Below are 144,179 nucleotides of genomic sequence, written 5' to 3' on the forward strand. Positions count from 1 at the left end.
CTTTGTTTTCACTTCTTATTTTAATGTATTTTTTTTCTGGGAACTTATCAGTGTTTGTTATAATGGGAACAAAAATGGAAGAGAATTAATGTGTGTGGAATGGGGGGGGGGGGTAACTAATTTCTTCATCTAAATAATTAAATCCACCTCAACCAGACATAGGAGAACTCGCACAGCATTCACACACCCTCCAACCAAAAACGTCAAAAGAAAAAACTGTTCGACAACTTCCTGCATTTCCATTAAAGTGGTCTGGGGGCCCGCTTAAATACCTGGGAGTTTATCTGCATGCGGACCCTCGGGTGGTCTACAGGAAAAACGTGGTGGATATATTGGACGCGGTTAGAGCGTTATGTAGGCGGTGGATGGACTTTCCAATTTCTTTTCTTGGCCGCATTGCTCTTATTAAGATGGTCCTCCTGCTGAAATTGCTCTATCCTCTACAAATGGCGCCCTTGTGGGTTACATCTAGGGATGTACAGGTTTACAAAGGTATTGTTTCTTCTTTCATATGGCGATCTCGGCGGGCGTGAATTGGATAAGTTAGTTAGGGAGCGGTCCCAGGGGGGGGGTGTAAATCTTCCTTACCTCCGTCTTTATAACGTGGCGGCTCTGCTTCCTTGGCTGCATGAGATTTACTCTGGTGCGTCCAAGTTTGCCCCGAAGGGGTTCTGGTCCATGTTGGCGGCTCCGGTGTCGGTGTTTAATGTCTTGCGGACTGGGGTTGGAACTTGTGCCTCTTTGTTACGACCTTTGCACAGCGTGTGGTGTTGGTGGCGTAGGGAGGTGGGGGGTTCAACGGGCCCCTCCCCCTTCCTAGAGTTTGTGGCTAATCCTGACTTCCCTGCAGGTAAGCCTGCTTTCTTTGCACGAGCTTGTCAGTCCGGGTGTCGGTTTGTCGGTCAGGTTTTTGAGATAGGTTCGGGGCTGCTTCCTAGTTTTCAATCTTGTCAGGATCAATGGGCATGGCGTGCAGGGTCCGAATTGTCTTATTTACAACTTCGTAGTTACTGTTCCTCGCTCCGGTTGAAGACTGGGCAGGTGCCCGCTTTCTCTCCGTTGGATCGGGCTTTTCTTTCCCTCTCGCTAGAGTTTAACACGTTGTCGGCTTGGTACAAGCTAGGGAGGGCCTGGAAGCCTGCTGGTTTTTTGTCTTTGATGGCGGAGGGTTGGAGCTCTGAGTTGGGAGAGGAGGTCATGGTTGATGAATTGTCTTTGTGTTTTGTGGAGGGTGCTGGGGCTGCCCCTAACGTAGCCTTACAAGAGATTCATCTTAAGATCTTACACAAGGCTTATATAACCCGATGCGCTGGGAACGTTATGGGCCTGTGGCCTGATGTCTTTTGTCCCCGGTGCCCAGCTCTAAGAGGGATGATGGTGCATCACTTTTTGGAATGCTCTTTTGTGGGATCGTTGTGGGTGCAGGTGCTTCGGGAGCTGGAGGATGTTTTGGGGCGCTCTTTGGAGTGGTCATACAAGACTCTGCTGCTTGGTGTCACAGGTCCCCTAGTTGAGGCTGGTATTATAGAGCCTTCGCGACGCTTTGTGTTATTAGCTCTGGGGCTTACCAAGAAGCTTATTTTGCAACACTGGGTAGGAGGGGTGCATCCTACGTTCCAGCAATGGAGGGCTAGTATGTCCCAGATGGCGACCTGAGAAAGGCAGCATAAGAAGGGTACCACTAGTTGGCAATCGGTGGCTTATTTGGAGTGTTGGAGCTCTTTCTAGACTGGGTCTGATTTCTAAGATGCAGGGGGGGAGGGTGAGGGGGTTGTCTTTTTGTAGTTCTGTATGAAAACACAAACTTTGGACTTTTCATGAGAGCTCTTTGTATGATTGTTTGATTTTTGCCTAGCTGCACTGTTCCTCTGTATTACTGTTTCTTATGTGCTGTTTTTGGCTTGGCTGCTGTCTGTTTCTCTTGTGATTTGTTCATCCAATAAAAATATATTAAAAAAAAAAAAAGATCGCTGGAGCACCAGAATGAGGCTTGGAACATACTGAGAGAAAGAAGTTACCGGGTTGCCAAAATGAGGCTTGAAATGCATGGCAAGAAGCTACTGGAGCACCATAATAAAGCTGGACTTGCACGAGAATGAGGCTTGGAATACATTGAGAGGGGTGGGGCTACTGGAGCACCAGGCTATTGGAGAACCAGAATGAGAATTGCGAGAACCAGAATGAGGCTTGGAGTTCACTGAGCGAGGCTACTGGGAGTCATTAGCTGAGGCTGCTGCTGCTCCCACCTCTTGGAAGTCGAAATGCCTCTGTATGAAGGTTTGGGCTCCGGGGGAGAGAAAACTGCAGTCGTTATTGACTTGGGAGAAGCTTTTACCAAGTAAGTGTATGAGGAGATGTGAACAAAGCAGAACGCAGAGTTGTCAGTGTCTGATTATGGGAGGGAGGGATTTGCACTAATATTCTGTTTCAACATGCCTTATTAAAGTATATTTACAATATATATTTACAGTCATTCTTTTATTATTCTTGACCCATAAGAAAAGCGCTATTCTGAATACCTGAAAAGGAAGAACACTGTATGGTTTAAAATAAAGAATTCTTTCTGAAAAACAAAAGAGCTCTGAATGGATAACATACATGTTAATAAAGGCCAGTGAGAGAAAAGAGGTATAAGAGAGTGCAAAGCATCTTCTTTTCTTTAAGGAGAAAGTTGAAACTACAGTATAAAAATTTAGATTGCCTTTAGTAATTCATATTGTAAGGCTTTTAACATTTATAAGTAGTGATCCCTTGCAGAATAAATGCTGTACCTTTTTATATTTTTATTTAATGAAAAGTCCCAGGCTACAACTCCAAATATGGTAGGTCTGCAGGAAATATACTGATCAATACATAAGCATGATTGACCATGGGAGTAATGGGTGAGATACGTACACTCCCAAATATTTATTGACTGCTGTACCACAGACATGCAAAATATGAGCCAACAGAAAGTTAGTATGACACATCTGTCACATCCTGAGGACTGGGTAGCAATCAACAGCACTCCGACACTGATAGTATTGTTTTCCTTTAGATTATAAAGCAAAGTTTGGATCGGGTATTACTATTATTATTTATTTCTAAAGCGCTACCAGACACACATGCAGTGCTGTACATTAATCAAGCAAGAGACAGTCCTTGCTTGAAAAAGCTTACAATCTAATTATGACAGTCATAGAGGACAACGGTAAATTTATACCTGATACTTAGGTGGGTATTGAGCAGATTTATTGCCAGGAAGGGTGGGAATGGAATGGATCTTAGTGCATAAGGGTGGGTATGGGTTTGAGTCCAGTGGGGATGGGTGAAATTTCTGTCCCCATGTTCTTCTGAACCCTGCAGTAGCACCGCAAAGACTGTCAGTTCAGGTCATTTTGATCCCAGAGCCAACATGGGTAGAAGCGACAGGGAAACACTGCTGCCCTTCCTACCGTAGATCACCTGGGCATCCTTAAGGTTGGCATGGGGGAGGCCTACAAGGAGGTGATGTGGATGCTATTCTGGGGGTCTTCGGAAAGTGTTCTTCCAGGAACTGTTATACAAGAGGGAGAATGCTTTGCAGTGACCTTCAAGAGAGGGATAGATGCCTAATTTCAGGCCATGACAGTCAATATTAATGGCATTAATCATTTTAATTGCTCTTAATATTTGTGGTTTGATCACAAACACTAATGACGATTAATCAACAGCACTACTATATAGGTTGCAGGAATGGGGCAAGGATAGAGAGATCCCACAGGGACAGGGAAAATTCTCTAAGCACAGTGCTTCTCGACCTTCTAGAGTACACCTAGCCAGTCAGGTTTTCAAGGATATCCCAATGAATGCTTGACCCCAATTGGTACAAATTAGCACTTACATGCATAACTGTACTTAGTCACTATTTTATAATATTAGCCAACAGTTTATATCGTACACATGGGAGAGGCGGGGGTGTGCCTAGCACTTATATGCTAATTTTATAAAATACTATCATTTACATTTAGGCATGAACGTTTACAGCCACTATTGATACAGCATAAATGATTGTGCATAAATGTTGGCGTGTAAATTAAAATTTATGCTAGTGTTCTGTAACTGCAGTTATACAATTTGTGTTTAGCATGCTTATTCTTGGCGGCCACAATTTGATGACCTTTACTTAATTACCCTTAAAATGTGTTATTTTTTAAAACCTGTATGGATAAAAGCACGCTTTGAGTTTTGCCTATGTGTTTAAGAAAAATGGTGAAATATGGTCATAAGAGGCTTTTACTGTAGCTGCTACCAAATGACAGTGCACACAGATTCTTCAGTCAGCTCCAGGTCTGGAATCCCTTCTCCAGGTCTTGGCAAGAGAGAGAATGATAGTGATTTCTCTCCCTTGATCTGAATAAGAAGCAATCAGGATGGAGAACCCTAAAGCACAAAGGCTGGATGCTCAAAAATCGCTGTTAAAATCCTGTGGGTCACTGTGGTGCCAGTAAGTCTTTCCAATTTTAAAAATGGCGATCAGTGTTGAAAGAATTTTGCATGCAAATGATTTTCGTAGAGATCTGCCGTAATCCCATCCGATCGGTCATAGGAGAAAGTGACCGACACATGTGCAGAATAGTTCACTGAATACAGGCTTAAATATACATATGCACCAAGGAAAGCTACTCAGGCACACATGAGCGTCGATCATAGGCATGCCTTGTGACGCGTCATAGATGTGCGTCAAAGGCATCACTTGCCATAAGGCAGGGGTGTTAAAGTCACTCCTCGAGGGCCACAATCCAGTCGGATTTTCAGGATTTCCCCAATGAATATGCATGAGATTTATTTGCATGCACGGCTTTCATTGTATGCTAATAGATCTCATGCTTATTCATTGGGGAAATCCTGAAAACCCGACTGGATTGCGGCCCTCGAGGAGGGACTTTGACACCCCTGCCGTAAGGCATTCGTGTGGCAAAAGCAATTTAAAAAGGCCTCTGATCACGAATTTCCTGCTTCTTGAGCAGTTGGAGAAGCAAAAAGTCAGGCGCCGTTGTGATTTTTCTGGTGATTTCTGTAGTGTGTTTTCACCCATTTGGTTATTCTTCTGTATTGGTGAGTCTGATGGGCTAAGAGGGGGAGAGGGTGTGTGGAAGCTTTTAAGGAGAGCGAGTGAGAGCTGGTGAAATGTTGCAAACAATCCTCGTATTATGTTTTTTTCCATTTTTATTAGATTCTGAATAATAAATAACAGGGATTTTATTATTGATTTACCTAGCATTCTCTTTTCACCATTTTTTTAGATGTGGATTTGCAGGGGAAACGGGGCCAAGATGCATTATCCCTAGTGAAATACGGAGACCTGGTGATTCTAAGGTATGAGTTTTGTTTGAGAAAAATTAAGCATAAAACTACACAACAGTTCAGAAGAATGGGGGTGGGGGGGTTCACTTTCACCTTCCTGCTTCTTCAAATCCTTTCATGTGGTTCAAGTACAAAATGTGCTGGCTATACAATGTATATGTAGTTATACCATGGTTTTGAAGTCATCACTTTTGCACAGTTCCATGCAGACCCTGTAATAAATATTTGCTGTATAATAAGCCTGTCACAGCTTACTTTTTCAACAGTGGTTTCATTGCTTTACTGCAGCCTATAAAAGTTGTCCAGTATAACATTAATACCGAAGAACTGTATTCATACCTGAAGGAATTTATTCACATGCTCTATTTCAGGTGAGATGTACTCTTTTTGTTTCTTTGATTTACCAGGGTTTCTCTGACATTTTGGTAGTGTTCTCCCTATTAGTACTCATCTGTTCCCTTTCCTAGCTTTTTCCTTCCTAATCTGTATCTGCCCCACTAGGTATTTTATATACTGCCTATCAAGGTTTATCTAAGCGGTTTTACAATCGGGTGCTCATGTATTTTCCTTCTCTGTCCCAGTGGACTTACAATCTAGCTAACGTACCTGGGGCTGCCCAGCTCCTCAGTGCTTCCCAACATCCTATTTTTCCTACTTCTCTGGCAGTGGCAGAAGAATGACTGTGCTCACTGTCCCTGTAACTATAACAATCTTTCCCCTGCCATAGTGCTTGCATCTTTTCCAAGCAGACAGTTGTGGAAGGGGGTCACCCCAGGCTCATTGCAAAGAACTCCTTGTATTGCTTCCATTCTGTCTACATTTTTCCACACTAGGAGCACTATCTCTGCTCCATTCAGTAGCTGGTAAGATGTGCTGTATCAGCTGCCTCTCCAGATCTCAATCAGCGATCATTCTTTTTCTCATTAATTCAGGAATTATCCCTTCTCTCACAGACTGAGAAATTATAACCTAGCTTTTGATTTGTCATATAAGTGTGTACCATTTGCTATATATAGTAAAACCTTGGTTTGCCAGCATAATTCATTCTGGAAATATGCTTTTAATCCAAAACACTTGTATATCAAAGCAAATTTCCCCATAAGAAACAATGGAAACGGACGATTCATTCCACAACCCAAAACCTTTAATACAAAATACTGTACGGTACTCATATTGCAAGACCTCGCTTGTTTATCAAGTTAAAATTTAATAAAACGTTTTGCTCATCTTGCAAAACACTCGCATACCAAGTTACTTGCAATCCAAGGTTTTACTGTAGTTTGAATCATCCATCTGCAAAATAATGCAGATACATTGGGGTCAATATTCAAAGCAATTTAAAAAGCCAAGAAAGGCTCCTGGCCATTTAAATTGCTTACCAGACTAACTGGATATATTCAGCAACATTTACCAATGGAACCTATATTGTCCAGTGAGTTCCACCGTTTACTCATCTGTCAATGGACAGATATCTAAAAGTTTGGGGATCATCAAGGAGTGTTTTTGTTAATAGGAGATGAATATTGAAATTACTCTTGGATATTAATGGTTTCCATGTTGCTGCTCCCCCATGAGTCCCATTTTTGCCCAGTTTCTTTCTTACTGTGGAGTTAGGAATACTGACTAGCTGAGACTAGCGAAGCCTGCAGTATTTTGCATGTTCTGGGATGTTATATGACTTCCTAGATAAGTTGTCGTTGTACCCTTGGAATAATTTTGGAAGGCTGGACACTCCTGGGAAGTTTCACCACTGTCTCAAGTCTCTAGCTGGCTTTCACTATAGCTCAGTGGAATCCCTGAGTTTTAGAAGTGCCTTTTAACCCTTTCCAAACCAGTATATTTCAACAATCTTTTTTTTTTTTTCATCTCTGCTGGAATTTCCCTTGAGTGTGGCATAGCGTCCTTGTAGAAACTGTGACCACTCTCATGGTAAGGTTCAACTGTATAGTGAGGTTTAGATTCAACAGGGCAATCTTGCCTGGCTGTGTTCAACCAGCTGAATCTAATGTGGTTAGTTGGTTGATTATATGTAACTGTGGGAGTAGTTATTTTTTTCAGATGGGTGATATGGGTATTAGATAACCTTGTCCTTAAATAAATGAAGCTATAATTTTAAAACTGTGTTTACTCAGGTTCTCTATATCTCATATTACTTTTTGTTTAAAGATCAATGTGACATATATGCAACAGGTGAAATAAGGCAGGGGACTTTTCCACGTCACTTTAAAAGTTTAATAGTATTTATGGAGCTTCTTTTCTTTCACTCATTTCAAAATATATCTCTTGTTTTTCAGACCAGTACTCAAAATCGCAGCAAAATACCAAATCAAAATCTACTCATTCGCAGACGATATACAGCTCTACCTTCCCTTAGGCCAACACAGACGCACAAATCATAAAACTCCATAGCTGCCTAACTGAAATAAAGAACTGGATGACTGCAAATAAACTACAACTTAATGCCTCAAAGACTGAACTCCTCTGGATACACAAAGACACTTGCACATACCCTGCCCATCCTTTTCCTGGGGAAATGACACACTTAAGCTAAAGATAATGTCCGCAGCCTAGGAGTGATCCTGGACTCAAATCTATCACTCTCAAATCATATATCAAACTTAGTGTCTTCATCCTTCTAATACCTCCGTCAACTACTACATGCATTTGTATTATCCCACTTAGACTACTGCAATGCACTACTAGTGGGCTTACCCACAAAAAACCTCTCCCGCCTCCAAGGTGTACAAAATGCAGCCATTCGCCTCCTGAAAAACTTAGGCTTCCGAGATCATGTCACTCCAGCATTAACATCGATGCATTGGTTACCTGTCCAAAAACGATGCGCTTTTAAAGCCCTAGCCTTCAAGACCTTCTACAAGCTGACACCGAACTACATGACATCAAAACTACAAATTTATGTCCCAAACAGATCACTGAGATCTCAAACAGAGAGACAGCTCACCCTACCACCTGGTCGTTCACTCAAAACTGAAACAGCCCGCAAATGCTCTTATTCACAGTTTATACCCAGATTCTGGCTCATCATCCCCACATCCATTAGATTGCTAGACAATCTATGGAACTTCAGGAAGGCCGTGAAAACCTTCCTCTTCACAAATCCAGCTCCTTAATGTCCAATGCTACTCATGAGCTCCATAATGACCGATGCTACTAATGGGACCTAAACTGCCAACCACCAATCATGTACTCACTTACAACACTAAAACTTTAGTACAGTTATGTTATGTTCTGTTAGTACAGTGAATGCTGTCCTAAATCTATACTATGCCATGTAATATCTTCTACGCATGCCACAAATTCTTCTAAGCCATATCTGCCAAAAATTTCAATAATTTTGTCCTTCTACATTGTGAATGTACCTTTCTAACCCGTTCTGGGCTCCTTTGGGAGGACGAGCTACAGAAATAAATAAATAAATAAACAAACTATAAGGGGGGATTCACTAAATTATTTGTTTAGCTCTAAGAAAGCTTCACATATAATCACAGACTTTCCCATGCATCATTTCAACTAAGTAAATGCTTCTTATTTTGCAGACACTTGTTGGTAAATCCGAGGGATCGACGTGTTGTGGTGGTAGAATCTGTGTTAAGTCCCTCACACTTCCGAGAAACATTCACCAGGGTTCTCTTCAAGTATTTTGAGGTATGGCACTCCTGGTACTCGTTAACCATAATGTTGTTCAGCAGTTAACTGTGAAATTGAAGTCTTCAGGGCTGGAGTGTAAAAGAGTGATTTAGCTAGGAGTAGCGAGCTAAGTTAACCTTTTTGTGGGAGGTAGAGAGTTGTATTTACATCCTGTGTATTTGGGTTTGCTTTGTTTGAATTGTGACCGAGTGATTTCCTCATACTCCCTTCCAAACCTCAAAAACAAAAATTAATTTAAATTTTTTATTCCCACTTAGGGAAATGGGATCCCACTTAACTTCCCTCACAGAATATTGAGTTCAAAGTATACATTTCGTAATGGGTGTATTATAGTTGAGATTTTCTGACTCTAATCTGATGTATTTTTAGCAATTAGGATGTAGATGATAGAGGATGTGGAACATAGGCCTAGATTCACTAAACCTTTCGATCCTGTACCGACAATCGCAAAACCAGTTTTACTGGTTTTTCAATCGTTCCCTGACCCCAACCCAATTCACTAAATGGCCCATCGTCCGCTTAACGATCCAATCTGATCCAACCCATGCAAATGAGTAAAATCCCATGCAAAATAGCCTAAGGGAGGAGGACCCCGAGGCGCCTGAGCCAGCCATCACATGATGCACCGGGGCGGGGCCTAAGGCCCACATTCACGTTGGGCAGGGTGGAGGAGAAGGAGCAGGAGGACTTTGCAGTTCCTCCTGCTCCCACCACTGAATGGAGGCCTACGGAGCAGGAGAGACTGAGTACTCCTCCTGCTCCCAACTTTTTTACAGGGAGGGGAAAGGGAATGGGCTGGGGGGGCACAGTCGGGAGTCGGCATCCCTCCTGCCATTCGTTTGCAGTTGCGGACATCAGCGTGTGGTGACAGGCATTTTGGGGGGGGAGGTTCGGGGAAGGGAGTTTATTGGCAAGATATTTTGCATGTGTAATACACGCAAAATATCTTTTATCATTAAAAAAACCCAAAAAAAAAAAACCGGCAGAAGCCCTGACAGCAGTGACTGGAGGCTGCTTCTCCTGTCACTACTATCAGGGCTGCCCTGCCTCAATCACTCACTGAACGATTGAATTGGGAAGTTTGCATGAAAATCAGCCAGTAATTGGCCAACAGCGATTGAATCGCTACCTTTAGTGAATCTGGGCCATAGTGCTGTGCTGTATGTATAGCTTTAGAATCAAGTACACTTCCCCCCTCGATATTCATGGTTTCGTTCACCGCGGTTTCATTTATTCGCGGTTTTTCATTCTCTGGCTCCACCTCCAAATGTACGTCACAGGAAATCGCTGCTCCTAGCATTGAACAGAGGAAATCGCTTCTAACATAAGAACCTAAGCAGTGCCTCTGCTGGGTCAGATCAGAGATCCATCATTGCATTACATTACATTAATTACATTAGAGATTTCTATTCCACCGTTACCTTGCGGTTCAAGGCGGATTACAAAAAGGATCTATCTGGCCATTTCCAGAGAAGTTATAGAATAGTTAGGGAGTAGTCAACTTGGTTCATAGAGATGAGAGAGTTCTTGTGGCATTAGGTTGTTTTAGAGAGAAGGGAGGTGTTAGGTTGGTTTCGATTGTTGGGTATCAGGGATTTTTTTAAATAGTATGGTTTTTATTTCTTTTCTAAATGTTCTGTAGTCAGGGGTCGTTATCAGCAAAGTAGAGAGTTGGCGGTCTAATCTTGCTGCTTGTGTGGCCAGGAGGCCATTATACAGTTTTTTCTGTTTGACTTCTCTGATTGGGGGGGTATGTGAATGGAGCGTGGGTTCTCCTTTGTCTGGTTGAGGTGGTTTGGATTAGACGGTTGTTTAGGTATATTGGGCTGTTGCTGTTCATGGATTTAAATAGGAGACAGTAAAACTTGAATTGTATTCTTGCTTAAATTGGTAGCCAGTGTGAGTGGAGGTACACTTCGGTGATGTGGTCATGTTTCTAGTCTAATCTAATCTAATCCTTAGGTTTGTATACCGCATCATCTCCACGTTCATAGAGCTCGACGCGGTTTACAGAAGGAGAAATAGGAAGGAACTACAACAGAGGGTTAGAGGTAGAAGTGTGAAGAAAATTTAGAAGACTTGGGATGCCAAGATATAAGAGTTTCCTTGATTCCTAAGTTGGAGGGAGACTTACATTTTTTGAGAAAAGCCAGGTTTTCAGATGTTTGCGGAAAACTTGGAGAGAGCTCAAGTTCCGAAGAGGGGAGGTAAGGTTGTTCCAGAGCTCAGTGATTTTGAAGTGGAGGGAGGTCCCTAGCTTTCCTGTGTGGGAAATGCCTCAGAGAGTAGATGAGTCTCAGGGCTGTGTTCTGGATTGTCTGCAGTTGTTTAATCATGGTCGCGGGGCAGGGGAGATAGAGAGTGTTACAATAATCTAGGAGACCCAGCATTAGGGCCTGGACTAGGATCCGGAATTGAGTTTTGTCAAAGAATTTTTGCACTTGTCTTAGGTTTGTCATGATAGCGAAGGATTTCTGTATTATTTTGTTGATTTGTGGTTGCATGGTACAGCACCTGTCAATCGTCACTCCCAGTAGTTTTAGAGTGGTTTGCATGGGGAATGTGGTAGAGTTTATTACTAGGTTTGTAATGGATGGTGTCTTATCATTTTCTAGGAGAATGAATTTTGTTTTTTCTGAGTTTAGTTTCAGTTTGTGGTCTTTCATCCAAGATGTTATTGTTTCTAATGTTTTATGTATAGTGTCTGTCTTGGAGGGTTTTAGTTGATCAAAAGGGAGAAGAATGGTGATGTTGTCTGCTTAGCTGTAGGAGATTGGTATGTTTGATTTATCTAGACAGGTGCTGAGGGACGCGAGGTAGAGATTGAAGAGTGTGGGGAATAAAGGAGATCCCTGAGGTACTCCACAGGGGTTGGACCAGGGTTCTGAATTTTTGTTGCTTGATTTTACTCTGTAGGATCTGGTCTTTAAGAATCCTTGGAACCATGTGTGCATTTTATCTGTGATACCAATTGCATCCAGAATTTGTAGAAGAATGTTATGGTCAACCAGGTCAAACGCTGCAGATAGATCTAGTTGTATGAGGAATATTTTTTTTCCTGTACTGAGATGTTGTCTAGCTGTGTCCAGGAGGGATCCTAGTAGTGTTTCAGTGCTATAATTGGTTCTGAAGCCAGATTGTGTATGGTGGAGTATGTTGTGGTCTTCTAGATAGTCAGTGAGGAATTTGGCTACTAGGCCTTCCATTATTTTGACATAAAGTGGTATTGATGCTATGGGTCTGTAGTTGGAAGGTTGATCCATTACTCCTTTAGGGTCTTTTAGGATAGGGGTAACAATGATTTCGCTGAGGTCTTGTGGGAAAAGGCCGTCTGTGAGCAGTGTTTGCATCCATTGTAGGAGGAGAGAGCAGAATTTGATACTGGCATTTCTTAGTAGATATGGAAGGCAATGGCTGCGTGACTGTATTTTTTGTAGAGTTTGTTGAAGTCATGCCCAGCAGTCCGCTCACGCGGCGGCCCATCGGGTCTAGGACCTGTATAGTAATCCTCTATCTCCCGGCATTGTACGTAGGAAATTGCTGCTTCTGGAGCAAATCAGGTTAGGTAATTTGTGGTTTTTTATCTTTTTTTTTAGGGGCTTGTTACTGAAAAATTGCGAATAAAATACAAAAATACAAAAATGCGGTTTTTCGGTATTCGCTGCTATGCTTTTCCCCCTATCACCGCGACTGCGGAGGGGGTAGTGTAATTAGGTTTTGCTTTGTATGGACTGTGTGGGAGAGGATAGGATGGTTATAACTGGACCGGGAGACTGAGATCAATTCCCTCTGCAGCTCGTGACTCTGAGCAAGTCACTTAACCCTATATTGTCCTCTTTTGTATGTTTAATTAGATTGTGAGCCCGTTCGGGACAGAGAAAGTAGCTCAGTGCCTATATTTAGTATTGTAAACGGCTTAATACCTATGTTCAAGCAGTATATCAAATGCATCCAATCCAATCACACAATCCATTTCACATTGTAAGTTTCAAGTTTATTAAAAATTTGTTATACCGCCTAATCAAGCTTCAAGGCGGTTTACAAAGATTAAAAAAATAAAAGGGAAACACAAAAGTATATATAATCAATTAGACTGGACACAAATAGTAGTAGAACACAGTAATCCACAGTCAGGACTGAAATGGGAAGAATTACAATATTTATAGAGAAAGGAGGTAGCAGGGAGGAAAAACATAATAACCAGCAGTAATACAGGTTTAAAATGCATGTAAAACATCCTTAAATGGACGATCATCATCCAAAGGTGTCTTAAACAGGAATGTTTTTAAATTAGTCTTGAAGTTGTTTAGTGATGGATCCTCTCTTAGTGATGGATCCTCTCTAGAAGCTGAATTCCAGAGCGTAGGGGCTGTTAACGGAGAAAATATTAGCTTGCATTGTGTTGATATGTTTTAATGTTGGAATTGAAAGCAAGTTTTGAGTAACTGATCGGAAGGATCATTGGGGAGAATAAGGAATTAATAGCCTATTGATGAAATCTGGTTGGCCACTGGTTCTAGTTTTGAAAGTTAATAACATTATCTTCTATACTATTTGATACTCTACTGGAAACCAGTGAGCGTTGATCAAAAGGGGAGTGGCGTGGTCAAATTTTCATGTGTGTGTGATAATTTTTATTGAGGTATTCTGTATAATTTGTAATCTTCTAATTTCTTTTTTGTGAAGTATCAAATCCCATTCCCTTTCCTTATACCTGGATACAGATGTCATATCTTTGCTTCTACAACAACATGTTATCTTATTTTCTTTACAGGTCCCATCTATTTTATTTGCTCCAAGTCACTTGATGGCTCTTTTGACTCTTGGAATTAATTCTGCTATGGTTCTGGATTGTGGATATGCAGAAAGCATGGTATTACCTGTATCTTTTGATGTAAATACCCAAACAACAAAATATTATATTCTGAGGCAAAATTAGTGTTAATACACAATGTAGAAAGTCTTAGTTACAAAATTTTAGAATTAAGTGTAGAAATGTTTTTATTGTTGGACATATTGCAGATGTAGTCTAGGCCACAGTTCTTCAACCGGTGCCGGTCCGCTGAAAATTCCTGCCGGTCCGCGCAGGACCGGCAAGATGAACGCTGTTAAATTTCCTGCCCTGGTGATGTTCGGGGAAATCTTCTGTTCCTCCCAGCCTCGGGCGATCAAGACAGGCTGCTGACGTCAGCCATTCCCTCCGAGTCTCGCCTATGCGGAAACAGGAAGTTGAAACAAAATAGGCGGGACTCAGAGAGGGAAGGTCCCGATGTCGGCAGCCTGTCTTGATCGCTGCCCCGACCGAGTCGCCGAAGAGGGCCGCGGGGAAGCTGCAATTAGAAGGGAGATGGTCAGCGTGCGCGGTGGGGGGCAGCGTGTGGATTGGGGCCATCAGCAGTGTCTGTGCTGAGATTCTGCCCACGTGCAGGATGCGGCGGATAGGGGCCTCCGGCTCATCTTGGGCGGCAGGGCCTGCGGTGCAAAGCTGTTTTTGCCGGGGGGGGGGGGTCGCGAATGTGCAGGGAGCCTTCAACAGTGGCTGTCTCCTCTCCTAGCAGCTCTGTACTTACCAGGGCAGTGATTCACTTTGGCAACTTCCCCTTCCTCAGAGGCAGCAACGACCCAAGGCTGCCTAAGGAAATCACTGCTGCAGGCAAGTACTGAGAGCTGCTGGAAGGAGAGGAAGCCACTGTTGGAAGCTGGGAAGCTGCTGGATAAAGGGAGAGCTGCTACTGCACCTGGAGGTAGAAAGAGAGATGCTGCTGGGAGGGGAAGAGGGAAAGGGATGGGAAGAGAGCTACTGTTGGATAGGGAGGAGGAGGGAAGGGAGAAGGAAAAAAGGAAGGAAACAGCTGGCAGGGAGATTAGAGGAGGGAAAGGGGAGAGACAGGAATGAGAAAGTAGAGAGAGATTGATGCTGGAAAGGGGGTCAGCAGAGAAATGAGAGAGGGATAAATATGCTAGATCTGGTGTAGGAGAGATAAAAATGAAGAAAGCAGTGAAGCTGGAATGAATGATGTAAAAAGGAGAGAGGAGGCACAGGCTGGATGGAAAGGAGAGAGGGGCATAGAAAGAAGTCATATACATATGGAAGGAGGAGAGGCCAGACAGTGGATGGAACGGGCAGACGCTGGAAGGAAGAGTGGAAAGAAGATGAAAGCAGAGACCACAAAAGGTAGAAAAAAATCATTTTATTTCTATTTTGTCATTACAATATATCAGATTTGAAATATATATCCTGCTAGAGACATAACTGGGGACTGCAAAGCCTAACACTATTCCTATCGTGTGACTGCAGTATTCTGTTAGCATGATATTTCTGTGTAGCATTCTGTAATAATTTGGCTTGTTCAGTTTTCTTGATAGTAGAGGGGATATATGTGAAGGGGAGGGGAGACAGGGGTTTTGTTGGTCCTTGCTCTGAATATTTATATTTATAAAATGACAATTGTACAGAATATTGTTTCTTTTTATACTTTAATAAAATACGTTCAATATAAAATCATAACTGAGGCTTGTGCAGATGGGATCAGATGGTTTGTGGGGACCGAGCTTGCGGAGACGGGCGAAAATGTGTTTTTTTATTTCGGTCTTAGTAGTTTGCCGGTCCACAAAATAATTCTTTTATTTCTGCCGGTCCACGGGTGTAAAAAGGTTGAAGAACACTGGTCTAGGCCATAGTTTCTCCATAGGCATAAATTGGTAGAAGCCATTTTTGAAAACTGTCACAACTAGTAGCCTGTACTTGAAGGAAGATCAGGACACACATACTATTTACACTAAGGGCTCCTTTTACTAAGGTGCACTAGCATTTTTAGCGCACGCACAAAATTACCGCGCGCTAAACTGCGCAGTACGCTTCTAGAATAACACCAGCTCAATGCTGGCGTTAAGATCTAGCGCACATGGCAAGGCCCTAGTGCACCTTAGTGAAAGGAGCTCTAAGTGATACGAGGGAAGGAAGGGGCCATCTATCTCCCTTGATCAATTATAATTTAAAAAAAACAACAACAAAAAAACACCTAATCTAAACAAATTGTCCGTAACATTTCTTTATTAGAATTCTGAAATAGAGATTTGAACAGCAAATAAAGCAAAGGTGAAGAATTATGTTAAGTAATATCAAGAAATAGAACTTGCTCCTAAACCAAGAATAACACAAGTTATTCACCTCGCATACACATCAAGGTGAAGGGAATGGAATTTTAAAAAACAGAATATCTATAGCAATCTTTAGCAGTGTTTTTCAACCTTTTTACACCTATGGACCTGCGGAAATAAAATAATTATTTCGTGGACAAGCAAACTAATAAGACAAAAATTTTTAAAAACCCCCATCGCCGCCCCGTCCCTGCAAGTTCGGTCCCGTTAACCATCTGATCTCATCCGCACAAGCCTCAAATAGTTATGATTGTATATTTAACATATTTTATTAAAGTATAAAAAGAAACAATATTCTGTACAATTGTCATTTTATAAATATAAATAATACAAGGCAAGGATCAACAAAACCCCCGTCTCCCCTCCCCTTCACATATATCCCCTCTGCTATCAAGAAAACTGAATAAGCCAAATTCATTACAGAATGCTACACAAATATCATGCTAACAGAATACCGCAGTTACACATGGCAGGAATGGTGTTAGGGGGAGTGCAACTAGAGCAACTGCCTCCCGGTCAGAGAGAGCCCTAAGCCAGCTGGAAGCACTGCCTGAGCTTTGCACTCCCCAGTTATGTCTAACATCAGCTCTAGCAGGATACATATTTTAAATCTGATATATTATAATCACAAGATAGAAATAAAATTATTCTTTTCTACCTTTTGTCGTCTCTGGTTTCTGCTTTCATCGTCTTTTCACTCTCTTCCATCCAGCGTCTGCCCTCTGTCTCTTCAATCCAGCATCTGCCCCTTCCATCCACTGTCTGCCCTCTCCCCCTCCCATATGGTATCTATGTTCTTTCTATGTCTCTCTCTTTTACACCAGATCTAACATCTTTGTCCCTCTGTCCTTATTTCTCATCTGACCCCCCCTTCCCAGCATCAATCTCTCTCTACTTTGTCATTCCTCTGTCTCTCCCCTTTCCCTCATCTTATCTCTCCATTCCATTCTGACTCCTTCCCCTCCTCTAATCTCCCTGCCAGCTGTTTCCTTCCAATTTTCCTCCTTCCCTGTCCAGCAGTATCTTCTCTCTTTCTTCCTCCCCTTATCCAACAGTAACTCTCTTCCCTTCCCTTTCCCTTCTCCCCTGTCAGCAGTATCCCCTTCCCCTCCCTTGTCCAGGAGTATCCCTTCTCCCTTTCCTCCCCCCCCCTTATCCAACAGTAACTCTCATTCCTTCCCTGTCTCCCCTCTCAACAGTACCCCTTCTCCCTTCCCTCCTTCCCTCTCCAGCAAATGTTTCCTTTATGTAGGCTAGTGGCAGCTCTGTGTGCTTTAAACTTCGTCACACAGCTGCTCCTAAGCAGTATTTTAGCCACGGTTTCATGAGGCAGCCTCAGGACCTTTGGTAGGCCAGCCCACATCGCATCATCAAAGCGGACCGGCCTAGCAAAGGCCCCGAGGCTGTCTCATGAAACCGCGGCTAAAATACTGCTTAGGGGCAGCTGTGTGCTGAAGTTAAAAGCACACAGAGCTGCCGCTGCTGGTCTGGGGGTGCGGAGACAAAGGCAGGAGCAGGAGACATATGCGGCAGGAGTCCCGGTGGGGGAAGGCAGGAGTCCCGGCATAGCGACGGCAACAGGAATGTCAGCTGACACCAGTGGGGACCTGAATCCTTCACAGACCGGTAAGATTTTTTTGCGGACCAACACCGGTCCGTAGACCGGTGGTTGAAGAACTGTGATCTATAGTACATCCACAATAGATAAACCTCTCTGGACCCCCCAAACCGCATGGCAAGTCAGTGCATTAAAGAAAAATCTATCTTGTGAGTACCTGTTATCCCAAATAAGATAAACATATTTGTATGATATCTAATTACATATTAGCAGGGTAGTTTCAATAAGAAAGCTTGTGCTAATTGAGATGAATAGAAGATTTCCTTCTCAAATAGCTTTGGTCAAATCTGAGAGCAGGTTCCCCTTGTATCCCAAAAGCGGAACATCCTTGAACTTGAATTGATTTTTTTTTTAATCAAAATCAAGAATTTGACTTAAAAAACTAATGTGGACTTTGTGAGGTTATCATCTCCAGAAGACTTTTTTTCCCTGACTGCATTTGGGTAAGAATCAGAGGCTGTCCCATGATTCATGACTAAGCCTTATTTCTTCTTTAGCTACATGCTCTTAAATTCACCGTAACAGACCCCTGAGGCAGCCATTTTATGCTGAAACACAGCCCGTGTCAGCTCCTACATTAATAAACATGTCTCTTGATTTTCCCGAATCTGGATGGCCCATGGTGCTTTTCTTCTTCAGAATTGTACACAGTTTTCTAAATGAGGCCTCGCCAGAGGGCTTCATCAACTCCTTTTATCTAGTAGCAATTCCTCTCCCTATGCATCCAAGCATCCTTCTAGATTTTCCATCAACTTTTCTACCTGTTAGGTTAGCCACCTTAAGATCATCACATATAATCACACCAAGTCTCGCTCCTCTTTAGTTCACAAAAGTTCTTCACCCCCTAAACTGTACTGCTCCCTTTGGTTTTTGCAGCCGAAGATGCCAAACTATGCAATATAGTAGGCAAGAGCACAACAGGGCCTGACATTAAATCAATGACCGACAGTATGACTCACGACCTTCTCCTACTGGAGCATTGGTCCAGGACCTGGCAACTAAGTTTCAATGCCAAAAAATGCAAGGTCATGCACCTTGGCAACAAAAATCCATGCAAGACTTACACTCTTAATGATGAGATCCTAGAGAGAACTGTAGCGGAACGGGACTTAGGGGTGATCATCAGTGAGGACATGAAGACTGCTAATCAAGTGGAGAAAGCTTCATCTAAGGCCAGACAAATCATAGGTTGCATACGCAGGAGTTTTGTTAGCCGTAAGCCCGAAGTCAATGCCATTATATAGATCCATGGTGAGACCCCATCTGGAATACTGTGTACAATTCTGGAGGCCACATTATCGCAAAGATGTGCTGAGACTTGAGTCGGTCCAGCGAATGGCCACCCGGATGGTCTCAGGACTCAGGGATCTCCCGTATGAGGAACAGCTGAATAAATTGCAGCTCTACACACTAGAGGAACGCAGGGAGAGGGGAGACATGATCGAGACGTTCAAATACCTCAAGCGGCGTATCAAGGTGGGGAGGATATCTTCTTTTTCAAGGAACCCACGACAACACGAGGGCATCCATGGAAAATCAAGGGAGGGAAATTGTATAGTGACACCAGGAAATACTTCTTCACCGAGAGGGTGGTGGATCAATGGAACGGTCTTCCGATACAGGTAATTGAGGCCAGCAGCGTGCCTGATTTTAAGACTAAATGGGATCAATATGTGGGGTCTCTTCACAGAGAGAGGTAGGGGAGGGTCATTGGTGTGGGCAGACTGGATGGGCCTTGGCCCTTATCTGCCGTCACTTTCTATGTAAATCTTATCTATCAAATTCTGGACTATCTTTCAAGCTTCGCTACGTCCTTCCTAATGTTATCCACACCATCAGGTGTGTCCATCTTATTGCAGATTTTGCTGTCATCTGCATCCCTTTCCTCAGAGTGAGCTCCCTTTCCCTCTGTCACCTTCTACTCAACAGTTTCTAACCCAGACTTGACTTTAGGGCCCATACTGAGGGCACTGAGTTTATTTATTAGTCACCTCTTGTAGTGCCATATCAAAGGCTTGGCTAAATATATCACATCTAGTGCTCTCCTTCAATCCAACTGCCTGGTCACCTAGTCAAGGAAATTAATCAGATTTGTCTGACAAAACCAGAAACTTCACTTTTCTCGGTTTTAAAACCATGTCCATTAATTTACTGTGTCCTTTCCCCACTCTTTTTTGTGTCTTGTATTAATTTACTTACCACAGAAGTCAGACTTACCAGCCTGTAGTTCCCAACCTCTTCCTTCCATTTTTGTAGAAAGAAACCACATCAGCCCTTCTCTAGGTAGGTTAATGATATTGGGAAATCAAGAAGTGCATAATATTCCGGTGATTATTACAAGGAGAAAGGTGAGGGAATGATATGTAATTGAGCTTAGGGTTAGATGTTTGTTACTAGTAAAAGTGGGTAATAAGCTTGTTACAATGCCGCTTAAAATGAGTATGATTAATGTGAGAGCTGTGGGGAAGAAAAAGTGGAAGCAACTTCCACAGAAATATGCAAGAAAGTCAATGATTTAATTTTGTCAGACAGATGAATTAAGGTTTCCTGAATAGCTGAAGAAATGGGCATCTCGGCAGGTACAGTTTGGAAAATAATTCATGAAAGGTTCAGCATTTCCCAAGGTTAGTGCAAGATGGGTTCCAAGAATGCTGACGCCATGTGAGAAGGCCACAAGGCTCCAGTGCTGTCAGGAGAACTTGGAGATGCTCTGTGAGACCAAGTCATCATTTGGAGACTGAAGATCTCATACGGAGATCGTGAGTCCAAAATGGAGTCAATGCAGTGGAAGTACAAGTCATCCCTCACCCCCAAAAAAGTTCAAGACAGAAAAATTTGCAGGCCATATGATGTGCAGTTATATGTTTCGATGGGATCTTTCTGAAAGGGATAATATTGGGATAATCATGATGAGTCTAATTATTAAAATCTTGGGGGAAGGAGGATGAGGACTAGGAGTCTGAAAGTTAACAGGGTGTGAACTAAAGGTTCACCTAGTCTGCTTAGTGCTTTTGTACTGTCGTGACAATTCTGCATGAGTTTCCTTAGCTTTGCACAGATATATGAAGGAATTCCTATTTTGAGTTGTTGGGGAGCCCTTCCTCTTGGGGGAAAAGCAATTCACAAGTAAGCTTCCAAATAAAAATTCTAATTCTGGCAATCTGCAACATGAAAATAGAAATATATTCAAATATTTGGCTTTTAAATATATTTATAATAACCACAATTAATTTACTTGTGTTGATGTCTGAAAAAATGAGTTCTTTCTTGGGCTGGAACTACATTTTTCAGAATTGTGGGCAATTTATTCCAGTAACAATACCTTTTTGAAAGAATGTGTGTATGTGTGTGGCGCAGTGTTAAAGCTACAGCCTCAGCCCACCCTGAGGTTGTGGGTTCAAACCCATGCTGCGCCTTGTGACCCTGGGCAAGTCACTTATTCCCCCCATTGCTCCCAGGTACATTAGATAGATTGTGAGCCCACCAGGACAGACATGAAAAAATGCTTGCGTACCTGAATAAATTCATGTAAACCGTTCTGAGCTCCCCTGGGAGAACAGTATAGAAAATTGAATAAATAAATAGATATAGATATATAGACAGCTTTAGAGTCCAGAAGACGTATACACGCCAGAAGTGTACCATACATCTCCAGTGCTCAGGGGCCAATATTTACATTTTACCCCCTCTGATGCACTTCACTTCCTGAGCCTCCAACACAAACATCTTGTTTTGAGAGTTGGGAAGGGAAAGAACATAAGAACATAAGAAATTGAAAGGGGAGAGGTTTAGAACAAACGCCAGGAAGTTCTTTTTCACTCAGAGGGTGGTGGATACATGGAACGCGCTACCGGAGGATGTGATAAGCAGAAGCACGCTACAGGGCTTCAAAGAGGGTCTGGACAGGTACCTGGAGGACAAAGGGATTGAGGGGTACAGATAGGAGTAGAGGTAGGTAATAGGGATAGGATTAGAGGCAGTTACAAAATTAGTCAGGGACACTGTTCAGGCAATTAGGCCTGATGGGCCGCCGCGGGAGCGGACCGCTGGGCAGGATGGACCTCTGGTCTGACTCAGCGGAGGCAACTTCTTATGTTCTTATGAAAGAATGGGTCAAAAGCCCCATGCTTCTTGATTTCAGTGCCACTTGGATGCTCTGTAAGTGAACAGTTTAACTCCCCCCTCCCCAAATATACCACTGGTGCGTGTCCAACTCCCAACTTCAGGATCATTGCTGCAGTTCCAGACTTGGAAATAGTAAAAAGGTATACAGGAAAATTCCTAGGTAGTTGCAGATGATGGCTCAAGGCAAAAGAATTCTGTCACATGTTAAGAGAAAATACCAGCCCACAAAGATAAAAGACCTTTCAGCATGATGGGAATATTTTGAATACTGAGCTTTTTAAATTGGTGAGATTCTGTAAAACTGTATCAAAATTAAAGAGTGGGTGTTATGAAAATGCCAGCAAAGCTGACACCATGATTATGTACACATTACAATAAAGAACTTCTTTGCTTTCAAAATAATTTAGTTGAATTTGCCTCTCTTGCCTTATACAGAAATATAAATATAACCATCCTTTATGTATTCGCTTTCTGGAGTGTTGTAACTAGGCACATGTGAGGGAATGCCTAGACTAGAAAGGCTGATATAAAGGCAATTCATATCACTGACACTTATAAAATAGCCTCTTCTAAAGCTCCTGTGCAAAGTTATACAAGGGGGTGTTGAAAAGTTCTCAGCCCAAACAACGTCCTAAATTCTGATCGTTATTTTGCTATTGTAGCTGAAATCTATTATTTTATTTTTCAGAGTGCCAATATGCAGAATCGTAATGCTATGTTTTGACATTGTTTCAGATCATTGATTGAATAATGTCAACGAAAAGTGTGGCATTTTCAAGTGTGGAACTCCGAGCCATCATGAAGTTCCTATTTCTGCAGAAAACTCCAAAGGAAATCCATGAATGTATGATTCAAACACTAAGGCCCTGATTCTCCAAAAGTGCGTCCCGATATTAGGCAGCTGTAGGCGTCCTACAGCTGTCTACTCAGCCAATCGGGATGCACGTTTTTGGTTTTTTTTTAAATGCTCCCCAGGCAGGCCTGAAGGCGCCTCCGAGAGCCTAGGGAGACCCGCAAGACGCCTAAGCTCGCCTAAGGGCCTTAGGCGAACCTAGGTGGTCCTACGCGTCTCCCTAGTAGAGGAAGAAACCTTAAAATGTAGGCCAGCAAAATGCTGGTCTACATTGTAAGTAGACGCAGCCGCTATACTTATCGCGGCAAGGGATCTCTCTGCCGCTATAAGTATAGCGGGCCACGGCCTGTCCGATCGGATGCCCCCCCCCCCCCCGACATTACCGATCTCCCTCCCACCCCGACACTACCGATCGCTGGCAGGAGTGTCCAATCCCTCCAGCGCCGAAGTCTGCTCCCCGGACCAGCCCCCGCTGCTGCTTGCTACCCTCCGAAGCCTACCACCGCTTCAAACCCTCCCTCCCCCCCCCTGGTCCTCCACTACTGCCACTAAAAAAAGGAAGGTCCAGGTGCCGGCCCACAAACCTTCTTCCCAACGTCAATTCTGACGTCGGAGAGGAAGTTCTGGGCTAGCCAGGCAGCGATTGGCACTGAGGGCAATGGAGGCACTGAGGGCACTAAGGACATAGGAAGGAGGCACTGGGGGCACTAAAGACATAGGAAGGAAGGAGGGAGGGAATAGAAAGGGACAATTGTTGGGCCTGAGTAAAGAAAGAAAGGATGCAGTCAGAAGGAAATGCAACCAGAGACTTATGAAATCACCAGACAGCAAAGGTAGGAAAAATGATTTTATTTTCAATTTAGTGATCAAAATGTGTCAGTTTTGAGAATTTATATCTGCTGTCTATATTTTACCCTATATTTGTCTATTTTTCTATAGTTACTGAGGTGACATTGCATATTTTAAAGTCGTCCGCCTTGACATCTTTGAAAACCCCCCAGACATAAATGATGATTAACATTTTCTCTGCTTATAGTGTGATTTGTGTTTTTTTTAATTTTATGGTTACCATTATGAATTAATAAGATATGTGTACATGAAAAATGAATGGAATAAAATGGCTAGGGCTAGGGCGAGATTGGGGACGGGACTGACAATTAATAGATGTCCTGTTTTGATGAAAAAAATAAATGGTCACGTTACCTCTTTATGGTTTAGGTCCTAGATATATTTTATGTGGATTATCCAATTGTACATTTTTTTTATAAAGCCTGCATCTTGAACATCAACATCTCCACAGATCTTTTTGTTTTCGCTGTTATTTGCATTGCCTGTGGGACTAAAGGGTCAATTTTTTGTTTGTTCTATTGTGGATTCTTAACCATGAATTGCTTCTTTTTTTTATCATTTCACATGAAAAACCATTTCAGAGAACTGGAGTCTCAATTGTTGGAGCAGTGTACTGTTGATACTGGAACAGCCAAAGAACAGAGTCTTCCATCAGTGATGGGTAAGACTTTGGACTGTTTTTGTGTTTTGTTTTTGTTTTGTTGGGGGGTTTTGATAGCTTGAGTTGTTTACAGAGATCATTGTTGAATATTGCTATTGCATTTTTATATTTTTGGGGAGGAGAGGGGCTGAGGGGTTTGTTTCATCTTATACTTTCCTTGTGGTTTAACCTACTGTCCCTTAAAATAGTGAGGGCAGAAGGAAGAATGCTTTATAGACTAGTTCAGCTTTCTTGCAGGAACAATAGAAAAAGGGGAGCTCTTAAACTTATTTACAGGTGCTAAAGTTCAATTATTAATCTATAAACTGCACTTTTAGTTAGTCTTATTGCCTTTTTCAGGTTCTGTCCCAGAAGATATCATAGAGGAAATTAAAGGTAATATTTTTCTCTCCTTAAGGAGGCAGCATATAATAAGGTGTGTGTGTTTTTTAATTATTGAACACCTGTTTACCCGTGTAAAAATCCAGTTGAAAATGACCCACCTCCCTTTGCAGCTAAATGTAACCAACAATGCTTTCAGACAGTGGATCTGAGGTGGAGTTAAATTGAGGGAGGAAGGATGCCCAAGAAGCTTTCATTAAGTCCTGTACATGCTCTCCACAGCAGTAGCAAATATAAACATTAAGATTCAGGCCCATTGTCACTCGGCCCTACTTTCAAAGGGAAATTCCATGCTGAGTTTTCTTTAAACTGAACTTGGAGTCCCGCATACGATGTAAAAATTGCCCCTTTTAATTTGTAGCTAATTGATCTTGAAATAGCATAATACATCATTATTGCCCTTTATTACACGTGTGTTATACTTTAAGTTTAAGGATAAAGTAATGTGGTCGCTGTGTTATCCCACTATAGAGATAATACATAGAAATAACTCATTTTGTTTTATCTTCTTTTTTTTTTATAATTCTTTATTCATTTTTAAAACTTTAATCAAGTGTACAACAATCATAATAAATACAATTAATCAGAGCACTTGCATATCTTATCATTATAATCTAAACATGCAAATGTAACCCTCTCCCAACCCTCCCTCAAAGCCCTTCATTCATAATAAGAAACCTATATTTGTATCCCTCCCCCCCCTCCCAATACTATGGTGTATAACTAATAGAAAAATGGCATTTAATCATGACAAAAAGACATTAATGGCTCCCAAATTTTAATAAAATTATTATAATTTCCATTTTGTATCGCTATTGATCTTTCCATTCTATATATGTGACATAATGAATTCCACCAAAAATTAAAATTCAGCCTACTATGATCTTTCCAATTATTAGTAATATGTTGGATGGCAACTCCAGTCATGATCATTAAAAGTTTATTATTACATGATGATATCTGACTCTTTTTTCTCATATACATTCCAAATATCACAGTATCATAAGATAACGCTACATGGTTTTCCAATAAACAATTTATTTGATCCCAGATTGAGTTCCAAAAGGCTAAGATATGGGGACAATAGAATAAAAGATGATCCAAAGTCCCTACCTCCTACCTATCTACTTGTTTTATCTTCTTATTTTCCTTGAGGATGGTAAAATGAGAATATAACGTTTGCTTGCATTGCAGTTTTCATTATTTTGCTGCTGTGCGATAGTTTTGTTGAAGCCAGTCAGCAGTAGACAATTGCGGCCCCAAACATTCAAATACTAAAAAGTCCACTCTCTTCTGATGTCTAGAAGGTAATTAAGAACTAAATAGTTAAAAAGCTAAAGCTAAAGGCCCCAAAATATTCACATTAATAAGGAAAATATCTTGACTATACTATAGATTACATTGTGTGTGTCTGGAAATATTTTATGCAGTTTTGGAAGGGTTCAGTGCCACTAACTAAAAATGTTTTTTGATCTATTTCCAAAGTGCGTACTTGTTTTGTAAGTGATCTTCAACGTGGTCTTCAAATCCAGGCAGCAAAATTTAACATTGATGGCAGTGCTGAGGTAGGATGTAGGAGTACATTGCCTGTTTTCAAAAGCAAAATATAAGCTTTCCTCATTAATATGGTTCTTGTGTTTTTAGCGCCCTTTGCCACCCCCAGATGTAGACTACCCATTAGATGGAGAGAAGATATTGCACATAAAAGGATCTATTAGGTTGGTGATATATAATGAACACAGAAATATTTTTACAGGATCTTATTTGTTAATATTTCTATTTTTAATTATCTCTTATTAGCATATTAAATAGATTGTGGAGTGTGGTTGCTCTTAATTTTAAAATTAAAGTTTTCAGTACACTGTTTAACATTTTGCTATACCAGAAGCAAATAACTTTGTTAAAACTCCTTTTTGTCTTTTTACAGAGATTCGATTGTAGAAATCCTGTTTGAACAAGATAATGAGGAAAAATCTGTAGCTACATTAATACTGGATTCGCTGATACAGGTATATTCAAGTAAAGGTGTATTGTAATTAATATGAAATAATCGTGCATAAGGGTTTTCTTTTTTGTTGTGGAAGTGGTATGACTTCTGTTTCTAAAATAATATAAATAGCTTATCCTTGGTTATGAAATGCCTACTCATCCCCACATTTGCCTTCCAAAGTGCTAAACATAGGAACATAGGAATTGCCACACTGGGACAGACCAAAGGTCCATCAAGCCCAGTTTGGAATCTTTTGCCTTTTAGTACAAGACAACTTGACTCCTAATTAGCCTTTTTGTAAAGCTCTTAAAATCATGTTTCCAATGCAGTAGGGATGGTATGCTGAACCAGAGGATTATCCATCTGTGCTCGTGAACATATTGCAGAAGATGTCAATCACAGCTTTTCAAATCGTCCTCTTTCTCTACAAACTCTGCTGCCCCCCTTCAGTTCCTCCTTTTGAAAGCGAACATGAAGGTGTCTTTCTCATCTGCTCTGTTTACTTCTTAATATAGTCTTAGAAGGACTCAGCAAGCCTCCTTCATGCGTTTAAGCCCTCATGGATTTATCAGTCAAAGCAGTCTTATTGGTTTCAATTACATCTTCCAGAAGAGTCTCAGAATTGCAGACACTGTCATGCAGAGAGCTGTTCCTCAAGATTACGGAAGTGGGAGTGACTTTGCATAGTTCCCTCCTTCTTACTGAAAGTCATCTCAGCGTTTCATGTCAACTAAGAAGTTAGACTGCCAGCATTTTGTCCCAGAGTCCAAGAAGAAAGAAAAGGCCTTAAAGGTTTTGGAGGTCCAGAGGGTTCTCTTGCATTATCTGGAGATGACGAATGAGTTTCATCTCTTGGATCATCTTTCCATGTTAACCAATCAGGCAAGATGAGGCAAACCCGCTTCCAAGACCAACATATCTAGATGGATTCGAAGAGTGATATTATCCTCTGCAAATCTCTGCAGCCAAGGAAGATTAGAGCCCTGATGAAATTATTTATATCGTGAAACGTTGACCATCATTGGCAAAGTATAGTAGGGAGTATATCCCGCTACAAACACAGTCTGCACTAGGATAGATCAATGACAGTGAAACAAGCAGTATCCAGTGAAGCATGCTTGCTTTTTCTTTTCTTCATTGTGATTCTAGCTGGCACTTTACTGCTTAGTTATTAGCCAGTATTTGTGAACTTTATAACACATAAGAAAGGGTTTTCTCCAGCCAATGATAGAGGTATGGGGGAGCCTTTGAGAAGGTATAGCTCCACTTAATAGCTCCAGTGAAAAAATTTGCCCTGTGACTTCTGAGGCCTTTTCCCCTTTTTCTTATAGTAAAAGAGTTCATTAATGAATTTTCTGGCAGTAGTGGTTGCTCTGATTAGAAGAACATAAGAGTTGCCATACTGGAACAGACTGAAAGTCCATCAAGCCCAATATCCTGTTTCCAACAATGACCAACCCAGGTCACAAGTACTTGAAAATATTTTTATGTGGTTTAATTTATTTATTCAGGAAGACTTGGCACTAAAGAGTTCCCAGGTGTGAAGAAGTAAGGGTAACACAGAAATAGGGTTTTTGATACTGCTCTAGGAAATAAATTAGAAAATTACTTGGGCCTAAAGGTTTATTTTCCACTGTCATACTCTGTCTTTGGAAGAAGATGGCCTTAGAAAATGGTCACTCCTATTTAGGGTGTTAATCTCTGGAATAATAACCAGGAGTTTGTATCTTTTTTTATTTTCTGGTTTCTGATTGTACCACTGTGACAATCCCAACACAGGACTAATGAAGAGTACTCTTTTTTTGCCCTTGTATTTGATTCATTGCTTAATGTAGCCTATACATAGATATGAAATAAACTGACCAAGTGGTTAATACCCACCACTTCAAAGTAATAATAGGAGGATAGTATTTGTCTAGCTCAGCTGATGACAGCTCTTGGAATCAATTACAGGTCCTCCTTCAGACGGTTAGGAAAGTGAATCCTGCTTATCTAGAAAAGAAATCCTGAATTTAGTTTGATTTCAGATGTGAACTTTTTACTCAGAGAATAAATTAAATGTCATCAGCCATGTGTATTTAACTGTCTTCTTTGAGAAAGCTAGATTTTCTGAATGTCAGTCATTTGAGTTGTTAAATCAAACATTCATAACCACTGGCAAAAAAACAGAAATGACACTGAAAATATTTGGCTTTAAGGGTTACAAGCCTCAGGTTATGGAGCTGTATACCCACTTTGGATTTTCTTATGAAGAAATTTCTTTTCACTTGCTCCTATTTACATCACAGGCTTGGACCCAACCTACCTACCCTTCGCCAAACCTGTGATGTAAAGAGAAATTTCTTCATAAGAAAACCCAAAGTGGGTATACAGCTCCATAACCTGAGGCTTGTAACCCTTATAGGCGAATATTTTCAGTGTCATTTCTGTTTTTGCCAGTGGTTGTGAATGTTTGACTTAGCAATTTGGTAACTACTATCTATTTGAGTATATTGTTGTATAATCATTTGAGTTGGAAATATTGGTCAGCCCTTGAATTTTATCTATGGTCTTTTTATGACAGTGCCCAATAGACACGAGAAAGCAGCTGGCTGAGAACTTGGTAGTCATTGGCGGCTCAGCTATGCTGCCTGGATTCCAGCATAGACTGATGGCAGAGATAAGATACCTAGTTGAGAAACCAAAGTACAAAGCAACACTCGCCACTAAGATTTTCAGGATTCACACTCCACCTGCTAAACCTAATTATGTGTCCTGGCTAGGAGGTAAGAACACCATACCATCAGTCAGAGAAAAGTGCAAACCTTATTAAAGCATACATACAAGAAATAAGTGTTTGCATAATGCAGCATCATTATTAAGCTGTTATCACGTGACTTGCTGAAGTTGTACGTCCTTTGGTTTAGAAAATAACATTTTTTCTTCAGCTTGACGTTCCAGTTTTCTGCCTCTGATGCTGAAAGTAAAGTTGGTTTTTGAGATAGTGTGAAGTTCTAGAAAACCCGCAAAGCATAGACTTAAGACAACCTGATTATATAGACTCCAAAGGAGTCTCTTCCCAAAATGCTGCAAGGCCAGTTCCAACTTTTGCCCACTGCTATAAAAGTTAACTTTCTCCTTTTTCCTTTGGAAATGTTAAAGTTCTTCCTCAGTTGTGTTTTTCTGTTAATAAGAAACAGAGGATTGTTCAGTGGGGTGAACCACCCTTTAAACTAGAATTAACTATTAGAGGATGCCTTTAAATAAATTCAGAAAGATAACGTACATAAATCGACTCTTATAAATTAAATTTTCAAAATATATTTATATACAAATCATGAGCCTTAATTTGAAAATATGAGGCATTTTAAGACTGCGGTAATTTTGTCTCTTTAACTTATTTTCTCCCTGTTTTTCTCTACTTTTTTACATTTTGATTTCACTGTAAACCACCTTGATGTTTGTTGATGCAATATATCAAAATTGGCAAAAAACAAAAATCATATTTAGTTCTTTGCTCCTTTTGGCTTTTAATATAGTGCAGTGTGTGACTATGATGCTGAAAGAACTAATATAAATGTTTCAATACAGGTGCAATTTTTGGAGCTTTGCAGGACATTCTTGGTGGTCGATCAATCTCTAAAGAATATTACAATCAGACAGGTCGTATACCAGACTGGTGCTGTCTTAATAATCCGCCTCTAGAAATAATTTTTGATGCTAGCAAAGCCCAACCACCGTTGATGAAAAGAGCTTTCTCAACCGAAAAATGAAAGACAAGCAGCACCAGGATTGATTTCTCAGTGCAGCAACAGACCCAGGAAGCTTCACGATCACACTACAACTGCTGAGGAACCGTAGGTTTGTTGGATGCAAATGGCTCCACGCTTCTTGGAGCCATTTTAGTGTCTTTATTGCCCGTGTATTTTGTTCTTTTCAGATAATCTCACAAGGAACTCTGCTAAAGCCTAGCTTACAAATGATAGGATATTGTCCACGGAAACCAGATCTGTTAGCCTATTGGAATCGAATAAACTGCTGAAGTCAAAACTACCGTTTCAAGACTCAGTGGTTCCTTTTTGTGTATGTATGGCCAGTTTGTTGGTTTTCTCTGTTTTCTGTAATACACAGTGTGCTTGAGTGTGAATGAAGGTATTAAGCAAAGCATTAATACTTACTACAAAATCTTTTGTTGTTACTTAATGACTCTGTAATGTGCGTGAAGTGAGCGAATGAAAAAAGGACATTGCCTAAATAAAAGTAGCATAAGGACTGTTGCAAGCATATGTAATTGTACTGGAAATATGATCAAGCTTCCCTATTGTCTGAAACATGGCTACTGTTTAGGCTGGTTGCTCCACACTCATTTGCCAAGTACTGTATATATAATATTTTATTCCATTTATAATAAATAACACTGCTTCCAAAAGGTTACAGTCCTAAAGTTATCAAAGGGAGCAGCACTGCAGAGCAGTTGGATACAGTTAAAAGCTTGCAAGTTTTGCTGTTTCCTGGTATATTAGTATTACAAAATATCAAAATATTGTAATGTTAGCAGTTGTGTCAAGTTCAATACAAAATGTGGGGTTTTCTTGTCATTGACAGTAATAAAGTAAACATGCTATCATTTTGAAGTTTATTTTGTTTAAGAAAAAAAAGTAGTTTTTCAATTTCTAAATATAATAAATTAGTTAGGGTGGCATTATCGTGATTTCTAGTTTCTAGACTTCTGAAAACTAACAGGCTTCTTGTGAACTAGAGGCAAATGTCCATCAACTGCTGTTGAAACTAATTCTCAGAGACATGAAGGCAGATGTAACTGCCTCACCACCCAATCATCGCATTGTTCAATACAGTGTCAGAACTAAGACAGCGGTGAATGTTAGACTTGCAATTGCCTAATTGGCTATAAGCTCTATATCTTAAATAGATTACTTAAGATGGTAAAACTTAACTTCAGGTTAACTCCAGGTTAAGTTTTACCATATTAAGTAATCTATTTAAGATATAGAGCTTATAGCCAATCAGGCAATTGCAAGTCTAACATTCACCGCTGTCTTAGTTCTGACACTGTATTGAACAATGCGATGATTGGGTGGTGAGGCAGTTACATCTGCCTTCATGTCTCTGAGCATTAGTTTCAACAGCAGTTGATGGACATTTGCCTCTAGTTCACTGTTAAAGGAATACAGAGTGACTTTTTTATATTTTTTGTTATATTCATTTTGAGTTACTCAACATATGTACTTTGATTGAGTTTTCAGCCCCTCTCTTTTTTTGTATTTTTGACTGAGTCAGGATTTCTGCCGGCTTTTTTTTTTTTTTTTGCTGCAAAATATCAGGCCTATTAAAAAAAAAAAAAAAAGCCTCCCCGGCCCGAACACCCTCCCCACCCCACCCCCACCCCCACCCACCAAAATGGCAGGAGGGATGCCGACTGGCCCAGCACACACACACCACCAACCGGCCCGGCACTCCCCCCCCCCCAATACATAAAAGTTGGGAGCAGGAGGGGTGCTCAGTCCCTCCTGCTCCTTAGGCCTCCAGCTCTGTCTTCGGGAGCAGGAGGAACCACAATAAGACCTAGTCACTAATAACTAGAGATTACAGTAAAATAACTCATCTTAATAGTGGCCCACATTGATACCTTCCTCTCCCCTCCCCCACCTTATTAGACTCTTAAGGGGCCTAGTTACTAAGCCACGTTAGCTATTAATATTGCACTTTCTATTCACTAATTCTATGTTAACTTCTAAAGAGGAAAGGGTGCAGGGAATATGCTCTACAGTTACTGTAGAAATTAATGTTGTAGATCAGGGGTGTCCAACCTGCGGCCCCGTGAAGTATTTTGTGCGGCCCTAGTCGAGGGCGATGCACTGTATTCCTCTGCTGCCCCCGGGTGTTTACTGCCTTGCCAGCTCCTTCCTCTGTCTTGCTGCAGCGTTTGTGCGGCCCCAGAAAAAAAATTTTCAGCCAATGCGGCCCAGGGAAGCCAAAAGGTTGGACACCCCTGTTGTAGATAATGTGTGCAGTTAATGGCACATTGAGATGTAGCTAACTGTATCATATATCTTCCACTTAGTTAACTCATAGTAAAGACGTTTTCTTTGCATCAACTAAATGCAAATGGTTTGGGATCCCCTAACACTTTACACATTGTTGGACATGTTGCAGCTACTATGAGGATGACTCTGAAGGACCTCATCAGACTAGCACTTGACCGACTTCATTTTGGATCTTTAACTCATCAGGTCGAAACTGAGTCGATGGCACCTAACACAACAGTTCACACAGAAGTTTAGTAGTTGTTGAACTCGGGTACAGAAAGCCATGTGGTAGAACCACATGCTGATGGCTGAATGTGTACCTCCTACGAGATTAGAGAGAGAATACTCCCAGCATTGCAGTAAACTAATGAGATGCTAATTCAACACAAACAAAACTTGCATGCTAATCATAGAAAGCCTGTCATATACACAAAGGTTCTACATTAACCCCCATTCCCCCCCCCACACACACACACTTTTACTAAGCCGTAATAGAGGTTTCTACCACAGCATCAGAGCGGTGTCGGAGCATTTAGCGCTCCAGGACATGGCAGAAATCTCTACTGCAGCTTAGTAAAAGAGGGCCTAAGGGTGGCTTCACCGTGCACATGTCCAAAGAAAAACAAGAGTGCCAATATCTAAATATGTTATTTTGCATATAAATATTAGCCTTACAAAAATTTCTTGCAAACAAAATTTTTGTGAGGCAGAATAACATGCACAGTATAGATGTGTGCTGGTATTTATTTCTTTGGACATGTACACAGCTGTTATTTCTGTTCTGCCTTTTAAAATTGTAGGTACTTTCTATGGTTGCAGAACAAAATACATAACTGACACGAAATCCTAAAAATTTGCATAAACTTTTCTGAGTTGCTTCGGACCAGATAGCGAATTTCTCATATGTATGCATTAAAATTCCATTTACTTCTTCTGTGTTACAGTTGAATATCTAATGGTGTCATTACCATACATTTTAATGTATTATGCACTCAAATATGTACCACACAAGTTAACTCCAGTACTGAATCCCTCTTCTTCATTTTGCACCCATTAATATATGCATATGCCTCAAAGTAACTTTGTGCTTCTGCTCATGATAATTTTCTGCATTGGCCCAACCTGCATTAGCTTCAAAACTGTACTGCATTTTAGTAAATAGGTTCCAAGTTTTATTAAAATTTGATAGCCTGCCAATCATGAAATGTGCAGAAAAAAGGGAAGTACACTAATAGATAGTAAAGCAAAAAACAACAAAACCCACATTGGGAAAGGTCTAAAGTTCAGTCCCACTAGCTGTGTTCAACTCGCAATCTAGTAATAATAACTTGGAAGAACTTTAAGATCTTTTTTAAAAAGATTGAGAGGTCTGAACTCTAAGATGAATAGGAAGTAAATTCCATAATTTTGGGCCTTGAACAGAAAAAAAAATTGAACTACGCACAGCATCTTAAGGAGTTAAATACGACAAATTTTAAAAACTAATAAAAGTAGTTAAAAGGGGAGTCTGCGGTAACTTTGGGGGGTTGGACTAGTCAAAGAAGGACTCGAGAAATGGATCACTACTTGATAAAATCAAGAAGATTTTTTTTCTCAGTCATAAGTTTGAAGGTGTTTAGAGGTGCCAATGGATATAAACATTACAGGATATGGTAAGTCATTCATACAATGCCAGTTTGCTTTCTCCTTTGGGATGTGATGGATATAGCTTTGAGAGTCATCCTGCGGGGATGTACAATACACTTGAAGTACTGTATATTGGTAACTGAACTAGTCTGTGTCGCGTAAGGATAACTACACCTAATATATGCCAACTAGGATGAAAACTTGTATTGTAATCTTGTACTGATATTATGTATGTTTAATATGTAACCTCTTCGCTCTTTGGGGACAACAGGATAGAAAACGAAATCAATAAGTAATAATGGAACTAAAATCTAGGGGCAAACATACCTAAACACAGATCCCAGAATATAAAAATCACTCTTATTATCCACTAATAAGAAACATAGATATACAGAGCAACTAGAGATAAAGCCTGCGATGCTGTTCAACTCCTTGCAACAAGGCCTCGCGCCTTTACATTGAGAAGATGCTTTCTCTAGATACAATGCATTATGATAGCTGCCAAATTCTGATATTTCCGATTATGGCCCCACAACTTTGGAACTCAATGCCCAGCCACCTTCGGGAACAAAAAAATCTTGACAAATTCAAATCAAATCTAAAAACTTTTCTGTTTAAGGACGTGTTCGACCTATAATTTATCACACTCTAATTCTCACATCAACACAGATGAGCTTTTTGAAGATTTGATTATTAAATAAAAAATTTATAATAGTTATGGGATAGGGTGGGGGGAGGGATATAGATTGATTTGTTTCTTGAAAGAATATTAAGTGATGTCTTAAATATAAAATGTATTTAATTTGTATTGCACTTATTGAAAATGAATAAAATTAAAAAAACAAAAACCACAGATGTAATCAACCTCTCCCCTATATACTTACCTTCTCTGTCTAATTTTCCTATCAAATATTGTATTTCACCCACTAACCTAATGTAATCATGTCCAGGATTTATGTAAGTCTAATATTGTCTTCTAATAATTATAGTTTGTATTCCCTTTTTTTAACAATTACTTTAAATGTAAGCCGCTTAGAAATATGATCAGCGGGATAATAAATTTTATTAATAACTTGAAACTTTATTCAAGCTTTGCTAAGTCCCTCTTCTTGTTAGCCACACCATCAGAGGAGTTTAGTCCATTGCAGATTTTGATATCATTCACAATATCTAGGGTTACCAGATTCCTTTTTAAAAAAAGAGGACGTGTGACCATGCCCCGTTCCACCCCTGGCTCTGCTTTGTTCTGCCCCAGCCCTGCCCCCACTTGAACTTCATGTCTCCTTCCCCAAGCTCCAGGCCCTGTCTAGAGGATCTCCGTGCACACGTGGATGTCAGTGTGATGACATCCAGCTCATGTACACATGCGTGATATGTCAAAATCTGCCCTCCAGACATGGCCTCAAGCTCAGGGCCTTCCAAAACTGGGACAAACTGTCGACAAATATCTTCCTACTTGGGGCCCTAACACCAGTAACACTTCATGACTTTCATTCCTATCAGAATACCTGACCTTTGTCACACGTGCAGAACACAGATAAACCCTATGCAAATACAGGACCACAAACTAAAAATCCTAATATACACAAACAAAACCTTAAGATGCCAGACTCTGTATGCAGTACACCAGAGAAATACTGTAGAAACAAATACATTTCTTTCTTCCTGAACTATGCAAAATATAGACAGCAGATGTAAATGATCAAAAATGACTTATTTCAATCTGTTGAATGGATGTTTGGCGTTTCAGCCACACTATGTGCAATATATGAGGAACACAGCGAGTGAAGCATCTAATGCTTCTTTGCCTTTCTGCCTTGAGCTGCATGTTGAGTGGACCACATTTATGAAGATAAGGGTTGTTGTTTTTTTTGTTTAATTTAATATAACTGTAGTAAGAGAGTTTTGGAAAGATTTAGGGGTCCTTTTACTAAACACGTGTTAAATCGGTTAGCGCACCTTAGTAAAAGGACCCCCTAGTCTGCAGTTTTTGATATTATGAATGTAGAGTGGAATTTTTTTTTATGATGGGGGATGTGTCTCCTACATCAGAAATTCTTTTGAAGTTAGGTTGTCTCCAGGATAGACTATTTTGTTTTATCCTGGGTGACACTGAGGTCTTTTTCTCCCCTCTCATCAGCTGTATAATTTGAATATATTTTGTGGGTATATTTGAATATTTCAATCACTACATTGAAAATAAATTCATTTTTCCTACCATTGCTATCTGGTGATTTTATTTTTTTCTATTCATCTTTTCCCAGTCTTGGTTACACTTCCTTCTGTCTGTGTTCTTAACTCTGTTTCCAGGGCCTTCTTATCCATTTGCTGTTCTCGCCTTCACTTTCTGCCCTACATCCATCTTTATCCAAAAACAACAAGGGATTTAAGTATAAAGACTTTTGCTCGGGATAGGGAAAACAAATACAAAATCCCTTTCCCATAAAAAAATGATGAACTTTTGGAAATTGCTGCGTAACTGACTTAATAAATGTTAGAATTCAAATGTGCACATAAATCCTTCAGCAGGGCACCAGTGATACGAAGTGCATGGGTTTTTAATCACAGTGCATGGGTTTTTAATCACAACACATTAAATTGAGCGCTACAGCTTCTATTGTATATTATATTGTCCATATAGCTCTACAAAGTTTTAGAAATAGATCACTTATCTGAAATAGTGTCTCTCGGCTCCAACACAGTCTGAGTGTCACTAGAGCTACATCAGGAAGCCAAATTGATAATTGGTTTTTAATGGTATTTTTCTGTTGCTTTAATACGGTGCCTTAGTCCCAGGGCATCTTTTTGATCTAGGAGTGTCAAAGTCAGAGGACTAAGGCACCGTCATCTAACAGCCCAATTGATTCTTTTACTGGCTTTTTGCTTCTAATATACTTAAAAAGGTTTTTACTATGTGTTTTTGCCTACAACATATTTTCAAGGTCTCTTTTTGCCTTCGTTATCATCTGTCCCTTTCTTAACTTTATATCTATATTAAATGTCCTTTTTCTCACTGTTAATGCTTCTGTAACTCTTTAATGTCCTAGCAGTTTTTACTCTGTGTAAACCTTCATGACAAATTAATGCCCTAATTTTAATAAGTACTAGTATTCCAGCAAAATGTGCATAAAAAATGAATACACTTAAGCCTGTATTAAAGTTAATTTCACCGTAGTTTGGTGCAATTGCATGTGCAGCTCATGTGACAAACAGCCACATCAATGTTAGTAGAGCTTTTATAAAATAGGGAGCAGCCAATAAGTAAATAAATACTGCATATACGGTATATCCAGGCATAGGCCAAACAGAATCTTGATATCCACCAGGGGGAGCTATTGCATTCTTTCATGCTCTGAATTGGTAAAGCTCCCCTTTCAAAGTGCTTAGGCAGCAGTAATATGTTGAGCTAATATGCTTAGGGAAGGGATGGTGATAGGATGATGTCTAGATCAGTGAAACAAATTCATTTGAAAGTTGGGCCAGAAGAGTTAAGTACTCTGCATACCAGAATGGGAGGGTACCCCCCACACACCATTCATGAGTCAAGTCTATAAGCAGATGTGTTCAAACAGAAAGGGAAGTGCTGAATGCCCTAAATTTAAGGAGAGAATGACTGCTCTGCCAGTCCACTTGGATATGCAGAAATAAAAGGCTCAACTGCCAAGCTGTAGATCATAAAAATTAGACTTCTGAACATTAAGTTCAAAAATTTTATTGAATTTGCAATTATACAAACAAGTTTACATAGAAACACATTCAAGTTACTTATATACCACCTACCAATGGAGATTTATCTAAGCAGCTTTAACATTCAGGTACTCAAACATTTTTCCCTATCTGTTCAGCTGGATTCACAAGCTACATTTTTATTTTAAAAATTGATATACCGTTTAAAACTAAGCAGTTTACATAATTTTAGTACTTAAAATAGACATATGATAAAACAAATACATGATGAAATAGACATATGATAAAATAAACATGCAAACAATCCTCAGAAAGCTACCATAGTTTAAATAATACAAATAGTGAATAATTTATCAACTTTACCAGAAATAACTAAAAAAAGGCATATACAAATAACTGGGTCTTAAGAAGTTTTCTAACATACCTTTGGCAATGGAGGATTAAGTGATTTGCCCAGGATCACAAGGAGCAGCACTAGGCTTGAACCTAAAACCTTAGAGTGGTGAGGCTGCAGCTTTAACCACTAGGTCATGGGTCCCAACCATCATACCACACACCAGTGCCAAGCTGTGGGTTGTGTCAAACCGAGTCGCACAGAAATTTTTATTTTAGTCACATTACAGGCAGTCTCCGGGTTCTGGCCAGCTCCTTCTTCCCAGCCGTACTTCTCTTCACAAAATCATGAGCAGCAGCTCCTTCATGCTGCCCACGGCTGACCTGAAAACCTTCCCTCTAGGCTGCGGAAGGTACAAACTTGGGACACAGAATAGAGGGAGGGAAGGACGAAGAGGGGTGCATTGGACATGAGAGAGAGGAGGCACACTGGGACACAGAAGGAAGAGAGTGAGCACAAACCAGACAAAGGATGGAAAGAAGAAAGGAGGGAGGAGCATAAACTTGGGACACAGAATGGAAGAATGGAGGGAGGGAAAGAGATGCTGAGGTAGGGAGGGAATAGAAAGGGAGAATTGTTGGGCATGGGTGAGGGAAAAAGAGATGGTGCACATGGTGAAATGAAGAAAGAGGAGAATTGTTGGACATGGTGGTAGAAGAAGAGAGAAGGAGAAATGTTAGATGTGATAGTCTAATCTAATGCTTGACTTTAGATACCGAATCTTCATTCAAGGAAAGCTCGACTCGGTTTACTGTACTTAAGTTAACAAGTAAAATCCATAAAAGAATAAGACTAAATTTCAAGAAGTTAATTTTCAAAGTGTTTAGCAAATAAAGTGGTTTTTAAAAATTTGCAAAAAGATTGAAGGGAAATTGAAAGAGAACAGGGAAATTGATGGAAAAGGATGTAAGAGAGGCCTTAAGGAGGTGGAGAAGGTGGGAAGAATACAAGGACCAGACTTTGGAGGGAAAAAAAGTTGTTCAGAGGGAAGGCTTCCAGGTTAGCTGCGGGCAGAGTGGTGGGAGGGAAAGAAGAATGTTGGACATGGTGATGGAGGCGATGGAGGGAGGTGATAGGAGAAATGTTAGATATGAGACTGGTGGGCAGGGGTGAAAGATGCTGCACATGGTCCTTGATGAGACATGTTAGATGTGGCAATACAGGTGGTGGGAGAGATGCACCCTGGGAGGGGAAAAAGAGTGCTTTGTGTAGTTTAATTTTGTGGTTACCATAATGTATTATAAAAATTAAATTGTGTGTACTGTACGGTGAAGAATGAAAGTAAGTGTAAAACTCCTATATAAAATGTAATAATTACATTTACATTATGCTTTTTAAATACAACATGTATTGTGTACATTCTAGAAATTGATGCATCTTTTTGAACTGTATATTCGCTGGATGTTCAGCCTTATCTGCCTAGAGCCATTCATGGTATGACGGTATATAAGAATAAATTATTATTATTATTATATATTATATAAGTCATTGATTATGCACTTGAATCCCTGTGGGAAAATTGTCTTGCATGAAACGGGTCCCTGGTGCAAAAAAGGTTCGGGACCGTTGCCTTAGGATCACTGGTAGGGACAGTTGTCTCTTTTATCAGCTGGGAGCAGAGGTTAAGCAACAACAATCTTAAAATCTACAAATTCTGAGTTACATACAAATCCGATTAAGAACATCTTTAAAAACGTGACTCCTTGACCAGGGGACTGCCTGGACCTTGAAGAGTGGACTAACACGGCCACCATACCATTTAATGGACCATATAAAATGATAAAACAAAATAACTGCTGTTCGAGGGCCTGGAACGAAGAGTCTGTAACGGAGTAATTTTGTATGCTACTAAAAGGCAGCATCGACTTTTTAAAAAAGTAACCAGCTTTCCCGACGATTACAACAGGAAAGACGCAGATCCAGTACGCGTAAAACTCAACTCGAGGGATAAGGGGAAACTAGCGGCACTTCGACCTTCTTCCCGTGGATCGCTTAACCAAGACCCTCCCAGTTCGTCGTAGTCCAGACTGCGCCGGCGTGGCGAGAGGAAAAGCATTGGCTGCAATCCGACCAATGGGAGAGCGCGTTGTTGGTTGGTGGTTGTAGGGAGGACTTGGAAGGGAAAGTGGAAGTCGGTGTGCCTTGTCTGTAGTACAGGAAAAGATGAGTTCTATCGGTACTGGGGTAAGTATGGTCCTATCTGGGCCGTCGTGGCTCCGTGCTCTGGAGAGCGGGGATGGATGGTCCCTTTAGGTTACCAGAAGGGAAGAACGGAGTCCGAGTCACAAGCGGGCCTTTGGTGGGGAGGGGTCTCTAGTCTCCTTTCACTTTCTAGGAGGAGTCCTGACTTGCTGCCTGCGGGGCTAACTATAAGCTGAGAGAATGTGACTGGTGCGCACTGGCCTTAGTTTCCTTTTTCCCATGGTACTGAGAGGTCCCGGCAACTTGTGCTGAGTCACTGCGGAGTATGCCTATTATTACAATGCTTTTATTCCACCTCATCTAAGTATAATCAGGACTGCTACTACCCTAATAAACCCTAGTGGGCCTTATATTTTTTTTTACCGTGAATAAGGTTATATACAGTAGAACAGTCAAAAAGTGTAACAGTTTTTAAGAGTAACACTTCCATCTCGTTTTCCCTCCTCCCCCCCCCCCCCTTTCTTCTAAAACATCTTTATGTCGAGAAGGCTATGTTCAGAGCTGGCGCAAGATTATCTTATGCCCAAAGCATACCTTAGCCCAGGTATCTACTTACCTACCCCCTTCTCCACACTAAACCAGCATCTTCTTGGTCCTAACCCCCACCCCCAGGGTTCAGCATCTGCCCTTCCTTTCTCTCTCCCTCCTTTTATCCCTACCTGCTCTATCTTACACTTCTGCACCACTGTTGCCTGTGCTCATGAAAAAGTTAACATGGCTAGCCAACATGAGTTCTTAAATATGCCTCCTTTTTCAGACAGGGTGGGAGATGGGCTTTGAGTATGTGCAGATGCTCAAGATCCTTCACTGGCTGTACTGACTGCTTGGTGACAACTGTCATGCAGCTGCCACCTCCCAAATTGTGCCACTATAAGCGGATGTCTAGTCTGCCCACTGGTCATGCCAGAACTGGCCAGATCCTATTGTTAAGAAGCTGATAACACATATGCCTAAAAAGATATGTACATCTTTCCTGAAAGAAAGTATAGAGAGATACATATATCCCAGGGGCATAGCTACCATTCAGAGAACCTGGCAAAGTGCCTTGGGCTGCCTGCAGCAGAACTCAGCCTTCTGCATGCTGAGGTCTGGCACTTTCCCATCCCCCAGGTTTAGCTACTTACTCATCTGCTGGGTCTTTCACATCTACAGTGTCAGCACTAACAGCTGCCTCTCTGGCTGGCAGGACCTATCTACTGTGCTGATGCAACTTCCTGTAGGCAAGACAAAGAAGCCTTTAGCATTGTCTCTGATGCTGTAGCTGTGGAGGACCTGGTGGGCGGGTAAGTAGCTAAGCTTGGGGTTTGCTGAACTTGATGGGGGTGGCTCACACTGGCAGGGGAATGCCCATCTCGGTTCTGCCCAAGGCCCACTAAGTTCCAGCTATGCCATTGATGGAGCCCTTATACACGCTTATTATTTGTTAGTATTTGCTGCACTGCTCTTACTGAGTGCAGATTAAAACAGTTTCCATAAAAAGAATGTCAGCATAAAATAGGAAAGAGAAATCATACATTCATCACATGCTAAAAAGTAAAAGGGAGGATTTAGGAGAGGGCCAGGAAGCTCTAAAAGCAAGGGGTTTATGCTACATTTCCAAGTGCAGCAGTGAACTTGTGCTGCAATTAAGTCCTAGAAAATGCAAGATTAAACAGATAGGTCTTAAGTTCTGCACAAAATTTATTATATAAGATCTCTGCTTAAAGAATGTGTGGAAGGGAGTTCCAAAGGAATGCTGACAGAAAAAAATAATGCAGTGTGTTATTTCCCACCTTTCTGGAGATGGAAATGACAAAACTAGGCAATGATCATTCAGTGAGCAGAGGCAACGAGCTGGTGCAAAAGAAACGGTAAGGGAAGCTATCCTAGTTTTTACCATCATGGAGGGCTTTGTAGGTTAAGGTGAGTATTTGTAATTGAATCCTATAGGGTAAGGGAAACCAGTGCTTAAGTAAAAGAGTTGCATGATCCTTTTGTTTGGCTCTACAAAGAATCCTGTGACCCACTTTTGTCAAAATTAACAAGTTAGGAATCTTAAAAGCTATTCTCAGGAGCAGATTGTTCTAGTCACTGAAGTACAAGTGTCCCAGCTCGGACTTGTTCTTTTGACATAAGAACATATAGCTTGTCCTATCATCCCCCTTCCCATACCTTCACCCAAGTTCCAGACACAGAATTTTCCCTTTCCAATCCCTTTGTGCGGTGCATTGCAAAGTAAGCCAGCTGTGACATGGAAATGTAGAGTTTGGTGCAGGAAAATGCCTTTAAAGTGGTAACATGATGATAGTATACCCTGTTAGATAAAAAAAAATGTTCCCATCTACCTCTGATATATGTTGGCATTGTGCTCAAGGAATAAGCTCATTTTTACACATAATGGTGGTCCTGTGAGTTGATACAACAGTTTTGGAAAAGGGTGGGGGTTGGAACTTTCAAAACATTTTGGCTATTTCTATTGCTCTTACATCATAAATATGGAATTTTCTTTTAAGAAATTATCCAAATCTTTTTTTTGTTTACCCTGCTATGCTTATTATTTTCACCACATTCTCCGGTAATAAATTCAAGTTTTAATTGCACATTGAGTGAAGAAATATTTTCTCAAGTTTATTTTAAAACTATTACATAATAGCTCCATCACTCTTTTTGGAAAGAGTAAACAAACGATTCACATCTACCTGTTCCACTCAGTATTTTATAGACCTCTATCAAATGTTCTCAGAGCTATCTCTTTTCCAGTCTGAAGAACCCTAGCCTCTTTAGCATTTCCTCACAGGGATGTCATCCCATCCCTTCTATAATTTTTGTTTTCCTTCTATGTACCTTAAAAGGTAAATTCTAATTCCACTATATATTTTGAGATGTGGTGACCAGAATTGTAGACAGTATTTGCGGTGCAGCCACACCATGGAGCAATACAAGTGCATTATAACATTTTCATCTTTGTTTTCCATTCCTTTTCTGATAATTCCTAACATTCTATTTTCTTTCTTTAGTCGCCGCTGCACACTGAGCTGAAGGTTTCACCATTTCCTCTGCAATGACAACTAAATCCTTTTCCTTGGTGGTGACTCCTAACGTATATTAGAATCAAGAAGGCAGTAAAAGAATCAGTTCGACCACTAGTTAGCGAATGATACAGTGACAAAATTCGGCACCACTCTCGTCCCTGCAGATAACCGTAGGAAACCATCTCCATGTTGTTCTTTAAGGAGAGAGGAAATAAACGGAGTATGAATGGACACAACCACTGTCCTTTAAGCCTTGTATTGAACAATGCTGGTGTAGAAGACACTGATTGAGATAGACACTAAAGAATGTCACGGGATTATTTCCCGCAGGGATGGGAATGGTGATGAATTTTGTCACATGTCATTCTCTACTCTAGATGACCAAGAAGTACAAGGGGCATTTGGGGAATGCAAGGCCATAGCAGAGAAATTTAAATGAATTATTTGCTTTTTGTCTTCACCGAGGAGGCTATACTATCTATAGTTCATGTTTCTCTTTCCCTCATGCATCACTTTGCACTTGTTCACATTACACATTATCTGACATTTTGATGCCCAGTTTCTCAGTTTTGTGATTTAACAACTTTGTGTCGACAGCAAATTTTAATTATCTCACTAGTTATTCCCATCTTTAAATCATGGATAAAAATTAAAAAGCAGCAGTCTCAGCACAGACTCCTTTGGAACCCCACTATTTACCCTTCTCCATTGAGAGTACTGACCATTTAACCTTACTCCGTTTTCCATCTTTTAAACTGTTCTTAATCCATAATAGAAAAAGGATACAATTCAAGTAATTCAATACTCAAATGGCCTCATAACTTGGAGTGAACTTTGATGGCAGCTTCAGAAGTTGGGAAGTAAGGCTAGTGCTGGGCAGACTTTTGTTGTCTTGAGTTTCGTAAATGACAAAAAAACCAGATTGGGATCAAGGCTAGAATAGGCATTGTCGGCAACTTCGGTAGTTGGGATGCAAGACTAGTACTAGATAGACTTCTATGATCTGTGCCCCAAAATTGGGAGAGAGAGAGATTAGGCATACCAACATTTAATCATGAAGAGGTGGAACTTATATACAGAGTGTCAGATTCAATTCTGGCCTCCCTTGTTGGATAGGCTTGATGGACTATGCAAGTCGTCTTCTGCTGACATTTACTACATTATTTTGAATGACTGTCCTGATTTAATGGGTTGAGACTGTTTTTAACAAGCAATAATAGTCGCAAGTATATTGCAGAATTCTAATATGTGCCAAGTGTAACTAAAGATACAGAAACTCAAGACCAAGACCAGTCATTTTAAAAATGTGCTGAAAGAGGTTCATTACAAAGCGAGTTTCTTGCCAAAATGTTTTGTATCTATCATAGCTTCAATGATAACAGCTTAAACTGCTGCTTTAACTACTTTAGTCAGTTTTGATTTAATTCAGTTTTATTTGAAATATAATTTTTCTCTTCTGGTATTGTATGTTTGTTGGACTCTATGGGGCTCATAATAATAAAAAAAAACAAATACATTTAATAACCCGCCTAAATTGGCACTTGGACGATCAGAAAGACAGGTCGCCCAAGTACTAATAATCGAACAGGGTTTTAGACGTATCTAAAACCAGCTTAGACCTTTTCCCTGCCTCTGTGCACAAAGTGCGAAAAGGGGCGATTTGAAGGTGAGTAGGGTGGGATATGGGCCGACCTACACTTTTATAAAGCCGCACGGCAACGGCCCCAAAGCCCTTTAAATCTCTATGGGCTTCGGGGCCATTAGCGCGGAGCAGCCGCTAATGCAGCTTTGTAAAAGAGGCCGTTAGTCATCTGGCAGCCATAATCGAAATGTTAAGAACATAAGAATTGCTGCTGCTGGATCAGACCATTGGTCCATCGTGCCCAGCAATCCACTCACGCAGCGACCCTTGGGTCAAAGACCAGTGTCCTAACTGAGACTAGCCTTGCCTGCTTACATTCTGGTTCAGCAGGAACTTGTCAAACTTTATCTTGAATCCCTGGAGGGTGTTTTCCCCTATAACAGCCTGGATGGAACTTATATGTTTTGACTTAGACCAAGTCAAAACAGGTATAAGTTCCAGATCGGGCCACTGAGCTGATCGCAGCAGCCGCAATCAGCTTAGTGGTCCAGCCAATCCGTCCCCCCGCCCCCGTTATGATCACTGTAGGAGGGACGAAGCCACCGCGGCCCCCCCTGAGTGTTCCCTACAGGAAAGATGCCCATCTCTCCTGCCACGATCCCCCGAACCCTCCCGCAATGTTAACCAACAGAAGGAATACTGCGATCCCCAAACACTCCCGCAATGTTCCCCGGCATGAGGGATGCCCAATCCCTCCTGCCGACATCCCATGATTGCGCCTCCCCCCAATGATCGGTGACAGGAGGGATGCCTAATCCCTCCTGCCAACACCCCCAACCTGATTTAGTTGGACGTCTGGAAGCCTGAGCCCACCGGAATGTTAGGCCCATCTCCCAGTGCATTCTGGGATGCACTGGGAGTGGCCTAAGATTCTGATTGGCCAGATCCCCTAGGCCCCTCCAATGGGGGGGGGTGGCCTAAGGGATCTGGCCAATCGAATCTTAGGCCACTCCCAGTGGGTCTCAGAATGCACTGGGAGATGGGCCTAATATTCCAGTTGGCCCAGATGTCTAAGGTCCCTCCTACAGGAGGGGCCTTAAGCGCCTGGGCCAATCAGGCCCTTAGGCCCATCCCCGGTGCATCCCAGCCCTTCCTTCAAAGGCAGGAGCCAGCCGGCCAACTAAATCAGTTTAATGGGGTGGGGGTGAACCTTCGAGGGGTTATAGTGTGTCGGCAGGAGGGACTGGGCATCCCTCCTGCCGGGGAACATTGCAGGAGGGTTTGCGGGATCGCAGCAGGAGAGATTGGGCATCATGGGGGGTGGCGGCTTTGGGCAGGAGGGATTGTCATGATTGGGGGGGGGGGGGAAGGATGGTTCCACGATTCTCTAACCGGTACTTGTGACAGATGCTGGTTAGAGAATCGTGCTTTTAGGTGAAGGACTGGTCCCTCCCACGCTTAAAAGTCTTGTTTTGGGATTTGGGCAATCTTTTTTTTCCCCTAGAATAGGACTTAAAGGTGGACCTAGTGGCATCTGGGCAATTAAACTCCTGAACGTACAAGTAGGTCATTCTCGAAAAAAACCAAAACACATTTTGGACTTTATTTTTTTTTTTTTAATGGATCGCTTCCTACTTTGGGCACCAAGGCCCAGATTCTGTAAACTGTGTCCCGATTGTAGGCGTCCTACAGCTGTCTAATCAGCCAATCGGGATGCATGTTTTGTTTTTGTTTTTTTTTTAAATGCTCCCCGGGCAGGCCCCCTATATTGAAAGCGCCTCCAGGAGCGTAGGGAGACCCACCTAAGCTTACCTAAGGCGAACCTAGGATCTCCCTAGTAGAGCGGGAGATGCTTACAATGTAGGCTAGGGGATCTCCCTACTGTGATTAGTATAGCGGCCGTCAGTGTCCCCCCTCTACCCTAAACGAACGAGACAGGAGGGATTCCCAATCCCTACTGCCGAAAGACCCCCCACCCACCACTGACTATTGCTTTCAGGAGGGTGCCCAACCCCTCCTGCTGGTAGGACCCCTGACCCTCCCCCCGATCGCAGCAGGAGGGTGCCCGACCTCTCCTGCCCGATAACACCCACCCTTTCCCAAACACCACCGGCAAGAGGGTGCCCAATCCCTCCTGCTGGACCCCCCCCCCCCCACAAACCCTCCCCTCCCCTCCCCCTCAGGCTCAACTATCAAGTTGGACAGACGGACGGGTCCTTGCACTAGCTGGCCGGTAGGCCCGCCAACGTCCAAATGAGGCGGGCCTGCTCAATCCACAGGAGCCTAGGTCCCTCCTATGGACGGAGTCTTAGGTACATGGGCTGAGACTGGCGGCTGCTATACTTATCGCGGCAGGGATATCCCTTGTCGCGATAAATATAGTGACTGCGTCTACAGTAACCCGGTTTTGTAACATGGACGTCAGTTACAGAATCTGGTTTATTTTGGTTGGGTGTGCCTAGGCCTGATTCTGTAGGATACCCTTCCCGGGTGCCCTATACATAATATGGGCTTTAGGCCAAAAGGGGATTTAGACTTTTTTTTTAAATTATGCCTCTCCAGGGCTTTAGAAAATGTTCTTGATTTTAATATTTCAAGTATTCTTGGTGTTTAACTTGCCCTGTACATTGCATTTTTTTTTTTAATTTCCCAGTACGACCTGTCTGCTTCCACGTTCTCTCCAGATGGTAGAGTGTTTCAAGTTGAATATGCCATGAAAGCTGTGGAGAACAGTAGGTGAGCCAAGCATACTTTTTTCATATATAGTTATGAAAGCTTCTGAGAATTTGCTAACAGCAGCACTTTCCTCATTAAAAAAAAAAGTTAAAATTTTAATCGTAGCAAGTATACAAACTTTAAAATGATACCTAGTTAATGCAGGTGAGGCCTCTATTTTATATATATATTGAGGAAAAATATATATTCAGTTCTGAAATTTTTGAATCCTCTTTGGTAGTACTAGATTTCATACTCAAAACATGATTAAATCTAATGTCAAACTCTGATAACAGAAATATGACCCTTTTGAATAACTTGGACAACAAGGATATCTTTTGATGATTAACAAAAGATTTCAGTATCTTATGTGGAAAAATATATGAACCCTTCTTTCAGTAACTGGTGATATCTCCTTGAGCAGCATTAACTTGAACTATCCATTTCTTATGACTATTGATCAACTATCTCATCACCCTTGAATTCTGACCAATTTTTCTACACACAACTATTTCAGTTCTAGTAACCCTTCACCACAACTTCCAAACAATGACACTCTACCAGAAGATACTGTCTATCCCAAGTTATTGCAAAAGGTTTCAGAACTATTACTTTTCACTAAATACTAGAAGAGAGTTGTAACATTTTAAAAGATTCTATTAAAATTGCAATGAAAGAATGACAAGCTCCCTTATTGATCCAACCAGATTCCAAAAGGTTGGAAACAAAATACAGTCAACAACAGGTCATGATAAAACTAAAACTATCCCATCAATCAGTGCAGAATGGGATGATTTCATCATGGATGTTTCAACATGGCAGCTATGAATTGTCCTTTCCACTATGGCCAGGATGAATTGTCGTGTCTCTCTTCCCCCCCCCCCCCCCAGCATACATTAAATTTCACCACTGCATCTTCCATCTCCTGTTCAGCCAGCCTTAGCTCCCTTCTGATGTCACTTCCTCATCATGGGACCAGGATGTGATGTCTGAGGGGAGATGAGGCCAGCGTGTGCAGGGGGTGGAAGATGCTGCTTGCACCGGTGAACTTTTCAAGAGGTAGGTGGGGTGCTCCTATTTTGGGGTGGGGGGAAGGCATAGCCCCTTCAAGAAGAGTTCAGGTGCTGCTGTGGCCAATTCAGTGATAAAACGGCCATGCTGAATCGGCTGTGATGAGTCATCCTAGACCCCAATCAGCAGTAGTTCAAGGAATTCAAGATCTCATTTAAATTTTCCTCCAGGAGAAGATATCGGGAAGTAGTAGGTCAAAAATTTTAGCAGAATATTAGAATATTATTTGCCTGCATTGCAGCACATCAGTTTCAGTTAATATTTATTTGAGATATTGGACAAGATCCAGACCACGTTTTATAATGCTTCTAGTTGATTGTTTTATGGTTCCTGTGACATCCAGAAACTTCTTGTTTCACTGTTTTTTGTTTTAGACTTACCAGAAGTTTTTTTTCTTGTGTCTGTGGCTCTTTTGACAAAAACAAAAACAAAAAATTCAAAAGTTCCACAGCCAACAATTGCAGAAATCAAAACAAAATGGAACTGTAAATATAAAGCTTAATAAACCATTAACTCATCTGACATACTATTTCATAAAAGGTTAGGTAATCTGCAGCATGGAGAAAAGGCCTCAGACTATATGTCCATGACACATGCCAGCCTAATGGTCATTCAGCCAATGCAGACAAAAATTTTCAATCACTGGCCATCCTCCTGCCACCTTCAATTTGTGTGTAAAATCATGCTCAGTAATGTGCACAATCATGCATATAATGTATAAATACTGCAAGATAAAAAACCACTTATCTCAGTGGCGTCAGACAGATCATTCTATAAACTAATTCTGATTCTTTCTGACTTTGTCAGCCATTCATTGGTAATACCAAGAGCGTGAAACAGGAAATGTGAATCAGGTCCAACCAAATCTCCCAGTGACGTTCTTTGGTTTACCTGCTTGAAAATTGGCTTGCCCCAATGAAACTGTTTGAGCACTGGTGTGTTTGTTCAACAGTTTTGAAGCTCTGAGGTTGAGGGTTCAATTCCCATGCTACTCCTTGTGACTCTAGGCAAGTCACTCAATCCTCCATTGACCCAGGTATGTTAGATAGATTGTGAGCTCACCAGGACAGATAGGAAAAATATTTGAGTACCTGCTTGTAAGCCACTTTGATAACTTTGACAGGCGGTATATACTGTATTTTTCGCTCCATAAGACGCACCCACCTGTAGAGGAGGAAAAACCAAGAAAAATAAGAGACCTCACCTGAAGCATAATGATACAAAGGTACATTAAAAGGAACACTGAATATAAGAATAGCCTTACTGGGTCAGATCAATGGTCCATCGTAGCCCAGTATCCTCTTTCCACAGTGGCCAATCCAGGTCACCAGTACCTGGCAAAAACCCAAAGAGTAAAAAGACAGTTCCCAAGGCAAGCAATGGCTTTCCCCCATATAATAAAAGACTATGGATTTTTTTCTTCAGGAACTTGTCCAAACCTTTTTTAAACCCAGCTATGTTAACTACTAAATACTTATTGCTTGGTTGAAAAGGATAAGATTGTGCCGCACACAGTACAGAGACTAGTAATTGTTTTGGACAAACAAGAGATTGCAGTACAACCCTTAGCAGTGCCTTATTCCATCTCTTCAGAAAACCAATAGGGTCAATTTTTTTTCCTCATGAGAGGATAAATGCACTTCTAAATAAGAGAAGGTGGTGTGTACTGGTATAAACACTGAGCTAGCGTCACTAAAAGCCTCATGAAACCGACATCAAAGAGGGAGGAAGCCTAAACTGGTTTAACAGTAAACACTAACAAAGCCACAAGCCCCAACTCCGCAGCCCTCAGGCTCCTGGCTGGGCCTCCGCAGTTCTCCCGATGGCAGAGTCAGCTGGGTGCGTACGATGCTCCTAGGCCAAAGGGAAGAAGGAGGGCGTGTGAGGCGCTCACTTTCTGTAGGAGAAGCAGCAGCTCCTGGGCCTGGCGCTTGCTCACCTTCCAAGAAGGACACTCCCCGCCGCCACCGCTCTTCGGCAGACTGACCTGCGCCCGCTTCCTCCTGCCACTGCATTCAATGGCTGCAGTGGAACTAAGGGCAACCGTTCAGTTAAGCTGCTAGGTATAAATAAATAAAACGGCAGTACAAACTGACTGCAACCAATCTCGGAGCAGTGTGTGACCAAGCAGGAAGCGCAAAGGTCGCGCTCCTGCATTATGTGTCGCTCTGCAATGAGAAAAGCCCACTGCCCCCTTTTTGGGGGTGGAAAAAGTACATCTTATGGAGTGAAAAATACAGTAAATACCTAAATAATTAAATGTTTAGATATTAGTGAAGTATATTAAATTTCTATTTTCCACAATAAAGTACAGATGTTAAAGGTTCATAAAATGTCTTTTTATCAGTGTATCATTGCTGAGTGTGACAACCATGAAAGTTAGCTATAATATTAAGAAATTTGCTCTATTAAGCAAAAATAATAGCAAATTTTAAGAAAAACAGAGCTTTATATAATCGGTGACTTTGAGCGACCCCAGGATGGGCTTTAAATAATTTTTAAACATTTTCTAATCAAGCACAATCAAATTCATGGGAAAAACTTCAGTTTGTACAGTTTTCCCAACTTTTTTCTGGCCAACCCTAACATAGCTTGGAAGTGATTTTGGATGATAGATTCTTTTGTTGCTCAGGAACAGGCTGTAGTTCATAACTCTCATTTTAAGTTGTGCCTGGTGAGCAAGTTGTGCGCTTTATTGGCACACTGACTTTCAAGCTGTACTGCAAACTCTGGATTTTAAATGGGCTTGACTAGTGCAATATTGTATACCTTGGCTTACCAGCTTTGCATATACAGGCTTTGCAAATTGTCATGAATTCTGCCATACATCTTTGTTTGAACATATTTTGCTTGATTGTGTTGGCTTCCTGAGAGCTATTGTACAAAAATACAAACTATTGCTGGTTCTTATGTGCCTATTTTGAGAGACTTTTTAAAATCTGATTTACAATAAAGAGATTATGTACTTACCCTGGTAAGCTCTTTTCCCATAGATAGGTGAGACATTATAGACAAGTGGGTAGTATCCCCATGGCCACGTGCCATCTGTAGAAGGAATCCAATTCAAATTTTTTTCTGTGCTTCTTAACTCCACCTACAGTTAGTACCCAAGCACCAAGGGTCACCAAACCCATAACAATCAGGCTTAGAAATAACTGTTCTTCTCAAAGGAGTAATGTGAGAATATTGGCTGCAAACAGCTGACAAAATCCTCAAGGGAGCTCGGGAACTATTCCTGCCGAAAAGAGGAGCATATATACAGTATACTCTCCAGCCTCCAAGGGCCAACTGGTATCCAAGTTACAACTTGGAGATGCAGGAAACAAATTGAGAAGTAGTCGAGTGCAGAAAGATCAGGGAAGGTGTCTAAAATGTCTTGCCTATCTGCTGGAAAAGAGCTTATCAGGGTAAGTACATAATCTATTTTTCCTGTGCAATAGGTGAGCCATTCTAGACAAGTGGAATGTACAAAAGCAGTCCCCAAAAAGCTAGGGTGAGCTTACTGCGCCAACCCTCAAGACTGAGGACCCAAAGGCAGAGTCCTGTCTCGCCGCCATATCCACTTTGTAAAACTGGGCAAACGTGGGTAGAGAGGACCACGTTGTTGCTGTGCAAATCTCCTCAGGGGAGACTGCTTTAGCTTCAGCCCACGAAGAAGCCACACATCTAGAAGAATGCACCTTGACGGAAACAGGAGACGTTTCCCAGCAAGAATGTGGTCTGACGAAAGGGCCTCACGGATCCATCTGGAAATTGTGGCCTTAGAAGCGGGAGCACCCTGCTTGACAGAATGAGTCAGCACAAACAAATGGTCAGAGAGACAAAGCTCATTATTGACCTCCAGATAGCGAAGAAGCACTCTGTTCATATCTAGGTTCCTCAAAACACAATCTTTGAACCAGTGGGCTGAAAAATAGGCAAATGGACTCCCTGATTTACATGGAAAGCTGAAACTGTCTTCGACAGAAAGAAAGGAACCCTATGCAAGGAAATCCTGTCTACGAAATCCGGAGGAATGATTCATTGCAAGTAAGAACCTGTAGTCCAAAGACACCTCGCTGACAGAACAGCAACCAGAAAGACTGTCTTGAGCATCAAGTCCAAGAGGGGAAGCCTCAAAGGGAGTCTTGGAAAGACAAGACATCACCAGGTTGAGGTCCCATAAAGGGAGTAATTGGTGGTCAAATGCGAACAGCCCCTTCTAGAAATAAGCCCAGAACTGTGGGATCATCCCCAGGTCCTATAGCCCCTGAAGAACCTGAAGATCCAGCATATAGTCCCTGGTCTCCCATCCTTGGAAGCGCTGTACCTTGAAATAAGGGGTCAGCAAGCTGGTCATCAGCATAAGGATCAGACAGACTAGGAACAGCGGCTGACTGAAACAGGACATGCCCATAGAAGCAATGCCACCGAGAGGTGCAGCGGATGCAGAGTGGGACTGCGCAAGGGAAGAACGCCTGCTTTGACATTTTTTTTTCTCTCAAACTGTTGCTGAAACTCTGAGAGTCTTGGGCTCCTGGGGCATAGTCACCCTTTGATGGCTGAATCCTGCATTTTGTAGGCTGTGGAGGGATCGCAGCCATGCCGTCCCACTGGGCTAGTCAAGCGTTAAGTCACCTGCTTGACCAGGGGAGAGGCTAAGCTTTGCGATGCCACCCCTCCCAGCTGCCACTCGTGATGCAAGAACACTCCTGAAGTGCCTAAATTGTGCAATCCTGGCAATAATTCATATTAGAGCCTAAGGACTTCATCCCAACAAGATTTGAGACAAAAATTGCAGTTTTGGAGAAGCAGGGAGCTTTTGAAAAAAAGATTGCTAAAAATGCAAGATGACTGCCACTATGAAATTCGTGCCCAATCAAGATATTTTTCACACTTAGTAAAGTTTTTAAAAATGGTGAATTTAGGATTTTCCAGGTGGAGGAACACAGGGGTACATGCAGAAACCTTGAAAACCCCACTTTTCAGACCTCCCCCAATATCACCTCACAGGCTGTGACAGCCTATACTCACTGATCTGTTTGTGGATCTATGCTGCAGCCTGCCTCAGCTCTCTTACAGTAGCTGGATCAGAGAATCACTGCCTCATGCTGGGAATGCCTCTGCAGTGTTGATCTTCGGGCTGCCAATCAGACCTTATGCCTTTGTTTGGACCAATAGATGCGTACCGGGACGGGCGGAGGTGAGAAGACACAGCCGGCACCTTGCGAGACATCGCCGAGCCTCCTAAGGGTGCCTGCTTAACAGTAGGTGAGACAACTTCAGAGATGGCCCCGAGCTCCAATGAAAATTAAGCAGGCTGGTACCTACTGGGATTGGCTTGTCAGCTACAGACATAAGTCTGTGTGTTCTCAATGCAGGCAAAGCTGAAGGCCAAAAATCCAGAAAAAAGGACTAAAAACACCAAATAAAATGTGAAGAGCAGAATGAACACACTCCTGCAGGCATGTGGCAAAAGGAAAAAAACTGTAGTTGGAGCTAAGGAGCTCAGTGAAGTACAGAAGAGACATAGAGAAAAATCCAAACTGATTCCTTCTGCAGATGGCATGCGGCTATGGGGACACTACCTACTTATCTAGAATGTCTCGCATATTCCACTGGAATTTATGTTCCTGCTTGTTCCCTGTACTCTGCTGCTTCATCCTAGTTGGTAATGTCTGTCTTTCTTGCCTTCAGTATATTTACTGTTTCTGGTCCTCTAGAGTGGAATGTGTTACATTGAATATTTGATGTGAACAGAACAATAATAATAATAATAACAACTTTATTCTTCTATACCGCCACAATCTTGCGACTTCTAGGCGGTTTACAATCAAGAGAGCTGGACATTCAGCAAAACACAATATGCAAGTATACATATGAAATACAGATAGCATAGACTTTAAGAGAGCAAGAATATAGAAATACAATTTGCTTAGCAAGAGTATAAGATGTACATTTTGGTAGGTAATGTCCGAGAGGACCTGTTTGGAATAAGCCGCATGTTTTAGAAAATAACAACGAAAAATAACGATATTATAAACATAAGAGATGCCGCTGCTGGGTCAGACCAGTGGTCTCCCGCGGTGGCCCTTTTGGTCAAAGACCAGTGCCCTAACTGAGACTAGCCTTACCAGCATACATCCTTGTTCAGTAGGAACTTGTCCAACTTTGTCTTGAATCCCTGGAGGGTGTTTTCCCCTATGATAGCCTCTGGGAGAGCGTTCCAGTTTTCCACCACTCTCTGGGTGAAGAAGAACTTCCTTGCGTTTGTACGGAATCTATCCCCTTTCAACTTTAAAGAGTGCCCTCTCGTTCTTCCTACCTTGGAGAGGGTGAACAACCTGTCCTTATCTACTAAATCTATCCCCTTCAGTATCTTGAATGGGCAACTTGGAAACTTTTTAAACATCTCCTGAAAGTGGCATATTACTGACTTTGCTTGAATGCTACCTGTAGCACGGCCTCTCTGGGATGTTATTTTTGTATATTTTTAATTTTTGTGTATATACAGTTTTGTTGTATGTGTGTTCCTTTGTTCGCCACTCTTGGTAAGAGTGGGTTATAAATTAATTAACTAAATATCAGAAACCATTCAGTGTGACATATACGCAATAATAGGAGAAATGGAAGGTGGGAAGACTTCTTTCACAACAGTGCATATGAAAAGAGGATAGATTAAGTGTAGTGTATTTCCACTCCAAGTACATTCATGTAATGCAGGAAATCTCTGGGTTAAGAACGTCTGACTTTTGTTGTCCCAAATTCATGCCTCATTTCTGTGGGTGTTTACCTCCTCTGGCTGGCTCCTTCCTCCCAGCCGCACTTCTCCTGTATGCTGACCCACTGACATCAGATGGAAGGCTTCCAGATCAGTTTTGGTGATTATGCTCTGTTCCAAATGGGAAGTTTCAAATCTTTAACCATGCAATATTAATTATTTAACATTCACCCTCAATGTTTTTAATAATCCCAAAATTTTAGCAAGCTCGGCATAAAGGCAGTTAATACTTTCCAGGAAATAAAAATATAGTTTTGCCAGATGCTTTTCAAATGAAGGAGGTCTATATTAACAAATTAATGTTGCACAGTTCAGCAGTGTGTTAGTAGCCTGGTACATTATGCTAAACGGGCCATTTTTAAATGAAGAGGGATGTACAGAGATGGAGTCTTTCCTCCACTTATTTTAATACAGTTGTTTTGGTTTTAAGTGCTTGTAAATTATTTATACTAGGGTTTCCTTAATAAAACACACAATACTGCTTACTGTTTCTGGTGGGGGAGAGAACCACATTTTTGTAGCATTATTGAATGACCTTTTTTGCAAGTTCATAGCAGAATATTTTAGATCTTGGTAATTACAATTTAACTATGCTACTTCTAGTATAAAAAAAAAAAATAGTTCTGTCTTTGTATTACAGTACAGCCATTGGCATCCGATGTAAAGATGGTGTTGTCTTCGGGGTGGAAAAATTAGTCTTATCCAAACTTTATGAAGAAGGTTCTAATAAGCGAATCTTTAATGTAGATCGACATGTTGGAATGGTAAGCTGGCATGTGTTGGAATTTGTTTTCTAGAACCATCTTGAGAAATGCAGCAAGCAAATCATTAGTGAGGTTTTAATGGTTTCTCAAACATAGAGCTAGGTACAAACTTAAAAAAAAAAAAAATCTGTTTTCAGATTCTGCAAGCAGTTTACCACAATTTAAGAATCGGAGGTTTTTGTGTTAATGCCAGAAAAGGAAAATTTAGTTTTGTTGACTGTACTTCTTAATGTTGTACAATTAGAGACTGATATGTTCTTTGCAGTTCATTTTTTTAATGCCATATCAAGAGAACTTAAATGCATTTGTGCTCAAATATGTGGGTTGATGGCTGATTGTATGTATATTTATGGGTTGTTGTTTTTTTAACACATGTAACAGAGCAATACTTTCATAAAATAACAGTTCATTGACCTTATTTGAAAGGATCCAATCATGGTTTAGTTGTTGCTTTTCTTTCTTTTAGGCTGTAGCAGGGCTTTTGGCAGATGCACGATCCCTTGCTGACATAGCTAGAGAAGAGGCTTCAAACTTCCGATGTAATTATGGCTACGATATTCCTTTAAAGGTAAGTTAACTCTTCCCATTTGCTGAAATACATGATATCTTGATGCAATTACATAATCAGCCTTTGACAAGGAAGATAATTTCTGTTTAAGACAGTGCTTATCAATCTTTTTTTTTATTTTGGGGCTGACCCCATGATCGCAGTCAAATAAAAACCAGAGGATGTACCTATGAGGAGCCCACCCAAAGAAACGTTGTTTGGGAAGCTCTGCTCTGATGCATTTTAAACTATAATTCTAAGTGAAGTATATACTAGTAGTGTACGCTTGTTTTTTTTTCTTTATCAGCATCTTGCAGACCGAGTGGCTATGTATGTACACGCATACACATTGTACAGTGCTGTTAGACCCTTTGGATGCAGGTAATAATCTGTTTATCTTGCAAGCAGTTCTGGGACTCTCATAATGGTGAACTATATGAATTAAGAGGATCCAGTTCTAAATATAAACGGATTAGCTTTGTGTTTGATAAAAGTTAAATTGTTCAAATTAACTAATTCAGCATTTTCTGGCAAAATAGCTGAGATTTGAAATTACATGTTAAGAGTAAATAATAGTCCCTTAAAGATATTTGAAGTCGCGTTTGAACTTGACCTGAGCCTTGAATAGATGTTGTAGTTCTCATGTGAACATAACTTTTTTCCATTACTTCCTTTTCCAGTTTTATGTTAGGCTCTTACAATGAAGATGATGGTGCTCAGCTTTATATGATTGACCCATCGGGCATTTCCTATGTGAGTAGCTTTCACCAATGTGAATCAAAAACACATTTTTACTTTTTGTTTTTAATGTAGTATGATGTATTAAAGTCTTAAGGTAGAAATGTTCCTGTGCTGGTATACAGCATAATTAAATTGCATTATACATGTTTCAGAGGTAAGCAGCTTTAAAATTATAGCACAGCTAGATTTTTATGAAATCCGTGGGTTATTTCCAGGGCAACTGAATGAAAAATGGAGCGCTGTAAGGGAACTCAGCTTACCTGCAGGACTATTCAAGATTTCTAGTGCTCTATCTAGATCTAGCATATAATTTTTATATATGCCATGCTGTTTAGTGCTCAGATATGTCTGCAGGAGTTAAGTTCTGGAATAGTCTTGTTGGTCAAATTTGAAAATGTAGAGACAGGAACTCATTCAGGAAAATGTTAAAAACACAACTATTTGTAGACGCATTTCTTTGAGCAATTGACCTTATGTATGGATTGACTCTGTTTGGTTTTTGTTCCTATCTTGTTATGATTTTTTATAATATTTTATGTATGTAACCTTTTGTAAACCATTTTGGAAAAAATGGTATAGAAATTTTAAAAATAAATAAGTAGACTGTATTAAACAGTTTTGGTACTTGATATTTTGTCCATGAATTTTGGTGGGGCTAGTTGTCTGAGTTTGGATGAAATAAAATGTCAGTAATATGTAATATTAGTGAAGTGGGCAACCTCAGTGTGGAAGGTCAGCGAAGGGAGAGATTCTCCGGCGCTTCACACTACAAAGCAGGGGCTATGTTGCCTTTGTTTTGTAGTGTGAAGTGCCAGAGAATCTCTCCCTTCGCTGACCCTCCACACTGAGGTTGCCCACTTCACTAATATTTATTATTATTGGTTATTTTGACGTTGTTTAGCTCAGGTGTATTTTTAGGCAGTTTTCACCCTCGGAACCCTTAAGACTGTTTGTTGCCTTTTTATTGGGTCTTTTGAAGTATCTGTGGCAATGTTCTTTTTGGAGTCAAGTAACGAGTAATATGTATGCGGCAGTGCTACTGGTAGTCAGACATCTTTGTTTGGTTTATGTATATTCTTTTATTTTGTCCTGGTTTATTTTACTTGTCAGATTTTTGTGTACTGCCCCAGGTACATTAGACAGATTGTGAGCCCACCAGGAGAGATAGGGAAAAATACTTGAAAAATACCTGTATGTAAATCGCTTTGAGTATGGTTGTAAAATTTACAAAAAAGCAGTATAGAAGTCCCAATCCCTTCCCCTTTCTCTTATTTTTATCACTTTGTTGCTGAGAGCGATACAGTTAGGTCTGCGAACCCTGAGCAGCACCCTGGAAGGAAAGTCAGTCTGAGTTTTCTCAGACAGTGCAACCGCAGTAAATAGGCAAGGAGGCATCACTGAGCTCGGAGACTCGCTTGCTTTTTTGGTGGACGGAAGACCATCTCTTGGAAATCTTGGCGGCTAATGTGGCCGAGGTTGAGAATGTGCAGGTAGACTTCCTAAGTCAGCAGACCTTTGGTCCCAAGGAGTGGTGTCTCTGATGGCCTTTTATAGCATAGTCAGGTGCTGGGGTCATCCGATTTTCAACCTCATGGCCTCAGCCTCCAACAAAAGTTGGCTCATTTCTTCAGCCAAAAGTACAAGCCTGGAAGCGCTGGGCGCTTGGACGCTCCTGTCCAAGTCTGGCTTGTTGAGGAGCTCCTCCTATGTTACCTCATGGCCAATGATAGACAGAGTGCTTCAGTGGAACAGAATATACCTAGGTCGAGTAGAACTACTAGAATTGGATTGGCTGAGGCGACCGTGGTACGCAGATGTAGTATGTCTGCAGAAGGACGAGACACTCAGGCTTCCTTATCATCCGAATCTTCTTTCACAGGGTCCCATCGCCCTGGAGGATCTGGAGCACTTTGATTTTAAGGCATGACTCTTGAGCTTGAAGCCTTAAGCTGAAAAGGCTAATCAACTGAGGTTATTGCCACGCTCCTGAGGATTAAGAACCAGCCTGAAAGTGTTTCTGGAATTGGTGTGAATCATGAAACGGCTTGGACCCGGTGATCACAGGTGTCAGTGGTGCTGGACTTTTTGCAGGAAGGTCTGAAGAAAGGCCTGGCAGTCGGCTTTCTCAAGGTATAGATAGCTGGACTTTCCTGCTAAAGAGCACAGTTCAGCAAGTGCACACTGGTATCCCATCCGGGTGTTTCCAGATTTTTGAAGGGAGCCTTACATCTTCATCCTCCAGTGCGCCAGCCCTTTATGTCTTGGGATTTTAATCTGGTTCTGCAGGCCCTTGGGAAGACCCCGTATGAGCCTTTGGAAGAAGCGTCCCTGATAGATTGGACAGTTAAGACCAGTTTTCTTAGTGACAGTAATGTCAGCGAGAAGAGTGTTAGAGCTGCAGGCCCTGTTCTGCAGGGAACCCTTTCTTCGAATTTCAGAGACTAGTGTCTCTCAATTCAAACAGTTCCTTCCTTCCTACCAAAGGTTGTGTCCGGTTTTTACATAAACCAAGAGGTGCACCTCCCAGCTCTCACACCTATGGGAGTGAAGAAGGTGAATAGACTGTTGAAATTTCTGGAAGCGGAAAGCAGTCTCCAGTGATACTGAAGGCACACTCCATTCATAGCATCTTCCTGGGCAGACTCTAAAGCAGTCTCACCTGCAGATATTTGCAGGATGGCCACTTGGTCTAACCGCCACATGTTTACTAAGTTTTACAAGGTGGATGTTGCAGCTGGGCTGGACACCACCTTTGGGTCCTCCATGCTGGCAGTAGGCTTATCTGTCCCACCATAAAAACCTGGGACTGCTCTAATACACAAGAAGGAAAGATTAAGTTCTTACTTTGCTACTCTTCTTTCTTGTAAACAGGAATGGTAGTCTTGACACCTGCCCTGTCAGATGTATACTAGCCTGCTTTCTTTTAGAAACAAGACATCTGACTAGGCAAGTTTGTCAAGTCTCCTGTCCAGTAGGGTCAGGAATGAAGAGGAATTCATGCATAAGAGGCTCATTTAAATACTGAACAATAGAACTATTGATGCAGGTGGCACACAGGTGGTCCCTTTTTGTTTTCACTCTGTTTCAGTTAGTAGTGGTTTAAAAGCGTTGTTAGCTTTAGAAGGGTTTAAAAAAAAATTTTTGGATAACTTCCTAAAAGTGAATCCCAAAGGCCATTATTGAGATAGCTTATTCCTAGGATAAGCTGCATAAAACCTGTTTTACCACTTGGGATCAAGCTAGGTACTTAGGACATGGTTTGGCTACTGTTGGAAACAGGATACTGGGCTTGATGATCTTCAGTCTGTCCCAGTTTGGCAATTCTTATGTTTTGTATTTGGAGCAGAACAGAGACTTATGTGGTTTAGGGGAGTTTCCCCGTACCCCTCTCTTATATACCTAGAACTTAAGAATATAAGAACATAAGCAATGCCTCTGCTGGGTCAGACCTGAGGTCCATCATGCCCAGCAGTCCGCTCACGTGGCGGCCCAACAGGTCCAGGACCTGTGCAGAAATCCTCTATTTATACCCTTCTATCCTCTTTTCCAGCAGGAAACTGTCTAATCCTTTCTTAAATCCCAGTACCGTACTCTGCCCTATTACGCCCTCTGGAAGCGCATTCCAGGTGTCCACCACACGTTGGGTAAAGAAGAACTTCCTAGCATTCGTTTTGAATCTGTCCCCTTTCAACTTTTCCGAGTGCCCTCTTGTTCTTTTATTTTTTAAAGTTTGAAGAATCTGTCCCTCTCTACTCTCTCTATGCCCTTCATGATCTTGTAAGTCTCTATCAAATCCCTCTAAGTCTCCTCTTCTCCAGGGAAAAGAGACCCAGTTTCTCCAATCTCTCAGCATATGGAAGGTTTTCCATCCCTTTTATCAGACGTGTCGCTCTCCTCTGAACCCTCTCGAGTATCGCCATATCCTTCTTAAGGTACGGCGACCAATATTGGACGCAGTATTCCAGATGCGGGCGCACCATCGCCCAATACAACGGCAGGATAACTTCTTTCATCCTGGTTGTAATACCCTTCTTGATTATACCTAGCATTCTATTCGCTCTCTTAGCGGCCGCTGCGCACTGTGCCGTCGGCTTCATTGTCATGTCCACCATTACCCCTAAGTCCCTTTCCTGGGTACTCTCATTCAATAACATCCCTCCCATCGTATAGTTGTACCTCAGGTTTCTGCTTCCCACATGCAGTACTTTACATTTCTCAACGTTGAACTTCATCTGCCATCTCGTCGCCCATTCCCCTAGTTTATTCAGGTCCCTTTGCAATTCTTCGCAGTCCTCTTTAGTCCGAGCTCCACTGTATTTCACGGTATTGCGGTATATAAGCTGTTATTATTATTATTATATCTGCATTGTAGGACTCGCTAGAAGCCTTGGTACTGATTAAGGGGGTGGAGCATGAAAACAAAACAGTGGGCTCTCTACAACCCTTGGGGTTAATAAGTGTTTTATCCACTGGTCAAGAGTACTATTCCTGTTTACAAGAAAGAAGATTAAGAAGGTAAGAACCTAATCTTGCCTTGAGTTCTTATGTTCCAGTAATCAGAAGGGAGCTCTTTCTTGTACAATTGTATACTTTAAAAACACACCATTAGCTACTTTTAAAAGAATCATTGCCCAAGATAGTAAAATAGAAATGACTGATGCGGTTTACCATAACATTGCAGCAGCAATGATATGTACACTGAAGCAATAGAGCCTGAATTGTAAGTCCTCAAAAACTGGATAGCAAACTTCTTGTTGCTGTGATTTGGGTGTGTATTTGTGATATTGTACAGGAAATTTTAAATAAAATGGGATTTCATGTAGAGGGATTGGTAAGGGCTCCCCTTTGGTGCATATACTGAAATGTAGTTTTTGACGTACAAACTTTTACAGTGACTGGTCAGTTTTACAAATTGCTTTATTTTCATCTTTGTAGAGATGAAGCAATAAAGAGATGTAAGTTGAAAGCAACATCATTAATTAGCCTTGCTGAGCTTCACTAATTCTCTTAATTGTAAAAATTTGGCAACTACACATCTTCATATTTACAGGCGTTAGGGCACAGCTCCCTTGCCAATATTGGAAAATCGCAAATAACTTTAGGGCCCCATCCTACCTCCCTCCTGCCTGCCAGACCCCTCCACATCTTGCCCTGGTGGTCTAGCAGTGAAGCAGGGCAGGAACAATCTTCTATGCTCCTGCCCCATGCAGATCCGCAATCAAAAATGACTGCCTCAGGTTCCCGCAGTAGTCTCGTAAAACCGACACAGGAACTTGAAGCAGCCATTTTTTATTTCTCCTGCCCTGCTTCACTGCTACACCTCCAAGGCTTCAAATGTAAGCTGTGGAGGAAGAAGAGAAGCTGCTTGTTTGGAGACTCACAAACAACTGAATTTGCAAATCCCAGCACCACGAATATGGAGGGAGACCTGTACTCGGAATAGCAAACCTGAGTTACAGCTCCTTTCAATGTGTATCGCAGGGTTTTGGATTTTTTGCAGACTTTGTAGCCAAAACCCTTTATTGAATGTGACTGACTTTTTTTTTTTTTTTTCTTTGTAGGGTTATTGGGGTTGTTCTATTGGAAAAGCTAAGCAAGCAGCGAAAACTGAAATTGAAAAACTTCAGGTAGGATTTAAAGAAACAAAAATAATTGTATGAGTTTAATTACTTTAACAATTTAGAAGTTTTTTTTATTGCATAGGTGTTTCCTGCCCAAGAAACCCAGGGGCTCAGAGCTGATGCCCAGCTATTTGGGTTTAAGTTGCTGAAAAAGGTGGCTGGAGAAACATTTTATTCCACTTACTAAAGATATACAATTGTGTTAGATTTCTTGAGGATAGAGCAACCAGGAGAAGCCTATTGGCTCAGTAGTGAATTTATATTTTATTAATTATCTATATACCGCCTATCAATGGAAATTGCCTAAATAATTTTTACATTCAGGTACTGAAGCATATTTCTTTTATCTGTCCGGGTGGGTTCACAGTAGTGCTGCCCGATTTCCAATTCGAATCGATTTACTGATTCACTTCAGGTGAATCGATTTTTGAATCGATTCGTTTGTTTGTTTGTTTTAAATCGGCTCACCGATTCCGCTGACCAATCCTCCTCCTGGAACAAAATGTTTGTTGAGCGTTTACGTCCACTAACCCAGGGTTTCTCACTGCTTGTTGGTATGCGGGCTGCTCCTCGCTGCTGCAACTCCGGGAAGGGAAAGGCCAGCATGCAGCGATTGCACACCGCCTGCTCACAAGCCTTCCCCTGACATCGGAGAGAAGGTCCGGAGGGGGGAAGTGATGTCATCGTGCTGTATGGACAGGTGACTGCTCAGCTCCGTGTGCCTCGAGCCTAATTTGCATTCATTTCCCTCCCTAAATAGCGAATCCAACCCTGCAAACTGCAAATCTGCGAGCGGATTTCTTTTGCAGAGTGTCTGTGTTTTTATGGCACAATTGGTCCGTCGGACGCTGAAGGATTTTGCCTTCGTCCCTTTGCAGACTGATGCTGCTAAGATGGCGCCAAAGGATAAGGAGGGGCCTACACCACCGCTCACGGTACAGCCTGCACCGCCGCTCCTGTAGAGCCTGCGGGTGGAGAGCCTTCTGACTTGCTGCCGTCGGACCCACTGACTGAAGTGCGATCTCTGTTCAGGGAAATATGGAATGAGATGAAGGGGCTCCGGGGTAAATTTACAACGTTGGCAACCGATCTCTGTTCTGAACTGTCTGAGCTGGGCACCCATGTGGGAGATCTGGAGGTTCAATGTGATGAACAGCATGCAGCTCCAGCCCAAGTTGAGTTGCGCTCTAAAGACTTACAGGTGCAGCAAAATTATATATATGATAAATTGGAAGATTTAGAGAACAGGAGTCGGCAGACTAATCTGAGGATCCGGGGAATACCAGAATCAGAGCATTATCTGGATTGTGAGAGGGTTGCCCTACAAATAGCATCTTTACTATTGGCTGATGGTCCAGAGTCCAGATCCTTACCAGAGATCTTTATTGAGCGAGCGCATCAAGCTTTGACAGCCCCTCGGTGGAATAAACCCAGAGACACTATTTTTTGCTTTAAAGATTTTAAGATCAAGGAGGCTATTGTGTGGAAAGCCAGATCGCTTGCTGTGTTCAAATGGGAGGATCGAGAATTTGAAATCTTTCGAGATCTTGCTGCTGTTACTTTACGTCGCAGAGCAGAACTAAAGCCCTTACTTCGATATCTTGTGGACCAGAAAATTAAATACCGCTGGCGCTACCCTTTTGCTCTCCTTTTTTTATTTAGAGGGTTCCTTGCGTACTGTACAGTCCCTTTCAGAGGCCTCGCAAATCTTTCCTGAGGTTCAGTTCACGGAGACCTCACCAACACCATCGGGTCGGATATCTGATGGACGTCCACGTCGAGCAGAACTTTCACAACCTCAATGGTAGCGAATTTGGCGAGAGGATGGTCTTCCGAAACGCCATTCGCTTGACCAGCACTCTCTACCTGGCACTTGATGGGGATTCATTTTAGGACCTTTGATATTATTTCTTATCTGCGCTTGCAGCTTTCCCACTGTTTCGGTGGTGTGTTTATCTCCTGTATTTTGGAGTGTTTTGCAGTTTGCATTATTAAACTATGGGGTTGGATTTATAACAGTAAATTGTGTGCCTTTATCAAGAGAGGACATTGGTTTCTAGTTTTGAGATTTTACCCTGGTTGGTATTTTTTAGGCTGGCTGGGAGGGCACATGGGGAGGGGCCCTTCTCTCCCTTAGGTTACATGGGTGCACTTTAAGTGGGTGCTCTTGTGTGTGGTTACTATGGATGGGAGGGGGAGGGGGGATGCTGTGGAGACTGTTGGCTCTAGGTAGAGTGTATTTTAGGATTTTAGTTTCTCTTTTGAGATTATGGGTGACCTAAAATTATTATCTATAAATGTGCGGGGTCTTAACGTTCCCATGAAACGTCATCTTCTTTATAGGGAACTAGCTCGTCTGAGGTCCCAGATTGTGTTTTTACAGGAGACATATTGTCATACCCCGGGTTCTTGCTGATGTTGTCAGCCCCAGGAAAATGACCAAAACTCCAGTCCCACGTGTCCCTTGCTACTAAGGGATCCTCCAGGTCTTACTTTTAGGCAAGCATGCAAGGAATATAGGTTTCAGTCAGAATGTGAAAAAACCAAAAATAGCTTTATTTCAGTAATGGTAACATAATTCAAAAACATTCAGGCATCAGCCTTGCAGTGCAGTATGCATTCACAGCACATGACATCAAACTCATAAAGGTTCCAAAAAACAAACTCGAATAACACTGTAATTACCAACAGTCCCTGCTTCTGGGCTTGCAAGCTTATGGGTCTCAGTTCTCTTCACCAGAGCAACAGTGTTTTTAAATCAATATTCTTTTATCCAAACAGTTCATTTGTATGTTCCAAAAATCATTGATATATCACAAGTCTTCAATAGCACATGTACGTTTCCCTTCTCTGTAATAGTGCACTTGGGATTAGCCACAGCTGAGAGAAACAACGTGCTGGCTCAGCTTGGCAATCAGCCAGGAAATACACACACTCATACCACGTTATATAATTCAGGGCTTTAAAGAAAACTTCTGCATTTAAACTTTCAGGGAGAGTTTTAAAACTGAAGTTTCTAAACTTTCAGATTCCTAGCAGCACAGAGGAATGAACAGCCTGAGAAAACATCCAGGTTTAAACTCACTATATTTCCATAGGCAATGGCTGAGTTTCAGTGCATGCCTGGGTGTCCATTGCTTCCTCCTCTGGCTGCTCCCAAAGCTCCCTGGTATGAGCTGCATCATCTGCCTCTAGCATGGGCCAGTCTGAGAGAGTCTGGCTCTCTCCAGCTTCATACCCTCCTGGGTATCCTCTCCCGGGTGCCTCGTGAGTCTGGCTTCCCTTGGCTGCTTCCCCCTCTCTGTTCTCAGCAGGCTCATTATATCTGGAGGAAAACCACTCCCCTTCTGATACTGTGGAGGAAGGGTTTTCCACCCACTGACTTGCTTCCTGCTTTCACAAACGGGATACTTTCTAGCCCTGGTTTTAACTGGCTGTTCAAATTTCCTGAGGGATTTAACAGTGTCAGGATGAGGTTTGCCTAGAGTGAAACTTTCACGCTTATCCTGCCCTGTTTCTGTTATTTCCATTTCCCCGTCAGAGCTAGAGTCAGCTTGATTAATTAATTGGTCAGTCACCTGATCCGCTCTCCTGCACCTAGGTGGCTTGTGCACATTCCTGCTCACTGGGACAAAACCAGGAAAGGATCCGGGTTTATTGTGGGTAAGACCCGAAATAGACCTGGGTTTGTCACAATATTTGTTATCTAAACATGAACGAGTGTTGCATCCCCCGGAGTATTCAACCATTTTTTTGCTTCTAATCAACATCAACAGAAAACTAAGGGAGTAGCCATTCTCTTTCATAATAGCTTACAGGTTCAGGTAGCTACAGAATTGAGGGATCCTTACTATTGCTCATCAGAAGTATACCCTTTGTAATTTATATGCTCCAAATGTGGGTCAAGAGGAATTTTTCACACAACTTGATGAAATTTTATACCCTCATATTGATATTGATGGTTTCTTACTGATAGGAGGTGATTGTAATATTGTCCTATACCCCCAGTTGGATAATTCTTCTCGTCGGAGTTCCAACTCCCTTGTAGATCACAATAATCCGTGCAGAACGTACACATTGAATGGAGAAACCTTAGCAAGGTCTGCCGCAGAACGGGATTTGGGGGTGATCATCAGCGATGACATGAAAACGGCCAAACAAGTGGAGAAGGCTTCATCTAAGGCTAGGCAAATGCTGGGTTGTATCAGGAGAAGTTTTGTTAGTCGGAAGCCCGACGTCCTAATGCCTTTGTACAGAACCATGGTGAGGCCTCATCTGGAGTACTGCGTACAATTCTGGAAGCCACATTACCGCAAAGATGTGCTGAGAATCGAGTCGGTACAGCGAATGGCCACCAAGATGGTCTCGGGGCTCAAAGATCTATCATACGAAGAAAGGCTGAACGAATTGCGGCTATACTCTCTCGAGGAACGTAGAGAGAAAGGGGACATGATTGAGACGTTTAAGTATGTCACTGGTCGCATCAAGGTAGAAGATAATGTTTTCCTTTTTAGGGGACCCTCAGCCACAAGAGGACACCCGCTGAAAATAAAGGGCGGGAAGTTTCATGGCGACACCAGGAAGTACTTCTTCACTGAAAGAGTGATGGACAGCTGGAATAGGCTCCCAGTACAGGTGGTTGAGGCCAGCAGCGTGCAAGTTTTTAAGATCATTTGGGATGCTCATGTCGAATCTCTTCGAGGGAAAAAGTCACCAGAGAGCAATTAACTAGGGGGGTGGGTCAATGGAGTGGGCAGACTCGATGGGCCTTGGCCCTTTTCTGCCGTCACTTTCTATGTTTCTATGTTTCTAAGGGGTTTCAACTAGAGAGCTGCATGGGAACGGGGATGACGGGAATCCCGCGGGTTCCTCCTTTGGGTCGCGGGGATCCCGTGGGGACGCCCCTAGGGTCGCGGAGATCCCGTTGGGAACACCCCTAGGGTCACGGGGTTCCTGCGGGGTTGGATCATTTGGATGCACTCGAGCCGCGAGGCTCGTCTTCTTTTCCCTTCCTGCCCTGCCACAGCACACAGTTGACCCGGAAATCTTCCATGATGTCAGTGCTGACGTCGGAGAGAGGGCTTAACCTCCTTCAAACGTCAGCACTGACATCGGGAAGACTTCCGGTCAGCTGTGTGCTGCGGCAGGGCAGGTAGGATAGGATAAAATCCTAACGTACATAGGAAGGAGGGAGGGAGGAAGGGGGCACTAACTTACAAAGGAGGGAGGGAGGGAATAGAAATGGACAATTGTTAGGCCTGAGTAAAGAAAGAAAGATTGGATGCACAGTCAGAAGGAAGTGCAACCAGAGACTCATAAAATCACCAGACAACAAATTATTTTATTTTCTGTTTTGTGATTACAATTTGTCAGATTTGAAATGTGTATCCTGCCAGAGCTGGTGTTAGACCGCAAACATGAGCTAAAGAGGAAAAATCTTTTTTGTTTATACCACAGCGCCAGTGTGGGTAGGAGAGGGCAAAGGGGGTGAAGAGGCTACAACATAAACCTACCATGATGTTTGAAAAAAGCACCCAATTGAGCAGGAAAATCGAATCTGGAAAATCGATTCAATAGGCTGAATCGAATCAAAAATTTTTTTTCCTGGATTGGGCAGCTCTAGTTCACAGTCTACTTAACATAGTTGGAGCAATGGAGGATGTGACTTGCCCAGGGTCACAAGGAGCAGTGCTGAGCTCATACCCACACCCTCAAGGTGCTGAGGCTGCATCTCTAACCACTGGGCCACTCTGCAGAGGATACCATGGATACATGTATTTTATTGGGGGGAGAGGGGGGAAATTGGATGATTAATATTTTTATTTAATGATTGGATTTCTGTTGTATTATGAAAATTTTCATTGATGAATTGTTGGGTGGGGGGCAAGGGTTATAATTTCTACTTTAATGGATTATATGTATAAGAATGTCAAGTGCTGTATATTTTTTTAGTAATGTAATGTTTTAATATTAATCACTTGTTTGTCAGTTTTAAAATGAATAAAGAATTAAAAAAAAAAAAAAAAAAGGATACCATGGAGTTTCTTAAAGAACTTACTATATTCAAGTCTTGAATATGGCTTTGATTGTGGTAGAGAATGTCACGGGGAAAAAATTATCACTGCGAGCTCAGTCCCCGCCCTGCAAACTATCAGATCCTATCCACACAAGCCTCAAATAGTTATGATTTTATATTGAACTTATTTTATTAAAGTATAAAAAGAGACAATATTCTGTACAATTGTCATTTTATAAACACAAATAATGCAGAGCAAAGATCAACAAAACCCCGGTCTCCCCTCCCTTTCATAAATATCCCTTCCAGTATTGTGAAAACTGAACAAACCAAATTACTACAGAATGCTACATAGAAAAATCAAGCTAACAGAATACTCCAGTCACACATGGCAGGAATAGTGTTAAGGGAAAGCAACTAGGGCAACTGCCCCCTGGTCAGAGAGAGAGAGCCCTAAGCCAGCTGGAAGCTAAAGAAGCACAGCCTGGGCTTTGCGGTCCCCAGTTATGTCTAATACCAGCTCTAGCAGGATACATATTTCAAATCTGAAATATTCTAATCACAAAATATAAAATAAATTTATTTTTTTGTACCTTTTGTTGTTTGGTAATTTTATTCTTCAAATCACATTGGTGTCAGGCTTTGTTTTGAGTTCCTTCTGTCTTCATCATGGCTTGGCTGGCTCCTGAAGGTAAAATAGGTGCAAGAGGAGATGCCGAGTCTGACACAGGTGCAATTTTTTTACCACAGGCGCAAGATTTTTCACCACTCCGGCGGGGCGGTGAAAGGTCTTGTGCCCCATTCCTATGGTAAACCAGTTGCAAATATCTTTGTTCCTGCGGTGAGCACGGTTTACCGCGATAAATGGTCCCCGTGTCATTCTCTAGATTGTGGTCTTATATCCATAAAATAGATAGATTTGTCTGAAGAAGTAATATCAGTACAAGGATAATTTTTGGCAGTAATTTTAAAGAAGAAGAAAAAGTCTTAAAATAGATTTCTAGTGCAATGTGTCTAGTGGTCCTGAAACGATAGGGCAGAAAACTGCCAATCATGTTTTCAACTCCACCTCCTTCCCAGGGAATTTCTCCTGCCCCATCTGTTTTGTTTTCTGAAAGCAAGTTGCTCAGAAGTGCTTCTGATCTACTTTGCGGTTTTATTATTTTTCAGGTATTTTTCTCTGTGCTCATTTAGAGCAGGGGTGTCAAACTCAAATCGCATAAGGGGCCGAAATCTAAAAGACAGGCTAAGTTCCGGACCAAATTTTTTATTAAGATACTTAGGGGTCCTTTTACTAAGGTGCGCTAGCTGTCTTAGCGCCCACTAAATGCTAACACATCCATTATATTCTATGAACGCGTTAGCATTTAGCACGTACTAAAACGTCAGGCGTGCCTTAGTAAAATAGGGGGTTAGTCTTAGTAGAATATAGGGATACAATCTCTCCAACCCCACACTGGCTCTGTGGTATAAATAAAAAAAAGACTTTTCCTATCTCTTTTAGGTCCTATTCACGCTTGCTGTCTAACACCAGCTCTGACAGGGTGACCAGAGACTTGGATAGAGGATATGCGCTAGATGTGGTGTATTTAGATTTTAGCAAAGCTCTTAACAGTGTTTCACACAGACATCTAATAAATACACTGAGTGCCCTCTGGATGGGTCCCAAAGTGACGGGCTGGGTCAGGAACTGTTTGAGTGGAAGGCGGCAGAGGGTAGTAATCAATGGAGATCTCTCTTTGGAAAGGGATGTTACCAGTGGTGTGCCTCAAGGTTCTGTTCTTGGGCCTGTTCTTTTTAACATTTTTATAAATGATATTGCTGAAGGGTTGTTGGGTAAGATTGCCTCTTTGTGGATGATACCAAAATCTGCAATAAAGTAGACACGCCGGATGGTGTGAATAACATGAAGAAAGACCTGGCGAAGCTTGAAGAATGGTCTGAAATTTGGCAACTAAAATTTAATGCTAAGAAATGCAAGGTCATTCATTTGGGCTGCAAAAACTAGAGGGAATGGTAGTTTAGGGGGTGAAGAGCTTATGTGCATGACAGAAGAGCGGGACTTGGATATGATTGTATGTGATGATCTTAAGGTGGTCAAACAGGTTGAAAAGGTGACAGCAAAAGCTAGAAGGATGCTAGGTTGCATAGGGAGAGGTATGGGCCAGTAGGAAAAAGGAGGTATTGCCTCTGTATAAGACTCTAGTGAGACCTCATTTAGACTATTGTGTACAGTTCTGAAAGCCGCACCTTCTAAAAGATATAAAAAGGATGGAGTCGGTCCAGAGGAAGGCTACTAAAATGATGTGTGGTCTTTGTGATAAGGCTTATGGGGACAGACTTAAAGATCTCAATCTGTATACTTTGGAGGAAAGGCAGGAGAAGAGAGATATGATACAGATATTTTAAATACCTACATAATGTAAATGCGCATGAGTCGAGTCTCTTTAATTTGAAAGGAAACTCTGCAATGAGAGGGCATAGGATGAAGTTAAGAGGTAATAGGCTCCGGAGTAATCTGAAGAAATACTTTTTTACAGAAAGGGTGGTAGATGCATGGAACTGTCTCCTGGAAGAGGTGGTGTCTGAATTCAAGAGGGCCTGGGATAGGCACGTGGGATCTCTCAGAGAGAGAAAGAGATAATGGTTACTGTGGATGGGCATTTGGGACTAGATGGGACATTTGGCCTTTATCTGCCGTCATGTTTCTATGACAGTGACAGCTAGCCCATAAGGTTCTCTGTTGGGCTTGTATAATAATGGGGAACATAAATGACGAACTAAACTCACCAGTATTGGTTTGGCAGCTGCTAAGTGCTTAATTGCAAAATCCTGGAAAAGCAGTTTTGCCCCTTCTTATCTTGAGTGGACCAAGAGTGGTGTCTTTGGGGAGAATGGAAATTTCTGTGGCACAGCATCACACTAACTACATGTCTCAAGTACATTCCTGGAAACTGGTGGGGGGAAAATTGGATGCTTTTTACAAAGATAAGATTGACTTTTTCCTTTCGCCTGGTGAAGTAGACCGTGGGGGGGGAGAGAGGGGGGGAGTTTTATCTTTTCTTGTATGGGCAGAGCATGTTTATAGCTGTGGGAACTAGATCTTGAGCCTTGTATTATTGTTGATACTTTTTGGAGCCTATTGTGGCTTATGTGTTGCACTGTTCATGGTGCTACAGTAGTGGTGTATTATTATTGAAAAATTAATTTAAAAAATTTAAATATATATATATATAAATAATATATATATAAATTTATATATTTAAATATATAAATAATATATTTATATTATATTTATATATATATATAATATATATATATATATATATATAAATAATATATAATATATATATATATATATATATATAAATAATATATAATATATATATAATTTATATAATATATATATAAATAATATATATATAAATTAATTTAAAAAATTAGCAGTGGCAGCCAAAAAAGCAAACAAGCTGCTAGGAATTATTTTTTTTAAAAAGGAATGGTTAACAAGACTAAGAATGTTAGGATGCCTCTGTATCACTCCATGGTGTGACCTCACCTGGAGTATTGCATTCAATTCTGGTCTCCTTATCTCAAGAAAGATATAGCAGCACTAGAAAAGGTTCAAAGAAGAGCAACCAGGATGATAGAGGATGGAACTCATCTCATATGAGGAAAGACTAAAAGGGTTAAGGCTCTTCAGCTTGGAAAAGAGACGGTTGAGGCGAGATATGATTGAAAATCTGACTGTCCACTGCATTCCTTTCCTCTTAGTTCTGCAGTCAGAGTGGCCAACATAATGCCAATTTTTGAAAAGGGTTCCAGAGGTGATCTAGAAATTACAGACTGGCGAGTCTGACATTGTTGCCAGGCAAAATGGTAGAGACTATTATAAAGAACAAAATGACAGAACACATACATAAGCATGGATTTATAAGACAAAGCCAAGATGAATTTAGTCGAGTGAAATCCAATCTATTACATTTCTTTGAAGGGGTAAATGAATATGTGGCTAAAGGTGAACCAGCTGATATTGTGTATTTGGATTTTCAAAAAGCATTTAACAAAGTTCCTCATGAAAGACTCCTTAGAAAATCAATGGATAGGAGGTAACGTTCTATTATGGATTAAGAACTGGTTGAAAGAAAACAAGAGTAGGTTTAAATGGTCAATATTCTCAATGGAGAAGGGTAAATAGTGGGGGTTCCCCAGGGGTCTGTGCTGGGACCGCTGCTTTTTAACATTTATCAGTGATTTAGAGATGGGAATAACTAGTGAGATACTTAAATTTGCTGATGACACAAAGTTGTTCAATTGCAAGAGGACGTTGTGAAACTGGGCATCAAAATGGCAGATGAAGTTTAATATGAGCAAGTTCTAAGTGATGCTTATGGAAAAGAGGAACCCAAACTATATAGCTACATGATACAGGGTTCCAAGTTGGAAGTCATCACCCTTTAAAAGGATCTAGGTGTCATCATTGAGAATATGTTGAAACCCTCGGCTTAGTGTGCAGCAGCAACTAAGAATGCAAATATAATTTTTTAATTTTAATTTTATTTGGTATTTATATTCCACCTGTCATGATTATCTAAGCGGCTTATAATCAGGTACTCAAGCATTTTCCCTGCCTGTTCCAGTGGGCTCACAATCTAACATACCTAGGGTAAAGGAGTATTGAGTGACTTGCCCAAGATCACAAGAAGCAGCGCAGGGTGTGAATCCACAACCTCAGGGTGCTGAGGCTGTGGCTCCAAATCACTAGGCCACTCCTTCCTCAATTATCAGAAAAGGAATGGAAAACAAAGATGAAAATGTTATAATGCCTTTGTATCGCTCATGGCTCAATGTCCTATGAATGGCCTCCATTAGAGGTTTGCAGGGCTGCAACATGGTGGTTAATCCACCTATTCATATCTCACTTCTGCCTAGAACAAGACTCCAGATGATGATAACCAATTTGGTCAGACAGTTCTTCAGATTTTGTTTTGGGTTTAGAATTCACCATCTGTTCTTCCTCCCCCAGGGCCTTTTGTTGCAAGCTGTCTTCAAATAAAAAGTGGTTCTCCATTGCGCCTTGCATGCCTTCTTTTTCCCCCTTTAATTTTAAACAGCCTGGTAGCTAGGGCTTCCCATCCGCATGATTTCATCCTGCTCATCCTTGGAGAAAATTAAGTGATTCACCTATAGCAGGTGTTCTCCAAGGACAGTGGGATGAATATCCACACTGTATGCCCCACCCCCCTCCTCTTGGAGTGATATTCTATCAGCTTTGATATTAGACTGGTTTGGACTAGAGAGTTGCGCAGGGACAGAAATCCCACCCGTCCCCGCCAAAGTCCCACCCGTCCCCGCGAGGAATCCCCTACGTCCCCGCCCGTCCCTATAAACTACAGAAATAGTTATTTCATTTAATTATGCTACTGAATTAAAGGCTCTGGTAGAAACCCATTTAAAAATAAGCAAAAAAACTTTATTAATTTGGAAATATTAATTGGGAAGAATACATACTTTGTAAACGGGTTTCTACCAGAGCCTCTAATGTTTATAAATTTTTATCAACACAACTAATATACTACTTTATCCTGAAGCAAAAAAAAAAAAAGAATTTTTTTCCTACCTTTGTTGCCTGGTTTCTGCTTTCCTCATGTTCTCATTTAATTCCTTCCATCCACTGTCTCTCTTCTCTCTGCATCTTCCATTTGCTCTATTACTGTGCCTCTCCCTTTCTCCCCCCTCCCAAATTGGTCTGGCATCCATCTTCTTCCCTCCGCTCCCCCCATAGTCTGGCATCTCTGTCTTCTTCCCTGCCAGCGTCTTCTCCCCACTCTCTCTTCCCCATTTCCTTTCAGCGTCCTTCTCCCCCCTCTGTCTTCCACATGTGCTTTCAGCGTCCTTCTCCCCCCTCTGTTTTCCCCATGTCCTTTTAGCGTCCTTCTCCCCCCCGTTGTTTTCCCCATGTCCTTTCAGCGTCCTTCTCCCCCCCTATCTTCCCCATGTCCTTTCAGCGTCCTCCCCCCTCTGTTTTCCCCATGTCCTTTCAGCGTCCTTCTCCACCCTTTTGTCTTCCCCATGTGCTTTCAGCGTCCTTTTCCACCCTTTTGTCTTCCCCATGTGCTTTCAGCGTCCTTCTCCACCCTTTTGTCTTCCCCATGTGCTTTCAGCGTCCTTCTCCCCCCCTCCCATCTTCCCCATGTCCTTTCAGCGTCCTTATCCACCCCTTTGTATTCCCCAGTGCTTTCAGTGGCCTTCTCCCCCCCTTTGTATTCCCCAGTGCTTTCAGTGGCCTTCTCCCCCCTCAGTTTTACCCATTTCCCTTAAGCGTCTTTTCTTCTCCACTCCACCTTTCCTCCCTTTCTCCCTCCCTGCCCTTTACCTTTGTGGCACTTCCCCACCAGACCGACAACAGAACAGGCCCGGTCAAACAAACCTCCCTGTCCTGTAGCCGCGAATCTAAATTACCTTCTTACAGCAGCTGGAGTATTGAAGCTGCTGTAAAAAGGTAATTTAGATTCGTGACTACAGGGCAGGGAGGTTTGTCGGCCGGGCCTGTTGTCGGTCGGTTGGGGGAGCCAAAAGGGTAAGGGGCCCTTATTGGCTGTGCACACTCCCTCCCATGGCTGCACCCGGGGCGGACCGCCCCCCCCCCCCTCTTTGGTACGCCATTGCCATGCCTTCTCCCTACCTGCCCTGCCGCACACAGCCGACCGGAAGTCTTCCCAATGTCAGCGCTGACGTCAGAGGAAGGGAAGGCTTTGCTTAAGCCCTCCCTCCGACGTCAGCGCTGACATCAGGAAGACTTCCGTTCGGCTGTGTGCTGCGGCAGGGCAGGAGAAGGAGACTAGCCTCGCGGCTCGAGTGCGATCCAACCACGCAGGAACCCTGTGACCCTAGGGGGCGTCCCCTTAGGATCCCCGCGACCCTAGGGGGCGTCCCCACGGGATCCCCGTCGTCCCCGTTCCCGTGCAGCTCTCTAGTTTGGATCTGTGTGAGTGGGAAGGTGTGTTCATTTGTGCGTGGTACATGGTACGCTGCTTTCAAAGGCTTCTCAAGTCCTAGCCTTGATGAGCCTGCTGCACCGTGTCTTTGTATCTAGTTATTTCCCAGTATGGTCTAAAATTCTTCCAGTACTGAATGATTTTAGTAGTTGACATATTGAGTCTTTAATTTGTTCTTGCATAAATTTTACTTCTGAAAGATCTGACAGTCTAGCTACTGTTTCTATTGTGCTTTATTTTTGCCAGATGAAAGACATGACCTGCAGAGACGTTGTTAAAGAGGTAGCAAAAATGTAAGTTTCTTTTTATTTTTCTCTTCAGCTTCAAATGTTGTTGTATTATCCTATGAATATGCTATTTGATAGGAAACTCTTCAGTGTTTATATATCTTTTGCAGTGATAACATGTGAAATTGGATGTTTGGTTTAAATCTTTTCTATTTATCATCTACCTATTTGTCCCAGGAGATTAACAGTATCAATAAGAGTTACAAAGCAACGTAAATTGCTGGGACTGAATGCATTGAATGGTATATACTATATAGTAAAAAAACGTACTGTATGATTAGTTTAGTAGAAGGGCTTCATTCATATCACATCAAAAAGACACCACGGCCCAAAAAAGATAAATACAAAACGGAGAAAAGCAAACCTCATACATAGGCAGCCAGGACTATGCAAGTGCCCTAAGCCACCTGTATCGTCTCTGGTTTGAAAAAATCTCTGTATAAAGACTTATTTTTCAAAATTCATTTTGTCTCGTGCATCAAAAAATGTGAATGAAATCCAATCTATCTAAAACTGGTTATAAAGGCAACAGCTTGGTATAAATATAAGCAATTCTTAGTAGCGTGGAAAAAGAAGAATGTGAAACATGGAGAAACTTATCTCAAATTGCAGCAACAATCATACAATACAAATTGCAGCAACTAATCATACAGTACGTTTTTTGACACTTTTTTGGATATTTACAACTGTACCCTTACATGTATTAGATATATCATACATTATGCAAAGAGATATCTTGTTGGGAAGATTGGATGGACACAGCTACCAAAACATGAACGGATTCTGTTTAATAAAGTACAGGAGTTGCTTTGCAAAGTTAATGATCTGGATAATCGGAGCAGAAGGGAAAACTTAGCATTTCCAAGAAGTCAGAGTCTTGTGATAAGAGAGATTTCCCAACTGTTCAGCATTTGTGACCTTGACTCTCGGTGTAAACACTAACCATGAAGCCCTTTTGGTAGTGTGCAACCAATGAATACGCCAAGGGATGTAGCAGTGTGTCTGTTGAGCTATTCAGGTAATTGGTGCTGCACCAAGTTCAGTTGTCCCCTCGGTTTCAGTATAATGATGCCCAGATCCAGGTGTTTCAGAATATTTCCTTCTTCACAATTTGCAGAAGCATAAATTGCTAAAATTGGTGCTAGACATACTAAGTACAAGCTACAATATTGTTGTGTTCACTGCGGACAGTAAAAAAAAAAAAAAAAAAATCATAAACAAAACATGAAAAGGCCTGGAAAAACTTAAACTACATTCTACTATGGTAGTGCCTGCAATGTGAATCACCTCGCAAGCAGCGGAATATTACCTATGGTCAGGATTCTTACACACATCTACCAGAAAGATTATCGAAGTAAGAACCTAATCTTCCGTTAATGGCAATTAATCAACACTACTACTTCATCATAAACAGCACTGACTGTTTTTGTAGCTGCACTCTATGCCAACACCTCCTTTTATTTATTTAGTCATTTATTTAGCCCAGGGGTGTCCAACCCACGGGCTGCATGCGGCCCCATGAAGTATTTTGTGCAGCCCCGCTCAAGGGCGATGCTGTGTTTTCCTCTGCCGCCCCCGAGTGTTTACCGTCTTGCCGGCTCCCTCCTCCGTCTTGCTGCAGTGTTTGCTCAAAGCCGCAGGCAGCGGATCCTATGTGCCTCTTGCGGCTGACCCGGAAGTGTTCCCTTTGACGTCGTGACGTAGGAGGGAATGCTTCCAGGTCAGCCGCAGGAGACTCATGGAAGCCGCTGCCTGCGGCTTTGAGCAAACACTGCAGCAAGTTACGCGGCAGAGGAAATTAGGCCAGTAGAAGAGCCGAAGCAGTGTGTTTACTGTGCCTGGGAAGCTGCTGGAACTGTGAGGTTTGTCGGCCGTGTAGCGGTGGGAGGGTCGGCTGGGAGGGTCAACGGGGGTTTCTGGTGAAGCGGGTAAGGTCGGCGGGGGGGGGGGGTTAAAAACATGATGCTCAGGGGGATGGGAGGCAGACAGGCAGGCTGGCATCGGAGGGAGGTGGGGGTTTCAATGGAAGGCAGGCTGGCATCGGGGGGGATGGTTTCTATGGAAACATGCTGCTCAGGGGGATGGTAGGCAGGCATCGGGGGGAGTGGGGGGTTTCAATGGAAACGATGCTCAGGGGGATGGGAGGCAGGCAGACTGGCATCGGGGGGGGTTAAATGGAAACATGTTGCTCAGGGGGATGGGAGGCAGGCAGGTTGCCATCGGGGGTGGGGGTGGGACAAAGTCTGGAAGATAATGATGACATAAGGAGGCACTGGGTGCACTAAGGACATAGAAATGGGCACTGAGGGCACTAAGCACACAGGAAGGAGGCACTGGGGGCACTAAGGATATAGAAAGGAGCACTGGGGGCATTAAGGACATAGTACGCTGGCACTGGGGCACTAAGGACACAGGAAGGAGGTAATGGGGGCACTAAGGACATAGGAAGAGGCACTTAGGACATAGGGAGAGACACTGACAGAAAAAATGACAAGACAGGCAGCGTGCAAGGAGAGAGAGACAAAGGGAAAAAAAAACCCAGACAGACAGACATCTACTTTAGCACCCGTTAATGTAATGGGTTTAAAGAATAGTATATAAATATAATTATATGACCTTTAGTTATCTGACATCTGACAGTCGAATATTCTGGGATCTCCCTCCTTCCCTTCGACCTTATTCAGCGCATCCCTTCCTTACTCAGCAGCCCCCTACCCATCCTAGTGGTGTAGTTGGTGCAAGAGCAATCCCCACATTGTTCCAGTTTGAAAATGGCTGCTGCAAGTAGTTTTGAGACCTGCAGAATTGGTGCCTCTGCTTACATATAACTTTTATTAGTTTTTCTGTTGCTCTGTCTTCAGGCTTTCGATTTTTACCCTTTTATTTCCAGTTAGTATAGATATGGCAGCAGTTGAGAGGGGGAGAAAGGTATTTTAAATAGTTGAAAATGTCAAACCAGTATCTTATTTCCATACCAGTTAGTTTTCCTCTTCAGGATTTCCAACCCCAAACACCCCCCTCCCCCCGGAAAAAAAAATCCATTCCTTTTCTTCCCATTTATGTATTAGCATGCTGTTTCCAGCAATTGGAAAAATCTTATTCAATGCTTTGAATTATAGCTGCTGGCTACCTTACCAGTTTTTTTTAACATTTAATTGCCTGGCTGTTTCTCACAATATAGCATCTGGCTCTGAAATGATTTGAAAGCAAAGCATGCAGCAAGAGAACCAGTAGGAGATTCCCATTACGTAGAATATAGTCCTGAGGCATTTGTATCTGCTGTAGTAATGCTCATAGAGAAGCTTGTTCATTTTAATTCTTGTTTCTAATGAGCTGCCTTTATTAAATATGTTTTTTCCTTCATGTTTAGGAGAAAAATTTTAAGAGCTTTTTATTATATCTCTTTCTAGAATCTACATTGTCCATGATGAAGTGAAAGATAAATCTTTTGAACTTGAACTCAGCTGGGTTGGCGCAAGTAAGAATATGTTTACCAAATTTAATAAGAGACAAATATAAATGTGTCAAGATGCAACTCTAAGGTATCCATTTTAATAATCAATATAGCAGAATATTGGTACTGCCCACCAATCTGAAGTTAAAATTTGGAGAACCAATAAATTGTACTGTTGTGTTACACTTCGACGCCTACCCTTGTGGCCCTCCAAGAATCTGCTTGCCATCTAATTAATACAAACTATGATGCCTATGACATGACCTCTCACACAGTGGCGGTAGCCATAGTTGCCAGATGTACAGCTTAGCTTAGATCGTCTGATCTTAGAGAAGACTTGCATGATAGATTGGCGGATGCTTCCTGCTTGGGGGACAGTCCTTTTGGAGAGAGTGCAAGCTACAGTCTCTCAGCTGAAGGAAGATTCCTCGACCAGTAGAGATCTTTCAACACATTCTTCTGAGCAATCTAAGCAATTTCATTGCCCTTCCTCTTCTTTTTCTTATTGAAGAGCTTACCACCAATAATTTTTTTTAAACAATTTTATCTAAGATGTAGGTTTTGCTCCTTATAATCGGCCTCCCCTGCAGAGATCTCAGTCTTCTCCTTTCATTTCAAAGCAGCGCACTAGAGACAGGAAGCAAGTGTCTACATCTCAATTTCCTGCTCTTAAATCTACTCCTAGTTTTTGACAAATCTGCCAGTAGGGGGGTGGCTGACATTCCTTTCATCTTGGCAGGCCCTCACGACAGACCAATGGATCCTTCACATAGTTTTCCCAAGGATACTTCCTCAATTTCCTTCCCATCTCCACACCCTCCACCTCCTTTCTCGGTTCCACACTATCACATTCCGCAACTTGCGGCGGAAGTCTCCCTTCTGCTTTGTAGCAATGCCATAGAGGAGGTTCCTCATTTTCAGATGAACCAAGGATTCTACTCCAAATTCTCTCTCATCCCCAAAAAGACGCAAGGTTTTCAACCCATTCTTGACCTCAGACCACTCAATGCCTGCCTCAAAAAAGAGAAGTTCAGGATGATTTCTCATCCAACAATTCTACCCTTGCTGAAACAGTATGACTGGTTAGCTGCCCTGGATGCGTGTACATAAATCCCACTATGATTTCCTGAGGTTCATTTTCCTTAATCAACATTTCCAAACATCTGAAAACCTGGCTTTTCTCAAAAAATGTAAGTCTCCCTCCAACTTAGGAATCAAGGAAACTCTTATATCTTGGCATCCCAAGTCCTCTAAATTTTCTTCACACTTCTACCTCTAACCCTATGTTGTAGTTCCTTCCTATTTCTTCTACTGTAAACCGTGTCGAGCTCTACAAATGTGGAGATGATGCGGTATACAAACCTAAGGATTAGATTAGATTAGATTAAAGTGCTGCTCTTTGGCCTTTTGTCAGCACCAAGACTTTTCACAAAGTGCCTAGTGGTGGTAGTAGCTCACCTGCAAAAACAGCACCACATAGTTTTTCCTTATCTGGACTGGCTCCTAGTAGCTCATGCCAAAGATCAGTTACTATTCACCATTCAAACCACAGTTCTAACCCTACAGTATCTGGGATTCATCATTAACTACCACGAGTCCAAGCTGACTCCAACTCGCTCCCTCACGTTCATCGGAGCACTTCTAGATACAGATGTGGCAAGGGCTTATATTCCTCGGGACAGACATTAGTCCATCGCTTTGGTGGATCACTTCAGGCAATCTTCAGCCTTACCAGCTTGCGCCATTCTTCGTATCTTGAGTCACATGGCAGCCTCAATATCTAGTGCCAAATGAAAGACTCATGACTGTTAGTGGCACCTAAATTTGCACTGGAATAGACGGCATCATTTTCTCACCAAGATGGTTCCACTTCCTGCAAAATTTCAAGATTCCCTACTTTGGTAGATTTTCTCTCCGTCCCTGCAGGCAGGCTGTCCTTTTCAGTCTCCGCCTGCTCTTCACAATAACAGATGCCTCCAATCACGGCTGTGGAGCGCACCTCAACCAATTGCAGACTCGGGGGCAATGGTCAACGAGCGAACGATTCCTTCACATCAACCACTTGAACCTACATGTAGTTCATTATGCTCTTCAGGCTTTCCATCCTTGGATTTGCAACAAATGCTTTCCCATTCAAATAGACAATCAAATAACGATGTTCTATGTTTGGGATACCTTCCTCACTGCAGAGAAGCCTGTGGACCTAAGCTCTGACACTACAGGTCCATCTACAAGCGATATATATTCCAGGAGAACACAATATTCTAGCAGACTCTCTTCAGCAAGAAACTCTATCCTCACGAGTGGTCTCTCCATCCTTCTATCCTACAACAAATATTTCTTCACTGGGGAACTCCAACAATGGATCTCTTTTCTTACCAAGAAAATGCCAAATGCAACAAGTTCTGAACTCTCTACATCCAGCTCCTCAAGCCATAGCAAGTAATGCTTTCTCTATTCATTGGGGACACATCCTGCTCTGTTCCTTCCCGCTGTTTCCTCTAATTTCTAAACTACTTCAGAAAGTTGCCAGGGACAAAGCTCACATCATACTTATTGTTCCTCATTGGCACAGGCAAATCTGGTATCCACTCCTGCTGGACCTTCTAGATGCTCCACCAATTCCACTGGGAGACTATCCATCTCTTCTGTCTCAACAGAACAGGCAGTTACTTCATCCCAATTCCCACAGTCTAAGTTTGACAGCTTAGAAATTGATAGTTCAAATCTAACACTTTTGCCACTCTCGCAACCAGTAAAGATGGTCCTTCTGACAGCAAGACGCCCTTCTTCGAGGAAGTCCTATCAATCTAAATGAACATGTTTTTCCATTTGGGCACACTATCACCAGCAGAATCCTATTCGTTGCCCAATTGACTACATTTTATCATATCTTCTACATTTGTCAAATTTTGGTCTCAAATCTAACTCAGTCCAATTTCATCTTGCAGCTATCTTGGCCTTCCATATTTTTGTCTATAACAAACCAGTTTCTCACCAACCACTCATTTCTTGATTTATTAGTGGTCTTAATAACCTTAGACCTCCAGTAAGATACCCACCTCCAGCATGGGACCTAAATTTGGATTTGGATATTTTAATAATAATAATAACAGTTTATATACTGCAGGACCCATTTGAGCAATTGGGATCTGTTTCACTGACTTTCCTTACTTGGAAAACAGTTTTTCTCGCAGCTTTAACTTCAACCAGAAGAGTGAGTGAACTTCAAGCACTAGTTACTTATTATCCTTATCTCCAATTTTTTCCTAATAGAGTACAATTAAAAACTCATTCCAAATTCCTTCCTAAGGTGGTCATGGACTTTCATCTGAATCAAACTATAACTTTATCATCCTTCTTTCCTCCTCCGCATTCCTCTCCAGCAGAGCAATATCTCCAAACATTGGACTGCAGAAGAGCATTACTTACACCAAATGAACCAGCTCTTCATTTCCTATAATCCAGCTACCCAAGGACAACCAGCATCAAAAAGAGCTCTCTCTTCTTGGATAATGCATTGAATCTGATTTTGCTACATGAAAGCACAAATGCAGCCACCTGCTACTATTGGAGCTCATAAAGTACGAGCTACAGCTTCTTCAATAGCAAATTTTAAATTCATTCCTATTCAGGATATTTGCAAGGCTGCAACCTGGTCCTCTGTGCATACTTTTACAAAGCACTATTGCCTGGATCAAGGTTTAGTGCAAAATGTTCGCTTTGGCCAGCCAGTTATGAAACTTATTTGTACTGTGGCTCCTCTTCTATCACCCAACACCATCTTTCAGCTTGAGACTCGCCAACAAGTGTGACTGCATATCCGCTGCTTGTCTCTTGAGAAAGCAAAGTTGCTTACCTGTAACAGGTATTCTCCGTAGACAGTAGGGGAATGCAGCCACACTTGCCTGCCCTCTGTCCCCTCATCTCAAATTCTGTTCATTGCTAGAGACAAAAACTGACAAGTTGAGGGGAAGGGCTGTAAGTATAGGGGACTCCTGCATATGCTCAATAAGCTTAAAAGCTTACCTCTCTAGGGGAGAGCATCGGCACTCAGGCTCAGTCCAAAGGACTTCACCAACAAGTGTGGCTGCATTCCCCTGCTTGTCTACAGAGAATACCTGTTACAGGTAAGCAGCTTTGCTTACCACATGGTGAAGTTTTGTTCTGTGTGGTAACTGTATAGGAACATAGGAATGCCTTCAACATGTGGTTTAAAATGTAGAAAATGAGAAATAATGTTATGTAATTTCATTCACAGTTACTAAAGGAAAACATGAAATGGTCCCAAAAGACATTAAAGAGGAAGCAGAGAAATATGCCAAGGTAAGCAATTAAGCTATGTACTATAGGAGTCACTGACTAATAACTTTGTTACATATTTTGAACCTTCTAATTACTTATAAGTATTGCATCAAATTGAATTCAAAGTTGGCTCTTCAGAAGTGCTTTCCAGGAATTACTTCATTTCCATCGAGAGTCATGCACTATAATTGCCATTGATCCACTTATTTTCTTAGTTAAAGCTTTCAACTTTTTCTTTTTTATTCACTTAAAAGCCAGATGTGTTTAAATCATCAAAATAAAACTTTTTATGTCCATCAGGAACATAAAAAAAAGATTAGTGTTAAAACTTGTTTTTAAAAAATCTAGATTTAAAGCAAATAAAAATTAAAAAGTTGAAAGCTTAGAGCACATGCTAAAGATTAATACACACTAAATCGGATAGCACATCTTAATAAAAGGACCCCTTAATTAACTAAGAAAATAGGTGGATCAATGGCGATTATAGTGCATGTCTTCCAATGGAAATATGTACAAATCCTGAGAAATACTTCTGAAGATCCAACTTTGAAATCAGTTTTTGTTGTAATATAAATAACTAGTTTTTTAGCCCGTTACATTAACAGGTACTAGAATAGATGTGTAGACTTAAGCATTTCTTTCTTTCTTTCTCCCTAGCCCCCTGTATGTCTGTCTTTATGTGTTTCTGTCTCTCCCTGCCCGCTGTCTGTCTGTCTTTCTTTCTGTTTCTCCCCCCTGTCCAGCAGCACCCCTTCCCTGCTCCCCCTGTCCAGCAGTAGCCCTTCTCCCTTACTATTACCTGCCCCTGTCCAGCAACACCCCTTCCCTGCTCCCCCTGTCCAGCAGTAGCCCTTCTCCCTTGCTTTTACCTCTCCCCTATCCAGTAGTACCCCCTGTCCAAGATCGCTACTTGCTCCCAACCAATCACACTGCTCCCCCTAAAGCAAAGCAAGATCGTTCCCTGTTCCCAACAAATCACACCCCCCTTTTCCTAAACCAATGGAAGATAGTTCACAGCTCCCCAGCACACACTTTTCACTCAAAACAAAGCTAAATAGCTCCCTTCCCCAAGCAGGCTTATCTGAGAAGTGTCGCTTGTTTTCTGAGGCAGGTCTTGCTGCAGGCTCCTTTTTTAAGCTGGGGAAACCGCCACGTGAAAACCTCCACCGCCGCCTCCTTATTTCGTAAACTGCAACCAAAACGCAACCGTCGCTGGGGAAACTGCCACGCGGAAACTGACACAGGCTCTTTCTAATGCGCATGCGGGGGCATGGCACCACTGAAGCACGGAGCCACAAAGATTGAAGTGCGCATGCATGTTAAGGGTTTTATTATAGCGGATTAGGAGGTTCAGTGTATGTAATAAGGTAAGCAATTAAGGCATTTACTTGAAGCACTTTAAGTACTTCTTTTTTTTTTTTTTTTTTGCACCGATATGTGCTAAGCCAGTGGTTCCCAACCCTGTCCTGGAGGAACACCAGGCCAATCGGGTTTTCAGGCTAGCCCTAATGAATATGCATGAAGCAAATTTGCATGCCTATCACTTCTATCATATGCAAATCTCTCTCATGCATATTCATTAGGGCTAGCCTGAAAACCCGATTGGCCTGGTGTTCCTCCAGGACAGGGTTGGGAATCACTGTGCTAAGCGATTCACACCCTTTAGCAAGGGGTGCTCAACTTTTTTTTTCTCAGCTTACAAATATTTTCCAGAGAAAGGAAAATGGTAAAACTAGAGGGCATAAATTGAGATTATGGGGTGGTAGACTTAGGAGTAATGTTAGGAAATACTTTTTCACTGAGGGGGTAGCTGATGCCTGGAATGCCCTACCGAGGGAAGTGGTGGAAAATGGTGATAGAATTAAAAAAAAAAAAAGTGTGAGATAAACACAGAGGATCTCTAATTAGAAAATGAATGGTATAAATTGAAGGACTAAAGCTGGTACTGGGCCGACTTGCATGGTCTGTGTCCCATTTATGGCAATTTGGTGTAGGATGGGCTGGGGAGGGCATTGATGGGAACTCCCAGTGCCTTGAAACACGAGGACGTCGCTGGGCAGGCTTTATAATACATATCTCACAAACGATGAGATGGTTGGATTGGCTGGCGTGAGCTTCGACAGCAGCTCCAGTAGTTGGAACCTAAGGACAGTTCTGGGTAGACTTTACTGTCTATGGCCCAGAAATACCAAAGAGAAAAGACAAATTAATTTAATCATGAATTTATAATACGTATAACTAATGGGCAGACTGAATGCACCGTTCAGGTCTTTATCTGCAGTCAGTACTATGTTGTATGGCTAGGTTTGGTTTCAGGATATCCACTGTGTACATTGTCTATTAAATATTAAAATGTACAGCACTGCGTACATTTCAGCACTATAGAAGTGATAAATAGTAGTAGTAATAGTAGAATTTATGCATATTCAGTTGAGGAATTTGGATACCTAGTCCAGTATATGCAAACTTGCAGCTTTTTGCACATTTTCAGTATAGCTCGGTAAATGCAAACCACGTAGGCCAGTGAAGGTCCTTGAAGATCTCTGGGTGACCTTCATCATTCTGGCTTTTTTTCCTGCTATGGTCGCCTTCTCTAACCATGTTCATGACAGAAAGGGGGAAGTGAATGGGAGGAGCAGCCATATGTTTTGAAGGACAAGGTAGTTCTCAATAGGTGAGAGAGGCCAAATGGCCCGTCTAGTCTGCCCAGCCACAGTAACCATTATCTCTATCTCTCTCTGAGAGATCCCAAGTGCCTATCTCAGTGGCTGTCACTAACTTAATATTTGGTAGCCAGAAACATCCTCATGAATACAATTCTTACATTGAAGAGGTCATACCTTTTTTTTTTTAGGGGGGGGCAGGGGGAGGACATCCACCCACTGGAATTTTGTCTTTCTATACAGTATGATGTATGGAAACATGTTAGTTTTAGCTATTATATGTGAAGAATAGGATGAGATGTATATGTTAATATGTTTGAGTATGTCCTGAATGTGTGTGTGTTCTACTGTAACCCTCTTAGGGTTAATAAATATTTAAGGAAACGAGCTTTAGTTTAGTTTTCTCTAATTCACTTTTGAAATTTTTGTTTGTTTGTTAACAGGAATCTTTAGAAGAAGAGGATGAATCAGATGACGACAATATGTAATTTTACATAACCTCAGATGGATGTGTTTTTTTATGGTAAAGCTATCTTACTGGAGCTGCAGCAAACCATTTTTGTGTAAAATATATATATATTGTAAAAGCTGTAGCATTGCTTTTATGTACATTAAAATCTGAGTGACCAACCTGAGCTAAAATCACTCTCGTCTGCTACAGTTGTCCTTTTATCTATATTACCTACCAGCTGCGATAAACTTTCCTTATCCTGCCATATCAAGTTCCAGGAGAACAAGATAAAGCTTGCAGTGGGAAGCTCCCTTCCTAATGTGAACAGGCTCTTAGTTTCAGAAGTTACTTGACTCCTTTGAAAGGCTACTGGGTAATAGTCTAGGCAAAAACCTAGGCATCTGGATACATATAACAATCAAAGGTAACTGCTCTCCTTGCATGAGACCTCCAATCCAGTTCTGTTGTGTGTCTCATGGGGCTCCAGACAGCTGCAGCTTGGATTACTGGAGCTTGAAATGAATTTCTGTTTCAGTACAAGAGAAGTGGGAATTTATAAAGAAATCTGACTGGTGTATTTTGTAGCAAGTGTAAATGCTTCAGTGGAAAAAAACACCCTGAATCAAAATGGTTAAGGATAACAATATGCATCAAAGCTAAAGTGATTGATTGCCTGTCACAATTCCTTAGTTTTTATAAATGAAAGCTCAAGGCTGTAAAACTTGCACAGTGAGATGGGGAAACCCTGAATGATGGAGGTAAACAGTAAATGGCTATGCCATCACAATCCAGCCGACTTTAAACTGTGTAGGATTTCATTTGAATCTGTTTTTAACCAGTTGCCTATTGTGTCCAAACATTAATAAAATGTTGAGTTTTTAAAAACCATCAGTATTAGCCATGAACCAGGGCAGTGTTTGTAGACTGAGGTTCAATTTGTGTCTTATCGGGGGCAATAACACCAAAATAGCAGTGCCAATACCACAGGGCAAGTAAACTATATGAGAAAAAGAAGCCATGGTCACATTAAAGGTTTGATTACTTTGCTCCCCCCCCCCCCAACATTCCAGATTGATTCTAAGCAGAGTACAACTTACTAAGATGCATTTTGGTATGTGGCCAAGTTATCATAATAAGAGGGAAAAAGTACTCCATAGAAGCATCTGCTAAGATGTGCAATGCCTACAAGGCAACTACTAAAGACTTGCAATAGAACAAAAAATGATATTCACAGCATTGCAAGGAGACAGCCAAAGCCTTAACATTGAACTCAACAGCAAAATGCTCTCCAACTACTTTGCTGATAAAGACAAAATAAGGTCTTATCTTGACTTCACTGCACTACCAATGTCAATTCTTCACAACCCAGAGAGGATATCTATACCTACAACTGGGAACTAAACTCACTTCGAAACTCTCTCCCATTCTAACCTCACCAAGATACTAGAATCTATTTGCCCTTCCGCCTCCTCTCTGCCTACCACACCTCATAGCTGTGAAATAGAGAATGACACTGGGACAAATTTTTCCCTGTCCCCGCAGTTCCCATCCTGTTGAGTTCTTTTTCTCTCCTTGCCTCATTCCTGCATTGTCCTCATCTGCACAAGCCTTAAACATTTTAAAATCATAAGTGGTTAAGGCAGAACTTGTAGGAATGGGGTGGGGAGGGGGAAAAATTTGTCCCCATGTCATTCTCTACTGTGAAAGATACCTTTGTAAACTCCATCCCTCCTCTCATCAACATTTCACTACAATCAGGCTCAGTGCCCACAAACTGAAAATCAGCAATCAGACCTATTTTATTTTATTTTTTTTAAACCACACCAGACCCTATTTTAGTCCTATCTCCAACCTACCCTATATTTTCAAGATTCTGGAGTGCTCACCCAATTACTCTTTCATTGACAAGCAAGGAGCCATATCCACCTTCCAATCAGGATTCAGGAACTTACTTAGGATTGAAACCGTCCTTCTCAACATCCTCAATGACTGCTGGAAACTCATGGATAAGGTAAATGTCATCCTAGTGCTACTGGATCTCAGCATTTGACACCATTGACCATCCTCTCCTCATTACATGACTCTCTGAAATTGGTATCCAATTTCTGCATTATGCTGGTTCACTTCCTTCCTGAGTAATATAATCCCAAAGCAATATTACTCAACACGGTCCTATCAAAACCAATCAAATATGGTGTTCCCCAAGGGGGCTCTATTATCTCCTCTACTGTTTAATCTCTACATTAGACCTTCTTAGACATAACCCATAAATACCAGATCCAGATTCACTCCTTTGCTGATGATATCCAACTATATCTATCACTGGGAGAAAACTGCGACTCCCAAATCGCAAAACTCTTAAACTGCCTCTCGGAAATATTTTGAACACAAAAAACAAAACTAGATGTCTGTCAACAAACTGCAACTAAATACCTCCAAAGCAGAACTTCTTTGGAGAGAGAGAAAGGGAACACAATTAGAAAAGTTAGCAAAGATAGAAAAAAAAATATTTTTAAATTGAGAATGAAGAAATGTGGTAGTAATGTTAATATACTTTAAAAGTTAATAAATACAAATTAAAAATATAAAATAAGATGACACATTTTTATAGGACTAAGGGCTCTTTTTATAAGACAGTGAATGCATACGCTGAATGTGAAGCCCATGGGAACTGAATTGGCTTCTTTGCATTCAGTCCACCACTAATTGGTAACGCTGCTTTGTGAAAGGAGCCCTAAATAAATTTTTGTCTAGTTTTTGGAAGTCAAAATCTACTCTTTCAGGTCTGGACAGCATAGTATTATTCTAATATACCTGTCCTGATTTAAGGAAGGAGGTTTTAGCCTCTGAAAACTAGTTCAAAATGTATTGATAGATTAACATCTGGCTCATCATTGCACAAATACAAACTTTACACCATCTCACTAATTCTGAATTCTTCCATTGGCTTCAATTAGTCAGCCATACACAAATGTGATATAATTGATCTAAAAAAATCATCCTGATTTGATTATGCTGTTTAAAATTTAAAGCTTCTAGACACACTGCTTCCTGTTATGATAAAAAAACAATATGAATCCTAAATGCAATCCTTTAAAATCACAGTGGGATAAGCATCTATGTTATCTTTTTACTGATGCTGATTGGTCCAATTTTTGACTTTCATCCTCCTCCAACTCTGCTATAGTTCAATCTTTATACGTTTTAGCTCATAGATTGCTATGGACCCCTATGAAATCACTATCGATTCCTCACTCAGAAAATTGTTGGGCCTGTGAAACCCAAACTGGGTCTTTAAGGCACACACTGTTTTTGACTGCCCTTTCTTAAGTGAATATTGGGCCTTAGTATGAGAATCAATCTGTAATCTAAATATTCATAGTGAATGTAACAGCTGTAGCCCAGTTACCCAAAAGAGTCTCACACGCACGCTAACAAGCAGCCTGGGGAGGTAAGAGAATAAGCTTTTATTTATACAGAATTAGCGGTCTGTTTTCCTCACAGATCTCCCCTCACTGAAACCTGCTGCTTTCTCAAAATACACTGCCCCTCTTATTTAGGGGACAGTCCTTCACATTCATCCAGGAGCACAGTTCAGGCAACCCCGTCTCAGAGTTTTAAGGTGCAGCCATTTTATTTCTGTGTAAGCAAAAAGCTTCAGTTCAGCGGGTTCCTACCTCAGTTCTCTCCTGATCCTCCATGTCCTTCCTTCACTCTGGGACCCCTGGTTCTGATCCTGGCTCTTCCTTTTAAACTCTCCTCCTCTACTTCCTGGTTTGGCACTTTCCTCCCCTCTCTCTTTCCTGAAGCTGTTTCCCTTCTGAGCTGTCCTTGTTTTTCTTTCATCTGACCAGGAGGGGGAGTGCTGGAGGTTGCTCCAGGAAACCTTGTCTGAGGAGCTGAACTAACCTGAGGAAGGGGCAAGGTTTCATACACTCTGTCACAGTGAATTATCACACAAAGTTGTTGATTTTTTACTAAAATCACTTTGCTTTCACTCTGTTCTTTCATTGATTTTCTTCTATTAGACACTCATCTCTTGCAATCAAAAACATTCTAATATGGAAAAACCTGTGTTTGGTTGAATACTCCAAATGGTAGAACATGATCAGTCTTAACTATTGATATGATTCCTACCTAACCAAAAGGGCAAAAATTTCAATTAAATATTCCCAAAAATGGTCTTCATTTAAGAAATTTATGTCCTAATTTTGACCTTGACCTATTGATTTATTTTACTACACATATGTACTTTATATCTGAATGTATAACTCCAAAATGTTCTTCTTTTCAAATATTGTATAGTGGATCTATGCTCTTTTCTTGTTTTCTTTATGCCATTGTTTATACAAAAGGTTTTCAATAAAAATGCCTTGACTTAATTGGACTATCTTATATTTAAAAGGTATCATCTTATTCTCCAGAGTGGGAGTGCATATGCACACCTGTTTTGGCCCTCTGAATATTACAAAATATAAAAATATGGCTCCCGATTAGAAAAAGGTTGGATAAGCCCTATTTAAACTTCCCTATCACTAGGGATTCCCATTTAATTTAGCTCAAATAATATATAGCATCTGAAAAAGTAACAATACATTTAGAAGGAAATTTTAAAAAGTAGCTCCTAGAGCTAATCCTTAAGCTTAAGAAATTGTCTACATCTAGCATGAGTTACTCTGGAGACATCCAGAAATACCCACAATTTACCACCACTACAAATAATCCCTCTTTAAGTAATGTTTCAAAATCAAAACTTTATCCAGTTCTGAGGCAAAAGAAATCAGGGTAGAGTGTTCTGAGGATTTCTCAAGTTGATTTATCTTCAACCATGCTATTAAATCTACTTCTCTATCTTTAAAAAAAAACAAAAACCAAATACCCACCCACCTCAGGAGCCATCTCATCCAGATCTGGTCTCTTTACCTTGCCTCCATATATTTTAAATTGTCTCTAGGTGTCATTGAAAAATCAAAAAAAGTTAAGTTTCCTGAAACTGTTTTCAATCTGTTCAGACATAGTGGTATGCAATGGTAAATACCTGCTCTTCTTTTCCCCCTGCACTTTCCCATTCTCAAGTTCCAGAAATAAATACATTTCAAAGAGTAGATCTTGGAAACAGTCCAATCCCCACAATGCTATAGTGGTCACTTCTAGAGAAGAGGATAAGGAAAGATCCAAGCAGGTTTGTGTATTTTATACAATCTGTTATATCCCTTCTCCAGCCAGAAGCCAAGCAGAGCAATTCATAAGCACATTAACTTGCAAGTCAATAAGTAGCAAAAACTATCCATCTCATAGTATCAATATTACAATGGAAACAAGGTTTTTAAATTTTCCAAAAGGCTAGATTGGGTTCTGGTCTGAAATGGCACAGTCTATTCCACAGCTCAAAAGATGATATAACAGAGAACAGCTCCTACACTATCTTCTTTAGATCATAGATCCAATAGTGAATTAAAAGCCTCCTTTACAAGCTGATCTCTCATACTTGCTCATAGCAGGCAGATATTCTCACATATGGGTGTCATCCACTGAGCCCCAGTATAGAGTTAAGTGTACTGCCACTTTAAGTCTTTTGAAGACCACTCATATCTGCATGTGCCTTCCTGCCTGTCATTGACTCATGGGATCATCAGTTCAGTATCAAAACTAAGCCAACTAAGAGAGGTGGGAAGGTTGTGAGAATTATCTGCCTGCTGTCCTTGGATAACACCTGCTACAGGTGAGTAACTATACTTTATTGAAGGATAAGCAAGCAGCGTATTTTCAGATTATGGGACTCCCTAGTTGCTAAGATCATGCGTCCAAGAAGAAGGTTATTGATAACTACCAAAGTATTGAAGGGAAGTTGTCATCTAAATGGAGAATACATTTTGTAGAATTACTTGGCTGAACCGACTAACCCAGGGGTGTCCAATGTCGGTCCTCGAGGGCCGCAGTCCAGTCGGGTTTTCAGGATTTCCCCAATGAATATGCATGAGATATATTTGCATGCACTGCTTTCAATGCATATTCATTGGGGAAATCCTGAAAACCCAACTGGACTGCGGCCCTCGAGGACCGACATTGGACACCCCTGGACTAACCCATTTGGAATGAGACTCCAAACACTAGTGGGATGTGAAAGGATGAATTGAGGACCAAGGTGGCTGCTTTACAGATGTCCTCAATGGTGTTTTATCATTTATTTTTGAGATTTATACAATTTTATATTTATTTGACTGCTCCCAGCTTAGTCTATTATGTTTATTGTGTTGACTATGTCCATTAAGTGTGTGAAGTATCATACCAAAAGGCATGAAAGAATAATAAAACAAATTTAGCAATGTCAACAAAGCAAGATCAGAAAAATGTTCTTGCTTTGTTGACATTGCTAAATTTGTTTTATTATTCTTTCATGCCTTTTGGTATGACACTTCACACACTTAATTTATTTTGATTTGAACTATAGAGTTTTTATTTATGTTCAGTTTATTTTTTTTCAGACCTATATAGATACCCCTTAGGCAGGCCTCCATCTGGGGGCCGAAACACAGACTGTGTTGGGTCATCAGCTGGAACATTACATTCATAGGACTTTTATACATGTAGTTTTATTCATGTTTTTATTTTGAATTTATAAGAAATAAGCTTGTCTATCCCAAGGTTGATGTGTTCTATCCCACTCCCCACTTGTTCTCTCTGTTAGATTTTACGTAGGGTTTCTGTTCCCTTTATTTTGCTCTATATTTGGTCTCAATGGGAATGGAACATAGATGAGCTGCTGAAGTTACCATCGCTTGAACTTTATGTGCATTGACATGGCCTTCAAGCATCAGCCCAGCCTGAGCATAGCAAAAGGAGATACAGCCCACCAGCCATATGCAGATGGTTCTCTTGGTGACAGGAGCTCCATGTCTGTTAAGCTCAAATGACAAACAGCTGAGTAGGAGCTCTGTGAAGCTTGCTATGATCTAAATAATAAACTAGAGCATATTTACAGTCCAAAGTGTGGAGTGCAGACCAATGTGAGAATGTGGTCTAGAACAGTGGTCCCCAACCCTGTCCTGGATGACCATCAGGCCAGGTGGGTTTTCAGGACAGCCCTAATGAATATGCATGAGAGAGATTTGCTTATAATGGAGGTGACAGGCATGCAAATTTGTCCCATACATATTCATTAGGGCTATCCCAAAATCCCAACTGGCTTGATGGTCTTCCAGGACAGGGTTAGGGACCACTGGTCTAGAAGACAGGAAGCACTATAGTCTGGTTAAGTTGAAATTCAGAGACCAAGAACATCCATATACAATTTCACATTTTTTTTGAATATAAGTTTAAAAATGCTTTGTCTTCATTTGATACCATAGCTCAGCATGCTTTTCACGTTTTATTGATTTTTTTAAATTTTTTTTTAAAGCGTAGTTCATTCTTGTTTTATACATTTTTTTGATGCAATACTGTTACTTGCTTTCAATCCATAAATCATAAGAATCCTCTTTCCCAAGGATCCCTTTTACAAAGACAAGGTAGTGATTCGTGAGCAGCAAATGCAATGCAGCACAGCCCAAAGGGATTGAATGGGCTGCATTTGCCACACCGGAACCAGCTACAGCAGCTTTGTTGAAGTGGCCCTAAATGTTTAAGAGAAAGGGCAGTGTTCCCACAAGTACTTCTTCACCCAGAGAGTGGTGGAAAACTGGAATGCTCTTCCGGAGGCTGTCACAGGGATTCAAGACAAAGTTAAAGTTCCTGCTGAACCGGAACGTACGCAGGTAGAGCTGGTCTCATGGCACTATCTTTGACCTAGGAGCCACCGCAGGAGCAGAATGCTGGGCACAATGGCCCCTGGTCTGACCCAGCAGTGGCAATTCTTATGTTCTTTTTCTGCCCTCTTCATAGTAGTTGGCATCTCATGTCACTAGACATGATCTTTTCACTTAAACCTGCAATCTGAAATCACTTATCACCATAACTAAAGCAGCTGCCTTGTTAATTCCCTAAAATGCATGTTAAGTCACAAATTATACTACACAGCAAAATGACATAGGACATCAAATGCCATTGCCAGAAAGGTTTAGTTTAGAAAAGGAGGAGTATAATTTGTAAATGCTTCAGGTACCAGTTCTTTCTAGTATACAAATGTGGATCCTATTCTAACAACTAAAGGAATAGCAGCTTTCCACATACTCCATGACAACCAAAGGCAGGGCCAGCAGTCAAAATACTTGACATCAGCACTATGCTCTGCCTAGATTCCTACTGAAGTCAACTGGCATGTTTCCTTATAGAAAACAGTATTCGCTGTACCTCTACAACAGAAATTTGAATGAAGTTTAAAAATTGGATGTGGGGGAAGAACTTAAAATTTAATTACAGATAACGACGTTGACTGATTCAACTCAAAATACATTTAATTCTCTATGTATATTACTTTGGGGGGGGGGGGGAGTCTGCAAGATTCACTACCACAGCCAGTTCATCTTCTCTTGCTGTGCAATTAGGGCAGCGTGAGAAAGCAGACCAAGCATAAGTAGGTTAAGTATCACAGAGGTTTTGGTCAAAGTTGATATGACCAAAAGAAGAGTGACAAGAGAATGTTGAGAGATGTGCAGAAGTTGTGGATGTCAGAAATAGAGGACACAGGGACAAATTTTTCCCCATCCCAGTGAGTTCTTTCACTGTCCCTGCCCAATTCTTTTCAAACTGTCTTCATCTGCACAAGCCTCAAACACTTTAAAATCATAAATGGTCAAGGCTTGTGTGGTTAAGCAGAGTCTAGAGGAATGGGGGCAGGGACAAATTTTTCCCCGTGTCATTCTCCAGTCAGGAAGTTCAGGAGTAGATTGGTTAAGAGGCTTGTTGGATGAAAGAAGAGGGTGGCGGGCAATTCCTATCAATTTGTAGTTGCTAGGCAGCCGATGAGAATCTACTTTTTGCAGGTTAGACCCTTATGATGTAGTTCTACTGAAGGCACTGGCAGCAAACTCACCTCTCCCCAATTATGGAAATAGTAGGCAAGCATCCAATAAAAATGCATCATCACCCCACTTCTCAAAAAGCCAGAACTTAATTGGCAAAATTATAGAAGTTATAGGCCAGTGATATTTGGCTTTTTAGTCCAAAAGTCCTGGAATAAAATAGTATCGAGTCAGTTGAATACATCTGTAATAGCAGATATTCAGGTGTAAGAAAACAAGACAAACTATTGTTATCTACACTGGAACAGAAGACAATAAGCAAATCATATGAAGGAAAAACTGTGTTTAATCTAATGCACCCAGGAATAGTGCCCATGGCTGCATATCACCTACAAAGTTGCTTCAGAAGCATACACCAGCTTGCGTCAAAAACAGCTTCCCTGAAAGCTCAAGAAATAGTCCTGGGCTATAATGTTGGTGGAAGCTGTTTTTGACACCAGCTCCTGACACAGCCTTGTATGTGGGGGTTGGCAGGGCAGCTGCTTTTTCATTTGCAGGTGGCACAGACTGCAGAAGCTAGATGCCATCTTATGGAAGCCACAGCACACTTAACAAGAGTTACCAATATAAAGCAAGAACATGTAAGTTGCTTTGTAAATATACTGGGATAGAATGGACCCCTATATTTGGCATGTGTCAGGGAGACAACCAAGGTCTAGTCTGGTGGTCCAGACAGAAATGCTCCCTGTTAAATATCTCCATCTGGTGAGGTTAACAAGAGTATTTAAGTGTGGTCCAAGGGTGGTGAAGTGCTTTATTTACACCGCTTTAAAACTTTTCTATTAATCAGTAAATCAAACAATAAATCCAACCCCAAAAAAGCCACCACCTCTATAGATTCTAATATGGTTTTTAAGTGTTTTATTTAGTTACTAGATTTGCTTTGATTACAAACCTGTATTTAATAACTAGCTCCCACTACATAAAATGAATGTATGCATTAGGTGCCTTGACTTGTTCGAGTCCTAGTGACTTGATGAATTACAGTCTAATGAAAATCGGTTTATGCTAGTCCGGTAAAGTCCTTCAGCGTCAGCCCCGTGGTTGTCATCAACATGGCCGGTCTTCTGTTTGCAGGTTGCCCTCTTTGCCTAGTACCTTCAATTTTTCCAAACATGTCCTTTCCAGTGATCTCTCTTCCGATAGTGTGACCAAAATAAGACGCAACTTCATTTTGAGACCAGAAATCTGCAACAAGCATCATGCCAGCTGTGGAAACCCTGAGAGAAAACATTGCCAAGCATGTTAACATGGTCATACAAGTTAGTGAGTAATATATGCAAATACAAATTACAGTACACCTTCATATAAAAAAATTGAGATATCTGACAAGCACCCCTCCCCAAAACCACCACAAGAATTACTAGATGTTGTTTGTGACGTAACAAAATACCATCATTTTCAGGGTTTCATAAACTATTCCAAATGTTTAAGAAAAAAAAAAAAAATGGTGTTAGTACTCAATATACCTATTAGAAAAAAAAAAAAAAAAAGTTTGCTGAAAAAGTTTTGCTAAATCTTAACAAATGAATGCAGTGCCTATCTATGTCTAGCAAGCACCACCATAGAAAGCAGCATTAGGAAACATTTATTTTTTTTTTTAAAGTTCTTTATTCATTTTAAATTTCTTACATCAAGTGATAAATATATAATACATATTATTTTCAATATACACTTGAATATCCATCAATATATATTTTAATACAAACTTATATAAAGACCCCTGTTGCAATAAATTATAAATCATCTGTTATTATAATATTGTACCCACCCTAACCCCTATTATATGATCTATCCTTGTGCTATGATATCTGATCTTTAGAAAAAAGAGCCAATGGTCCCCAGATTTTATTAAATTTTTTAATATAACCATGTTGTAACGCTATTGCTTTTTCCATCTTATATATATGGCAAATAGAATTCCACCAAAAAGTGAAATTTAATTTTGTATGATCTTTCCAGTTTTGAGTAATTTGTTGTATGGCGACCCCTGTTAATATCAATAAAAGTTTATTATTGTTTGCTGATATTGGACTCTGTGTTCTCATTGCTGTTCCAAATAAAATTGTGTCATATGTAAGTCCAACATGATTTTCTAATAATATATTAATTTGGGGCCAAATTGTTTTCCAAAAGGCATTTATACAGGGACAAAAATAGATTAAATGATCTAATGTCCCAATTTCTATCTTACAATGCCAGCATCTATTAGATTTAGAACTATCTATTTTTTGTAACCGAGTAGGGGTCCATAAAACTCTATGTAATAAAAATAACCATGTTTGACTCATAGATGCTGACATTGTAGTATGTATTCTCCAGGACCAAAATTTTTGCCATTGAGTTGCAGAAATTGTCTGTCCTATCTCAATACTCCAAATGTCCCTAAGTCCTGTTCTTTTTTTTTTATTTAAAAATCCATATAATAATTTATACCATTTTGCGGCTTGGTGTCCCAAAAAATCTGCCTGAAAGCAAAGGATTTGCAAACTATATTGAGTATTAAGATTTTTCCATTCAGGGAACCCTTCCTGGATGGCTTGCTTCAATTGCATCCATTTAAAATATTGTGTTATGTTCAATCCAAATTTCTGTTGCAATTGTGAAAAAACTAAGCATGGATCCATTTACTATAACATCATTTAAAGACCGTATACCTGCAATTATCCATTGTTTCCATATTATTTTGAATCCACCAATTTTGATCCTGGAGTTTACCCAAATGGATTGATTTAACGATTTAGTTATTGGATCTGTTGTAATATTACTAATAAATCTTAATGTTTTCCATGTATCTAATAAAACTCTGTGATCTTTATATCTCTTGGGCATTGTTATACTTATAAGATGTTCCGGATATAATGGAAACAGGAGTCGCCATTCTAAATATAACCAGTCTGGTACATTCTCCATGAGGTCTGGGAGGATCCAATACATACCCTGTCTTAAAATATAGGCTTGATGATACCTATAAAAATTTGGAAAATTTACCCCTCCCTCTCTAATTGTTTTTTGTAATGTTGCTAAAGCGATTCTTGGCCTTTTCCCAAACCAAACAAATTTTGTAAGTATTCTATTTAATTTTTTATAAAATGACCCCTGAAAAAATATCAGAATCATACTCATTTGATAACAAACCACAGGTAAGATCATCATTTTTATTGTTTGAACTCTTCCCCACCATGAAAGATGTAAAGGATTCCATTGCTCGCACATTTCTGTTATTTTTTTTAATAAAATTTTTTCATTTTCTGTTACTGTATCAATTGTATTTTTAATAACAATTCCTAAATATTTTATTCCTTCCTCTTTCCATTGGAATGAATATGAATCAAATAATCCTTTGGTACAATGGACATTAATTGGAAGAACTTCAGATTTTTCCCAATTTATTTTGTATCCAGAAAATTTACCAAATTTATCTAATAAATTTAATAAACATGGAATGGTATCTTCCGGTTTCCTCAAATATAAAAGAATATCATCTGCATATGCAGATAATTTATATTCCCAATTTGAAAATGTGATCCCCTTTATTCCCTTAGTTTGATTTATTGCAATTAATAAGGGTTCAAGAACAATATCAAAAAGTAAGGGAGATAAAGGACAACCTTGTCTAACCCCCCGTAACAAGTTAAATCTTTCTGAAATGTTATTATTTATATTTAATCTTGCTCCAGGAGAGCTATACAATGTTTGAATCATTTTAATAAAAAAGGGACCTATTCCAAACCATTTTAAAGCTTGATACATAAATTTCCACTCCACTCTATCAAATGCTTTCTCTGCATCTAACGATATTAAGAAAGCTGGTTCATTCATAGTTTTCGCTAAGTTTAAAGAATGAAGTGCCAGTCTGGTATTATGTGAGGAATGTCTTTTAGCAACGAATCCTGTTTGGTGTACATCTATAATAAAAGGAAGAGCTTTTGCCAATCTTAATGCTAATACTTTAGCAAGCAATTTTTCATCTACATTCAACAATGATATGGGCCTGTAGTTTGAAACCAATGTAGGATCCCTGTTTGGTTTTGGTAAGACAATAATTACAGAATCTGCCATAGTACCTGATATATTTTCATTATGTATCTGATATTGATATAAATTTAATAAATAAGGCAATATAATATTTTGAAATGTTTTATAAAATTCAACAGTATATCCATCTCCACCTGGAGCGGATCCAACTCTAAGAGATTTCAATGCTAGTTCTATTTCTTTTAATGATATATGTTTCTTCTAAACTTCCTTTTATATGTTTCTGGAATATTTGGTCCAATAATTGAATTTAAAAACTCTAAGCCATCTTGTTCTTTATTTTCACAAGAATCTGAAGTATATAGACTCTATAAAAAATCAAGAAATTGTTTTACAATATCTTTAGTGCTGGTGTGTGTATTACCTTTTGTATCTTTTATTGCAATAATTTTAGTTTTTCTTTTTTTGCTTTAAGAAAATTTGCTAACATTTTTTCCAGCTTTATTTGAGTTTCCATAATATCTAAATTGCTGACAGAACATTTCTTTTCTAACAAATTGTGAAGAGAGTTCATTATATTTAGTTTTAACTTTTAATAGTTTTTGTAATACTACATTTTCCCATTTAATAATTAATTTTTTTTCTAATGATTTAATTTCTTCCTCTAATTCCATAAATTGTTTTTTAAGCTGTTTTTTCATAAAAGCCGAATATGATATAATGTTTCCTCTCATTGTAGCTTTACAAGCATCCCATATAATTTCAATATTCATATTGTCTGTGCTATTAATTTGAAAAAACTCTTTCATCTTTACTTTTAGGTCTGTTACAAAATTTTCATCAGCAAGTAAGGCATTATCAAATTTCCAAATTGATGTAAAATTTGTTTTTATATCATTTTTTAGATCAATCCACACACCAGCATGATCAGAAATTATAATAGGATCAATAACTGCTTTCATAACTTTTTGTGCTAAATTACTAGAAACAAATATATAATCAATTCTTGAAAATGATTTATGGACCTGAGAACAAAAAGAATATTCCTGATCATTAAAATGAAGAATACGCCATATATCTACCAAATCACAAGATTGTATCAAATTTTCTAGCCCTAATGATTTTATAATTTTACTAGGTTTCTTATCCAAAATAGGATCCATAACAGCATTGAAATCTCCAGCTACTATCAAATTTGAAGTAGCCAATGGTAGTAATATCTGTTGAATTTTTTTTAAAAACTCCATTTGATTTGAATTAGGAGCATATAAATTAAATAAGTCCAGGGTTGTATTTCCCATTATCATTTTGATATGTACCCATCTTCCTAATGGATCAATTTTTATAAGTTTAAAATCAGCAGTACATTTCTTATTAATAAGTATGGCTACTCCTGCCTTTTTCCCTAAGGCAGGAGCAAAAAAACATTTAGATACCCATCCCCCAATTAGTTTATTAGATTCATTCCCTGTAAGATGTGTCTCTTGCATGAAATAAATATCCGCATTTTGCTTGTGAAGGAAACCTAACATTTTTTTTCTTTTTACTGGGTGATTCAGACCATTGACGTTAATGGAAAAAATTTTAATTGTCATTTAATAATTTGAGTAAAATTAAATATCTTCTTAATAATAAAATTTTGATCAGATATCTGCACTTTTCTTTAATTATTCTAGATTTAATTATTAATTTTCCCCTCTTCCTATTCCCATCCCCCACCCCACCCTCCCTTTTAATTAAAAATTGTGTATACTTGGTAGCACACATCTTAAGTCGATAATAAAGCACTCCATAAGACCTGTTCTTATTGTATTCTATAAATTAAAACATTTGTTATTTAAATGAAATATAATATAATTTAGCCATGTTACACACATATATATATATATATATATATATATATATATATAATATTCAAAGCATATTATATTGTTAATTTATCTAAATTGTTATTTTTGTAATAAATATATATCAAATTAGGAAACATTTAATAAAATATGGAGCAGACATGCTTTAGTCTTTTCACAAAGAAACATGACAGCACTGATCACAGGTTCAGAAAGTTCATGAATATACGATACATTAGCATGCTTACCTTTATGCAGGCAAGAGCAAGATACTAACAATGCAATCTCTCCTGTCCAAAATATATTTTTATTTCACATGTTAAATATATATATATGGTAACTAGATATGTACAGATAGCTTTGCTACATGGCGGGCAATACTTTTTTGTTAAAATGTTGCCAGCACCTAGATCTCTCTTAGCTTTGTTGAAGTGCTTCAACAAAGAATGGTATAATATCTTCTCGAAAGGAGTACTGACAATCTTTGAAAAAAGCCTCTGAATTCTTGGAGGGTAATTATACCAGATAGAAACATATCAAGTAATGGGTCACTATCCAAAACAGAAGATTGTGCTTTTCTACTGGAAAGAAATTGAGTCCTGAAACTGTGGGTAGTGCATTTTCACCTGTGAGGCATGTACAGTCATGTGAAAAAAAATTAGGACACCTCATGAAATATTCAGTTCTTTAAGAAATGTTCACATATTGGTATCAAATCTTTTTATTTATCTCTGGAAAAGAAAGTAATGTAATTACAGATAAATAAAATTTTCCTCAATTTACTCATGAAACAAGATATTCACAAAAATGTGTATTCTGAGGAATAAATTAGGATACCCCCACATATCCTCCAACTTAAATCACACACAGGTATATCACACATCGGGTGCATGTGATTAGAACATCATTACTCAGCATTTTGAAGAAGTTTGCTCTACTTAAACCTTGTTCTGTGAATGAGGATTCCCAAATCACTTCCATTTTTTGTGGGGCTGACGTTACCTCGGTCCAAGTATTTAAGAGATGCTTGCTCCTCCCCCTCTTTTTGCCTTGTCGGCCTGCTGACTCCCAGACTTCATAGTGCGCTATTTTCTTATATTTGGTCCCTGAAGAAGGGGCTGTTCGCCCTGAAACCCAGCTTGGTAGGACCACAATTTGACACATGACTTATGAATCATCATTGAATGGTGTTGGTGCTTTATCCAGCTAAGTACTTTTTTTTCCCCCCAATTCTTTATTTATTTTTTCATCTTACTTCAAGTACATAATATTACATCAATTGAATCATACACATCACTTGAAATGCTTTCAATTGTCATTTTAAATATATAAAATCTCACTCCCCCACCCACACTTTTCACAAATATTGTAATCAAAAAATATCATTCATGTGTTATATTCATAGAATTAATTAAACCTATAGTATAACTATATACCACCCCCTTTCCCATAATTATACTTTCAGTGTAAAAAGGCATCTAATCATTACAATAAGTTACCAATGGCCCTCAGATCTTTTAAAAAAAAAAATTTGTGCTGGTTCGCCCATGGGGCTTTCTCATGCTTATAGAAAGTATTTATGGCCACTGCTATTATATACAAAAGTTTATTCACCAGTTTCACACGTTACACACAAAGAGCGGTCTCATGATGGTATGTGACTGATTCCTATCAGGTGTCAGCTTTTGTGTTATCCTGATCATTAGAATCTCTCTAATGAGAAGTTCTTCAGAGCTCATAACCTCACACTGAGGATAGATACCCTTTCACTATATTTAGATTATTAGTTTTATTATATATTTAAAAGTGAAATTTAGCAGTGTCAAGCCTTCTGTAGGTCTTACAAACTCCCCAGGCAAGCCATAACAGACACTATACATAACATTAGAAACAATAACATCTTGGATGAAAGACCACAAACTGAAACTAAACTCAGAAAAAACAAAATTCATTCTCCTAGAAAACAATAAGACACCATCCATTACAAACCTAGTAATCAACTCAACCACATTCCCCATGCAAACCACTCTAAAACTACTGGGAGTGACGATTGACAGGTGCTGTACCATGCAACCACAAATCAACAAAATAATACAGAAATCCTTTGCAATCATGAGAAACCTAAGACAAGTGCGAAAATTCTTAGACAAAACTCAATTCCGGATCCTAGTTCAAGCCCTAATGCTGGGTCTACTAGACTATTGTAACATTTTCTATCTACCCTGCCCCGCGACCATGATTAAACAACTGCAAACAATCCAGAACACAGCCCTGAGGCTCATCTACGGTACTCTCTGAGAAAACATGACCACATCACCGAGGTGTATCTCCACTCACACTGGCTACCAATTCAAGCAAGAATACAATTCAAGTTCTACTGTCTTCTATTTAAAACCATGAATGGAAACAGCCCAATATACCTAAACAACTGTCTAATCCAAACCACCTCAACCAGACAAAGGAGAACCCATGCTCCATTCACATACCCCTCAGAGAAGTCAAACGGAAAAAACTGTATAATGGCCTCCTGGCCACACAAGCAGCGAGATTAGACCGCCAACTCTACTTTGCTGATAACGACCCCTGACCAATGTTCCCTCTAAGGATTGATGAGGTGTGTGCAAAAAAAAAAAAATGCATGAGCGACAAGTTACATACTCCACAAATTTATGAGCAGGCACGGAGGACACATTTTTAAACAAATGTAGTTTATCCTTGTACTCCTTATGTATTTTTAATCATCTATGGATATGTTTGTATGTTTATTGTTCAAATGGTTTTATTTATTTCCCCAAATTTATTTTTGTTATACGCACTGAAAATATTTGATATTGCGTTTAAATCAAAATCTCAATAAACTTGAAATTTGAAACGAGTGCCCGTGAGATTGTGGGAGGGTTAAATACTCAAAACTTAGAAGAATAATAATTTATAACAGAAAACTATGTCTTTCGAACACACAGAACACAGAAAACACCTTCGCCTAGTAGGGAATATGTCTTCACAAACTAACCCCTCCCCCTTTTACAAAATTGTAGTGTGGATTTTAGCCACGGTGGTAACAGCTCTGATGCTCATAGAATTCTGAGCATCAGCGCTGCTACCACCACGGCTGGCGCTAAAAAAATGCTCCACAGTTTTGTAAAAGGGGGGATAAAATAGAAATACACAGCTTCAACGCTCTAGCTCAGGGGTGCCCAAACGTTTTGGGCTTGCGAGCTACTTTAAAATGACCAAGTCAAAATGATCTACCAACAATAAAATTAAACACAAAGCACACTATACACTGGAAAAATGTTAATTATCATTCCTATTCTGGGTTTTTTTCAAAGAGGTCAAGGCAGATGACTATGATTTTCACCTCAGTAACAACCATACAAAAATAGACAAATATACCCCCTCCCTTTTTATTAAACTACAATAGCAGTTTTTAGCGCAGGGAACTGCGCTAAATGCCCAGCGCTGCTCTCGATGCTCATAGGCTCCCTGCGCTAAAAAACACTATTGTGGTTTAGTAAAAGGGGGCCATAGTGCAAAATATAGACAGCATATATAAATTCAGACACATTTTGATCACTAAATTTAAAATAAAATCATTTTTCCTACCTTGTCTGGTGATTTCATGAGTCTCTGGTTGTACTTTCATCTTCTGACTGTGCATCCAATCTTTCTTCCCTTCTTTCAGCCTGTATGCTTCCTCTCCTCCAGACCTCATTCCCTCCCCCAACTTTTTCTTCCTCTCTCCCTGCCCTTTCTTTTTTCTCTCTTGATGCCCCCTTTCTTTTTTTCTGTTTCCCTTCTGTCTCCCTGCCTGCCCCCTTTGTTTCTCCCTACTCTCCACAAAGCTACTGCTGCCACCATCGGGGGAAACAGGCCCCAAAGCCACCGCTGCGGCTGCCCCAAGCTCTCTCTGCTTCCCACCGGGCCGACCAGCAATCCCCCGATGTCAATTCTGCCGTCGGAGAGGAAGTTCTGCCCAGCCAGGCAGCGATTGGCTGGCCCGAACTTCCTCTCCGACTGCAGCCTTAGGGCGGGTGCACAACCGGGGCGGACCGCCCCCCACCCCTTGGTACGACACTGAAGACATGGCAGCGGCTCCTCTCATGAATCCCCACCTGCGGCGGAAGTCCGATGCAGTCGGGGATCTTGAGAGGAGCCGCCGCTGCATCTTTCAACTTTAAAATACAGGCCGCCATCGCTTCTTCTCACCTCTGCTCGCCCTCGAGTGAGCGACAGGAAAAAGTGTATGAGCGACGCCACTGAAAATAGCGAGCGATCGCTCATCTTAGAGGGAACACTGCCCCTGACTACAGAACATTTAGAAAAGAAATAAAAAACATACTATTTAAAAAAATCCCTGATACCCAACAATCGAAACCAACGTAACGCCTCCCCACTCTCTAAAACAACCTAATGCCACAAGAACTACTTCATCCCTATGAACCAAGTTGATTACTCCCTAACTATTCTACAATTCCTCTGGAAATGGCCAGATAGATCCTTTTTGTAATCCGCCTTGAACCGCAAAGTAATGGCGGAATAGAAATCACTAATGTAATGTAATGTAATAACCTTTTGTATTGCTACTTAAACTTCAGACATTTAGTTTGGTGTGCTCATGACTGCTGCAGTGAGTGAACACCATGGTAAGATCAAATTGGCCTTCAGAAAAAGATTGTAGCAGCTTATAAGTCTGATAAGGAATTTAAAAAGATCTCAAAAGAATTTGACATTAGCCATTCCACGGTCCAGAAATAGTGTACAGTGTTCTCCCCAGAAATTTTTTCTAGCCAGGTGGCACGAAAAAATAGCCGGGTGGGGTGGGACGGGGAAATATGTTGGTGCAAATTTGATGCTGTGCAAATTAACCCTCCCTGCTTACAGTGAAGGAGTAGGAGTGGGGAAGAGGGTTGGCCCACGACCTGGAACGCTATGAAAGTTACCCCTCCCTGCTCAAGGTGAAGGAGTAGGGTAGGGGTGTCCAACCTTTTGGCTTCCCTGGGCCACATTGGACAAAAAAATTTTCTGGGGCTACACAAACACCAACACTAGCTGATGAGCAAAAAAAAAAAAAAAAAGGCTGAGCAGGTCCCAAATTTGCAATCACTAATATAGAAGATGTACGTATCTAATAATAAACCTTCATTAAAGGGACACTGTGGAGAAGAACCCAAAAAAGCAGTAATTCTTACCCTGACTGAGTGATCCTCCACGTACATCCCTGACAGTGAGAGCAGCCAAAGGGTTCCGCATCCCCACTCTGATGAGCAGGGATGCGCGTTCCTGGTTCTCCCATTCACTTCTATTACAGCTATGGTGAGCCTCATCAGAGCAGGGATGCTGAATCAGCTGTCAGCAGCGCACGTGGAGGATCGTTTAATCAGGGTAAATATTACTGCTTTTTTGGGCCTCCTCCCTGCCCCCCCCCCCCTCTGGTTTTCATGTATGCATGAAAGCAGTGGCAGCTTGAGGATATTGCCTTTGGCTGCAAAGCTTGGAGATTTTGAGTTGCCAGACTGGAGGAAGATGTCTTCAGTTGGCAGGGCTTGGGAATCTCCACTAGCTCAAGTATTTATAAATTGCACTCAGGGAGGGAGAAACTTTGGTGCCCCTCCACTAATTTTGGGCTCCAGTCCCTCTTCCAAATCAGCTGTATATGACTACGCCACTGAATACAAAAATAATTGTGATGCACATATCCCAAAGCTAACATATTCAGTTAATAAATTTATAATAAAACAATTTTTTCTACCTTATTGTCTGGATGTTTTGTTTTTCCATCATCTTGGTCCCAGTTTCTCTTTCTGCTTTTTGTCGATCTTCTACCAATTCTCTTTCCAATGTCTGCTGTCCAGTTTTTCTCCTCTTCTCAATACTGTTCCATTCTTTCCTTATGCCTGTCTACAATGTATTGATTTTTCCCTTTCAGCCTTCTTAACTTTTTCTCTTTTTTGCCTCTGTCCACTCAAATCTTGCCTTCTTTCTCACCCTTCTTCTTTATAAATGTTCAGCTACCTCTCAATTCTCCATCTTCTCTCAGTCCCTAGCTCTCCCATTTCCCAGCCTCCTATTTCCTTCTTTCTACTCCCCATTTCCACCACTGTACTCACTCCTCTCACTCATCTTGTCATCTCCCTTTTGACCTCATCCACATGGCTCACCACTTTCAGAATCCCCTTCCCTCTCTCCACTGGTCAGGCTGTAACTCCCTGTCCTTTTCTTTCCATCTCCTGCCTAGCATCTTCTTATCCCAGCTTTCTTCCCTCCTGCCCTCCCATGGGTCCATCTCTCCTCCTCTATCTCCATGGTCCAACATTTTGCTCCCTCTCTTTTATGTTTTCTTCTTCCCTCCCCCTTTGATGCTGAACAATGAAATGGAGGGGGAAAAAAGATGCTGCATCTCTGCCTTCCATCCACAGACCTAACATTTCTCCCTCATTCCCATCCCAAGATCCAACTTCTCTCCCTTTCTCTTCCCAAATGACCCCATCCCATCTCTTCCCCTGCCTACCTGCCTCCCTTCCCCAGGTCCACCATTTCTTCCTTTCTCTTCCCAACAGTTCTCCCTTCAAATATCTCTTTCCCTCTTCCTCCACACCAATGCTATAAATTCTGTGCAGGGTATCAGGATTATGCAGGTAAGATGAACTAGACCATTTCTAGAATGCTTTTGAAGAGTTATCTAATGTATCTACAATTGATCTGGATCTCTACAGCAGTGTTCCACCTTTTGACACCTATGGACTGGCGGAAATAAAATAATTATTTGTGCACCGGCACCAGACCATGGACCGGCAGTTGAAGAACACTGGGATAAGTCATGCCCATCTCCACTCAATCTCTGCCCCAAACCCGCCCCCATAATAGTACTAATTGTAACACCATTTGTTCCATTCATTTTTCATATAAACACCCAATATAATTGTATTAACACATAATGCTTAACCACAAAATTAAAATACACAAAGCACACTGTATGCTTTTTAACATTCATTCCTACCATAAAACAGATAACCCCATGCAAATGCAGGACCAAAAACTAAAAGTACTAATATTTACAAACCCAAGATGCAAGGCTCTGCAAGCAGTACAACCCCAGAGGAAAAGAAACAAATGCATTTCTTCCTGAACAAACAAATCAATCACTAAATTAAAAAAATAAAAGCATTTCCCCTACCATTGTCTCTCTCCCTCCATGTGCCTTGCCTTCTGGCCTGCCCCCCCGGTGTTATCTTTGGGCCGGTCTACTTTGCGATCAATGCAGCATCTTCGGGCCGGCTCCCTGAGTGCTGCATTGCACAAAGCTGTGGGCAGCAGCTCCTCGCATGCGTCCCGCGCCTCATCTGGAAGCCTTCTCTCTGACGTTGGAATGTCAGAGAGAAGGCTTCCAGTTCAAGCGCAGGCCGCGTGGAGGAGCCTTTTCCCATGGCTTTGTGCACTGCAGCACTCAGAAAGCTGGCCTGAAGACGCTGCGTTGATCACATCGTGGACTGGCAGCTGAAGAATGCTGTCTTGGGCCCGATGGACGTGCCGGCCCTGTGAACCAGCAGAAAATTTCTGCGGACTGGCACCGGTCCACGGACTGGCAGTTGAAGAACACTGCTCTAGAGCACCTGGTTTTGGGCATATCCACCAGCTGTGTGCAGTGAACTTTTATCCCTCTACATGAGGAACTATTCTCTGGGAATAATTTTTAGTCTTCTTCCTTTTGGATAGTGATTGTCATTCAAACAGTCATAGCTGCCAGTGCAAAAATTAGAAATAAATTTAAAGAAATGGGTCAAGTTATTTTGGTCTGTCCCCATTTTGTACTGTATATGAAGGTTTCAATCCCTTATACAAAGTTCTGAGTTTATTCAAGACCACATATGAAATACCCCAAAATACTCACCAATTAATAATTCAGAAACTCCAGTCAAGAGTCTCAGGACTCTTACAGCCACTTTGGTTCTTGGGACACATTTTTTTGCAAGCTGCACACCAATCCTCTTCCCTGTCTCTACTCCAGGGGTGTTCAACCTGCGGCCCGACAAGGAGTTTTGTGCGGCCCAGCTTCTCTCCCTCTCCGGCGGTAGTTTTCTGGCCGGCTCCCTTCTGCAGTCTGCTGCAGGTGCTCCTCGTGCGCGATTCATGGCTGATTTGGTAGCCTTCTCTCTGACGTCATGACGTCAGAGTGAACGCTTCTGACACAGCCACAGATCGCGCGCGCGCGCTCTTTTTGCTAGACAATGCACTTGCTCACAAGGCTGGCAAAATGATGGATGTTTTTGACAAAGTTGGCGTTTCAATGCGTAGACCATCCACCCTACCTCACCAGATCTTAATCCATTTGACTATTTTCTGTTTCCTAACCTTAAAGAGTTTGAAAGGGCGACAATTTGAGCGACTGAGGCGATTGCAGCAGTGGAGCAGTATTTCAGCGACCAGAGTATTTTTTGGAAGAGTTACAGAAACTTCAGACATGATGTACTAAGTGTGTTTAACTTAAGTGTGAATATGTGGAATAACTTGTAAGTTTCATAGCTTCACGTCATTCCCTCCTAGGTTGGGTTGAGAACTTTTCAGCACACCCTTGTAAAAACTAAGTTTCTTTTAAGGTAAAACAATAATGCTCCTGAAAAATTTCAAGATGTGACTTGTTCCTCTTGTTTTGAAGTTAGTGAAAGTCTGCAACACTAAAGTAAAGTATCTGTTCTTAATGTGAAAGACTTCTATACTATTTGAATAAAAAACCAAAAAACGGTCTAAGAGACATTTGGAGCATTGAGATTGGACATCAAATTAATGCATCTCAATGGCCACTAATTTGGTCTTGGAGAATGGGATGTACAGTGTCAGCGTCTATGAGACAAACATGGTTCTTTTTATTACATAGAGCTTTTTGGACCCCTACTCGTTTACAAAAACTAGATAGTTCTAAATCTAATAGATGCTGGCACTGTAATCTAGAACCAGGGACATTAGATCATTTATTATATCATTGTCCTTATATTAAAATATTTTGGAATTCAATTTGGCCACAAATTAATAAATTAATGGAAAATCATATTGCAATATCATATGATACAATTTTATTTGGAACAATGATGAGAAAAAAAAGTCAAATTTCACCAGAAAATAATAAACTTTTATTAATTATGACAGGGGTTGCCATTCAACATATAACTAACAATTGGAAAAATTACAACAACCTAAATTATACATTTTGGTGGAATACAATATGCCATGTTTTTAAAATGGAAAGAACAATATCAATACAAAAGGGGACATATAATAAATTTATAAAAATATGGGGGCCATTGACAAAATACTATAATGATTAAATAATAGAATACTTTTTCTTCTTTTCTTCTTTTAGAGATCTTCTTATGACACACATATAGGGAGGGTAAGAAAAACAATTTAGATATAATATATTATAATATATGATACAAAATGTAACAAATGATTAAGGGATAATAGAAGGGTGGGGGGAGGGAAAATGAATAAAATTTATCTAGAATATATTACAATAGACATAAATATGATATTGAATAATTATCATTTGTATTCAAACATGTTATATACTTTTACAAAATTTGAAAATATTATATTAAAGTGGTGAAGGGGTGGGGGGAGGGTGAAGGGGAAAATCAAATTCAGACAAATATTGCGATAGATATAAAAGTGATAACATGCATGTATCAAATATATTTTATTATTATGTACACTTTTTATGAAATTTGAAAATAAAAATATAATGGAAAAAAAAAAAGAAAACTGCAATCTATTTTTTCATATATGGAGCTTTCACGTGTAGTGCTCCATTTTTACCTACCCCTACAAGTGTCAATTAACTAATGAGGTCACCATTTAACTTGGTTTAATTTTGGGAAATGGAAAAACTAGAAAGAATTAAGGAGAATGTTTCCCTTAATCCAGTAGTTCTTAAAAGCCTGTCTGGGTACTCTAGTATGTAACCAAGAGCTGCAAGGTATGTCACCAAAAACCTAACTAACAGCAAGCCCATGTTTTCATTAAAAACCACTTTCACACATTACCATGTGTGCACAGCAGGAAACCAGGTACTTAAAATTCCCATAACTGCTCCCCAATTCTGCTTTCTCCCATCTCCAATTATTATGGTTACTGCTAATTCAAGCTAAAAAAAAAAAAATTGCAGGTCTGCTTTTCCCCGCCTCCTCATCAGCAATCAGCACCACTGCATCCTGAATTTAACTGTTGAGTCACCAGCCTTGGTTGGAATGCTGCATCCTGCTCTCTCCCCTATCATCATCATCATCACTGTTGCCAGCCTGGCCCAGAAAAAAAGTGAGGTTCTGCTCCATCGTCTGGGGACAAGATTAAGGCCACTGGTTGAGGTAAAGGATGAGATGGCGGACCCAAGGAACTTCCCCCCCCCCCCGCTTCCCCCAGACTGTCTATCCTTCTGCCAACTCATGATTACTGGATGGAGAATGTAAGTTAGAAAAAGCAAATACTATTTTTACTGCAAAACCAGTATAAACAAGAAATTTATTTTGAACAGGAAATACTGACAAAGGGCCTACCTTCCCATAATTAATCTCCCATTTCCAGTTTTCAAGTCGACAATAAAAGGGATCCAATAGCAGTTAAGCAGAGAAATAGAGGAAAAAAACACCCCAAAAACTGTAACATGTAACCTTATAATTTCCCTAATGCCCTTCAATCCACTCCTTAGGCGGCACCAATAACCCTCAGCAGATAGGAAGATGTCATATGTCAAGTCCCAAAAAGCATACTTACAGGGGAATTTTGTCATCTGCCAATATGGTAGTTTAACTGAAGTATACCAAGTCTTAACAAAGCTATCTGCACTGTTTTGAGTTTCACATGATAAAACACTAAGGGCCAGATTTCTCTAAGCTCAAACACCACAGTAAAAAGATACTGTGGTGGGAACAATTTTTGTTTTACCGACAATTCTCAGTACAATAGCATGCAAATTATATGCATGCTATGTGTGCCAAAAAAACAAACAAACAAAAAAAAAAACACCTACCGCTAAAGGGGTGGGGGGGAGGAGCTATGCTCAGAAGAAAAAAAATCACTAGCACAGCTTTTCCTCCTGCACACACACAAAAAACAGCCCTGCTCTCCCTGTCTGAACCAGCAAGCAGAGAGAGCAGGAACTGCTTATTTTTTACTTGGTGCAACTTTTGGGTGATCAACACACATGAACTGTGCCTATTTAAAAAAAAACCTGACAGCAAGCTCCCTCCCACCACCACATGGTGGTCTAGTATGCCACCCCCTTCCCTGTACTTTTTTTTCTTTTAAGGCCAGCTGGTGGTGCTCACTCTCTCCCTGCCTCTTCAAAGTGGCAGGCCTTCCCCTACCTGGTGTGGAGGTGCCTAAGCACCGATTGGCCCAGGCACTTAAGACCCCTCCCTGGTGCATCCCACATCTTCCTTTGTGGCACATGCTTGTCACACCCTCTTACCTCAGTCCTCAGATCTGAGGGATGATGAAGATCTCCAAATGCTTCTTAACTCTGAGCAACACAGTGACAACCACAAACAAATAATCTTTGCTCATCAGGGCCACCTGTTCAAGAGCCATGCCGTAAGCCCAAAGTATTCAAGATTCTCGTTAGGAACTGGTCGCCAAGTGAGAAGATCCTCTTGGACCGGCAATCTGAGGACTTAATCCCTCTGAAGACAGACTAGGTCCACATACCATGGTCTGCGAGGCCAGACACCACTAGACTACCAAATCTGGGAGACCTGCAAATGACTCAACCGAGAATGAACATATACAATAATTCGTTCTTCAGCCATGGTCGAACTAACATGTCCAATCCCTTGCTTCTGAGCTCTAATTTGCAGCTGTAAAAGCTAAGCATCTTGGTGTGCATATTTTCTACTCCTGCTATGTGCACGGCTGAGAGCACATGCAAATAAGTTTCCACCCACTGGAAGAGGATCTGAGCTTCTAGGCGCAATGGTGTGCTCCTGGTGCCTCCTTGCCCATTGACATATGCTTTTGCCATCACATTGTTTGAGAAAATTGACTACCTTGCCATCCAGAAACTTCTACAGTACTAGACAAATAGCTCCGCATACCAGATTTATGGATCATTTCTGCTGCGCCCTAAAAGAGAAGTCCATAGGCCATTATCGAGATAGTTTTGGGAAATCCACTGCTTATTTCTAGGATAAGCAGCATAAAATCTGTTTCACTACTTGGGTACTAGGTACTTGGATCTGGGTTGGTCACTGTTGGAAACAGGATACTGGACTTAATGGACCATCGGTCTGTCCCGGTAGAGCAATTCTTATGTTCTTAGAGACCACTGTTCCTGGACTGGGTGTTTGTTGCAATGACACCCCCCTCCTAACTAACGGCTGGCATTGGTTATTAGCATCACTCAGGAGGAGATGCGAAGAGGCATGCTCCTGAAAAGGGCAGCTCTCTGCAGCCATCATCGCAGGTAGTCAGGGGAATGGCTGTTTTAGCGAGTCTGTGTGAAGAGAGGTAACATTTCGGGTGTAGAGGGGTAGATCTGAGAGTCTTCAGCATCTAGGCGACAATGGAAGCCATGGGAGATCAGGGCACTGAGCGAAGTGTAGAGAGAAAAGGAGGTCCTAAGACAGAATCCTGGGGAACATCAACTGCTAGTGGGATAGCAGCAGAGGAGAACCCACTGAGATACATTAACGTGTGATGAGAGAGATGTAGGAGGCAAACCAGGAGAAGACAGATTCATGGAATCCAAATGAGGACAGTGTATTGAGGAATAAGCAGTGATTAAGTGTCAATGGCAACAGACATGTCAAGAAAGATGAGGATCAAGTAAAGGCCCTTAGATCTGGCCAGAATCAGGTCACTGCAGACTTTGGTGAGGACAGTCTCTGTGGACTGTAGGGGGTGGAAGCCTGATTGTAGAGGATCAAGAATCTGATGAGATGAAAGTCCAGGCAGCAACAGAGGACAGCACGCTCAAGTAGCATGAATAAAAAACAGAAGGGAGACAGGGCAATAGTTGGATGGGCAGGTGGGGTCTAGTGAGGGTTTTTTGAGAAGGCATCGGGGACAGTTGCTGTGGAAATGGATAAGTTGAGAATATGGCAGATGGGAGGGATAACATGTGAGATAGGGTCAAGTAGAAGGATGGGAATAGGGTCTGAGAGGCATGTAGAAGGCTTGGCTAAGGACAGAAGTTGTGCTGTTTCTTCCTCAAGTTAGCAATAGGAGAAGGAGGGTCGAGAGGGTGGGAACAGGCAAGGGAAGGATGTATGGGTACTTCCTGAGTTTTTTGGGCAATGGAAGAAAGGATGGTGCGAGTCTGAATGCCAGGAGAGTGAAGATTTAGATGGTGGATAGGGGAGAAGGATGTGTCTTTTTGGTGGATTCAAGGGTGATCTTGTGAACTTGTCATGGAAATATTCAGCCATCATCTGGAGACAGATGAAAGGGGGTGTTTTAAGAAGTTCAGCATGGCAAAGAGACGGCATGGGTTGGAAGAAAGGAGTTGGTTAGTTGTATATAGTGGTCTTGCTTTAAAAGCGTAAATGCTGGCACTGTAATCTGGGACGTTGGATCATTTATTGTATCATTGTCCCTACATTAAAAGTTTTTGGAATGCAATTTGGCCACAAATTAATAAATTGATGGAAAATCATGTAGCAATATCATACGATACAGTGTTATTTGGAATGATGATGAGAAAAAAAAGTCAAATTTCACCAGAAAATAACAAGCTTTTACTAGACATGACAGGGGTTGCCATTCAGCATATAACCAATAACTGGAAGAATCATACTAACCTTAATTATACATTTTGGTGGAATACAATTTGTCATATATTCAAAATGGAAAGAGTAATAGCAATACAAAGAGGGACATATCCTAAATTTATAAAAATATGGGAGCCATTGACAAAGTATTGTACTGAATGAATAGTAGGATTTATCTTCTTCTTTTCTTCTTTTTCTTGTCTTCTTTATGGCACACATGGAGGGGGGTAGTGAAAATAATTTTACATAACATGTTATAATATGGTATACAATATGTATAAGGTGATTGGAAAGTACTTGAAGGGTGGGGGGTGGGAGAGGGGATAAAAAAATTTGTTCAGAATATTATGTAATAGATATAAAAGTGATATTGTGTATTCATTAGTCGTAACTCAATATTTTGTACACTTCATGTAAAATATGAAAATGAATAAAGAATTATAAAAAAAAAAAAGCGTAAGAGCAGAATTAGAGGTCAGCATAAATTCAAAGTGAAAGAAGTCAGCAGGTGAGAGATTGGCGCCAAAGGCGCTTGGCACAGTGGGTACAAGAACATAAGTAGCAGATACTGGGAGTGAGCCAAGGTTGAGGTTTGGTATGCCTGACAGCGAAGAAACAGTGGGAGCAAGTGTGTCCAGAGTTGAGAGAATGGAAATAATGCTTGAAAGCGCGGAGACCTTAAACAGCTGATACATGAGGGGGGTGTCTTCCCCCGATCCAGGGTCACTACTACCTCTTGACCACTGTCCTCCTGCAAAGAAGCAGACTCTGCCAGAGAAACATCATCCTGGGATAAAAGTAACATGGAATCCGACTTTCCATCCTCTAGTAAATAACAAGACTGGTCAGGGCACATGCTGAGGGGAGAACCCCTATGCCACTGGTGCGCTGCTAACAGACACTGAGGAACCTCAGCAGTTCAAATAGGCACTCCACATAAGGCTCACAAAATCCAGGGTGAAGCCTTGTACTGAGGGTCCTGGAAAGGGTCTCTTCCCTTGGAAGGACACCTCCTGCAGATCCCCAGCCCTGGAGGACTTGGAAGCTGCTGAGCCCAAGGCTCCTGCCCCTCCCCTGCACACTATGTCATATGTGGACCAGCAATCCAGAACAAACCTGGTATGATCTGCATAAAAAGACCTGAGGGTTAATTTAAGCAAAATTGAGGAGATTTGAGGCAGATGGAGGCTACAGAAAAAAAAAAAAAAAAAAAAGTTTAAAATCCAAGATGGCTGTCACCAGAAAAATCATGCTAAAGACAGCCCATGTAAACCTTCCTGAAAGGGAAGGAGGAGGGGAAAACCTCCCAACAGAGAAAAGGGGTTGCAGAGATAGGGGACCTAGGCTCTGGGGTCAGAAACCTTTAAATTCAACTCCCCCCACCCCCTGATTTTCCCTATAAGTAGCAGCCTTACACACTTTGCCATATGGTGTCTGCCTGCTTCAGAATAGGATTTCAACTGGAATCCTTGGAGAAGAAATCTGCCTAAGATGCAAAGGCTGAACTTTTACATCAGGCTAGCAGTCAGATTTGAGCCTCAACCCCTGGAAAATCATGCTATGAAAGAACCCAACAGCCTGCACTGAAGCTCCTGACTAAATCAGAGATATGAGCAGCTAAAAAAATATAGGTAAACGCATGCTAGCTAGCTAGGTGTCCCATAGGGCTGATCCTGCTAGCAGCAGACTTCCGCTGTGCGAGTCTGCATCTTCTCCCAGACAGAGATCCTATTAAGTGGAAACCTCTGGGCACTGAGCTTCCAAAGAACACTTAGAAAAAGATAGCCAAAAACAATAAAGCCATAGAGCAGAGCAGAAACACTTCTGAGCAACTTGTTTTCAGAAAGCAAAACTGGGGGGGGGGGGAGGGGGGAAGGGGAAGCTCCCTGGGAAGGAGGTGAAGTTGGAAACATGATTGACAGTTTCTGCAAGCAACCTGCAAGTTGGGATACAGAACCCTAGTGTTCAGGACATTTAACTACAACTGTAATTAAACAGATTTACCATATTTTTCGCTCCATTAGACGCACCCGATCATAAGCTTTAGAGGAAAACAAGAAAAAAAAATAAATTCTAAACCAAATTCTCCCTGCCAGGCTTTGCACCCAACCCCACACTCCTTGCCAAGCTCTTTACCCTGTTCCCCCCTCCCTGCCAGGCTCTGTACCCTGTCCCCCCTCTGGTGGTCTAGTGATAGGCCAGGACAGAGCACAGGGCAGGCAGGCCTAGTGTCTGGCAGGCAGGTAGAGACAGGGGACATGGCAGGCAGGTAGAGACAGGGGACAAGACAGGCAGGTAGGAACAGGGGACAGGGAGGGTGGACAGGCAGGCCTCTTCCCCCCCCAGGCAGGCAAGCCCCGACCTTTCCCTCTTCACCCCCCAGGTAGGCAGCAGGCAGGCCCCGGCTTCTCCCTCCCCATACCCCCGCAAGGAAAGCCCCGGCCCTCTTCCTCCTCCCCCCTACCTTTTTTTTTGCTTCTGGGTCTTCCCTTGCTGAGAGCAACGCACAAGGCTGGCTGGCTGCTTGTTCCCCACCACTTCCCCTGAGAACGGCTGCCTCCTCTTCTGTTCTCTTGCGGCATAGCGGCGCACCAGGTTGTCTGTCTGGTCCCAGCATAGTGGCACAGGACCAGGCAGGCAGCCTGGTGTGCCGCTATGCCGCAAGAGAACAGAAGAGAAGGCAGCCGCATCAGCCGTCAGTTCTCCGGGGAAGTGGCAGGGAACAGGCAGCCAGCCTTTTGCACTGCTCTCAGCAAGGAAGGGCACTACGTCCAGCAAAGGAGGGCAGCAGCATTTAAATAAGGTAACGGGGAAGGAGGTGCTTTAGGTATTCACTCCATAAGACGCACCCTTAATTCTAACCACTTTTTTGGGGGAAAAAGTGCATCTAATAGAGCAAAAAATACAGTAATCTGTGCTCTGTGTGCAAGGAATTATCCTAATATGTGATCTATAGCATTCTGACTTAATCAGGCCTATTGGAAAAGCTGAACATGTTCAATAGCTGTTCTGCCTTACCAGTCTCATTTCTGTCCTGAAAGTCTGTGTTGTGTTGTGAAATTTTGGTGATTGGGTTATTCTCCAAATGGGTTAGTTTGCACATACCATGACTGGAATGAAACTCACGCCTAAGCCAGGGCATAATGCAAATGATCTCAGTCCCTCAAACATACTGAGAATGGTTACTATATAGTCTCGAAGTAGCTTATTGGAAACTTATTGTGTTACTTCAAAGTATCTAGCTGGAAGAATTCTATATTGCTATTACTAAGGCGATAATAGAATATTTTTTGTGACAAGGGTGAAGAGAAGAACAACCTGTAACAAAAATATTCTTAAGTCTGCTCTGCATCAACTCCAATATTTATATTCAAAGTAAGGTTAATGTAAATTTGTCTTATCGAGTATAGAAAATACCCCTGGCAAAAATTTGAAAAATTCTATGTATTTCAAAATTCTGCAAAGTTTTTCTAGTGTTTTGCATAGAATTCTATCCAGAGGCCTGAAATTCCTTCCTGCCATTTTCTCTCTCAGGTTTCAGCCTCCTCAGTTCCCTCTCACTCCAATTGCAAGTCTGTCTCCCTCTAAATCCTACTCTTCTCTCACTTGCACCCTGAATCCCCTCCTAAGTCCCCATAGTCTGGTGTCTCTCCCCCCCCTCTCTCCACTGACAAGAATCTCTTCCTCCCTTCCCATCTCCTTTCTGGTCTTTGTCACCATCTTCCTCTCTGCCATCCCACCATCCTCACTTGGAAGAAACTCAGAAACAACACAAAGAAATGGCAGACTGTAGAGCAAGCCTGGTCTTTATTCAAGGACACGGTAAGCGAGGTGAAAAATCGGTATATCCCCAGATTCAGAATATATCCCCAGATTAAGAAAAGAGTGCAAAAAGACCCGGCGTGGATAACTAAAGAAGTGAAGAAAGCCATAGGGGATAAGAAGAATTCATTCAAGAAATGGAAAAAGGGCAAAACCGAGGAGAACTGGAATGAACACAGGAAGTATCAAAAAGAATGACACCTCGTGGTTAGAAAAGCAAAAAGAGAATATGAAGAGAAGCTAGCCAGGGAAGCACGAAATTTCAAACTGTTCTTCAGATATGTTAAAGGGAAGCAGCCGGCTAGGGAGGAGGTGGGACCGCTGGATGACGGAGATAGGAAGGGAGTGGTGAAGGAGGAGAAAGAAGTGGCGGAAAGACTAAACATGTTCTTTTCGTCAGTGTTTACAAAAGAAGACACATCCAACATACCGGAACCTGAACAAATCTTCAAAGGAGACCAAGCAGAGAAATTAACATCCATGAAAGTAAGCCTTGAGGATGTACACAGGCAGATTTAACATCTGACAATCACCGGGCACAGACGGAATCCACCCTAGAGTATTGAAATAACTAAAGGAGGAAATAGCGGAACTACTACAGCAGGTTTATAATCTATCCCTGAAAACAGGCGTGATCCCGGAGGATTGGAAGATAGCCAATGTTATATCCATCTTTAAAAAGGGATCGAGAGGTGACCCGGGGAACTACAGACCGGTAAGTCTGACCTTGGTTCCGGGGAAAATGGCGGAAGCGCTGATAAGATAGCATTGAGGAGCATCTAGAGGCATAAACTTATGAAAACAAGCCAACATGGCTTCTGCAAGGGAAGATCGTGCCCGACGAACTTATTGCACTTCTTCGAAGGAATTAACAAACAGATGGAAAAGGGGGACCCCATAGACATTGTACACTTAGGCTTCCAAAAAGCCTTTGACAAGGTACCCCATGATTGCCTACTTCGGAAACTAAAGAACCATGGGGTGGAAAGAGACCTACACAAATGGATCAGGAATTGGTTGGCCGGCAGAAAGCAGAGGGTAGGAGTGAAGGGCCACTACTCGGACTGGAGGAAGGTCACGAGTGGTGTTCCGCAGGGGTCAGTGCTTGGACCGCTGCTATTCAATGTATTTATAAATGATCTAGAAACGGGGATGAAGAGCGAAGTAATAAAATTCGCAGATGACACCAAGCTATTCAATGGGGCTAGGACTAAAGAGGACTGTGAAGATTTACAAAGGGACCTAAACAAACTAGGGGAGTGGGCGACGAGATGGCAGATGAAGTTCAATGTAGAGAAATGCAAAGTCTTACACATAGGAAACAGAAACCCAAGGTACAGCTACACCATGGGAGAGCTGTTATTGAGTGAGAGTTCCCAAGAAAGGGACTTGGGGGTAATAGTGGACATGACAATGAAACCATCAGCACAATGCGCAGCGGCTGCTAAGAAAGCAAATAGAATGCTAGGAATAATCAAGAAGGGTATTACAAGCAGAACGAAAGAAGTTATCCTGCCATTGTATCGAGCAATGGTGCGCCCGCATCTGGAGTACTGCGTCCAATATTGGTCGCCGTACCTAAAGGATATGGCGATATTCGAGAGGGTTCAGAAGAGAGCGACGCATTGATAAAAGGTATGGAAAACTTTTCATACGCTGAAAGGTTAGAGAGACTGGGGGTTTTTTTTGCTGGAGAAGCGAAGACTTAGAGGGGATATGATAGAGACTTATAAGATCATAAAGGGCTTAGAGAAAGTGGACAGATTCTTCAAACTTTCGACAACTACAAGAACGAGAGGGCATTCCGAAAAATTAAAAAGGAGACAGATTCAGAACCAATTCTAGGAAGTTCTTCTTCACCCAATGGGTGGTGGATACCTGGAACGTGCTTCCAGAGGAAGCGATAGGACAGGGTACGGTATTGGAGTTCAAGAAGGGATTGGACAATTTTCTGAAGGAAAAGGGGATAGAAGGGTATAGATAGAGGGCTAGTATGCAGGTCCTTTACCTGATGGGCCGCCGCGTGAGCGGACTGCTGGGCATGATGGACCTCAGGTCTGACCCAGCAGAGGCACGGCTTATATGCTTATGTTCTTATGCAGGTCCAGCATAAATGTCCCCTCACCCCATCCACCACCTCTCGCTTGACCCCGAATCCCTTCCCTACTCCTCATGGTCTGGCATCTCTCCCTCTCTTTATGGTCAAGCATTTCTTCATTCTCATCCCCTTTCCCATGTCCCCTCCTCTCCTCCATCCCCCTGCTTGAAGTCCAGCAGCTAAAATTTAATGCTAAGAAATGCAAGGTTATGCATTTGGGCTGAAAAACCTGAGGAAATGGTAGTTTAGGGCAGTGGTCTCAAACTCGCGGCCCGGGGTCCACATGTGGCTGCCAGGTACTATTTTGAGGCCCTCGGTATGTTTATCATAATCACAAAAGTAAAATAACAGTTTTGATCATATGTCTCTAGCTATAAATGACAATATTATTATTAAGACTTAGCCAAAAGGAAAGATTTATAAACTAAAGAGTTTTATCTTATGCAAAATTGTCATTACTTTAATAAGACATTAACTATTTTTTCTGAGGCCCTCCAAGTACCTACAAATCCAAAATGTGGCCCCTCAAAGGGTGTGAATTTGAGACCACTGGTTTAGGGAGTAAAGAACTTATGTGCATTATAGAAGAGCGGGACTTGGGTGTGATTGTATTTGATGATCTTAAGGTGGCCAAACAGGTTGAAAAGGTGACGGCAAAAGCTAGAAGGATGCTAGGGTGCAATAGGGAGAGGTATGGCCAGTAGGAAAAAGGAAGTATTGATGCCCCTGTATAAGACTCTTGAGACCTTTTTTAGAGTATTGTGTACAATTCTGGAGGCCGCATCTTCAAAAAGATGGGAGTCGGTCCAGAGGAAGGCTACTAAAATGGTGCATGGTCTTGTCATAAGGCATATGGAGATAAACTTAAAAATCTCAATCTGTATACTTTGGAGGAAAGGCAGGAGAGGAGAGATATGAAAGAGATGTTTAAATACCTACATGATGTAAATGCACATGTCTTTCATTTGAAAGGAAGCTCTGGAACGAGAGGGCATAGGATGAAGCTATGAGGCGAAAGGCTCAGGAATAATCTAAGGAAATACCTTTTTACAGAAAGGGTGGTAGATGCATGGAACAGTCTCCTTGTAGAGGTGGTGGAGAAGGTATCTAATTTCAGAAAAGCCTGGGATAGTCAGTTGGGATCTCAGAGAGAGGAAGAGATAATGGTTACTGTGCAAGGGCAGACTGGCTAAGCCATTTGTCCTTTATCTGCCGTGTTTCTGTTTCCTCCTCCCTCCCAGGCTTGCAGTCCAGCATCTATGCCCCCTCCTCTCCCCCCAGACTTGCAGTTCAACATCCCCTCCTCTCCCTCCCCCCAGGCTTGCAGTCCAGCATCCATACCCCCTCTCCCTCTCCCCCCAGGCTTGTGGTCCAGCATCCATACCCCCCCTCGCGCCCCCTGACTATGCTTGCAGTCCAGCCCCCAAGCCGCCTCCTCTGCCCCCCCTTGCAATCCAGTGAGTGCCTGGCTGGCCCGGGACTTTGATGTCAGAATTAACATCCTGGGGTGGGTTGGGGCGGGGAGTGTCTCGTGGGCCAGCTGCTGTACACGCCCATGGCCAGTCCCTGCTATGGAGTGTGTCCGCTCCAGGCGTGGAGGGTTGTGCAGCGGGCGTGCCAACAGAGGCAGAGAGTCATCCTGACGGCAGTGAATTTAGCAAGGGGGGCCCAACAGGGATTCCCTGGTGGCGGCCAGGCTGCGTACCCCTAATAGGCAGCCCGCGTACCCCAGGCGCAGGTTGAGAAACACTGCTCTAATCTCCTCCCACAGATTCCAGTTATCACCTCTATGCTGATGACTTGCAAATCTACCTCTTTACAGTTGAAATTTCTAAGGAAATCTCTACACTTTAAATTTCTAAGGAAATCCAGGCTCAAATCTCAGCCTGCTTGTCTGACAGTGTTACCTGGATATCTCGCAGCCATCTAAAATTAAACATGGCCAAGAATGATCTCCACATTTTCCCTCCTAAATCTGCCTCTCCCCTTCCTCCGTTTTCTATTTCAGTGGATAATACTCATCCTCCCTGTCTCAGCCTGCAACATTAGGATCATCTTACATATGTGAAGAGAAGGAAAGTCAAACAGACACCAAAATCAACCATTTTCTTTCTCTACACAATCACTAAAATCCTGCCTTTCCTCTCTAAGTACACTGCCAAGACCAGATCCTCATCACTTCTCACCTGGACTACTGCAATTTGCTTCTCACAAGTCTTCCGCAAAGCCATCTCTTTCCCCTTCAATCTGTTGAGAATTCTGCTGCACTCCTCATATTCCACCAGTGTCATTATGTTCACGATACCCCTCTCCTGAAGTTGCTTCACTGGCTCCCTGTCCATTTCTGCATACAGTTTGAGTGAAATGGTGTGGTGGCCATGTTAGTCCACTTTCCAAGCTAATATAAAGAAAAAACAAAAGAAATAAGGTTATACAGAGAACTCCTTTTATTGACCTACAAGTGTATTCACTCTGCAGCTCCTCAGTATCTCCTCTTATCTCTGCCCTGGGAACTCTGTTTAGTGAGTAAGCCTCATCGGTACCCTTCTCTTCTACTGCCAACTCTGTCCCTTCTACCTTGCTGCTCCCTACGCCTGAACAACTTGCCCAACTTGGTACGTTGGGCTCCTTCTCTCATGGTATTCAAATCCAAGCTGAAAGCCCACTTTTTTGAAGCAGCGTTTTAAGTCCTAACCCAATCAACTTGTGAAGCACACATCTTAAGTCATTTCCTCTATAGACCCCTACGCTCTCTGCCGCATTTCCTTTGTAGTTCACTACCAGAGCAGTGTGTATAGATTCATCCTTTGTGTCATAATTAGCTTACAAGCTCTTTCAAGCAGGGAGTGTCTCTTGCAAGTTTAATGTACTGCACTGCATGCATCTGAAAGCGCTATAGGAATAGTAATACTGGAGTAATCAAAGATTAAGTGTGAAAAGTAAAATTTAGTAATTTGATTTCAATAAAAAGTTTGTTAAAAAAAGTGCTGTAAAATATTTGGCCTTTTTCTTGTAGTGTTCAGCCACTTACTACAGTGCTCATTGTGGCACACCAAAAACTGTGCTGGTATGTGACAACAGAAAAAACAAACAAAAACCCCCACAAGAACTGTTGTATACGCTTGAATATAAAACGATCCAAATATAAGTCAAGGTACCCTTTTTGCCCCCCCCCAAAAAAGGAGGAAAAAAGATTGACTAATATAAGCTGTGTGTGTTAATATTCATGTTCCCTGCCAGGTTCTCCATCCTCCCTCCAGATGTCCTGCAGGCCTCCATCGAGTCTGCCATATGACCTTGTGGTAGGCCAAGACAGGAGGAATAGCTCCTGTCTCAGCAGACTGAATTTTTTTAATCTCCCTCCTGCCTCCCCCCACATACTTTTTTGAATACCTGGTGATCCAGTGGTGTACTGAACAGGAATGAGCTTCCTGCACTCCTGCCCCATGCTGAGCACCTCCCTGAATGGCTGCCTCCAGTTCTGAGTCCCGTGAACTGGCGACAGCCATTCAGCAAGTAGCTCAGCGTTGGGCAGGAGTGCAAAAAAGCTCACTCCTGCCTAGTACACCGCTGGACTGAAAGACGTCGCTGCAGCCTTTCAGAGGGACTCAGCATGGGGCAGGAGTGCAGAAAGCTTGCTCCTGCCCAATACACCGCTGGACCACCAGGAATTCAAAAAGATATGCGGGGGGGGGGGGGGGAGGACGGGGACATAAAAAAAATTGTCAGTCTGCTGGGACAGGAAGCATCCCTCCTGTCCTGGCCCACCAGGTCAAATGGCAGGCCAGTAGAAGCCTGCAAAAAGTCCAAGAGGGGGGCAGGTGGGCACTGACCCAAACATAAGACAAGACTCCCATTTTGGGGAGTTTTCTGGGACAAAAATTATTGTCTTATATTTGAGTATATACAGTTCCTTACGTAAACTGAGCCCTGCTCTAGATCTGTGTGCCTTTCAATTGATAATCTCAGAATAAATTTTTTTTCCTACACACAAGTATGACTTATGTAAAATGGGGAAAAATACATGTGGGAATTTTAGTCCTATCCAAGCCATATTCCCTTGAAACCTCTACAATGGTGTGGACCTCCAAGCTGTAAACAGCAGCTTTCTGAAGCAAGTATTCACACATATATATTATAGAAATAGATGAGTGTGTCAGCACATATCTATATACGGTATTTTTCGCTCTATAAGACCCTTTCTTCCCCCAAAAAGTGGGTGGAAATAAGCGTGCATCTTATGGAGTGAATACTCCCGTATCTTTTTTAAAATCCTGCCATCCAGCGCTGTATGGCAGGAGCTTTCAGCGATCCTGCCCTTCCCTCCGCTGACTACCAAGCTGAACTCAGCTGAACTCTGAGCATCAGAGCTGAGCACGAGGCAGGCGCAAGCTTATCGCGTCTCATCCTGGTTCCGTTCTGCTCCGTGAATAGTTGAGTCAGTTCCTTTTTCCCAGGTGGTGCAGATCGGCCTGCCGCAGAACCCTTGTCGCCTGGTTTCTGTTTCTCCCCATGCGGCGTCTAGAGCTTCAACTCCCTTAACAGTCATTATCTACAAATGAGAACTCAAGCTGAGAGTGTTACAAAGTTGTGCAATAGAGTAGTCATTTGGGCAGTTGTTACAATGTAGCAATGACGTTTTGAAGCAGTGCTTCACTGCTAATGGTTAATGAATTGTTTGTCTTTGATGAACAATGGTCTTTGAGTGGATCAGTATGCTTATATTATATTCCCCTTTTATGGTTAGTCATGAAATTTTATGCCACTGGTAGGACGCATATTTTGAGTAGAACATTTATTCACTCTGCATATCCTCTTGAGGATCAGGGTTTTCTCCTGAATTTTCCAATTGCTGGTGAACATTAATTATGAGATTAACATTTAATTAGTGGAATGTATGAATAATATACAAAATATAATATAGTTTTTGGTGCTACTTTTATGAGTAAGTATTAATTTAATGTAATATGGTTTGATTTTAGCAATCATTCCTCCTGAAGAAGCCTTAGCAGTGAAACTCAGGACTGGGTTGAGGAGACACAGTAGTGATCACGTACACACAAGCACGAATAAGGTGGTGGATTCCTGCGAAGTCATTTGGAAGCATCGTTTTAAGCTAATACCAACTAAAGAAGTGCCATATATATGTCCAGCATTTCAAAAGAAATTTTAAGTAGAAATATGGATGGCATAGTGGCTCATATTAGTCATTATCAAAATTGAACAAAATGAGGGACTCATCAGCACAATGATGGTCCCTCTATAACAGTGGTCTCAAACTCACGGCCCAGGGGCCACTTGCAGCCTGCCAGGTACTATTTTGAGGCCCTCAGTATGTTTATCATAAGTCACAAGAGTAAAATAAGTTTCTTGATCATATGTCTCTTTAGCTATAAGAACATAAGTAATGCCTCTGCTGGGTCAGACCTGAGGTCCATCATGCCCAGCAGTCCATCATGCCCAGCAGTCCGCTCATACGGCAGCCCCTCAGGTCCAGGACCTGTATAGTAGCCCTCTATCTATACCCTTCTATCCCCTTTTCCTTCAGAAAATTGTCCAATCCCTTCTTGAACTCCAATACTGTACCCTGTCCCATCACTCCCTCTGGAAGTGCGTTCCAGGTGTCCACCACCCATTGGGTGAAGAAGAAGCTTCCTACCACTGGTTCTGAATCTGTCCCCTTTTAAATTTTTCCCGAATGCCCTCTCGCTCTTGTAGTTGTTAAAAGTTTGAAGAATCTATCCCTCTCCACTTTCTCTATGTCATTCGTGATCTTGTAAGTCTCTATCATATCCCCTCTAAGTCTCCACTTCTCCAGCGAAAAAAGCCCCAGTCTCTCTAATCTTTCAGCGTATGAAAGGTTTTCTATAACTTTTACCAAACGTATTGCTCTCTTCTGAACCCTCTCGAGTATCGCCATATCCTTCTTTGGATGCAGTACTCCAGATGCAGGCACACCATCATCCGATACAACGGCAGGATAACTTCTTTCGTTCTGCTTGTAATCCCTTCTTGATTATTCCTAGCATTCTATTTGCTTTCTTAGCAGCCGTTGCGCACTGTGCTGACGGCTTCATTGTCATGTCCACTATTACCCCAAGTCCCTTTCTTGGGAACTCCCTCGGATTTCTGTTTCCTATGTGTAAGGCTTAACATTTCTCTACATTGAACTTCATCTGCCATCTCGTCACCCACTCCCCTAGTTTGTTCAGGTCCCTTTGTAAATCTTTGCAGTCCTTTTTAGTCCTAGCCCCATTAAATAGCTTGGTATCATCTGCGAATTTTATTACTTCGCTCTTTGTTCCTGTTTCTAGATCATTTATAAATACATTGAATAGCAGCAGTCCAAGCACCGACCCCTGCAGAACACCACTCGTGACCTTCCTCCAGTCCGAGTAGTGGCCTTTCACTTCCTGCCCGCCAAAGGAAATAAAGAGTTTTACCTCATGCAAAATTGCTATTTCTTTACTAAGACATTAACTATTTTTTCTGAGGCCCTCCAAGTACCTATAAATCCAAAATTTGGCCCTGCAAAGGATTTGAGACCACTGCTCTATAATCTGAGTGTAAATAGAGAATGACACGGGGACCGTTTACAGCGGTAAACCCCGGGTCACTGCAGTAAATCCGCAGGAATGGAGAATTTGCAACTGGTTTACCGCAGGAATGGGGCAGGGCACAAGACCTTTTATCACCCTGTGGGAGCGGTGAAAAGTCTTACTCCTGTGGTAAAAAAAATTGTGCCAGTGTCAGACTCGGCATCTTCTCCCCAGCTCCTCTGGCGCCTATTTTACCTTCAGGAGCCAAATATGTAAAAACCAGAGTGGAATTGTCCAAATAAGAAAGATGTGCACTGGAAAATATGTCCTCCAATATGTCTGGTGATATGAAGGCCTTTATTGTTCAAACATCAAAATAACACATTCAACGACTCGACATGTACATGTTTCGGCCCTCAGGCCTGCCTCAGGAGTCTATAAATACATATGAACATATAAAGAAAACATAAATAACTTAATCATCAAAAATCAAAGAATATATATTCTTAATGCTATCTCTATTTATTTTGTTTTTTAACTAAGGATAATGGTTTTTAAATGATATGAGATTTTTATTAAATATAGTTTATTTAAATTAAAGTTTAATGATGGAACATGTGTTTAGATTCATATATATTTGTTTTAGTAATATTTATTGTGCTGTTAAATAGCTTTATCATTATTTATGTTTTTATGATATGTCTCCATGGTCTTTAAAGGCCATTTGACCATATATATATATATATATATATATATATATATATATATATATATTCTTTGATTGATTTTTGATGATTAAATTTATGTTTTTTCTTTATATGTTCATGTATGTATTTATAGACTCCAGAGGGCCGAAACATGCATACGTCGAGTCATTGAATGTGTTATTTTGATGTTTGAACAATAAAGACCTTCATATCACCAGATGTATTGGAGGACATATTTTCCAGTGCACATCTTTCTTATTTGGACAATTCCACTCTGGTTTTTACATATTTGATTTTGTGGTGTTTTCCCCTGTTTTCTTCTTTTTCTACCTTCAGGAGCCAGCCATGCCACGATGAAGACAGAAGGAACCTAAAACCAAAGCCTGAGGCCAATGTGATTTGAAGAATAAAATTACCAGATAACAAAAATAAAAAAAAATAAAATTCATTTTATATTTTGTGATTAGAATATTTCAGATTTGAAATATGTATCCTGGTATTAGACATAACTGGGGACCACAAAATCCAGGCTGTGCTTCTTTAGCTTTCAGCTGTCTTAGGGCTCTCTCTCTCTCTCTGCCCTAGTTGCACTCCCCTAACATTATTCTTGCCATGTGTGACTGAAGTATTCTGTTAACTTGATTTTTCTATGTAGCATTCTGTAGCAGTTTTCACAATAGTGAAGGGGATATTTGTCAAAGGGAGGGGAGATGGGTTTTGTTGAACCTTGCTCTGTTTTATTTGTATTTATAAAATGACAATTGTCAGAGGAAAAGCTTCCGCCCACACACACGCGACTGCAGGGTGGCACAGGCAGGCTTTGCCGGCAACAGTTTCTTTTCTAAAGCACCGCGAAGGTAAGGGGGAGGGAGGGAGATAGATTTGGCCGGAGGTAGGGAGGGAAGGGACCACACGCCTTCCCTCCCTTAAGTTTCTTTATGTCGCAAAGGTAAGGGGGGAGGGAAGGAGATTCTCGGGCCACTGAAGGGCAGTGAAGTGGCGAGAGGAAAGGGTGGATGCTGCGGGGACAGGGCGGTGAAGGGGATGGCGAGGATAGAGTGGTGAAGGCTACGGCGGATTCAGGGCGGTGAAGGGGATGGTGGTCCGGTGACAGGGCAGTGACAGGGACAGATTTTTTTCCCCATGTCATTCTCCAATTGAAAACTCCAATGCAGGAGATTGGGCACTGAGCACTCATTTATATGTACTTAATGTACAAATATAAAAATTTGTAATGTGATTTAAAAAAACAGTGTTAAGAATATAAAGAATATTTCCTAATCAGACCTGGTCTTCAAAGCAGGGATTACCTTAATAGATTAAGCACATTAAAGGGTTGCGAGTTTTGTGAGATGTATTTAATCAGGACAACCTTAATGGTTAGAAGCAGTTTCACGCCGCCCAAACTGTGTTTTTGTTTAGAAAACTTAAAAAAAAAACCTCACCTTAAATATCACACTGTCCTTAAAATACTCATATTACTACATGTAAGTATTAGATTCATAAGTGATTAACAGAATTCATGGAGATGCAATGGGCCGTATATGCTACACAAATTATTCCGCGCACAGCACTCAGAAAGCAAACACGTCAAAAATGTGGGAGGTTATGCGCGCCGAGGTAATAACTAGAGCCGAGCTCCGCCTGCTGGAACGTGAGCCAGCACCCCGGCAGGCCTGCTCCGTCACTGCTTCCGGCTACGTAACGCAAAACAGGCTGCAAATCCGCCCCAGCCAAAGGATCCATGGACGCCAACGAATAGCCTTCATTTGACCTTTCAGATTTCATTTTCCCCCACTTCATTATACTTAGAAAAACAATTTCTCAATAAGGTCCCAGGGTTCGAGCTGATTACTAGAATATTACTTATTGCTAACCAATAATAATGTGAAAGAAAAACGCACCTTACTACAGTCATGGCCTTCTCTCCGAGCTCCCTTCCTTCCCGAGTGTAAAATGGGAAAGATCAAATACAAAATGGCGCCTACTGCTTTCACCGGCGCAAGCGCGATGTCTTAAAGCCCTGCCCCTCCTCCTACCAGGCCCCATAGCTGTAGCTCCTCTTAGCTTAGTTCCGTTTCTATGTAACCATTTCACCAATCATTAACTGGAGCCTGCCTTCGTTTCCCCTACCTCGCCAATTACCACACCCAAAGCCAACATCCGGTGTTGCTTCAGCCACTCAATGCGCGAGGAAGTCTGACTTAATATAGGATACCCAATCCAGATTTCGACTAAACTCCCACCAATCATAAGTCGATCCCTTCATACCTGCTCCTTTTTTGGCCTATGAACAATCGTAGAGCGACGTAACCAATGGAAATTCAGCCTCGAGTCGCCAATCAGGGTTTCCGAAAGCGCTTTCGGCGTAATAATGGCCCAATCGGATTTCGAGAAGCACTGCTCTAGTTCAACAGCTTGTTATTTCGTTTATTGCTCGCAATTTCGTGCGAGTGGGGAGTAGAGGGAGGCGAGTACTGTATGTAAGTGAACTTTTGCAGCTTTTCCCCCCTCTAAAATCCCTCGGCTGGTGAGCGGGGTTGACAGGCGGCGCGCCCCCAGCTGCCTAGGGGTGCGTAGCTTTGGCGCCCTGGCGCAGCTGGCTGACAGCAGCTTACTTCTTTACTGGAGTTTAAAGGTATGTGGTGGTCTGGGCAATTGAATGGTAAGCAGCTGCAACTCCGGTCACTTCTTCTTTCACCAAGAGAGCCGAAAGTAAAGCTCGGGCAGCTTTCCCCGAAGGGGGAGGCGGGGGGGGGGGGGAGCCCTGTTAAAAATGCTTGCGAGTTTCTGGGGAACGGGGGTGTGTGTATGTGTGTGATGGAGGATAGGGGGCGGGAGTTACCGTTGCTGTGCTGCTGCGTCTTAAGTTTTTAATCGCTGCCTCGGAGGGAAAAGCCCTGGTGTTGGGCTATCGCCGTCAGTGCTGGGCGCCCGGTAGAAAGGAGGGGAGGGAGGGGGGCTGCCGCGGTTCTCCCTTGCAGGCGGCTGGCGGCGAGGGGAAGACGGATTCGGCTTTCGGGGGGGCCTGCGAGCTTGTGCGGCATGGCCCTTGTTTATTTGCAGCGCTGCCTGTGCGAAGCCTGACATGGTGCAAAGAGGGAGAGAGGAGGTGGAGGGAGCAATGGCGACGTGACACACCGTCGGGACGAGGGAGCGAAAGCGGGAAGCGGCAGCACAGCTCCTCGCCTCCGCCACCCTCCCCCCCCCCTCCCCGGACCATTCCTCGCCAAAGAAAAATCTGTAGCAACAACAACGACCACCACCTTCGTCCTAGCACTTTAGAAGTCGTTTGACGGACCTTCTCTGAAATCCACCCAGAGAAATCGCAGGAAGTGGAGCCCGGATCCACTCGATTTGAGTGGTAGGAAAAAAACAATCCGAACCCTCCCCAATCCACTACGGCAAATTACCAAAACTAATAACCCCCACCCCACATCTTCAGAGCAGCGAAACTCGTATGCAGTTGTGCATTTTTAACAGTTGCGTTAAGAGGTTTTCTTAGATTAAAAAAAAAGTCGACTTTTTAATGACGTTAACCATATGGCTTCTTGTAAACAATAACATATATTGATTTATTTCTGTTTTTGTTCTTTTTATTTGTCTTTTTAAAGTAATTGCGGTGAAGAAAAGTGTTCGAGCTGGAATCCATCAAATAACCCTTAAGATGAAGGTAAGTGGAACTGTGATGTGGATACAAAAGAGCTGTTGGAGGAAAGACGTGGAGGAATGAATAGCTTCTTCATTTCCGATTTCTTTTACTTATTTAAAATAAAAAAAAGTCGAGCCATTCTGAGCTGAGGCACATGCTCAGTTTCCCAGTGTATTGGCTTGACAGAATTTGCTGATTCACAAGCTAAAGTTGTTAGTCCAGTGAAATAATTTTAAAACGTGAACATGGCCTAAATGGTTTTTCTCTTGCTCTTTATTGTGTGTGTGATATTTTGGCTTGGGACACAGAAAAGCTGATGAAGCAGAAATTTTGACAAATCATTTTCTTTACATCATGCCCTCTTTTTAAGATGAAGTACAGTATATGTAAGTTTCTGTAAGTAGGTTCATCAGCTTAGGGACTGCTAGTATCTCTTATATGTTTCTGTTTGAGGTAACGAAATGTATTGGACAAGCTTGTTCTTCCTATATATGCATTTCAGTATTATTAATATACGTGACAAAAATGTATTTTTGCAATTTCAAAGATTGCCTTACAGCTTTTTATCATGGGAAGTTGAGATTATACTTCATTTTCGCAATGTATATTGACAACTGATAATTTTTAAAGTTTCTGTAGTTCATAAGCAGCTTTTTTTCTAAAAGGTAACATTTTCCTAATTGATACACGGAAGGTTATTGTCTGGTTAGATTGGGATTCAGGTGTATCAGATTCTGAAAGGAACCAAGGTCTGTAGTAAGAGATGGCATTGTAGTAATTACAAGGGAAGGAATTCAAAAGTGGGAAAAAGTGTGTACTTATGAAGGAATACTCATGGCACAGAAGCCCTTCTAGGGTTTTGTTCATAATAAGATCGAAACCCAAAGGACTACGAGAGAGAGAGTTTGGCCAGAAGTGTAGTGTAGAAAACTTCTTCTAATAAACCTAGATGTAAACGTTAAAAAAAATTTGTCACAAGATGGAAGTTTTAGAGCTGGCTTGATCATTAAGCAAAACTGTTACAAAAACACACTTTTTATCTTTTATGGGAAAAAAAAGACTGTGGGTCCATCTAGTTAAATGTTTGCCATCAAACTGTTACTAAAGCTCTTACTTATCAGTGAGAGAGCTTACAGTAACATTTGTAGAAATTTGTAAATATTGGGCAAAAAAATCATAAAGGATGAAGTTCAGTTCCTTCCCTAATTTAATTTAATTTTCCTTTACCTATGATTGCTGTGAAGTAGTTGGGATAGTATAAACGCATCCAGCAGGGTTAACCTCTGTACTTCACAGTGATTTAATTGATCTGTAGATGTCATTCCTATTTTTAAGGCACTTTGAGGTCCGTTTACTAAGCCGCGTTAGGGCTTTAACGTGCGCTAGACCTTAACACCAGCATTGAGCTGACGTTAGTTCTAGAAGCGTAGCGTGCGGTAATTTCTTGTGTGCGCTAAAACCACTAGCGCAGCTTAGTAAAAGGAGCCCTAAGGTTCGCTAACTGATTTAGCGCATGCTAAATCAGTTAGTGTGCCTTAGTAAAAGGGCCCCTTTGTGATTTTTGCTCAGTTAACTATAGGTAGAGTGGTTGTGTTTCTTCTTGAGTTATGCTGGTATTAAAACTCTCAATTTAGTTTCTTTGTTTTCTTGACATTAGTGTCATCCTGTTATGCTGGTGCTGAATGGTTATTATGTGTTGTACTCCATTATATTTCTACAAAACCAAGACCATTATAAATGTGGCTCCCCAGAATAGCAGTTTATATGCTCAATTAGGCCATAGGATGTGTGCATATACAAAGTAAATACACAAAAACATAGCACTTAATTTGTGGCATATATGTAAGTATTCATTTTCAAAGCAGGTGGACACCTCCAAAATGCCTTTAAGGTCCATCTGCAAGAAACATCCAAATCCCGATTTTGGAAAGTCAGAATTTGGACGTTTCATACTACAGTTTCTCTAAATAGTAAGGTGTATTGTGGGCATGTTTTGGATGTTGACTATGGATAGCCTGGGATGACCCAACAGTGATTTTATTTTTCCAGTGGGAAGAAACGTCCATGTCTAAAATGGATGTTTTTATTCAGACCTGTTTTCAGTCTTGTTCAAGCTCCAAAATGATGTTCTGATTGAGCAGCTGACCACTGGAGGGATTAAATCTTGACACTCCCTTAATCTCCCAGGGGTTGCTGACTCCCGCCCTCTCTTCTGAAAGTGAAGTTGGAGAAGAAAACTAGACTGTTTGTCTGCTGCAGGTATTATGACCATTCTGAGCAAAGAAGCAAGCAGGTCAAGGAGTAGCCTAGTGGTTAATGCACTGGATTATAAACCAAGGGACACAGGTTCAGATCCCACTATAACTATTTTTTTTGCTGGTGTTCCTTCCAGGAACAGAAAAATATTTATTGTACGCCTAAAAATATAAAACTTCTGGAAAGCTTAAGGCTTTTGGAGTGGTGTGTATTCATGTTCAATAGGTATTTTTCTGTTCTGGAAGGATCATATTTACAAAAAAAAAAATTAATGGGTTTTGAACCTGTGTCCCTTGGCTTACAGTCCACTACACTAACCACCAAGCTACTCCTATGTTACATACCCTTTATTAAAGAAAAAGAGAAATATAAGCTCTATGTTAAAACCCTGTGCTGCTCCTTGTGATCCTGTGCAAGTTACTTAATTCTCCATTGGATTTAACCTGACCTGCCTGTGGCTCTCGAGGACCAGAGTTGCCTACCCCTGCCTTGGAGCATGTGTGTGCCCCTGCCTTTCCTAAGATAATTTTATAAAGACCATAGGCGCATTGTCTTTATAAAATAGGCATAACATATACAACATAACTTATGTGCCTTGATAGCCTAAGCTTGCTTATTTATTTATTTTATTTTCTTCGTTTTCTATCTCATTTTCCCCAGGGAGCTCAGAACGGGTTACAGGTTAAACATGCATAAAATACAGTTAACAGGTTACAATATGACAGTTACAGGACAATTTTTACAATACAAGGTTGTATCCTAATACTATACATACTAGGGGTCTAATACCAATAAACAAAATAGAGTTCAGATATTACAGTTTGTCATAGTAATCCTCAACAGTAAGGGCTCCTTTTACGAAGCCGCATTAGCGCGCGTGACTTTTCATCACGGGCTAACCCCTGCGCTAGCCATAAAACTACCGCCCTAATTTTTCAATCCTAACTAGCACCATGTTATAAAATTTACTGATTAAGAGTCATATGAAAGTTACAGTATTGACAATTCTAAACTACTTCAAACATTTTATAGACCTTTTAATTTCATTGTATATACTTCAAAAAGATTTGGTATTATTTTACAGAAGCTGTTTTTTCTGCTAACAGACTGCTGATAATTGTAAAGTTAGGATTTTCAACTCAGAAGTTGAGGGCATCTAATGCAGAAAGAAGTCCAACCTATTGATTTTGGACTGATTTTCTTTAAACAGTGCATTACAGTATGCTTCTACTCTAAGATAAAACCCAGTTGCTGATCTGTTAACTACCTTGGATTACGTCTTTATCTGATTCGTATTTACTTGGAAAACAGACAATTTGTATATCTTCGAGTTTCAAGCAATGAGTGAAGTAAAAGAGAGAAAGTATGTCTGGTGCATGTTCTTTAAAAAGTTTATTTATTCGTGTATGTTTCTGTCATTCTCAGGCAGCAGATGAACCTGCCTATCTGACAGTTGGGACTGATGTCAGTGCCAAGTACCGTGGTGCCTTCTGTGAGGCAAAGATTAAAACTGTGAAAAGGCTGGTAAAAGTTAAGGTAGGTTACCACACAACAGGCTAGCTTGCTAAGGATTACAGTTTATGTAGTATATTCATTTTTCAACCTTTTTTTGGATGACAAGGGCACACCAAATTACAGGGCAGTCAAATTTTAAATATTGATTTTCATTTAATTAATAATTAACTTACCCTTGTTTCATAAGTAGATAGATGCAACTATTCTGAAAGTTAATTGCTAAAAAAATTATTTTGAGTTTTTCTTATTTGCAGTGACATTATAAAACATCTCCTAATCTGTCAAAAGTAGATATGTGTTTAGAAAACTGTTCTGTGCTTTGGACCTTTTTGTCAGCTTACACAGCTTATACTATGCAGACTAAAGGCCATAATTAATTTTCTTTAGTTCGTGTGCTTTTCTGTTTGGCATTCTAAAGTAATGTTAACTCTAAAAAGTTTCTTAGATAATGAGAAATTTGAGAACACCTTTTCTATAAATTCACATAATAAACTCCCTAGATTTTGGTAGCCATCTTGACTCCTTTGAAAACCTCATTATTTTTTATATAGACAGAGTTAAAGGTGTTTTATTTTTGTTTTATAATGATAATACCCTTTAGATAGCATCTCTTATGAATTTTTTTTAATAACTATTAGTGGGGAATTTTTCATTTTTGGCCCAGCAGTATTTTACTGGGATTGTGGCACCATGAACCTTCATTTGTTTTACCTAGGCATTTTCCATCTCAATGTACATTATTTAGTGTAATCATTATAGAGATAGCCTTGCACTAAGGCTCTGCCTAAAACCCTGCAATTATAGATCCTAAATCTGGCCGCTAGGCGTTGCTATTATGTTTGATGACTAACTCTCCGTACATGTCCCATAGGGGATTATGAGAGTATTTCTGCGGCATTCTCAGCCCCTTCTGAGCTGGATATTGGACCTAGATTCCTCTGCATGACAATGCCATCAACTACTAGGTTGGCCCACTGTTTGTCGGTTTTTATTACCATTTTTGTGTGACAAAACTCGAAAGTCTTTCTGTTGCTGTGAGGCATATCATAGTGATGCTATTTGTTGTTTCAGCCTGAGTTGGTTGCACAGGCATGGTCATGTTTTGTCCATATTGTACAAAAAGCAATAAAAGGCACAGCACACTAGCAGAAGTATAATTTGTGTCTTCACAGTAGCAGAAACAGCTGAAAAACCTCCAAAAGCAGCCAAAGTTACTCGTAGCAGCTACGAGGCTTTCAGTTATTGGATGGTAGGAGTTGTTTTAAAGGAAGGGGTCAATGTATTTTTCTGGAATTCTATAGACCTACCCTTTAAGTCAGTGGGTCCCAAATCTGTTCCAAAGCAGACTGGTTTGGGGACAAACTGCTATAAGTAAATTGTTGGGATATTTGTGTTTCTGTACAGAGGCAAAATCATGTTGCAAAATATTTTTCAGGTGTCGTTAAAACAGGATAATTCCACACATCTAGTCCAAGATGACCAAGTAAAAGGCCCTTTAAGGGTATGTATACTGATTGTATAATTTGAACTTGGAGGAATCTTCATGTTTGTTTTTGGTTGAAATAATGTCTTTTCATTATTAAGAGCTCAGCTTTGGAGATAAAAGCAGTACTAAAATTTTATAGAACAAAAAATAGAAATATTGGAAAATAAAGGCAGATGTGGTCTATCCATGTCATGTACTCTCCTTTAGAGACTGTATGTACTTGTCCCAAGCTTTCTTGAATTCAGATACAGTCTATCTCCACCTTCACTAGGTCATTGCATGAATTCACCACACTTTCCTTGAAGTACTACTTCAGTTTATTTCCGAGTCTATCCCCTTTCACCATCATCCCATGCTCCCTCATTCTAGAGCTTCCTTTCAGTTGAAAGAGATGTGCCTCTTGTGACTTAATGCCATGTAGGAAGGTAAACATTTCTATCATACTGTGTTTCCCCCTCGTCCAAAGTAAATGTATATGCTTTACGATTAAGACCACTGACCATTTTAGTATTCATCTTCTGTACTAATTCCATCATGTTTTATCTTTTTGAAGATGTAGTATCCAGAATTGTACACTGTATTCTAGATGAGGTCTCAGAGCATCATAGTCTCCTTTTTCTTAGTGGCCATTCCTCTCCCTATGCACTCAAGACATCCTTCTGGCTTTCACCATTGCCTTTTCTTCCTCTTTAACCACCTTAAAATCATCACATATGATCGCAACCAAGTCCTGTTCTTCTTTCATTCGCGAAAGTTATTCAACTCCTAAACTTTGTTCCCTTGGATTTTTGGAGCCCATATCCATAACCCTACTTGATTTTTCACCATTAAATCTTAGCTGCCAAATTCTGGACCATTCTTCAAGCTTCACTAGATCCTGTCTCATATTATCCACATTAGTGGTGTCTAACCTATTGTAGATTTTGGTGTCATCCGCAAAGGCAAACCTTATCAGACAACCCTTAAGCAATATTGCTTACAGAAGAAACAGCCCAGGAACCAACCTTTGCTATACACTACTGGTACAATTCTGGTAACATCCTTTTCCTTATAGTGAACTTCATTTACCACTGTCCTCTGTCACCTCCCACGCAATCAATTCCTAACCCAGTCAGTCACTTTAGGGCCCATACCGATGGCACTCAGTTTATTTATTAGCCGTCTATATCAAACTGTTTCAAAGGCTTTTGCAAACTCTAAAATATTCCACAAAATCTTTAAAATGTTTGATCTGATGGTTCATATAGAATTCCTTTAGCCATATTCTGATAGCATAATTGCATTAAATTTATACTACATATATACTTTTACCTTGGGAATTAGAGTTTAACTATCAAAATTAAAATTACAATACCAGTTTAACATTAAACAAGTTTCTTAAATGAGTCTTCACATTCTTCTTAAAAATTAGATAATTATGGGCCAATTCAAAATAATGTGTTTTTCAATAGGGCTTTAAATTTTTTTTAAGTCATTTCTCCTTGAATAACCTTGTGCACATTGTCCAAAGAGCAGGCACAATCCAGGCAAAGGCATTAATGCACATAGCAACCAAACAAGAACTAGAAACTAGTAGAACAGCCATGCAATGATCTTAAGAAGACCTTAGTTCGGGTAGGAACATAGGAGTGACTAACCCCACTTTTTACTAAATCGCGATAGCGGTTATTAGTGCAGAGAACCGCGCAGAATGCTTCATGCTGCACCCTGCGCTAATAACTGTGATAATGGTTTAGTAAAGGAGGGGTAAAATCACTTAAGTAAATGCTATGCACCAAGGTAAGAATTTTTAACTGGGTCCTATAATAAACAGTTCAGTCTGTATTAAAAAAGACAAAAAACTGGTAAAAATAAATTGTTTCTAGAATGGAACTGGAAATGGCAGCTACAAGTTTTTTACTGAAGGGCACAACAAGGTAATAGGGCTCCTCTGTTGGAAACTCTGTCTACTTGAGGAGAGACAGAGACATTTAAATATATATGAGGCATAAATGTGGATGAGTCTGAGTCTCTTTCATTTGAAAGGAAGTGAGAGGGCATAGGATGAAGTTAAGAGGTGATGGGCTCAAGAGTAATCTAAGGAAATACTTTTTTACAGAAAGGGTGGTAGATGCATGGAACAGTCTCCCGGAAGAGGTGGTGGATACAGAGATTGTGTCTGAATTCAAGAGAGCATGGGATAGGCACATGGTATCTCTTAGAGAAAAAGATAATGGTTACTGCGGATGAGCAGACTGGATGTGCCATTTGATCTTTTATCTGTCACCATGTTTTATGTTTCTAACATTAGTTCATTGTTGCACCAAGAAAACACTCAGATTGTGATTCTGATAGAACTGTAGAGAATGAAAAAGTTGTGATCAGCTGGGAAAGAAATTTTATGTAAGGAAACTGAACATTGTAGTAAAAGAAAACACAGGATTTTAATAGAAATGTTGGCACCAAACAGTTATTTTGTTCGGCATATGAAAAATAGGAGTTCTTGAAATACCAGGAAATGCAATTGGAGACTAAGGAAATGTGGCAAAATACATAAATTGTCCTAATTATATTGGGTATATAGGATTGATTTGAAAAACTTCTAAGCATACTTTATATGTTTGTACATATAACACTAGAAGTGAACTCCCTTTAGTACAACTCAAGTCATTTTAAAAAACAAAACACTAGTATTGACCCCCTTCCTTTTTTCTTTACAAAATGGTGGTAGAGGTTTCTACCATAGCCCACAGCGCTAAATGCTCTGATGCTGCTCCGAAGCTCATAGAATTCTATGAGTGCCAGAGCAGTGTTGAAGCATTTAAGTCTCTGAGTTGCAGTAGAAACTTCTACCGCGACTTAATAAAAGGGGGAGGGGTGTAGGTTTGCTATGATGTCCAGCGTACCTATTTTGCAATGCACATAAGATGTTGTAGAGACATTAAATCAGAAGAAATTCTTTGATATCTAGTAATTTTCTTTTAAGATATGCACTTCAAAATGCATATCATGTTGTAAGAAGAAATTTGCAGAGTTATAACCTCAAAGCTTCTCATAGGAAATGAAAGCCAAGCCCTGCAAGGCAAGGGAACGATTGTGTCAGGAAAAGCATGCTACCAAATGAATGTGTCTTGAAAATGAAATTTGCTGCCTCTTTAAATATATTTTGGCCCCATCCATCAACCCTCACTGGAACATTTGCCACAATATGCTGTTTTTCACATGTTTATCACCACCTATTCCTTGATGCACTGTTTTCACTTGAAAATCAAAACAAGAGCTCTGAAATCCTTCTCTCCCATTGCTGCACCTTTCATGTATGCTCTGGTGGATCTTCATCCACTGCTATCCCTGTATCAGTTGTACCTCAGGACTCTGCCTTTTGGACCTCTTCTTCTCTTTGCTCTCAATACTTATTCCCTTGGTGCTCTAATCTCCCATAGTTTTTAGTATCATCTTTATGTTGATGACTTCCAGATCTACCTCTCTGCACTAGCAGGAATCCAAACCCAAGTCCCAGCTTGCTCATCTGACACTGCTTGCTACTTGAATGTCTCTTCACCATCTGAAACTGAACACGTCTAAGGCTAAAAAATTTTTTCTCCCCCACCCCCCCACACCTCTCCTCTTCTATTTCTGTGGATAGCACTCATACTCCCTGTCTCATCAGCTTGACTCCTATCTCTTTCTCTGCACATATCCAACAGATTGCTAAAACCTCTCGTTTCATTATGTATCATTACCAAAATGCATCCTTACTAAGCATACTACCAAAATCCTTATCCATACTCATTCATCTCACATTAAGATTACTGAACTTGTTTTTCACAGGTTTCCTATTAAGCCATCTCTCTCCTTCCCTTCAGTCTTTTCAAGATTGTACTGCACAATTTTGTTATCTACCAATGTAGCTACTATCGTATAACCCCTAGTAGAGAATGACACAGGGACACATTTTTCTCCGTCCCTGCAGGAACTCATTTTCCCGTCCCGACCTGAGGAGTTCTTGGTCCTGTCCCTGCCCCATTCCTGAAAGCTCTGTCTTCATCTGCACAAGCCTCAAACACTTTAAAATCATAAGTTTTCAAGGCTTGTGCAGTTAAATCAGAGCTTACAGGAATGGGACAATGACAAAACTCACAGGGACAGGAGGGGGAAATTGAGCTCCTGTGGGTATGGAGAAAAATTTGTCTCCTTGTCATTCTCTAACCCCTAGCTTAATTGGCTCCCTCTGTGTTCCTATGTACAGTTCAGACTCATCTTACTGATTTACATTCTGCAGCTCCTCAGTATGTCTCCCTACACACCCCACCAGGAACTTTGCTCAACTTATCCCTCTCCTCTATTGTCAAATTCAGATACTTCTTCCCTTTATCTTGCTTTGCTGTATGCCTGAAACAGACTTCCTGAGTTGTTTTCTCATGTTTTGTGTCTGGCCCTGTTTAGAATACCACTTTTTTCAGGCTGCTTTTAATTATTATTCATCTTTCCAGTGCCTGTGTTTTAATCCTTTCCATAATAAATCCCTATTTTCTTATTCATCCTTTGTCTTGTCAAGCAGGAACCTTCTCTTATATGTTGCGTATACAGCATTACTGCATACATCTTGTAACTCTAAAGAAATAGCAGTAGTAGTAAGAAAACACAGATGATCTGGAAAAGGGGTAATATAATTTTTAGTAGTTGATTTAGTGGGCAAGGCTGCACAATCTTTATCTGATATTTTTCTCTGTTGCTACATGATATAGAAAATCAGTTTATCTGAGAAATCACAGAAACATAGAAATGTGTCAACAGATAAAGGCCAAATGGCACATCCACCATCTCTTCCTCCTCTTAAGAGATCCCATATGCTTGTCCCTTGCTTTCTTAAATATAGACATAGGGCTCCTTTTACGAAGGTGCGCTGGCATTTATAGCGCGCGCTAACCCTGTGCTACACGGAAAATACTAACACCTCTATGGAGACGTTGGTGTCTAGCGCCCGCTAAAACTGCTAGTGCACCTTCGTAAAAGGAGCCCATAGTCTGTCTCTATCACCTAGACCATGGGTGCCCAATACTTTGATCGCGATCGACCGGTAGATCAGGAAGGCAACGCAAGTTGATTGCGGACCCAACCTGGGCTCCGTGATAGACTCGTGTTACCAGTCTACCAGGCCGATCAGCCTTCTTCTCCCCGCCGTCCCCCACCGCCGCCCTGAGCTCTCTCTGCAGAAGCATCGGACTGACCAGTATTCCTTTCATCGACATCGATTTTGATGTCGGAGAGAAAGTTCTGGGCTAGCCAATCGCTGCATTGACATCGAGGAGTGGAATGCTGGTCAGCGCGACGCTTCTGCAGGGAGAGCTTGGGGTGGCAGTGGCTTGGGGGGGCCTATTCCTCCTCTGGCAATGGCGGCGGCAAACCTAGTGGCTTGGGGGGCCTGTTCTCGATGGCAGCGGCGGCAAACCTAGTGGCTTGGGGGAGGGCATGGAGAAAGAAAGAAAAGGGGCAGACAGGGAGACAGGAAAGAAGGGAGGCAAGGAGAACAAAGAAAGAAGGGAAACAGAAAGAAAGGGTGCATGGAGAGAGAGAGAAAGAAAGAAGGGGGCAGGGAGAAAGAAAGAAAAAGTTGGAGAGATTTAAGTCTGGAAGAGAGGAAGCATACAGGAGGCTGAAAGAAGGGAAGAAATATTGGATGCACAGTCAGAAGAAGAAAGTGCAACCAGAGACTCATGAAATCACCAGACAACAAAGGTAGGAAAAATGATTTTATTTTTCAATTTAGTGATCAAAATGTGTCTGTTTTTTGAGAATTTATATCTGCTGTCTATATTTTGCACTATGGCTCCCTTTTACTAAACTGCAATAGCGGTTTTTAGCGCAGGGAGCCTATGAGCGTCGAGAGCAGCGCGGGGCATTCAGCGCAGCTCCCGGCGCTAAAAACTTCTATTGTGGTTTAGTAAACAGGGAGGGGGTATATTTGTCTATTTTTGTATGATTGTTACTGAGGTGACATGGCATAGAGTCATTTGCCTTGACCTC

General features: G+C 41.2%; 3 protein-coding genes and 1 long non-coding RNA gene across 8 annotated transcripts in view; 3 read left to right on the top strand and 1 right to left on the bottom strand.

Moving 5' to 3' along the window:
• Positions 1-2,161: 2,161 nt before the first annotated feature.
• On the top strand, positions 2,162-31,238 carry ACTR10 (actin related protein 10). Its single transcript, XM_033953213.1, has 13 exons — positions 2,162-2,338; positions 5,265-5,337; positions 5,614-5,696; positions 8,883-8,991; positions 13,769-13,876; positions 20,832-20,899; positions 24,182-24,261; positions 24,601-24,636; positions 26,128-26,207; positions 26,287-26,360; positions 26,570-26,651; positions 29,196-29,397; positions 30,203-31,238. The coding sequence occupies exons 1-13, from the start codon at positions 2,262-2,264 to the stop codon at positions 30,382-30,384; spliced, it is 1,254 nt and encodes a 417-aa protein (XP_033809104.1). The 5' UTR covers positions 2,162-2,261; the 3' UTR covers positions 30,385-31,238.
• An 8,943-nt stretch (positions 31,239-40,181) lies between these two features.
• On the top strand, positions 40,182-87,747 carry PSMA3 (proteasome 20S subunit alpha 3). The gene is made up of 11 exons (XM_033951713.1): positions 40,182-40,549; positions 47,814-47,896; positions 56,347-56,470; positions 56,937-57,038; positions 57,325-57,398; positions 57,698-57,770; positions 63,320-63,385; positions 76,640-76,686; positions 80,091-80,158; positions 84,396-84,460; positions 87,546-87,747. The coding sequence occupies exons 1-11, from the start codon at positions 40,529-40,531 to the stop codon at positions 87,588-87,590; spliced, it is 768 nt and encodes a 255-aa protein (XP_033807604.1). The 5' UTR covers positions 40,182-40,528; the 3' UTR covers positions 87,591-87,747.
• An 8,823-nt stretch (positions 87,748-96,570) lies between these two features.
• On the bottom strand, positions 96,571-131,510 carry LOC117364106. Of its 2 annotated transcripts, none has more exons than XR_004540179.1 (3): positions 131,398-131,510; positions 124,205-124,416; positions 96,571-97,733 (listed from the first exon to the last, which is right to left on the bottom strand). It is a non-coding gene; the product is annotated as an uncharacterized LOC117364106 (long non-coding RNA). The 2 variants fall into 2 exon arrangements; XR_004540178.1 differs by lacking the exon at positions 131,398-131,510 and adding an exon at positions 131,169-131,324.
• Positions 131,511-131,616: 106 nt separating this feature from the next.
• The window catches only part of ARID4A (AT-rich interaction domain 4A), a 236,072-nt gene continuing 223,509 nt past the window's right edge, over positions 131,617-144,179 (top strand). Inside the window, exons 1-4 of one of the 4 annotated variants that reach the window (XM_033952272.1) lie at positions 131,617-131,747; positions 132,879-132,937; positions 136,598-136,708; positions 138,123-138,188. In XM_033952272.1, the coding sequence (XP_033808163.1) occupies positions 132,932-132,937; positions 136,598-136,708; positions 138,123-138,188 (183 nt within the window). In that variant the 5' untranslated portion in view covers positions 131,617-131,747; positions 132,879-132,931. The other 3 variants (XM_033952273.1, XM_033952274.1, XM_033952271.1) reach the window with 3 other exon arrangements.

Source organism: Geotrypetes seraphini, chromosome 7 (assembly GCF_902459505.1).
Source record: "Geotrypetes seraphini chromosome 7, aGeoSer1.1, whole genome shotgun sequence".
Lineage (NCBI taxonomy): Eukaryota > Metazoa > Chordata > Amphibia > Gymnophiona > Dermophiidae > Geotrypetes > Geotrypetes seraphini.

Excerpts from the sequence above, each read along its gene's own strand:
- ACTR10 (XM_033953213.1), top strand. The coding sequence starts at position 2,262 with ATGCCTCTGTATGAAGGTTTGGGCTCCGGGGGAGAGAAAACTGCAGTC. Across the intron at positions 13,877-20,831 it reads CAGAAAGCATGGTATTACCT|ATATATGAAGGAATTCCTAT; the intron begins GTATCTTTTGAT and ends AGCTTTGCACAG. Across the intron at positions 26,208-26,286 it reads ACATTGATGGCAGTGCTGAG|CGCCCTTTGCCACCCCCAGA; the intron begins GTAGGATGTAGG and ends TTGTGTTTTTAG.
- PSMA3 (XM_033951713.1), top strand. The coding sequence starts at position 40,529 with ATGAGTTCTATCGGTACTGGG. Across the intron at positions 40,550-47,813 it reads TGAGTTCTATCGGTACTGGG|TACGACCTGTCTGCTTCCAC; the intron begins GTAAGTATGGTC and ends TTAATTTCCCAG. Across the intron at positions 76,687-80,090 it reads GTTAAAGAGGTAGCAAAAAT|AATCTACATTGTCCATGATG; the intron begins GTAAGTTTCTTT and ends ATCTCTTTCTAG.